The sequence below is a fragment of the Dryobates pubescens genome, chromosome 4 (genome assembly GCF_014839835.1).
Source record: "Dryobates pubescens isolate bDryPub1 chromosome 4, bDryPub1.pri, whole genome shotgun sequence".
Lineage (NCBI taxonomy): Eukaryota > Metazoa > Chordata > Aves > Piciformes > Picidae > Dryobates > Dryobates pubescens.
The window spans coordinates 14,190,948-14,312,843 of NC_071615.1; the positions used below are offsets into that span (position 1 = coordinate 14,190,948).

Consider the following 121,896-nt stretch of genomic DNA (forward strand, 5'->3'; position numbering starts at 1 on the left):
TCTGTACTTCGAGTTTTCAGGTGTTTCCACCGCTACATTTAAGTTCTTGCAGAAGGCTGCTAACTGAATGGGGCTTAGGACAAAGCGAGCACCGTGTCCCCTCCCCTTGGGTGGCTGTGGGGAAGCCAGCACACTATCTGAGAGCTGCCCCCTGCTGTGAATGCCTGGTGAAAGTCGAGGGGGCTCTCCGGGGAGCAACGCTGCACCCTCCAGAAAGGAGATGCTGCTGGGGGAGGCAGCAGGCTCTGGGGAGTTTTGCGGGGAATGAGTTGTGAGCAGACAGATAGACGGACCCAGATCTGCACCTAGGGGGTCATTTGGACCATCTTTAAGCAAGTGTGCTTGATGCAGCATGAGGTGACCTGAAGGGGGACTCCGCTGCTGATCTCAGGAATTATCTGACGCCCAAGCACTGGCTGGGAGCAGTAGCACGTAGACCATTCAGTTCCAGGTTTTTAGAAGTCAGTTCTTCAGAGCCAAGGAACGACTACCCTCTGCAGGGAGGGAAACAGCAAAAGAAATTAATCTTCTCCCAGACGAGAAAATGTTCCAGTAATATTCATTGCTTAGTCAAATAACTGCCATAAAAGCAACACTTCCTGAAGCTCCTGAGAGGGCTTTGGTTTTTGCTTTAAGACAATTAAGACAATGACAATTAAGACACCTGTGTTTCATGTAATGGAGACCCCAGCTCATAACAAATACCCTAAGGAATTCAGGCTCACACAAGGACGGAAATACCAAACCCGGGATCCCCATGAAACTGAGACATGATACTTTTTTTCCTCACTGGATGAGAAGATACCAGAAATTGGCAGTGTTGCCATGATTATTCTTGATGGCAAAATGGTTTTGCACTGAGTCTTGAGTGCTGACCACGCAGGACCAGGAGGGCTTTGCACTTGCATGGGATTTACACAGGAAATCAGACTGAAGGTAAGACTGGAATGAGTGCATCTCCTTACCAGGTATCAAAGCTCTATAGCCTGGAACAGGCTGCAGAAAACCTCTTTAACTTTATCCTATAGCTGTAGTTAAAACAAGGTTTAGGAGACACAAGTAGCTTTACCAGAAAATTGGAAAAGTGCCTCCTTGGGAATAGGGCTGTGTTAGCAGGGTGTGTTGGCTCACCAAGTGAATTTGCATGTGGATTTTGCTGCTTCAACAAAGCAAATGAGAAGATTTTTCATCTTTTTTGGCTGTTAATTTCTCCAGAATTTGCCTGCCAGGGTAATTGTTGAGGATGGCGAGCAATTAAGATCTGTTTTGCAAACAGAAGTATAATGAGGTTTTAATATCTGGCATTTCCACAGCAATACCCTAGAATCCCCATAAGATGAAACACACAGTCAGGAAGAACAACAGACATCTCCTGGGTTGTCACCAAGGAGTCTCTGGCTTCAGTGCCTTTGTGTGGTTTTCAAAGAAACGAATTGAGATGTAAGCTCATAATTATCTGTGATGGCAACACAATGCTCGGAGCAAGAAAACAAAGCGCTTCGGACTGCCACGCAGGGCAGCACCCTCCTCTTCCTCTCTCCATCCCTCCGAGCAGCCGAACTGAAGACCAAATCCGAGGCGGAGAAGCGGGCGCGGTGCCCGCGGCCGCGGGAGCGCCGCTGGTGGGGCCGGGCCGGCACCGCGGCCCTAGGGCTCCGCTCCTCAGCTCCGGGTGTTCGGGGCCCGCGGCAGCGCTGCGCGGAGGAGTCCGGATCGTTTTTCCCTTTGACAACAGGAAGTCTAGGACAAGGCATTTCCCATTCTTGCTCAAGCATTATATGAATGGCCTTTCAAAGCGTTGTGGAGAAGTAAACACAAAGGAATGTCCCACAAAGGGATGGTTTTTAACAATGCCCACATTTGCTCCGTGTTGGGCTGTGTGGCTCTGCACTCTCCCGTGCAAGTCAGAGCAATTCTGCTCACATCATGGCATGGCAAACTTCTTCCTCAGTCCCCTCCTCTTGATGTCACTAACCGTGAGGCCACTTTCACTTTAAACATGGCCCTTCATCTGGGTTCTAAGAGTAATGATCCTCACAGGGTACTCAGGGACACATTCCCACCAGTGCTGGGGGTTCAGACACAGACTCATTTTTGCAGGGACTGCCCTGATCAGATGTTTGATGCTCACTTTAGTCATGCAAGGAGCATCCCAGCCATGCTCAGCTATCACTGCTGAGCCCCCACTACCTCTTTGGTGTGAATAGGTTTCCCCTGTCCTTGATATCTAGGACAGCCTCTTCCAACTACTGTCTGACTCTTCCTGGCTCATTTATCTTTCTTCAATCTCTCTTTCTTTCACCTTACTCTCTTCTGAATACCCCTTTTCTTCCCATACCTCTCTTTCCACCTTTATCTCTTCTTCCACTGTGCCTCTAAAGTAAGATCTCAGGTTCAGCACTACAATTTACAGCACAGCTAAGACTCATTCACGTTGTTGTGCCAGCAGCTGGATCTACAAGAGTATAGCTGATTCCTTCATCATTGCCCATTCCCTCCTTTTCCTCATCCCTCACCTCCTGAGAGGGAAAGATTTTGGCTCTGTATCTCAGAAAAAGAGGATCTCTTCTGCAACTGACCTAAGGAGAGGGTAGAACAAGTTTGCATGGCTTGGCCCTGGACTGTCTTATTGATAGAAATAGCTCCTGAAGAAGCTGCTGAGGCCATTTTCAGCTAGACTCCTCTATTGAGCAGGTATCAGGTCTCCTAAGTCTTGCCCTGAGCAGACAGGTTGAGTCCTATCTCTTTGAATATTCTTCAAATAAGAACAGAATCCATGTCAGAAACAGCAAGCAGCAAATTGGTTGGTTGGTTGGTTGGTTGGGTTGAGTTGGTATTTTTTTAATAATACAGCTCAAAGTTTTCAGCTTATTCTCAATCAGACTACTAATTATGGCTTCTGCTCTAACACTTGCCGCTATAAATCCATGGCTAACCATGTGCTGCCCTGCTCTCAGCTTGGCAAGCATTGCCAGCTTCTGAGACATGCGTCTCCAAAAGGTCCTGTTGAAGCTGAGGCAGAGACACAGCAAGCACTGTGGTGGCTGGTGGAGCTCCTGTGTGGCTTCTTCATGCTTGCTTTCTGTTTATTGTTTTACTTACTGTTCATGATGATTCTGTGAACTTCTACTGTATAGAAATAGTAGACATGACTCCTGGCTGCCTCTGTACACTCAGCATTAAGTATTGCTAAGATAATTCACAAATCACCACTTTACACTCTTGAAAGTCTTCCAGCCTTTGGGCCACTCTGTAAACTTTGCTACAGAGCATTTTGGCAAAAAAAACACCTTCAAATGCTTCCAATATTGCCTCAGTTTTTCATGGGCCTCTGCAAAGAGGTGATATTCATCTGAATGACCATCTTCAATTTATACCATCCGGGAAATAGGACAAAGAAAGCTTCAACACTCTCCTCAGGGTCTTGCAACAGTCTAGTTAGAGAGGTAGTTTCTTGACCCTAGTCCCTGGCCTGGCCTCAAACCATGTGGAAGGTTGGTGTCTATCCTTTTGGAGGCATTGCCATACTGATCTCATCACTGGCATCTCACTCACCCACTTTTTTATCTCTAATTATGTACTGACATAATTATCCTTCATTACACAGAGTACACACAGAGACAGGAAAATAAGCAATGCAGTGCAGCTGGGGCATGCTTGATTCTCTCAAGAGGTAAAATTTACTCACCATCATCAGTTTTTAACTATTGGGTGTGATAGAAGCCACTTAGAGGTATGAGTTTTCTTTTTCCAGGATGCTGCCCTGGTGTCAAGGTTCACACTTCATCCATAAAGATACACATTATTTTCATTCCTTCTCACTTGGGTTCCAATATTAAAGCCTCTCCTGGAGTAGATGTGATAAAACTGCTATTACCAAAGCTGCCTGCTTGGTTCAGGGCGCTTTCCCATGTCATCTACCTGTATTTATTTCTCCTTTGTGAGGATATAAATAAATAAAATACTCTGCCTGAAGCAGTCTGAGTACTGGAACTACTCCTTAAGTCACCAGATGGAAATCAACCTGTTTTTTTTCACTGAGTAAGCCTGAACAAGGATGAGGATCCCTGGCCCAAAGACTGCCATGCACTGGGTCATCTACCAGTGAGCTTTCAGAGAGAAGACTGCAAGAGAGACTTTGATGATGCCCAAGTTTAGCTACACATCTGCCATTAACAGCAGCGTTGTTCAGACAGGTTCACCGGGCCAATCTCACCCCAGCCATATGGCATTTGGTGTTGGAAGCATGCCAGCTCCATGATTTACTCTTACTGCCCACAGAGTCCTGCAGAGACTTCACTTAGCTGTTATTGCCAGTACTTGTACCTGGGCTTTTCCAGACAGACTGCATGTAGTTAGTGTTACTTGATGTAAATGAGGAACAGAGCCACACATCTGATCGGAGAGTGCTCACCTGGCAGGCAAGGGCAGCTGAGGGCTGTGCTTTATGGGTGCTCAGGGTTGCTCCAGTGCTCAGGGTTTCTCCTGAGGCAAGTTCTGCCTCCCAGTTACGAACAACTCCAATGTCCAATGCCAGTGGCCTTTCCTGGCATACAGCACCTTCAGAATACCAGGAGGATGGATGACAGGAGTTTATTTGTCCAAATCAGCCACAGGTCAGTGCTAAAAATATTATCTTTTTTAATATCTTGGTTCCTCCTTAAGGTTCTCTCCTTTCATCTTCCCTATTGGAGTCAACCTGAGAAAGAAAGATGTTTCCTTGTGTAGTATAAACCTTTATTTAAACAGCTGAGAATGTGAATCCCTGATACCACCTAGGAAAGGAACTTCTCTGCTGCCAAAACCTGGCTTTCCTATATAATTCAGTCCTCCCTCCTGCTGCCATGGGAATGAGTGTCAGATTCCTCTGCATTTTCTTGGATGAATGCTTAGACCATGCTGGTTTGCAAACTTACTAAAAAAAGGAGGCAGGGCTGTGTTTTCATTTGCTTGTATTGTTTTAAGCAAGTTGATATGTTCCACAAATAAAAATGTCCTTTGTTTTATACATAAAAGAGGTTGAGAGGCTGAGGCTCTCCAGAAAATCCATGGGGAATTCCTCTGTCTGCTTTTTAACTTGTGCTACCTCCCAGGGGTGAGGTGGTGCTTTGTGGCCAATTCCCATTTTGATAGTGCTATATATTAGGGTTTGGCACCATCAGAAAAGCTCGAGTGAAACATTTTTTGAGGGAGACAGAATGGGAGGCAGACAGGAAGATGGCTCTCCCCTCTCTTGCTGAAAGGAATGAGAAGTATCTCCTATTAAAAAAAAAAAAGGAGAAACTGCCAGTTTACAGGAATGCAGCACAGTCTGCTTGTTCCTCTGCCATCCACTGTGTTCAGAAACTCCAAAAACCCTCTCCCTTTACTGTTTTCTTTCCTTTTAGAATCAAGAAAAGCTGTATGGTATTGACGTCCTTGTTTAGCAGACCCAGGGAGTGAGTCATCAAGCTTATCTCACACTGGCTCCCTGACAGCATCATTTGAGGCTTTGTGCAGTGCCATGTTACTCAGAGTAGGATGGGAGAGTCAGCACCAGGGTTGGCACTGGAGGATCAGATCCACGTCTGGCTGCTGAGTAGAGACGATGCACACTGACACAAACTTGTCCAGAGAAGGGCAACGAGGCTGGTGAGAGGCCTTGAGCACAAGCCCTATGAGGAGAGGCTGAGGGAGCTGGGATTGCTTAGCCTGGACAAGGGGAGGCTCAGGGGTGACTTCATTGGCCTCTACAACTACCTGAAAGGTGGTTGTAGCCAGGAAGGGGTTGGTCTCTTCCCCCAGGCAACCAGCACCAGAACAAGGGGACACAGTCTCAAGCTGTGCCAGGGGAGGTTTAGACTCGAGGTGAGGAGAAAGTTCTTCACCGAGTGAGTCATTCGTCATTGGAATGTGCTGCCCAGGGAGGTGGTGGAGTCCCCATCCCTGGAGGTGTTCAAGAGGGGATCGGATGTGGCACTTGGTGCCATGGTCTAGTCATGAGGTCTGTGGAGACAGGTTGGACTTGATGATCCTCGAGGTCTCTTCCAACCTTAGTGATACTGTGATACTGTGAAACCCCCCTGCCTGGCAGAGCCTGCACCTCTCAGTTGTACTCTTTCATCAATATGGGTGCATTGGTAATGATTTGGGGATTCCTGGTGCAGCTTTTGGTTTTAAAGAATGCTTTGGGCAAAACCAAATAGCTTGAACTTGATGACAGCCTTCCAACTTACAGCCATGTCACTGTCCATGTTTCTTTCAAGCTTTCACCCCACTTGTAAACTGATTGGTAGCAAATTGAAAGACTGTTTTCATCTGGTACTTTGGGAGTTATTCCACCAGATCAATGTCACCACAGAGAGCAGAAGCCACTGAAATACAGCATTGAAACTGTGTACTGCTCTTCTCTGGAGTACCTCTCAGACACAGCTCAGCATCCAGCTATCAATGCACCTTAAATAGATCTTTTGTTCCTAATCCTGCTTCCTCTGAAGATAATATCCAGTGAAATGACTGTAACTTTATTTAGGGAGGTCTAATGTGGATCAAAGGAGAGGATACTTTCACACACAGAACATTAGGTGATAAATACCAACCCTAGAGTCAGAGAGGATGTAGAGCTTGCCATGTCCTTGTGTAATGAGCTCTGACAGGGAAATAAAGTTACTCATCTAATACTTCTGAATTTGGGAGAACTGAAGAGAGGTTTCAGATAGGTCCTTCTGGTACATTGCTTGATGATAATTACTTTATCACATTTTCATACTAACAGATTTTTAATGCTTTTTTGTATACTTCAACATTGATGACCTACCACTGTACTCCACGTATCCATTTCTCCACCAAGAGCCTTCCAATACTGAGCCACATTATCACTGTCAACCAACCACCTTAATAGCTGAGTGTTGTCGTAGCTGCCTGTAACATGAAATGTAAGCTTCTCAGGGCAGAGGCTGCAACACACATTTAGAGAGTGATATGGTTAAAACAACAGAAAGGTGATAAAAGTTGGTCTCTACAACCTGAAGGGAGGTTGTAGACAGGCAGGGGCTAGTCTCTTCTGCCAGGCAACCAGCACCAGAACAAGAGGACACAGTCTCAAGAGGACACAGTCTCAAGCTGCACCAGGGGAGGTTTAGACTGGATGTTAGGAAGAAATTTTTCATAGAGAGAGTGATTGGCCATTGGAATGGGCTGCTCAGGGAGGTGGTGGAATCACCATCACTGGAGGTGTTTAGGAAGAGACTTGATAGGGTGCTTGGTGCCATGGTTTAGTTGATTAGGTGGTGTTGGATAATAGGTTGGACGCGATGATCTTGAAGGTCTCTTCCAACCTGGTCTGTTCTGTTCTATTCTATTCTATTCTATTCTATTCTATTCTATTCTAATCCTTCTTTTATGTGGTCTCTCACACACTGCATACCTCACATTGGTGGTCTCACAAGTTATGATGATGTCCTTCCTGCAATGTATCTCAAGACAGAAATAACAGCTGAAAGTTGCACTGAAACCTTGCCCACATCTATGTGCATTGCTTAGAAGTCTGTGACATTCAGCACATTAGGGCCTTGCCACTATGATACTCTGAGCTTTACACTGGGCTTGAACTCTGGAGCTTTGACAAGTTCTTTTTGCCTCAGCACAACATCACAAAGTTTGCCTTTACACCTCCCACCTTCAATGATGGAGACCATGTGGGAGATCTTATCTAGGGAAACTTACTGCAGCCAATCATTAAGACAAGCTTATGTCTACAAAACAAGTTAAAATCTACAAAATCTGACATGAGAAACCCTCAATATATGCTCATCCTTGCTGGCCTGTCTGGCCTTTGCAAGCCAGTCTTAATAGTAGCCTAGAATGACTCCTGCTGGGAGCCACTCACCACCATCCCCTCACTTTGATGTGCACCTCTAAAAAAAAAGTACAAATTTAATGATGGAGATAGAATAAAAGCCTTTTCCTGATGGAACAAGGTAAAGCATTGCAGACCCTGTGTGATAGGTTTAGGCTGATGCCTAGGAGCTTTTCCACAGGTCTTGAGCAGAAAAGTGGTAGAATGTAAATAAATTGCCATTGGATGTAAAGAGAAAATAATAAGGCCTAAATAATACACTGGTCTGTTAACTAACATGAAGTTTATACTATTAACTAACTCTTTCTTTTTCTCAGCTCTTCACTCTAGCAGATACTAGCTGGTGCTTCTGCTGGCTTGCTGACCTTGGCTGCATTTTTTTGTTGTGGCTAAGTACTAACAAGCTACTCTCTGCTTTTTCCCCTCTTTTTCTTTTCCCTTGTGTGTGTGGGGGGGAAGGGAGTCAAGAGGTGGAAGCTGTTGGTAACCCTCTGGTTTTGTCCAGGGAGGTTCTTGTCTTGTTCATACATTGTAAATATTGTGCACTTTGTATCCCTCTCAGGTGAAGGGTCATATGTTAAACAAATATGCCCCCAGAATCCTTTAATTAACCAAATTCAGCCTGTACAATTAAGTGGCTTTTCCACAAGGCATCATTTACATTTACCCAAGAGTATGACCACAGATGCCTGGAAGCTGGCTGCCAAAAAGGTTCTCACTTTCACTTATCTTATAGCTTCTTCTTGCCTATCTGTTTTCAGGCCACTAGGAAATAAGGTCAGCATCACCTCAGAGAATACATTCCAGGCAGTTTTGCTGTTGCCTGTTTCTTTCTGTTCACCAAAAGCAATCCTGATCTAGTCTGAACTTTGATTCAGCCCTGACGTCTGAAGGGTCCACACAGGGAGGAGCCAGAGCACATTCCCAAAGCAGGAATGGGTATTCTCCTTAGAATTCTTACTGGGATTTAATTTTCAGTGAAGATTTGAAAATTGTCCCTACAGGAACAACCAGAGCTTTTCCTGGTTGTGAGGCAGTGAAGTATGTTCACATGTCTGGTTAGGATGCAAAGGTCTTGTAGGATGCTGAGAGAATAGAATAGAATAGAATAGAATAGAATAGAATAGAATAGAATAGAATAGAATAGAATAGACCAGGTTGGAAGAGACCTTTGAGATCATCAAGTCCAACCTATCATCCAACACCATCTAATCAACTAAACCATGGCACCAAGCACCCCATCCAGTCTCTTCCTAAACACCTCCAGTGATGGTGACTCCACCACCTCCCTGGGCACACATTCTAATGCCCAATCTCTCTATGAAGAACTTCTTCCTAACATCCAGCCTAAATCTCCCCTGGCGCAGCTTGAGACTGTGTCCTCTTTTTCTGGTGCTGGTTGCCTGGCAGAAGATACCAGCCCCCACCTGGCTACAACCTCCCTTCAGGTAGTTGTAGAGAGCAATAAGGTCTCCCCTGAGCCTCCTCTTCTCCAGGCTAAGCAACCCCAGCTCCCTCAGCCTCTCCTCGTAGGGCTTGTGTTCCAAACCCCTCACCAACTTTATCGCCCTTCTCTGGACACATTCCAGCATCTCAACATCTTTCCTAAACTGAAGGGCCCAGAACTGGACACAGGACTCAAGGTGTGGCCCAACCAGTGCTGAGTGCAGGGGCAGAATGACTTCCCTGCTCCTGCTGGCCACACTTCCTGATACAGGCCAGGATGCCATTGGCCTTCTTGGCCACCTGGGCACACTGCTGGCTCATGTTCAGCCTACTATCAACCATCACCCCCAGGTCCCTCTCTGCCTGGCCGCTCTCCAGCTACCCTGTCCCCAGCCTGTAGCACTGCATGGGGTTGTTGTGGCCAATGTGTAGAACCCAGCACTTAGATGTGTTAAATGTTATGCCCTGGAACTCTGCCCATCTGTCCAGCCTGTCAAGGTCCCTCTGCAGAGGTTTCCCACCCTCTAACAGATCAACCCCTGCCCCCAGCTTGGTGTCATCTGCAAATCTACAGACAATGGACTCAATGCCCTCATCCAGGTTATCTATCAAGATACTAAAGAGGATGGGGCCCAGCACTGATCCCTGGGGGACACCACTAGTGCCTGGCTGCCAGCTAGATGTGGCACTGTTCACCAGCACTCTCTGGGCTGAGCCCTCCAGCCACTTCCTAACCCAGCTCAGAGTGCTGCTGTCCAAGCCAGGTGCTGCCAGCTTGGCCAGGAGTTTGCTGTGGGGGACAGTGTCAAAGGCTTTGCTGTAGTCCAGGTAGACCACATCCACAGCCTGCCCCACATCCACCAGGTGGTCACCTGATCATAGAAGATCAGGTTGGTCAGGCAGGACCTGCCCTTCCTAAATCCATGCTGTCTGGGCCTGATCCCTTGGCCATCCTATAAGTGCTGTGTGATGAGTGCTTAAGTCCTTCTGCTGTAATGGCTTCGTCTTCTGAGATGCAATCAGTGAGCTTTCCAGATACTTTATCAGTCTGATGCCCCCAAATTCTCAGTGTTCCCAAAGCCTGTGAGCTTGGTAATAATGTCCAGTAAAAAGTCTTCTAACCTGCCAAGCCTGATCTCCAGTGGAAACTTATCAGCCCTGCTCACTCTCTAGTATCAACTCCAGACTTGTCAACAATGACTCTTCTTTGAGGAGTCCTACATGCGGGAAAGCAGATTTAGTTTCATTATCATCTCCTGTGAAAGCAGGATGACTCTTAGTCCTGGGAAGTAGGTCGTATTAGTGAGGCTAACAGGATTATGACCAGTTCAGTAGGACACTCAGAAGGCCCCAGATTTCTCCTCTGCTGCAGCTGACAAGCCCCATCCAGCACATCTGAAAGTGCTGAATGCCCCGGGCACAGGAAAGACTTAAATTCTCGTTCCTTGAGCGCACACTTACTTCTACCTTGATTAGAGAAAATAATGGACAATCTCCTCACAGGATCCAGGAAATCATCCAAAAGATGATGCAAAATGATTCCCATTTCACTCCTGATTCCTCTTTTCGTTCATCACTCCTGGAAATTCCCACTCTCAGAGCAGGAGCAGGGCTGGGCACAGAGTGCAGTCCTTACTCTCAATCTGCATCGGCTGTCATAAGAGCAGCAATTATATCCTCTCCACTGCCTCTAGAGGGTAGAGCAATCATGAGTCTTTAACAGGGTGGGCAGGTTGAACGGTGCCATTTCAGTCTCCTAAAAGCTTTACAATTTCCTTAGCAACCCTGCACAAAACTTGCCAGTCAGTGCAGCCAGCCGGCAGCCCTGAGACTGGTGATGCAGCAGTTTCCAGCGCTCTGCCAGATTCACCCCACTCCAAACATATTCATAGCAGTCTCATGGAAGTCCCAGGACTGCTTTGGCAGCAATTGTGCAGGATAAATAAAGCTCCCATTGTTGCAGATGACTCTGCTTTCAATTGCACGGGAATCCAGGACAGCAGGGACTTGTGACTGAGCAAGGTTAGCACATTTGTACTACTTTGCTAGTAACACAGGGCTTGAACTGCCGCACTGAGCTGCACCTTCTGGAGTTTGCTTTGGGGCAGCTGTTTCCTAATTGCTTGCAGTGTTTTCCTAAGCAGCTGAACCTCCTCTGCTATGCTGGATTCTTGTGTCCTTAGCCTCACTGCGCTGCCGTTTGAACAGACATGAGTTAATGTATTTGCAGCCATATGTGTGTCTGGCTCTACACGTAAATAGGGAGGGAGTATTTGCCTCAAAAATCTGTCGGGGGTGGGGGTGAGGGGGAGGAGGGGTTTATATCACGGGAGCACAACAGAAGTCTACAGTCAAGGGCTTGCATGATTTCTGAATTGCTGAGTGGAAGAAATACTGCTCTTTTCATGATATGCTTTGATAGACTCTATGGTAAAGTATGAGCCAGGCAGGTTCACTTAAAGTAGTCCTGATCATGAGCTCTGAATGTATTCCTGACAACTCCTTGGATTTCACTCACTGTAAATAGTCCTTCTAGAGGATAAATCCAAAAGCTCTGATGCAGTTCCTTGCATGCTACCGTAACATTGCAAGGCATTTTTTTGTCCTTCCAGCAATTTACCAGACTGAAGTTACTGCTCCTGAATGTGCAGCATGTACAGAACGGAGATACAAGCCCTTCAAAGACAAAAAGCAGTACATCTTCATTTGCTTAACACTCAAGAAAACTGTATGCACCTACCCTGAACCAGAAATTTCCCACTAGTAGGCACCTGAATAATTAGAAGTGTTACTGGAAATTCTCTTCCAGCAATCTGCTCTGCCTACACAGCACGTGTGGTTTTGAGCCTCACCAGAGCTCAGAAGGCAGTTTCTCTTAAGTCAGCTTCAGGATGGTAATATGATAGCAACCCTGCTTGTTTATAAGGCTTACTACCCAGTGCAAAGTCTGAGTTTGATTGTTTATAGCAGGCAATGAAAAGGCATGCCTCTGCCTTGCCCTTTGATTGCTTGCCTGAGCCGAACCATTGAAAGCTGGGGAAAGAAGGAGAAACAAAAAGGTCGGCAGCCTTTGTTTCTGGATGGTTCATTTGCTGTGTGGCAGCCTCTAGAATGGGGTTAAAAAAAATAAATAAAAAGACGTTAAATGTAATAAAGTTAAGGCAGACAGTTTTCCCTTCACACGGGCCAGAGTGAGAGCATAAACTGATGTCTCCCTACCAGCACAGGGACCACATTCAGTGTGGCAGGCTGAAGTGACAGCCTTGCACATCTGAGCCCAGCAGTGCAGCAGCTCATTGCCTGGGTACTTGCAGCCAGCACGCTCAGCCAAGCTGGTCTGAAAGAGGAGGCAAAAAGTGGAATTGGGACTGTGAGAGAGTTGTTTGTTTTCCCACTTCTCTGGATGCCAGACATCTCAATCTGCCTGCAGTTTGGGGAGGGAGAGATCCGCAGGGGATGAAGAGGGAAGGGGATAGAGGAAGCCGCTTCCTTTGCTCTCTCAGCATGGCAACCCACTGAGAAATAAGGGCAGATGGACAAGAATCTTGTTAAAAATCAGTCAGTTAGGGCTAAGAACCTTACAAAAGGAAGAAACGTTGCTTATAAACAGAGCTCTGTGTACAGCAGAAACAATGAGGCTTGGTTTCTACACATTCCCCTGCGCAGATTCCCTCATGTCCCTGGTTGTGTTCTTCTTGCAGCTGTTGTACTCAGGGAGGCATGGTGGGGTTCTCCCCTGTGCAGCACCCTAAGAGAGTGACATGTGGAGCACTCAGAATTCATCCATTTGGGAGCTAATCTCCTTGCTGCTTTTGTGAAAAACGAAATGTGGAGGGCACAGCTTGACCCCAACACAGACACGCTGGGGACCAGCACAGAGGGCACGTCCTCAGCATTAAAAGCAAGTTGACATGCCTGGGCTTGGTCCCAAGCAATCACAAGCAACACCACGTGTCTAACTTGGGGATCACTGTTGCTTTTATAAGCTAAATGGCAATCTTTTTCTTAATGGACTTCCCACAGCCCTTCTCCACCCATGCAGAGGATGTATGGTTGGCAGGAGAAGGCAGGCAGTCCTAGTTCATCTCAAGCACTACACACATGAGCAGCCCTCAGATCACCAAAATAATATCTCCAGTGGCTGGGTCTCCATCAGCCCTGGCACAACTCACCTTTTCAAAGCTCTCAGTGGGCAGATCATTGTGTAAAACACAATGGAAACACCAGTGACCAGGACTTGCTTTGCAGTGCAGGTGCCTGGGTTTCTTCTGAGTGTGCAGCATGGGTGGGAGCTGCAAGCCTGGCTTGTGGCTTTTGCAAGGGCTGTGTGGAAAGTCACTTGAGGCTGGAGGCTTGACATGACCATGGTTTATGGTATGTTGTTTTCCCTTTAATTGTGCTTCTCCAAGAACGTGGTGTCACCTGAGATTTGCAAGGCATGCACTCTGCTGGGTGTAACTGCCCTGAATCCTCCACGTGGCCTGCCTGCACTGTGTCAGGGTGTTAGAGGAGCTGAGGATTCGGCTTGCACAGCCTGCAGTGTGTCACCTGTGCTAGCTTTGTCGTTTTGTTATCAGACTATCCTGTAGCTCCCTGGGAGGGGCTGCATCACCCACCGCTGTCCTGCGTTCTCCGTGCAGGATGAGCTGCTGGTGGCAAAGGAGCTGACGTGTGCCCCTGTTTGGGGAGCTGACCTCCGGGCTGCACCCTCTGTGAAAGACCAGAATATTCAGAGGATACGCTCAAGTAACTGTGGGGGTTCCCTTTATCCATTTTTGCTACCTTCTTTTGACCTTAACTGTGTGTTTATACTTCTGGTGCTTACAACAACTGCCTTTCCTTCTCTCTCTTAGCCTTGCTGACAGTAACAGTGTAGCTGCACAGGTGTGCTGTGCTGCCTGGTGTACAAGAATGATTTTAAATCCACCAAGAAAAAAATAGAATTGTGATTTTTGTTACAGTGGGATACAAATCACAGAACTCTTCATTTTCCTTACCTTGCTCCTCAGTCTCTTTTGGTTTTGAATTAACTGACTTTTCTTCCAGCTTAATATCAATATGCTAAAATAGTGATAAACCTTACAGCAAATTATTTGGGAGTGGGAGTAGGTAGTCTGAATTAGTGAATTTTTAATCCCAAATATACTAAAAGCCATTTTGCCTTTCTGTGACAAAATTCCTCTGGGGCAAACTGAGATTGCCTAGAGGTTACTTCTATCCTTTTGTGCTTCTTGCACTTACTTAACCTATTTTTCTGCATCCTGGATTCAACCATTGAGGCTATCCAGCCCTTCAAGGAAAGTTTTAAATTCTCTGACAGGGAAGCCATTGATAGTCTCAAGCTGCCCCAGGGGAGTCTCGAGTCTCCTCTGAGTCTCAAGCTGTGCCAGGGGAAGTTTAGGCTCGAGGTGAGGAGAAAGTTCTTCACTGAGAGAGTTGTTAGCCACTGGAATGGGCTGCCCAGGGAGGTGGTGGAGTCACCATCCCTGGGGGTGTTCAAGAGGGGATTGGATGTGGCACTTGCTGCCAAGGTCTAGTCATGAGGTCTGTGGTGACAGGTTGGACTTGATGATCTTGATTCTATGATATTTTAAGCCTTTTCTATCTTGGGAGCAGTTCCTACAATACCTATCTGCAATATCTACAAAATCTATCTGCTATCTGCAATAGCAATTTCTTTTTTTCACTGTAAGGGTTAAGAAACTGTCCCATGCAGCAGAGGCAAAACACCTCAAATGCCTTCAATTTGTAACATCTCCATTTGAGTGCCTTTTGCATAGTAAAAGCATTAAGCAACAAATACAGGCCACAAGGAGTATCTGTGTCGCTGTTAGGTACAGTCAGTGCCATATCTGAGCATCTAATAAACTGCTTTTTGTAGTTTGTTTTTTTATGGCACCAAATATAGAATAGAGTAGAATAGAATAGAATAGAATGGAATAGAATGGAATGGAATAGAATAGAATAGAATAGAATAGAATAGAATAGAATAGAATAGAATAGAATAGAATAGAATAGGTTGAAAGAGACCTTTGAAATCATCGAGTCCAACCTATCACCCAACACTATCTAATCAACTAAATCATGACACCAAGCACCCCATCCAGTCTTTTCCTAAGCACCTCCAGTGATGGTGACTCCATCCCCTCCGTGGGCAGCACATTCCAATGGCCAATAACTCTTTCTATGAAGAACTTCTTCCTAACATCCAGCCTAAACCTCCCCTGGTGCAGCTTGAGACTGTGTCCTCTCGTTCTGGTGCTGGTTGCCTGGGAGAGGAGACCAACCCCCTCCTGGCTACAACCTCCCTTCAGGTAGTTATAGAGAGCAATAAGGTCTTCCCTGAGCCTCCTCTTCTCCAGGCTAAGCAACCCCAGCTCCCTCAGCCTCTCCTCATAGGGCTTGTGCTCCAAACTCCTCACCAACTTTATTGCCCTTCTCTGGACACATTCCAGCAAGTCAACATCTTTCCTAAACTGAGGAGCCCAGAACTGGACACAGGACTCAAGGTGTGGCCCAACCAGTGCTGAGTGCAGGGGCAGAATGACTTCTCTGTTCCTTCTGGCCACACTATTCCTGATCCAGGCCAGGATGCCATTGGCCTTCTTGGCCAGCTGGGCACATTGCTGGCTCCTGTTCAGCCTACTGTCAATCAGTACCCCCAGGACCTGCTCTGCCTGGCTGCTCTCCAGCTACTCTGTCCCCAGCCTGTAGCACTGCATGGGGTTGTTGTGGCCAGTGTGTAGAACCCGGAACTTTGATGTGGTAAATCTCATACCTTTGGACTCTGCCCATCTGTCCAGCCTGTCAAGGTCCCTCTGCAGAGATTTTCCCATCCTCTAACAGACCAACCCCTGCCCCCAGCTTGGTGTCATCTGCAAACTTACTGATGATGGACTCAATCCCCTCATCCAGATCATCAATGAAGATACTAAAGAGCATGGGGCCCAGCACTGATCCCTGGGGGACACCACTAGTGCCTGGCTGCCAGCTAGATGTGGCACTGTTCACCAGCACTCTCTGGGCTGAGCCCTCCAGCCACTTCCTAACCCAGCTCAGAGTGCTGCTGTCCAAGCCAGGTGCTGCCAGCTTGGCCAGGAGTTTGCTGTGGGGGATGGTGTCAAAGGCCTTGCTGAAGTCCAGGTAGACTACATCCACAGCCTTCCCTAAATATGTTTCTTGAAAAAGAATCTGTGTTCTCTAATGCAAAGCAAGATGACAGATCTCTGTGGGAAGTACATGGGCTACACTCTTCCTGCTCTAATAGCTGTTCTTCCTCTGTCTTCCTCTGTTTCACTGAGCTGAGCCTGTTTCATGCAATTTCGATGGTAATTCTTTCTGTACACAAACTCCCAATTACTACAATATGCCTGTAATTGGTTGTTGCGTTAGCTAATCATGTGGCCAAATAATCTCTTCATAAATAAAGCAGGAAGAATCACACACCATCAATCTAAGCAAACAAACAAAAAGAACGTTTTCTACATAAAGACTTGCAGAAAGCCTTCCTTCCCTTAGTCTCAAGAAAAGAGAGAGTGTACAGTGCCAGCCTTGCTGCTGCTGCTGCTGCTGGGTCTGGCCATCTCCTGCTCCACTCTGGTGCAGGCTGGTGTTCCCGGGGTGGTCCTCCGTCCTGGGGATTGTCAGACAGGCTCTGGGAGAATTTGCTAGGCATTAGGAAGCACAAGTTTTATCCCATCCATCGATCTGCTTCATGTTCTGTCTTTTGGAAGTGGAAAGAAGTGGATTGAAAACTTACAGGGAAAGAATGAGGAAGCTCCTCTGGGCAGGAGCTGGCAGAGAGCTGATGGAGCCAGAAGAACAGGAAGAACAACATGAGGACCAATAGGCCATTCTCCTTCACACAGGTTATTGCTATTTGTCTTCCACAAAGTCTCATATCACCAGAAATGACTCCCGAGCCAGCCTTCACTCCAGTTTCCTCACACAATGGTTTCTGGTGGGAATTTGCAAAGTGCTCTGCAGAACTGAGCTTCAAAATGTCCTGGCGTCTATGATGCTTATAAATAGGCCTTTTGGGTTGGTTGGTTTGTTTTCAAAGCAGTTCTTTTCCCCAAAGTAATGGGGAAGGAGAAGTAACAAACCTGAGTTGTGACAGAGAAAGAAGAGGTGGTGAGCATAGGAGTGTAGGCATTGCACAGGGAGCATGTGTTTGCACATCTCCCTGTGAAACAGCAGTTTCCTTGCTGACCATCAGGCAGAAACCCATGAGCAGATATGCCCTGTTGCAGTGCAAAATGATGTACACATCAACTGACTGTGCCCCACCCTCCCTGGCACAAGACCTGGGTGCATGCCTTGGCTTCCCTGCTCTCAGAAGACCCCACCTGTACTGTTTCACCCCTCCCCATCAGGACTTCCACCTGCCCCTGGAAATTCCCTCCCATTCAGGCAGTGGGTACCACTCACCCAGCCATCAACTCCCAAAATCAGTGGCCATTTATGAAACCCCTTAAAAGTCAGCTAGGATCCTTTCAGCTGTGACTCATCCACATGGCTCCCCTCTGTCCTGCTGCTGTGTGGATTACTACTTCACTCTTCTATCTCCTTAACAGAGGGAGGACAAGACTGAATTTCCCATGATTTGCTAGATGGCCAGTCCTCAAGCTTTTGCCTAGCAGAACTTAAAAATAGCTTATCAGTATAGCCAAGCTCTGCACAGCCAGCAAAATCAGACCAACAGTCTAACTGGCCTCTAGAACCTACCACTTAGCCCAGAACCTCTCCATCACTGCTGCTGTCTGATGCTTAACCAAGATGCAGCACACTCTGGACAGCAGATTAAAATCATCAGTCTGAGGTTACACTGCCTTCAGCCTTACTCCTCTCCAAGGCAGAGACATCTGGTGCTCTGGGGAATCAAGTACTAGGTTGCCACTGTCAGCCCAATATATTGAAGGAAAACAAATACAGCCTAGGTTAGCCTTAATACAGAACCACAGCTGTCCCAGAGCTAATTCACAAGAACCTGTCAGTGCTTTTGAGGGCAGTGACACCCAGTAAGAGGATGGGAAAGGTGACTAAGAGTGGTGACATCTGTAAACATACTGACCTTTGCAGCATAGTGTTTCTGGGACAGTGTGACACTGCTGTAAACTATTGTTCAGGATGATAGGAAATGAGGACATTGGACTGGAAAAAGTTTCCTATTTCCTTGAAACTAGTGCCTAGCTGTTGTATGAAATGACAACCAGGAACAAGTTAGAAGTATCCTATATATATACATATATATATATATGTGTGTGTGTGTGTGTGTATATGTGTGTGTATATATATGTAAACATCAGATTACTCTCATGTTTAAGCAGCACTCTTTCTACCATATATAGTTTTCAGCTTTCAAATTATAGCATAGAGAGAGGAAGAGATCAACTGCATTAGATTTGCAGGTCTGCAAATGTGTATACGTAAAGCGAGGCATAGGAATATCCCCATGGAAGAGGTGTGTGAGAGTCCCAGGGTGTCACACTCATCCTCCTCCAGCTGTAGCTGTGCTGGCAAAGGCAGTAATTGCCTTCCTGAAATTCTAACTGTCTGGGTAACCAGTACTTTGGTTCACCCTATCTGCTAATGCAGGATTGCTTCCTACTGTTTTAAACCCCTGAAAGGAAAGGATTCCACTGTCTTCCATGGAAGGGAAGTCCAGGATTTACTAAGTGGCACTCAGAAGTTATTTTTCACATAGTCTAAAGTTTTGGGAAATATTCTTTCTCTTGCCTTTAATCAAATTGCCAGAACAAATAATGGTTCTTTCTTTCTTTCTACCTGTGTAAACCCAAAATATTTCATAGAATAATCCATTTCTGCATGGATATGCATGGGTTTGCTTAGCTGTTTGTTCCATTTTCTGGTTTTGGCTAAGCTTTAATGCTGTGAATGAAATGAGATCTTATGCTATCCTAGCAACACTCCAAATGGTATTGATTGTGAAATATCAGCTGCCTAAAAAAAAAAAAAAAAGGAAGTTACTGACCTGTAATTTTTATGTTAGAAGAGCTCCAGTGGAGATTCTCAGTCCTACATCTTGACTTCTCAGAGTGAGATAAATGCAAGCCTTTAAAACCCTCTTTTTAACCCTGGGAGGTCTCAGCCTATACAGTGGTGACTGAGAACTAGTGCCAAGATAAAACTGGTGGGCTCCACTGGCTCCAGCCTTCCAGATGTTTATCTCTGTGCTCCCACTGGCTCAGCTGCTCCATCAGCTCCCAATTGGAGCAGAAGTTAATGTTTTACCAGCAAAATAAATCAGCCAACAAGGGAAAAGAAAAAAATAGAAGAGGATGGAAAAGGGGAGAAAAACCGACAGAACAATGGAGAAGTTACAAAATCAATATTTTATCAGAGACTCTCCAACAATAGGGCAGAGGTGAAAAGGCTCTTCAGGGAAGTCAGTTCTATTTGAGCAGCTGGCCCTCTCCAGAGGTCTGTCTCTGTTCTTATCCCTGAAGTACCAGGAGGTGACAAAAAAGAAGCTACAACAATGAGAAAAGCCATTTAAGGATGTAACTGGTAGGAGAAACAGATGGATACAGGAGCCAAGTTATATTTAAAACAAAAAGTAAGGCAAATCAAAGCAACCTCCAGTAGGACATTGATTACCCTGAAAGATGAGCATGAGACTACAGCAACAGAAACTCAGGGCTAAGTAACGTTATCTTGCAACAAGTGAAGTCTCTTCTGGGCTGAACAGCTTCATTGGAAATACAATTGGTGATCCTGCTGTGGCAGGGGGGGTTGACTAGATGATCTTTTGAGGTCCCTTTCAACCCCTAACATTCTGTGACTGTGATTTGCACAGCACATGATGACTGAAATAGGATTTCTTGCAGTAGACCAGATCTAAACCAGGGTGGTTTTACAAATGCATGGAGGAGGTCCACATGGCTAGCTTGAAATTGCCTTTGATGGAAATAGCCCTGAGACAAACAGTGGAGACTGCTTTGGTCAGATGAAATGCAGTATATGACATCATTTAAAACTACAGGCCAGATAGGTTACAAAGCTGAAATGTGATGGAGTAGTTTAGCCACAAGACAACAGAGTTGCCAGTTGTGTTGATACCGAGGGAGACAATAAGTTAAATAGGCTTTCCATGGGAATTAGTTTGTTCAAGCAGCACTTGTTTCTATCCAAAATTTAGAACAGGGCTTCATTAAAAGATGCAGGATGGGAACAGCAAAGCAGTTGAAGTGTCCTCGTTGCAGTGATTCTCGGATGAGTTCTCTGCAGCACTTTCCCATGTAAAATGTAAGAGAAGATAAATGACTGATGCCTGAAACTCACTTGATGTCACCAATAAAATATTTAAGAAACCAGACAATGAGTGGTTCCAAGAAAGTCAGCAATGGCAGACCCCATAAAGATCCTAGAACAGAGCTTTATGTAGGAGGTTTAAAAATACCCACTGTCATATCAACTTGCAACAAAGGCTTAAGAGTCCTCCTTGGAGTAATTCAGTTTAGGTTAAACTTGTAGCATTTTTACATCAAGGAACCCGACTACTTGGATGCTCTGCTTCCCATGTGTATTGGGGAAGGTCAGTGCTTTAACTTTGGCTTCTGACAGGCTAAATCACCAAAGAATCATCAAATAAAAGTGCCAGTTCTTCGCTTGCAGCTGTAGGTCTTCCTAGGTTTGCAACCCCACTCAACATCACTCAAAATCTTCTGCTTGTTCTGATTCGAAGCCAGAGGTAAAAGATGTGCCTTTGTTAGAAAGCTCCTGACAAGACCTTTAAATATTCCAACCTCTTGGGGCTTGGTCTGTGTTGAAAGATGGCTTTTGCCCCTTCAGCTTCTTTTTGGGAGGACCTCTGGGGTTGATCTCCTTAAAGCTACTCAGGAGTTTGAAACCCTATGAATAAAAAAGAATTCCTCTCCCCTGCTGTGACTGAAACGTTCAGATGAGTCCATGAGCTAACCCTTAGCAGAATCCTCCAGTTTGATGGTGGTAGTTTATTTGGCCTGTGGATAGAAACATGAATAAACCATCCCATTAAGCACCAAATTAATGATTTTGCAGAAGATACTGTGTGTTAAGCTTTAAGGAAATATTTCTTAAAAGCATCAATGCATCTCAAGCATTGAGACAAGAAGCGTAATGAGTACCAACAGCAGTCTGCCAAAACACAGAAGTAGTCTCCAGAGAAGCCAGGGAAATCCAGTATCAAAGCAGGTTCCTCCATGCATCATATCACTCCAGGCAACAGCCTTCAACATTGGCAAAGCACTGACGGTTCTGCGAGGACTTCCTTTGCCAGGTACAGTCAGGAAGAGATATTAAATATACATATGCTTGATGGAAAGGGTGAAGGATGATCACAGAAGTCCTGTTTTATTGCTCAATGCAGAAAGTGCAGACATGAAAGATCAAACCAAAAATTGATTGAAGTTTATCATATCATAAGAATCCCAGACCAAGAAGTGAATTTTCACATGAAATTAACTTTTAAAATGATTAGTTCAAGGGTTTTCCCTGCATAGCAGATCTGGAAAAGTAAACTGATTATTCTCTTTCCTCCTCATGCCTGACTACTACCACCAGCACCCTGCATCAGAATTATTTCAAATACACCTAAACCACCCAAAAGATCTTCTTTCCCCTCAGTTTTCTCAACTTAATTAAATGGTTTATTCTTGCTAAAACCCAAGCTCTGCCAAAACACACCCCAAGTGAAAGGCCTCTCACATAGCCTGGGTTGCCTGGAGAGCAAGGCATGCTGCAATAACGACAGCCTGCTTCAAGCTGGGATGTTAGCACCAACTGAATGTTTAAGATTCAAATAACAAAATAGCTTCTATTAAATGTAATTAATATTCATTGCTAAATATTGAGAACAAATAAAAGTAGTCAGATCCCACATTTGGCTTTGACTTCACCACCGTGGAAATGTTAATTCATGCTCTCATCTCGCCTCCCACACTCTATTGTCAGTTCTCCTTCTATGTACTTTAAAAGTCCAGCTTCCTTAACTCCTCTGAATGTAAATGACCACTGATAAGAAGAAGAACTGCAATTATGGGATTCCACCCGCAAACAACTCCACCAATTTCAGTCCCATTTCAGGATCCCAGTCAAATTCACGCTTCCTATTTTTAAGTCTTCAAATGCAATTGCCCCAGGAAGCCTTCCAGATGTTTATCTCTGTGCTCCCAGCCCTGCTCTTTCTATTACTCTAATTGGTATCTTCCTCTTCTCTGCAACATTCTGCATAATTCTGGCATTGCTGTGCTGAGTAACTCCTCCTCAGACCCTGATACAGGAGCAGTTTTCTAGCAATTAATTCTTGGGCTCTGCTCAAATATCTGTAGCAATCATTCCTGTTCACATATGCCTCTGAAAAGTATCTTAAATGGGAGGGGGGAAAAAACCCAAGACAAACAGACAGAAAAAAAAAACCTTAAAGCATCTAATTTGTTTCTTATGGCTCTTATGACAACAGGCTGCAGATAACTTTTTTATTCCATCCTGGGTTTTTTGGCTTTGCACTTTGACCTCTCCAGCTTTGCTAGCTGGCAGACAGCATAGGAAAAACAGGAGGATGACGATGACAATAGAGTTGACACCTGAACAATCAGAGGGCAGAGGTTTCTAATCAAAGGACTTCTTCCTCCTCCTGAACTCAAATTCCTAATAATAGTTAGGAGACGATTTACTCTGGAAAAATTCAGCGGTCACCTCTTTATCAAAAGCTAAAGGGCTTTCACTAAAGCAGTTTCTTGTAGGAACAATGAAGCTTCATAATTCTGATATTCCTTTCACACAGAAAAAAAAAAGGAAAAGAAAAAAAAAAAAAAAAAAAAGGCAAGCCCAAACCAAACAAAACCAACCAAAACCCCCACACCAAAACAACGACAATGAAAACAAACAACGAAACAAAACAGCCCTGTTCATTTCATTGGAAATGTCTGACCTGAAATCAAAACTCAAGACACTGAAGGGCACTGCACCAGTCCTTGGCTCTCCCTGCACAGAGCTCCCTGCAAGATCAGGGCTCTCATTTGAAAGTGACAGAGTCATGTCTTCTAGGACCTAGTTATACTCAGTTCAAAGCAGAATGTGTATCTTCCCAAGCTTATCTTTAGCTTTTAAAAGTTTCTTACTGTTACTAGTTTCATTTATTTTAATTTATTCCCTCTCCAGGGTCTTTCCTCTGCCACTTCAACCAAATGGATTAATTCAGCCAGAGCTGTAACTTTCATTTGAAGTAAAAACACCAACTGCTGATCTCAGTTGCCTCATTTTATCTGGTCATTTTGTGACCTAAGGCCTTGTGAGGTTTGCATGTTAAACAGTTTACAAGAGTAACCTCCAATACTGGAATCTGATCCATCCATGCAGACTTTGCTGGGCTCACCTGGGCTGATCAAATTGCAGGATCAGTTTGTACTGAACTCTGCCAGACTGGAAATAACATACTGCAAAGAAATCAAATCTAGTCCTTAATATACAACAAAGTGTTCTAATATGATAGATAATGATGTGATACAGCCACAGCATCCCCTATGCTGTTGTTGCCCCAGCCCTGGTTTCACAGTTTCTTAAACTACCAGGATAAAGTGAAGGCCAGGGTGAAGAAGAATCAGTGGCAGAGAGGAAGTAATCATTAGCATGGACTCTTGAAAGAAGGAAAGGATTTGTGGAGACAGGTTTTTCTTCTGAGGAGGAAGGTAGAGTGAGGGTCTAGGGCAATTGTAGATGGCATTGTAGGTCTCAGGTTGATGCCCAGATGCCATCAGCTTCATGTGTACTCCAGCTAAACTCAGCAGCCAGGTGGGGTTTTGATGTGTGGCCAAGCAAAGGGAAGAACAGAAATGGCTCAAATTTTGACATACTCAGATTTTTAATGTTTATTCTATATTTATTTTCACTTGAACGTAATCATTTGCATAATAGTTTGTTTTCTTAGAAGCACTAATTCCTGGCAGACCTAGCCAACATCAGGAAACCTTTTATTTAGAAGAGAGAGTGCTTGTGACCCTTTGCTGTGATCAAACAGAAAACTACCTCTGTGGATACACAACTAACTCCTCTAGTTAGCAAGATCCAACTTAAACATGTGTTGTGGTATTCTGGACCAGCCATCTGGTGCTTTGTTGAGGAGGTGTCACAGAGGAGGTCTGTGACAAAGTCCACCTCCTCAGTCTCAGCCTGGCACCTTAACGGGAAAGTTACTGCTCTTGTCTTCAAGGACTCTCTGAGCAATAGGCACCGAAATTATTTGGTATCCTCCACAGCTGGATAGACAAATGGCCAAATACTGTATTTCAGCTGCCTGAAGAATTCACCTGATTTTCATCCCACCTTTCCTTGGGCATGTGATACAGGAATGGCCAGAACATACAAACCCTTTTTTCTACAGAAGACCACATACCTCACTCCTTTAATACATACACAGCTCACATTCTGGCACTGACTGTGAGCAAGCTGCTGTATGACCTGCAGTGCATAACTACTCATTTCATCCCTTCCGGTACCTGAAAGGAACTTTCATGAAGGCTGGAGAGGGACTTTTCATAAGTTTAGCAATAAGACAAGGGGAAATGGTTTGAAGCTGAGGGAGAGTAGGTTTAGACTGGAGCTTAGGAAGAAGTTCTTCAGTAACAGGGTGCTGAGGTTCTGAAACAGGTTGCCCAAGGAGGTTTTGAATGCCTCCTCCCTGGGAGTGTTCAAAGCCAGGTTGGATGAGGCCTTGAGCAGTTCTGTCTAGTTGAGAGGTGTCCCTGCCCATGGCAGGGAGCTTGGAGTAGATATCTCTAAGGTCCTTTCCAACCTAAGCCATTCTAGGATTCATCTGCTACTGACTGTTTGTAAATAGTCATCTGAAATCAGCCCCCTTGCAAAGGCACCACTTTTATTGCTAGCAATCTCTGTCTTCTCCTAATACTACACTGAGTTTTAAAGTGGCTGTTGCAAGTACACTTAATTGCATAGATCCTTCTTAGCCTTACCTTCTGCCTTCTACTCAGAGTGAGACATCACTTTTACAGCTATTCTTAGCAGATTAATCTCAGTTGTACAGAAAATGATGGACCAATAAAGCACCCTCCATTCCCTTTTTACTTTGGATGTGTATCATTGTGACACCTGACTTCAGTTTATTGTGTCCCACAAAAATTGACAAGGGAAAAAAGGAACCATGGGGCTTTTCAAAGATGCTAATTGGAGAGCAAGCCACCATCTAGCATTTTAGATGTAAAGATACACCTTTTTTAGCAAACAGGCTTGGGTTTATTGTGAAAATTAAATTTATTTATTTATTTAATAATATTCACTGTCTTGACTCTCTGTGAAAGTCATGTGAATTGGAAAACTGCTCAAAAATGCCCTTTAAATAATGTAAAGCTTTGAGCTATGGGATGCATTCAGTGATAGTGGATTAGCCAACTTTTTTTACTAATGAAAAATTAGTTATATATCTCCTTAAAATATAATGTTAAAGAGAAATCATCAAACCAAAGATCTCTGAATTCAAAATATCCCTGAAAATTTTGTAATGACATATTTTACCCGAGCTTCCTGAGGAAGCAAAGCTCAGGTTATTGCACTGCCTGCCTAATCACTCTCAATAAAAACAGGATATATGAGTAGAAGACTGAACTGATAGATACCTGAAAACTTAATGGAAATTGCTGGCTCATTAAAGAACTACAGAATTATTCCAGCTGGGAGGGACTGTGTCCAGTTCTGAGCCCCTCAATTTAAGAAGGGCATTGAAACTCTTGAACGTGTCCATAGAAGGGCAACGAGGCTGGGGAGAGGCCTCGAGCACAAGCCCTATGAGGAGAGGCTGAGGGAGCTGGGATTGTTTAGCCTGGAGAAGAGGAGGCTCAGGGGTGACCTTATTGCTGTCTACAACTACCTGAAGGGAGGTTGTAGCCAGGCAGGGGTTGGTCTCTTCTGCCAGGCAACCAGCACCAGAACAAGAGGACACAGTCTCAAGCTGCACCAGGGGAGGTTTAGGCTCAAGGTGAAGAGAAAGTTCTTCACAGAGAGAGTTGTTAGCCATTGGAATGGGCTGCCCAGGGAGGCAGTGGAGTCGCCATCCCTGGATGTGTTAAAGAGAAGATTGGTCGTAGCATTTGATACCATGGTTTAGTAGTCATGAGGTCTGTGGTGACAGGTTGGACTTGATGATCTTTGAGGTCTCTTCCAACCTTATTGATTCTATGATTCTATGACTTTCAGAGGCCATTTGGTCCAGCCCCTGCTCACTAAAAGATGGGTTATTTGGAGCTATTTGTCACTGTGTAAAGAAAAGCCATCAAACTCTGGGGTTATTACAGGATGCTAAGGGTTAGAAAATATGGCAAAAATTAATTCCATCCATTTCACTACTTGTGCAACAGGTTGTTACCACAGAATCACAGTATGGTAAGGGATGTAAAGGACCTCTGGGGATCACTGAGCTATATGCATTGCAGCAAAACAAATTGTCTAGGGTTTCCATCTATTTAGTGTCTTCAACATTTTCTGGTTTTCCTGTTGCTTTCCTGTCTTATGAGCTGCTTGAAGATCAATAACTTTCTTCCCCATGTTCAAGCTTGAAGGCGGTCACAAGAGCCACTGCAAAGTTCAACTGCAAAGTCTCTGATTTGTGACTGCATTAATCTAGAGTGCCCAGGACAATGGATTTGATTATTTGGCTCCATAAATAAGGTCTCCTGGGATCCACTGTTCATTCTTTAGTTACAAAGCAATCCAGGCAGCACTAGCAGTGGGGCAAAGCATCAGAAGGACCATGAACAAGATAACAGGGAGTTTCTGGTAACAATATCTTAGCTGCTTTTATCACTGTAGCATCTCTGATCACGGATATGGGATGAAGGAGAAAAACTGTAAGTGACCAGAAGAGGCTGCCAGGGTGGGGAAGGCAGCCTGATGTAATCGTGGGTATGGTCCCATGAGTGCAAACTCAACATCTTGCAGTAGCAGGGTGCTGGCACAGAGGCATGTTCACATTAGTGTATATATTCATCCTGGAACACAGTCGAGTAAGCTGTACAGGCAGCACCCCCAGTTCTGCTGGTTTAGTGCACATCTATTAAAGGCGTGTGCTGGTGTCATTGCCCCTGTGTCATTAAATGGCTATACATTTGCTTAATTACAGGCATAGCTGCCTGCACGCATCACGGAGCACCAGAACTGTAGAGACTGGTCAGGAGAGGACATCTCTGAAGCTGAAGCCAGGGCAGCAAATGGATTCAATTGGGAAGTGTGATTTCCTGAAGCAGCTGAGGAGCAGGGAGGAAATACACAGAGTGGCAGAAACAGTCCTGGTCCAGCTGATTCTGCCACAGGGCATAGTCTGGGCTCAGCACCCTCCTCCTTTCCTTCAGTTTTCTGTTGTTTCCTCCTACAGTTGCCTCTGCAGTGGCCATCAGGCCCTGCTGAAGATGGGGGATACCCCCGTGCAGGGCAGCAGCTGGGCAGGGTGAGCCTCCTGAGCTCTACCACAGCCAGGGCCTGCCACTGAAGGGCAGAAGCAGAGCGGAGACACAGGGCTTGTCTGGTTCCTACAGGCACACAGGCAGACAAACACTGGCTTGTGAGTGTTTTAAAAATAAACAGCCTGAGTTGGATTTATTTTTACATTTCATGGAGACTCGGGAGCAGGTCAGCCTCACAAAATGAAGCCCATTTCTTCAATGGCATTTTGAAGACGATAGCACCTCTTTAACTTCATCTCTCATTACGATGACTAATGTGGAGAGAATGCTGGAAGGCTGCAGCCAGTCTGGTGGCCCTGTGACCCCGAGAGCACCCAGTAAGGGACCTCCTTTGCCTACTAATCTATGACTCTGACCTGGAGTATGAAATCCTATGCTCAGGTGCAGCTTCACCAGATTCCCCAGTGCTTTGTGTGGGCACAAGAGCCAAGAGGGACTAGATTCATTGACAGGGTCGAGGTCTAAATTTAGGCAAGATTCAGTAAGTGGGTGTAGGGAATGAAAGGAAGGAGTGGAAAAGGAAGGCTAAGAATAAAAGCAATAGGAATGGATACATAGACTGTATTCATCATGTTCATGCTTGTGATCTTCTTTAAATATCAGCAACCCTTCCCAGGGATTTGCCCAGCTCTGCTGCACAAGGAATTTGCTGTCAGACCTACAGGAGACAGGAATCACTTGCAGAGGGATGTGGCTGTCGAGGATGGGGAGTATTGTGCAGAAACAGACTTACTTAAGAAAACAGAAGGCATTTATAGAACAGCTGGATAATCGACTGGCTATCAGTGCTGGAGTAAGGCTGGGTGAAATGCCAGCAGCAATGGTTTGTCCAGGTGGTTATACTAGAGGTGGCTGTCCTTTCCTTCTAAGGTCAGAGATTTTGTACCTGTACTGGAGAAAGGTGAACAGCAGCAAGTTTCAGAAGGGAGTGGCAACGGGCCAGAAATATTCAGCCAAAGTATTATTCATGTAGCTCGGATAAACTGCAGGCATACGTTGAGATCTGGACTTCACCTTTGGCTTGGCAATTAACAAGATTTCTATTTCCTGTCTAGAAACAAATCACAGTGCTACAGTCACTGGCTGATGGTATAAAAGGTGTACTATTTCATTATTTCAGAAAAACATTTATTATATACATATACTTAAAATTTACTCCCTCTTACATCCTCAATCCTCAAAAGATTTTAACTCATAGCTATTTTCACACAATAAAGGACACATTTCCACATTCTTCAAGGTACTTCAGTCCATACCATATCTGGATTCTGAAAAGAGAGTCCACTTAAATTAGGAATATCCAAGCCAGTGCTTGATTGCTCTCTTCACAAGCTGATGATAGACTTTCTGCAGTTACCAACAGGAAAATTCCTACCTCTCTCTTCCATGCCTTTTCCATAGCAAAAGATTTGTACAGATGCATTTCATGCACCTCCTCATCTTCCAACACAGCAGGAGTAAGGCAACAAGTTTGGAAAACTAGCTACATTAAAACAAACCAAAGCTCAGAGAACTTTTTGTATATAAAAGAATCTTTTTAAAGCCTATCACAACATCATCTTAGGGTTAACTTTAGGGACTCACTCTTTGCAGTAGTAAAATTGTTTTCCTCAGTTGTTCCTTGCCCACAAACCCAGTGCCCATGGCTGAAGAATAAGCCACCTTCTTGTTATGACATACTGGTTCATCCTGCATTGGGGATCCCTTGTGGAGGGAGGATGGAGTGATGAATTTAAATCTGTGTATGATTGAGGAGGATGGAATGGAAGTCATTAGGAAAGAGCAATTGTTCTGGGAGGTAATTATAGGAAAAGACTGGCAGTGAGGATTTCAAAGTTTAGGACATTAAGAAACTAAAGATATGCATCAATCTCTGTCTGAACCTCTGTCCTAATCCCTCCCTTTAGCCGAGACACTGTAAATCCAAGTTTAGCAGATCTGTCATGTTTTTGCCTAAGTCAGTATTAACAAACCATTCCCAGGTTTATAAATAATTTGTCTCTAAAAAGCTTTTGAAAATTGAGGAGCAACAGGGAAAACCAGAATGCACTTTTTGGATGGCAAACTATCAAATGAACCATTTTAAACTCCCCATCTTTACACTAATATCCTTTACTTCCCGTATTTTTCCTCTATCTAACCCTGGAGTTTTACTGAAGGTAGAGCTTCAGACTTGGATTTTTTTTTTTCCTCTCCTGCCCACCCCTGTAGGTTCCTGTGCTGCTGGCAACAGGCCAGCTGGAGCCCAGACAGGCTGGACTTGTCCCACAGATTGGTTTTGATTTGCTCATTTTATAAACTAGAAAAATAAATAAACTTGCACTTCACTTATCCACTTGCCATCAAACCAGCATTGTCTGCTTGGATACATTTTCAGCCCCTTCAGGAGGCCCAGTTTTGCATGTCCTGAGCTCTTCCCTTCTGAGACAACCTTGCTGCCCAATTCCCAGGACTGTGAATATTGGAATGTTTAATGAACCTTTCTGCAACTTTCTAACTACTCTTTCATCCTTAAGTGAAGCTGCTTGCTTCGTGCTCTAACCCTAGACTGGACCAGCCAGGTGCTACACATTCATCCACACCCCTGCCTTCTCCCTCCATCACAGGAAAACAGATAGGTCTCTTCCCTAGGAGGAACTATGTTCTCCACACAAAGCTCATGAAAAAATGTGGCATCCAGATAAGGAAGAGTCTTGTTTGCAGATTTCTCCTTCCTCTTTCTACATGACATACAAAATACATCCTTCACCTGCCAGCCCATGCCTTACAAGTGCAGCAGGCCGGGGACAAAGGCCAGAAGTGCATCCCCTAAGGCGGATGGGGCAAATGCCAAGCAGGGCCCACCTCTGACGCTGCCAGAGCGAGGTGCCCCAGCCCGGCCGTGCCTTGCTCCAAGGCCGTCGCACAGTGCTGGGAAGGGCCTGCCAAGCCCCACGCCTGGTGTGAGCCCGGGCCTGGGCGCAGGGAATCGAACGTGTCCGTAGTGGCCGTGGAAGCCCCCGGGGCCCGGATGGAGCCCAGCGTGTTCCCTGAATCTCCATGGAGCCTGAAGGGCCTGGGACCGGCCCGCAGCCGGTCGGCAGGCCCCGCTGCAGCGGCGGGGAGATGTGGCGCTCCCCGTGGAGCCGCGGGCAGGCCCCATGGAGGCAAGGCGAACGTAGGGCGCGGTCCCGGGCTCTGCCAGGTGGAGCCGGAGCCTCCGTGCCGAGCCGGTGGGAGAAGCGGGTCTCCGCCGCGACGGCCGGGAAGGATCTGCTGCCTCAGCCGGCGAGCAACAGCGACCGCGCTGGGACCCTCGACAGCGGCCCCCTTGCCCAGGCCAGGCGCAGGTGGCGGCGGCGGCCTGCGGAGAGGCCGCGGCGGCGCCGGAGCCCGGGCCCGGCTCCTATGGCCCCGCCCCTCCAGCCTCCTGTGGCGGCGGCGGCGGCTGCTGTTCCCGGGGCGGCCGCGGCGCTGCCTCCCCCTCCCCGGCTCGCTGGGCTGCCCCTCATGCGGATGTGACATTTCACGGCGTTTACCGCAGCCGCCATTTTGAGACAGAGAGCGCTGGCGGCGGCGGAGCGGCAGCAGCGCGCCGGGGCACAGGCAACGGGGGCGGCCGCGGACCGAGAGCAGCGAGCCGGGCGTCGGCCAGCGGCTGTGCTGGGGCGCTGGGGGGGGCGGGAGGGCAGAGGAGGGGCCCTGCGGCGCCTCCCCGACTTTGCAGCTCCGGGGACACCTCGCCGGGGGAGGGGGAAGCGCCGGGCACCGCCGCCGGGCCCTGACTCCTGGTCTCCCGTCCCCCCCTTCCCCTCCTCCCGGTCCCCTCCCCTTCGGCCCCCGGGGAAGCCGCCACCCCCGGCCGGTCTGTCCTCCCCACCCCTTTCCCCCGACCGGGTGCCGCCGCCGAGATTGGGCGAATAGCGAGCAAATACGTGCGCGTCTCGCTGCCTTCGCCGGCTGCCCGCTCCCTGCCCGCCGGAGCCCAGCCGCAGCCCCCCGAGGCGGGTGCCCAGTCCCGGCCGCTGCCAAGGCCCCGCCGATCCTCCGCCCCTTCCCCTCCCGACACAGGCCTGCAGCCCCCAGCGGGAAAGGCCCAGGCCGCCGCTTCCGAGCCCGAGCCCGAGCCCCAGCCCGACATGAACCACCATCAGCAGCAGCAACACCAGAAGCCCGGGGAACAGCAGCTGAGCGAGCCCGAGGACATGGAGATGGAAGGTAAGGCCAGGGCTCTGCAGGCCCCCGCGCCCTTAACTCTGAGGAGAGTTTCACCCTTCGGGTTTGCGGCCGGTGCCCGCGGTTCTTCGGGTTCTGCGTCCCTCTCGGGGAGCTCCCGTTCTCCCTTCTCGGTAAACATGCGCCTGGGCCTCTTCTGCCCTGCGAGCAGGGACGGCCGCAGCTTGTCGTCCCATGCCCGCCTGCGACCAGTCCTGGCAGCTGAGGTCCCCCCTCCCGGGGCGCGGGAGCTCTGCCTGGCCGTGCTTCGGTGGGAGCGGGGAAACGCCGGGGAAAGTTGCGGCAGTAAGGAGCGGTGCGCGGCCGGGGGAGGCGGCCCGGGGGGGCTCTGCAGGAATTTGCATCGCGGGAGAGGGAGGGTGCGGGGGAAGCGCTGCTACAAAAGGAGACCCGGTCCCCTGGGGCCAGGCGTGCGGTCGTGAGCCCCAGACCTTCGGCCTGCCGGGGACCAGGAGCCTGCCGCCGGGCGAGGAGCTGGTTGGGGGTATGTCCGGGGGCGCGCAACCGCGCCCCGAGCTGGGGCGTCCGGACGGGGGGCGGGGGCTCTTGGTTCGTCCGAAAGTAGTTGTGATTTCGGAATTGGGGCGGGGGGGATATCGCTTTCCGTACGGGGAGGGGACGCGGCTGTCCCGAGGGCTGGCTGGTCCCTGGGGCGGCCGAACAGTGAACGGTGGGTAGCGGGGTCTGGCCCGACCTGGTGGCAGCGTTCCCTGCTCCCGCTGTCGGGGTGGGCGGTGGGCTTCAGCCTTGCCCTGCCCGTGGCTGTGCGGGGCGGCGCGGCGGCTCGACCCGGCCGCTCATTGTATGCAGGCAGCCACGTTGCTCGCCATTTTTAATTAACCCTTCTTTGAGGGTTATTTACAGAACCCGCTGGCGACCAGGCCTAGCGCGGGGTCGGCGGGCAGTGTTGACCATGTGTAGCGCCTGCACAGACCTCGGCCCGGATCCTGCACCGTCATGCAGTTGCGTTGCTTTCATAAAGGAGGCACTACATTTTCAGCCTTGCTCTCTGCTCCCGTCCGGTAGGGTCTCCAGCGGTACGTTTAGCTTTATTTTTTTTCGCAGTGTTGTTATTTTTACACACCCTCCCCCGCTTAAACAACACCTTCCGTCAGAATTCAATGATGAAAAATTATTTTGGGCAAATGTACGGCTGTATTTTGTCCCCTAAGGAAGGGCAGCCACAGTATGCTGCTCGTACCGATGGTATTTGACTTGGAGGTCAAAACCACCAACTACCTAAATAGCGTTTAGAATGCTTGGCTGTGAAGATGTCGGTTTGGTTACTACCATTTTAATTAACAGGAATATTCACCAACGAGGTATTTTGCTGGGAAACATGACAATCGTCTCAGTAAATGTACCTTTCTGCTAAATAATAGCCGTTGAAATTGGGAGGAGCAAAGGTGTTTATAGTGGAAGTTTGTCACAGTGATTGTGAAATTGCATTTCAAGATTGGAAGGTCATTACATAAAGCCTTACTTTCTTCAACAGAAGTCTCTATTTCATGAAATAACAGCTAGCACTTGTTTACTATTGGAGCGAACGGGGCTTGGGGTTTGGGTTTGTGTGGTGGTGTGTTGGGGTTTTTTTTCCTCTTTTTTTCTTTCTTTCTTTTCTTTTTTTTTTCAGGAAAATCTCCAAACTGGTTTTTCTGTACTGTGTGAGAAATACATAAAAGGAGGTGGTTTAAAATACACCTCATCCTTGTTTGTATGCATGCAAATTTTAGCATCGTGTGGATTTTATTTTCCAGCAGATTGTTTGATAGCCTTTAGCAGTCTGCTTTTTCTTAATACCCTTTTCAAGTCCATTAGAATATTGACTGTATTTAATGGTTTTATTTTGATTTTTATGGGCTTGATGCTCTACCATGCTGGCCACACTGTAAAGCACTAGACGTTTTTGTGCACTTTATATGTGCCCTGAACTTGTCTGGATTGCATCCCCTCTGTCAGTGAGAATGCAGGAGTCAAAAGTACCTGTAGAAGTCACTTTGCTTGTGGAAATCTTACACTGGTGGCCACCTCCATTGGAGGGGTGAGGAAGGAGTCTGCTGCTATCAGAGTAGCAACACTGGGAGTACAGCTTTGTTTTGGAAATCTATCCGAGATCTATTGGGCCACACACAGCTGGTTCCGGGTGATATTACTGACTTGCTAGTTTGACAGAGGTTACAAAACTGTCTGTTTATGCAAAAACCAACCCAGAAGTTTAGCCCTTTGTAGATGTTCTTGCAGTACTTTTTAAAAGGATGTGTTTGAGTTTGCAAGATTGTAGAGATCAGGTTATTGCTAACTTTTGATAAAAGTTGACATCATGGGTATACATTCATTTAGTGTGTAAAACAGTGTTCATCATCTTAATGTATGGGTGTTTGTCCTTTCTGGAGAGGCATGCTTTCAAGCAGTGAGGAAAATACCTGGTACCATATAGTTAGCTTAATTTTAACATGCAGAGAGCAGTGTCGGATGCCATTCTTCAGTGAGTGATCAGGTTAGATTTAGGAGGTATGTGAAGAATGCACAGTGGAAAATGGCACATCTTGATTTTGAATTATGTGAAGCTATGTGTACAGCTGTACTGGAGGAACAATTTTTGGTGAGTGAAATAACCATTTCAGACATAATGTGTGGAATTAAACTCTTTAGGATTAAATCAGATACAGCGTTTTGAGTGCCTGGTCTCATGCACCTGTTTTCCTTTCTTTCCTTATGACTAATTTAATCTTCTTTGATGACCTTATGGACACTGTGTAAATTAAAGTAGCACTAGACAGGGCTACCAGACTTAAGGAGGAAGGAAGACATTCTCTTTAGAAAGAAAAATTACTTAATCTCTGCATCATGAAGGAAAGAAGCAGTGCTGGCTTTGATAAGGAGCAGGTACCTGTTCAGCAGGACCCAGATGTGCTGCAGGCTCACCTGCTTGCAATACTTAGCTAGAATGCTGTGGTGTCACAAATCACTTCTTTGTGTCTCTTCTGTTACTTGTGGATGTTGTTTGTAATCAGCTTTATCCTTACTGAGGGCTGGAAGTAGTGATATGTGGACAGAGGAACACTCGTAAGAGCTGTCGGAAGAGTTTGTGTCCCCTCGGCTGAAGGCAGCTGCTTCCTTAGCTGAGGGTGCACTTGGAAAAGCACAGCGTGTGCTGCCACTCGTTTTCCTTTGGTGGGCCAAGCCAGGGCTGGGCTAGTGCCCCTCCCTGTGACTATGAAGGGATCAAAATTAGAAACAAAAATGGGGCTTTAGGTGTAGCTTAGGGTTTTTTTTTAATCTGGTTCATCCTGCAGCCCCGTTTAGTGTTGCATGAATATGGCTTTAGAGTGAGAAGGAGCAAGAAGAGTTGCTTGAGGTGGAGAGGCTGCTGGCAGTTATTTGCCCAAATTCTACCTCCAGTTGTGGATTTTGTGTGCACCTCTCAGCCAGTGCTGCATGAAAGTGTGTGATAGTGGCTGCCTTTGGGCTGAAATGGAGTGGGAGTGTGCCAGTGAACTTTAGACGAATTAATAGTTCAGGGTGCTGATTAGTAAGTTATCCTGTAGAAATTCTGAAGAGTTGATTCATATGCTAAATAAATACAGTGGAAAAATAAATAATAGTTTTTCTGTACTGCTAGTAAATTGCTTTATCATGCAAAGAATCACAACTGTTAAGTTACTGGTGAGTTGCTGTATAAAGTGTAATTGAATCCCAGCCCTGGTGCTGTGTATATGTTCCTCTGTAAGGTCTTTTCACAAATGTCTGAACTTCAAAGGACTTGGCTTAGTGCAATTCCACAGTTACATACTTCATAAAATTCTTTCATGGAAAGTCTCATTTGCAGCTAAATAACTAAGTTTCCCTTGGTTATAGCTTGAATCTGCTTTTTTGTAAGTTCAGCCTCTTCCTGTAGTTACCTAGGTGTGTTTCCACATTATGCTGCTTTTCCAAAGTAGCCAGCACAAGCTTACTAGGACAGTGTCACAGTCTCTGAGCACACAATGACTTGATAGTTTAGGTCACACACTTGTCACCTCTGTGGCCTCTCAGGTAATGTATTTTTCTTCCCCCTCTAGTTAGCACAATTTAAAGTTGATATTCGATTTCCAGATGAAATCAAGCAAGTTATTTACAAAGAACAAGACAAATATTTTGACTTCTCTTTGTGTGTGTGTGAAAAATTCAGAACTGCAGTTTCCGTGCAATTGAAAGTTTGTGTTGCTTGCTGCTCTCTTCATTCCTGCTTTGCTCACTGCTGACAGAACTTACTCAATTTCTACCCCGGCTGTGTGTGAGATACTGGGCTCAACTACCTAACTTTTTTTCCCCCCTCTTTTCTTCTTCTTTTTTTTTTTTTTAATAGATCTTAGTTCCCTCTCATATTTTGTGTACTCATTGGTATTCTTAATTCCTGGTAATTTAATGGCATTTGCATGCATGCATTGGTTTCTTTATTTTGCCTGCTTCCATGCCTTTGTCCTGAAGGTCTATATCCTCTCTTTTTGCCTGAGCTCCTTTATTGTCATCTATATTGCTTCTAGCCAAGTGGTGGTAAAGTGAGTCTGTTTGAGAGTGGAATATGCAGACTAAATTCATCATACAACCATAGGTTTCTGCTTGTTTATATGTTCTCTCTGACCCTTCCCCTCTGCAGCCTTGACATTTTTCTATGACATACATGATGCTCAAATGAGAGGAGATAAATGCAGTGGTAGAGCAGGCGACAAACAAAATTAATTATGAGATTATGCCTAAAGTGAAGAACCAGACCTGGCCTCTTATTTCTGGTAGTGATATTTAGTACCTCTGGGAACATTATGCTTGGCCTTGGGAAAAGATGTGCTGTGCATTGTTCTCAGATAGCTTCCTCATGCCAGCTGAGAAAGTGGCATCAGTGACTTGTGAAGAGTGCTAACTAAGTCTAGAGTTTCCTTGTGCATTCTCGATGCACTGGGTGCTCAATAGGTCCTCTGATACAGTAAACTTTCTGTGAAGAAGTGGAAATAGTGGAAAATGTGTGAAATTCAGAAGGAAGCGTAGATAATGTGCTCTTCAGGATAAGCTGTGTGTATTAGAGTTCCTTACTCCGCTCCAGTTGTTCCATGCTACTGACTCAATTCGGAAGTAAAATCAGCTCTCTGTCACTACTAAGTAGTTAGTTGTGAGTGTAAAAGTAATACCTGCCCAAATTTTTAAGAAGCAGAGAGAGATACTTGTTTGAGACCTACCAAATCGGTTTCATTGCTGCAGAATAATTTATCACCAGAAAATCTAAACTGCATCCAGCGTGTAGCTGTTAAACCAGTTTAGCCAGTAAATCTTGCATGACATCATTTGATATTTGGGGTAAGGGTGAAAATGAACTGCTTTAGAGCTTGTGAAGCATCCAATTTGTCTTAAATGATAATACATTTAAGATGGGACATTGTTTGCTTGAAGTTTTGCTTTGAGGTGTCTCAGATCCATTCCTTTAACTTTGTACCATGTGGCTGTAGAACGCTGACTGCGAAGGAGTGAAATATGGGGGGAATTGCAGTAGAGAGCATTAGTAATCCACAGCAAGTGTGCTTCCCCCCCCCCCCCAAATGCAGATGTATATTAATATAAATAAAATCTGCTGCGTGCTGGTTTGACCTTGCCAGCAACAGGATTAACAGTTATTATGAAGTGCCTTGGCAAGTAGAGCAGGGGCTGGAGACTGGCTATCGTGTTTATCAAGTTATTAAATATGCAGTGTTGTTTTCTGAGACTTCTTTTTATTGGGCAATTAAGATAATGTGTATTTTGCTCCCATGGTTTTAAATTTGCTACACTAGCAAAAAGAGTGAAAGAGCACCTAATCAGTGGCTGTAGCACAATGTATCTTTGCATATGGTTGCTGGCTTAGACTTTATACATTTTAATATTGCTCCTAAACAATTTTTTTTTCACCCCTTCCATTTTGGCTTACTGACTGTGCTAAAACAAGCTCTCTAAGTTTAGAAACACTGGATGGAGTTTGAATGACTTGCCAGCAAAATTAAGTATGGTCAGCTTGGAAATGATGTGTTATTCTGGCTTGTAGCTTCCCTAGAAGGCTGAGATTTCGTCAGCTAGAAATTATAAGCTTCTGTAAATTAGTGGATGGATTTTGAAAATGCTGAGACCATGCTGAATATTTGCAGTTGGGGGGAGACAGTGTCAGTCCTACACCATAGTGCCCAGGAATATTTGGAATTCTTTTCAGAGTATAGAAAAGCACTAGAAGACTTTTATGTTGGACTTAATATGCATCTAGAATAACACAGCTTGATTGTTCAGTGTGACAGCCTGTGCATATTTGTTAAGCTAAATCTCTTAGCAATATGAAGATTAAAATTAAATGGTAAATTTTGACAAAACTGAAGTTCCATGATCTAATCAGTATAGCATAGCTCAGTTTGTTTCTAATTGCTGTTTGGCAGCTGTTTTGAGCATTACCAAAATAAGTCGTTCCTGACCCATTTAGTAGTGAAGATTTAAACAAAACCATCATGCTTTGTAGCATCAAACATCTTGGGAGAACAGGACGTTCAGTGTCTGCAAACCTGGAGTTCTCCCTGTCTGCAGCTGTAAAGTGAGCTGCAGAGTGATGCCACTCACAGATGATGTGCCAGGAACTTCCTATTTTAATCAGGGAAGAGAAGATGCCAGTATGTCAACTTGTTCTTGCATATATGCTCTGTGTGGAGATAGCAGTCATTCAGACATCCTGAACCAGCACTTGGGCTTGCAGTCAAGCAGATTGCAAGCCAGAGGAAGATTATGTTGGTAGTGAGCTGGAATGTCCTGTGTGAAGAAAGCTCAGAGTAGATTTTTCAGCAGTACTGCAGTATTCTTCAGCTTAGGAGAGGTGATGAGGGTTTTTTAGTACAATCACACCTCTTTGACATGGAACATCATAAAAGGGCTGGAAAACAGAACTTGGAGCTTTATGTTTGTGTGATAAAGGATTAAATGTACTCCAGTGGAGCTTACTTTAAATGCAGAAATCTGAGAAAACTCTTAAGGTAATTTTCCATAATTTCCTCTTTCCTAGCATAAATAGGGAAGGGGGAAGGATGTGTAGGAGTATTAATGGCGTTCACCATAGCTTGAGCATCTGGTGATTTCACAAGGTGCAACTGTAAGGATGATGTTAAAACATACAGCATCTCCAGCTGTGCATGTGAGTTCTTGTAAAGATCTAAGAAGAATTGTGGTTTAGGGCTCTCAGTGCGATGGTCTCCTCATACAACAACTGGAAGACTTTCTCTTGAGCTGCGTTAAAAAAACACATGGCTGTGTTTCCACAACAAGAGATTTCCCTTCCTCTGTGTTTTGGTGAGTCATTTTTTAACATCACTGATAGTCTTCAGCAGAACTTTGATGGAAGTTTTGATAAGAAGCATTTTTTATCCTCATACTTCTGAAACTTGGAGGAGGTTTTAAATTCCAAATCCATTGCCATTAAATAGTTTGGGGATTAGTGGTGTAAACTTGGTTTCATAAAATGGGTAATTTGTGAACTAAAAATGCACAGACTTTACATCTGTAGTAAAAAAAGTTAATAAATTAGTTGATATGTATCTCAACATTATTGAAGAAAAGGGAAATAGCTTCTTTTTTCTTAAAAATGTTGACTTCCCAGCATAAGATCCAACACATGATTCTGTGACCAGAGAGGAAACCTTTGGTGCAAAACTTGCTTCTGAGCCATGGAAGTCCTGGATAAATGGTGAACTACAGGTTCAAGTCTAGTCTGTGCAGTGGCTTGTCAACACTCTTTAGCATCCTGTGTGTGACTGTCCATGCCCACAGTCCTTAAGGACCCAGCAGCAGCTTGGGGATGTGCTGCAGCTGAGGAGGAAGCTGCCTTGCACAGGCACTGGGGCAGTTGTGCCACCACCTCTTGTCGCTGACTGTGCAGTTTAGCTCCTGTCTCTTGGTAAAGGTTGAGAACTTTTGGATAGGTGTTTTAAGCTTGCAAGTGTTCTGCAGTCCTCCCACTGTGGTGGACATGGTGGTGGCAGCAATGGGGGATTGTGACTTCTGGTATGAACATTCTCTCCTGTGAAGAAAGGCTGTTTAGTCTTGAGAAGGTTGAGAGGGGATCAATGCCTATAAATATCTGAGGGGTGGATGTCAGGATAAAGGTGCCAATCTCTTTGGTGGTGACAAGGGACAGTGGGTACTACCTCCTCAGGTACTTTCTTTTCCCTTTTCTCATTCTCCCTGTGTGATTTTTCTGTTCCTGTCTTACTGTTTCAGATACTTCTTGGACTTCAACTCCTTGCCAAAACCAGGTCCCCGTAAAAGCTAACATAAACACATCACAATGTTTCCATTATGCCGTGAAGGTAGTAACCATAAGTGTCAGTTTTGTGGTCCCTCCATCCCCCTGCTTAAAGTGTCCTTACATCTGAGCAACTAAAACCAAGCAGTACTAAAATCAACAACAAAAAAACCCCCATCTGCCAGAAATGGAAGCCTCCTAGTAATTTGTTTGAAGTACTTTACTCTAGAAGTTTATCCACAAGATTTGATAATAATGATTTGTTTCTTCAAATAGATTGCTTCAGTTCAATGTTGATTTTAAGATATTTTTTTGGTCTCAGCAAATTTGTCTTTTTTTGTCTCTTTTTTTCCCCCCCAGACTGGTTATTGATTTGGCTTTCAACCTGTGCCCTAAAGTGTGTTGTCCAAAGTAGGAGAGGGTTGGTATGGGAGGGATGGGATCGTTACTGGAAAGCGGTTTTGAGGGTTCTCTCTTGAAGGAATGAGGCTGTGCAGCTCTTCTGCTTACCAGTGGACCTCTGCTGGGGAAACCTGCTCTTGATCTTGATAACAGCACGGATTAAGGGGAGAAATAATTAGAAAATTGCACAGAAGTGGATCTTGTTTCACCTGTGTTAGCTGCCTATCTGTAAACAGCCCCCTTCAGCTTTGACTTTGCTCTGTCTCCTTTGCTTTGCTGGCTTGACATACGCAGTGAAACGGGTGGGCTCTCCAGTCCGTGCAGCTGAAAGAAGAGCTGAGCTAGCTCTAAGGAAGAGCAGGATTTAGAGGTGTGAGTGAACCTTGGGGACTGGGCAGGTTAGCATTGACACTGAAGAAATTGGTGTGGAACTGCAGCATCTGTCTTCAGACTCTTAAAACTTGGGATAAAAACACTTCAGCTTTACTGGCCAGTGACCTCTCTTTATGGATTAAGAAAACATTCTAATTCTTTAAGACCTTTCAGCAGCCTTCAATATAATGAACTGAGAGGTGCTAACGATAATGTAGTGGGAGACTGTCTCAAGTGGTTTTCTTCAGTGTTGTCTGTTGGTTGTCTTACAAGTTATATGTGTCTCAGAAGCATTTGTACAAGTCCATATTGCAAACTAATAATGAAGATGAATCAAAATTTAGACTCTTAACCCCTTTGAAAAACAAAACTGGAGTCAAATCCAAGAAGAAAAAACTTGGTTGCTTGCACTACAGCATAGTCAAGGTCTGAACATGAGCTTTGGAAGCCTCCCTAATGCTTTCTGGGTCCAAATGTGTAAACACATGCTTTTGCTAGTACAGTTACACTAGTAGCACCGAATTCCACACAGTTAGCAGGTGTGTGTGCTGGACCTCTCTGCAGTCAGAGCTGTCAAACATCTCCCATATCCAAGGAGTATCTTTTGACTGGTACAGTGTCAGGTGACTGTGCTGTGCAGTGGTCCAGCTGAGAGTAGTGCCTGCAAGAAAGAGGAGCCTAACCCAAAATTGAGCACAAGCTGCAGAGTGTGTCCCGAGTTTTAGTCTGGGCACCAGACTTTGCTCTGTCAGATGATTTACATGTTGCTGGGAACCAGGAGGAGACTTTGTTTCTGGTGCACTCTAACACTTCTACAGAGAAAGATGATTTCCAGAGCATTTTTTTTTTTTGACCTCTGCATTTCTGTTTTGCCTTCTTGCACTGACAAACTGTGTGGGAGCACATGGCAAATGAGATGAATGAAGAGATCTGAATTTGAAGTAACTTCCTTATTTTGGGTGTATTTTTAACCTAGCTCAGTTCACTGATCTGCTTTCCTTGTGCCCCCACAGACAAGTGGGTCAGCTTGACTGAGGATACAGAAGGGATGGAAAACTCATGCCATCAATAACATCTATAACTTTATTAAACTTTCCCAAGTCCCTTTGACACCTAGGCCTTTCTCCCCTAAAAAAACCGAGTTAGGGGCAGGGTCGTAGTAAACTTCCAAGACTGAGTCTCAATGAGATCCAAGTTTACAAAGCTCTTAGTGAAGACACATGGTTTGGTCATTATGAAAACTGGATACAAACAACGGGGGATTAAATTGTTCTCATTGGAGTTCTGCTTCTGAATGTCTTCCCTTCTGCTACCTTTTTTTCTTTCCTCATAAGAATATTCCTTGTACTTAAACACAGTCTCTTGTGTTTTCCAGCTTAAAGATGCATCTGAAGGATCTTCAGCTTTTTAATCTATACTCAGTGGGTTACTATTTTCTGATTTAAGTGCCCATTAAAATCTTGGCTGCCAGAAATCATACTCTAAATGTATTTGGGGTAAGGAGGTTAGCCTGCTGTCCCAACTAGCTTTTCTTCTGATGGTTTCAGCATCTTGATAAATATTTTCTGGTCACATTCAGACCTGGAGTTGGTTCTTGCCGTAGCAGTGCTATCAGACAAGCTCTCTGGCTGGTATAATAGTCCTAATTTAAACAGGAGCTGCTGGTTTCTGGAATGTGGTTGGACCATACAAGTATTTAGCACATCTGCTAAAAGAAATTTCAGAGTTAATCTGGAAACTTTACAGGAGAAGATGTGTGAAAGTTTGGTCATTTTAAGTCCAACTTACAGTATACTTATTACTGTTAGCATCATGGTCACAGGCTAGACTTAAGAATGTAAAAGTGGCTTAATGCTAGACAGAGCCCAGTTGGTGTAGCTGGGGCAAAATATTGGCAGAGCTTAACTGGGCTAATGTTAATTTTTGATCTGTTATTTTTAATATACCTTGAAATGCACATTAACCACCTCAGATGCATGCCTTGTGAAATCAAAGGGTAGGTGTACAGTAAAAATACTGGATGTTTGGCAGCATACATCTTTGTAAATAGAGAGACACTTATGTTTCTGAAGTAAGAATAATTTTAATTGTTGAGGAATTTATGGGTTGTTTCTACCTTAATGTGGACAGTTACATAATGTGAAAAGCTAGTTAAGCTCTGTGTTGGAAACCCCTTCCTGATGGTAGTGCTGCACTTTGCATTTCTACATCATGCTCAGAAATTTGGAGAGGGATTGCTAACTGGGTAATTTGCTTCTCCTGTGGGGATGCATTGCACCCCTATAACCACGTGGTGTGCCAGGCCAGTTAATCAGGTCACCATCCTGTTACTGGCAGCACTCTTTCCTTGGGAGCAGTCTCCCAGCTGGGTGATTTGTTGAGGGGCTGGCAGAAGCCTGCTTTGTGCCTCTCTATTTGCTGTGTGACATGCACCAAAGGTGGAGGAAAGGGTGGCTTGAGACAACAAGCTTTGAAATTGGGTCACTGCACCTGGAGAAGTGGGCATCTGAGAAGAGTGCCTTGTTCTTGGTTGCAGCCTTTTCTTAGATGCTCTTTGGACTTGAGCAGAGGAGAGGCTGGAGGGGTATCTGTTGCTTTTTTCTGGCTGCTATTGAGAAGATGACATGTTAACTGCCTGGCAGGCATGGAGTGCACAGAATTTCTAGTGGTGTATGTTCACTTCAGAAGTCCAGCTTACATTCAAAAGATAGCTGTGTACTTGGTTATATTGAGGTGGGTGTGATTCTTTTCTGGGAGCTGGAATGCTTTCCTCAGCCTAATGTGCTGCTCTCTTGTGTTAATTCACTCACTCTGATCTGTAAGTGCAAATCATGTGTTGTGGTTGAATGTATGTAGTTACCTCCTGGATCTGCAGAGGAATTTAGACCATGATATTCATCAGCAGCAAAAGCTATTTTAAGATGATGTTTTAATGGTAGTTCAGTACCTGGACACACCTGTATAATTTGGTTTATGGCCTACCCAGCTTTTGTAACCACTTGCTTTGTTGTAAGGTTTAGGAGAAAATACAAATTGCTGTAGCTAGTCCATTGGTAGTGGTAAAAAATACCTCCTCCTTTCCACAAAGCTCTAACAGTTCTTTCAGATGTGTTTTTCAAGCAATGGTAATCAAACATAGGGGTTAGGGTCAAGTATTCCTCTAAAAAATAGTTCATTTCTGTACATTACAAAACTAAATGGGAAAACTCTCCTCAGAACAGTAGTTGTAACATGCAGTTAATGCAGCACAGGCAGTGCTGTCACGTACCAGGAGTTTGTCATTTAATGCAGGTTCTTGACCTCAGTTGCAGAGGGATGCCATAATTCTGCCCCAGTGCTTTGGGCAGTGTCTTGAGTTCTAGTTTGTGTGTGCAAATGGATGGGAGGTGTATCTAGCCATGGATTTGGAGTAACTTTGTTTTCCCCTGTAGCTGGAGCACAAAGTTCAAGTTCATGTTCCCTGTACATCTCCACAGGGTGAGTTCAAAGTCACTGCGCCTGAGATATACAAGGTTGCAGGGGTTTGAAGTGTGCTCAGACTGCAAGAATGCTGGATTGTATTAAGTGATGGAGAGTAAGCCCTGTTGGTATTGAAGTTCTTAAGTTTATAGCCTTTCTGTTCACTTGTGAAATTTGTGCAGTTGGTTGCTAATAAAGAACATTTGCAGAAAATAATGAAAATGCTTCTCCCTCAAAAAAACTTTCAAACCAAATTTGGCTGCATCTGTTAGGGAGGTATGGTGGCAGGAGTGATGATAAAAGCTACAACCAGATGCCTGTAAGATAACACTGAAAGGTGTTCCTCTTTATTCTGGAGTCATTTATTCTGTGTCAATACTTTGAAGCAAATATTTTAATTTTCAGAGAAGAGAGAGTGGCATTTTGCAGTGGTTTGTGCACTGAGGGAGCAGTTTTTTTGTCTTGGATTGTGCAACCCACAGTGGTGCACATGATATTTCCCCTGTGTATGCAGTCGGGTCCCAGCAAAGGACTTCCACTCTCCTCCTGTATGGCTGTGCATGGGTTAAGTCCTGGAGCCTTGCCTTGAAGGGGAGATCCTACAGCTTGAGATAAATTCTCTATTAAAATTCCAGACATCTCTAGCATCCCACAGATAATAATCTGGATGTTTAGTGATGTGTCTTGTTTGCCCAAACTGTCCAAGCCAAAGTGAGACAGACATCTACTCAACCTATCCCTTGTCTGTCTCTTACTTCTTTGGTCTTGTGAGGTTGCTTTAATCTTAAGAAGTGTGCTGAAAAGGCATCAATAGTAAAACACCCACAGAGGCTTGAAAATAACTGAATTTGGTCATATGAATTAAAGCAAATAAAAACATGTATGTTTATTTCTTAGTTTTAACATGCTTGTGGTCAAAGGATGTAATGGGGGTAGTAAATATCTGCTAGCTAGGTAAAAATCACCCAATGTATTCTGTCTGATGGGACTGTGAACAAGCTTAAACAGGTAAAGACTCTCTTGTTACATCTGCACAGATAAATTTCCTTTTGTGGTGCTTAGCTGTTAAAAGTATGCCAGTGTTGGGTTACCATTCTGATAAACACAGCACATCACCAGTTACAATATTCTGTTATTTCTCAGGTGTCTACAAGCATCAGAGGGCTGGTTGGCTTCTTTTGCTGGTCTGAGTGCTGTGTCCCAGAGTGCAGCTTCTCATTCCTGATAACCTGCAGCAAAATAACCATTCTTTTTTTAGGCCCAGTCTATGTTGTCTTTGGTTTTGTTGTCCTTTTTATCTCTCCTTGCTCTTCATTGTGAGGGCATCACGTGTCTCTTCCTGTGTTTCTGAAAGAAAGTTTCCCCCCCCTCAGAAAGGGAACAGAATTTCTGCTTGGATAACAGTTGGAGTTAAATTATTACCATTTCTAGTGATTCTTAATCCTAGCCTTATTCTGACTCTGGCTGGTAACATCTGGAGCTTGTTTCAAGTTTGGGTCAGACCTGACTGTAATGACATTTAAATTGAAGCTCTCTGCTTCAATTCTGTCAGTTTGAGGTATTAAAAAAAAAGGGGGGGAGAGAGAGAGACTCTTAGATTGGAAACCTTTAAATGATGCACACATGTTGCAGATACTTTTTTGTGTGTGTACTTGTATTTCTTGATCAAGATCTCTTAAATTGTGTCCTCCCTGCTTCTGAGAGGAGAAACTTACTTTGGATTCTTAGTTGATTTCTCTCTCTCTCTCTTTTATTCTTAAAATGATCTGGAGCTGAGGGATTGCCAGGAATTACATAGTACAAAGCTTGTGGTCTACCTCTACATTTGGATTTATTCCTCTCCTCCCCTGTGATCCACTGCCATGCACTGTCCTGTACTTCTTTCCTCCAAGGAGAACTGTTAGCAGCTTTAAAATCATGGAAAAGTAGTCAAGCAAAAAGAGGAAATGAGATGAGGATCCGGTAGTGGGGAGGACTGACCAAAAAAAAAGTATCTGCTTTCGTGTGCTCCAGGGCTGTATTCAAAACATTGAGGGGATTTGTAGGATAAAAGTTAGAGCAGGAAATGTAAATGAACTAGCTAGAGCAAAGAATGTGTGAGTAGTAAGGGTTTCTGTCCCAGCTGTGAGTGAGTTTGGAGTGGGTGATGATGACACAGGCCACAAGTGCTACATTATTAGTGAGAAAAATAAAGGGTGGAGAGAAAACTTAAGGGACTTATGGTTTTCCTGAGACAAAGGAAGAATCATTCATCATCAACAGAATAAGGAATTTGAGATGCAGCTTAATTCAGTGGTGATGTTTATACCAGCTTCTAGCCAGAGGCAAAGCAGGAAGGCAGTAATTAATTTTGGAAGTCCTCAAAATTTGCTTCAGATGAGTGGTGCTAGCAAGGGAGCAAAAATAGAAGCAGTTGGGAAGATCTGCCAGAAAGAATAGGGTATTGAGATTGGGAGTGTACTTGTGGAATTAGGGTGTTTTGCAGAGGATATAAGAAAGCTGTAATTCACTGGGTGACGTGCAGTAGTCAGCTGTTTTAAAACACATTTTCAAGTCTGTTTTGTTGCCTTGCTGCACTAAAAGCAGTTGACCAGAATGCTGTTGAAACACTGTCTGAAGAATTGGCTCATGAAACAAAAAAATAAAAGGTAACATGTAATAAATAAGAAAGTAAATATGCTGCAAAGGTGAGCAGTGAAGTAGAACTTCCTCTGCAGAATGTGTTTTCGCTCCAAAACCTGCTAGTTATAACTGCTGCCACATGTGAGCTGACTGGCTTTCCAGAGGGAAAGCAGAAGAATTTTGAACTTGTTTGTCTCTTTTTTTTCCAGGAAAAAACTAATTTACCTGGTTATTTGGGGTGGTGACATGTCAGGGCGTTAATGAGAATACTGAAATACAGGAGCCTAGCAAGGAGAAGCTGCCTTCTGCTCTCTGAAGGGATCCTACAGGAAGGTTTAAGAGGGACTTTTCATGAGGGTGTTGAAGAACATGACAAGGGGGAATGGTTTTAAGCTGAGAGTAGATTTAGATTGGATCTTAGGAAGAAGTTCTTCAGTACAAGGGTGGTGAGAGTCTGGAATAGGCTGCCCAGGGAGGTTGTGGATGCCCCCTCCCTGGGGATGTTCAAGGTTGGATGCCTTGAGCGACTGAGTGTAGTTGAGAGGTGTCCCTGCTCGTGGTGGGAGGGTTGAGGTAGATATCTCTGAGGTCCCTTCCAAACTAAGCCAGCAGATAAAATAAACTGTCCAAGCAGCAACCTTCTGCCTTTCATCCACTTGATTGTGCTGTGAGATGAAATCTAAATTGTGTAGGTGCAAAGTCTCATTTCTTGAATGTGCCTCTCAAATTTCTGTTTCTAAAATAGTTGTTTGCATGCTTTGCATGAAGCAGGAAATTAGGAAGTTTGCAGCTGCAGATGCTCCTCTATGATGTGCACGGGGCAAAAAGCTCTGTGTGTGCTAAAGGATGGTTTTCCAAGTGAGCACTGCTTTCCAGGTGCTCCAGCATGCATCAATAGAGACAAACAATAATTTAAAATAAATAAATCCCAAGTGCTTGATTTTTGAGATGTGAATTTAGCTGTTCTCACCTAGTAGGGGGGTGGAGGAAGTTGCAGTTTCTTTGCACTTGTGTTAGGATTTGAAAAAGCAAGCTAGCCTCAAACTGTGTGTATGGTTGTAGCTTGCTTAATGTATACTGTTTGCTCTAGAACACAGAGCAAAACTTCATTTAACTAAGAAGTGGACTTGGGCTACGTGGTCAGTGGCAGCCTTTTGGGCACCAGAACAACTGGTTGGCTATTTAACACTGAATAGTTAAAGAGGAAAAGGGTTTTTTGGTCACTTCTTACATTTGCTTTTGTTTTCATTTAACACCCCCCTCTTCCCCCTTCCTCTTCCCCCCCCCCCCAACCCTGACATGAAATTGCTGACAAAAACCCCCAAAACAAAACAGTGATAAACTTGTCAGTGGAGTGTTTAACTGAGGATTATCAAATTCCCTTCTGCATTCTTTTAAGAATTCCTTGGTAAATAATGGAAGCTAACCCCCAGGATTCTGTATGCTTTCTATATAAAGCATTTCTTGGTCTGTGTTATTTGTTTGAAGAGTGTTGTTCTTCATGTAGATGGTATTAAATAAGTAACAGTTTAGTGCTAATTTTGGTGTCTGCTAACATTTTGATGTTTTCAGTACAGTAACTTGCATCTTCAAAGCAATAAAGAGAAGCTGATCTTCAGAATATTTTAGAACAATAAGCAGCTCTTTCTCAGAGCTTAAATAATTATTTCCCTGTAGAAGGCTTGTCAGAATAGAATGGGAAAATAAAGCCTAAATCCTATTTAAAGAAAGCATAAACGGGTTTGGGGCCTAATGGTTGTGTTGTAGAGACTGAGGAAGACTTTTTTGTTCTGTCCTCTGTTAAGGCTTTTATAGTTATTTATGATTGCTAGTGTTTGTGTCAGCAAGTGAAAGGAGGCAGAGTAGCCACCTGACAGGTGATTCAGTAAATTAAGGCTGGCCAGAAGTACAGTGGCTGGGGTTTGTTAGTATCGTAGTATCATAGTCAGGGTTGGAAGGGACCACAAGGATCATCTAGTTCCAACCCCCCTGCCATGGGCAGGGACATCCCATGCTAGATCAGGCTGGCCAGAGCCTCATCCAGCCTGGTCTTAAACACCTCCAGGGATGGGGCCTCAACCACCTCCCTGGACAACCCATTCCAGGGCTTCACCACTCTCATGGTGAAGAACTTCCTCCTCACATCCAGCCTGAATCTCCCCACCTCCAGCTTCATTCCATTCCCCCTAGTCCTATCACTACCTGATACCCTGAGAAGTCCCTCCCCAGCCTTCTTGTAAGTCCCCTTGTTGGGAGTGTCCAGAGCCCAGAACCTTCATGGGGGCTCTGGTCAAAATGGGGACACTTCTGGTACAGGAAAGGGAACTTCTGTGCCGAGTGGGAGGGGGTAAACTACATCACTCTGGTCCCTGGGGCACCAGGCCTGAGCCTTTTACCTGTCTTCAAAGCCAGGGACCTCACTAACTCCACGGTTTCCCAACTAGGCACTCTTCCCGTGTACAGTCATTCTCTGCTTGTCTTCTTTGGCTCTGTGCAGCTTTTGTAGAACATGGAACAGTGCTAACAGATGAGGTTGGAAAATTGATCTTACTAAGTAACAAGCTCAAAAACTCCTGGGAACCACGTATTTCAGGCATTTGGGAAACTGGTGGAGAATAGAAAGCTCTGAAATCTGTGTCTTGAAAAAACAAAAAACCCCACCTTCTTGTCCAGCTCATTGTTAACAAAAATTAACAAATAAACAAAATTTTGTTTATTCTGCAGTTGATAAGTTTAGATAAGAGCATAATTACTTCTTGTTAATTACCCTGAAAACAAATGGCAAAATAAACCCAACGTGTAGATTATAGTGTGTGTGTGGGGGGGGGAAAGGTTAGTAGGAATCTCTTAAAATAGTAGTTTGCCATCATACTTGAAATGTATGTGAATAAACATAATGAGAATTGAATTTCAATAGATGATGTTGCCAGCAGTAGCTCTTGTGTTGCCCGGAGGAAGCAGTGAATGTTGCTCCGTTACAGGACGTGCACGTGTGCGTGTGTGTCAGTTCGCAGAAAGCACTTCACAAAAAAACCCCAAACCTTGAATGGTTTAATTGTTGTTGTCGTTTTCCCCACGGTTAATCTAGACTTGTAAAAGTGACCCTGACATGGGGTTAGGATTTATCAGCACCGGGCAGACCTGCGCTAATTGGTTCAGCCCTGTGCATTCCTGCTGCGGCCGCTGCTAATCTCCCATGCAGGGCTGCCGTGGCTCAGATGGGCTGGGAGGTGAAGCCATCACCTGTGGGCGTATGGCAGGGTGGGGAGCCCTGGGCTCATCCTGCTCCTTGTCCCACACTGTCTGGATGATTCTTGGCAGCTGGGATTGTTTGTGGTTTTTTTTTTAAGTGAAAGAGAAGCATGACTTGGTTGCACTCTTACTTTGAATGCAAAGTACTAAACACCTTTATGATAGGCATGTGGGCTTTGTGTGTGTTCTATACCCAAGTTTATAGAGTGCAAATATGTGTTCTGAGTCTTGAATTTAGTTAGTTAGTTAGTTAGTTTTAAACTTTAGACTGGCAACAGGTTTCTCAATATGAATGTTCAAAGGCTTCTTATGGAAACAGTGCATTATTTGCATAAGATTAACCACCCTTGATTGAGCAAAAATTGTTTAACCCGGTGTCTTGTGTCTTGAGGTCTGTCAGTAGCAGATGCTTATGTTAAACGTTGGGGCAGGGGAGGCATGGCAAGTTCCCTTCCCTGCTGTGCTCAGCCTGAGGGTGTCTGAGCCTCTCTAGGCTGCCTCCCTGCTTTTTCACTGCTCTTGATGGAATCTTATTCCATTCATTGCTTTGCCTTCAGAAGTGAATGGAGAATAATGCATGCTTTGTATAAATTCACTCTGCTTCTGCATCTTGAACACTGAGTGCAGCCTGGTTAACAGCCATGCTTTCCTCTTCCATCTTAAAAAAGGTGTAGGAGAAGTAAAGAAGTTGCAAGGAGGAAAACAAAGATCATGAAGGCATCAAATGGCCCTTGTAGCAGTAATGGTTAAGTAGACTAGGAAGTTTCTGACTGATCCTAGTGCTGTGAATAACAGGAGGAAAGATGTGCTAGAATTCTGCCTGAAAAGCCCAAGTAGCAGGCGTACGTGGAACAGGTAATGCTGGACCCTGAGAATGTGGAATGTAACATCAGAGGTCAGGTTGAAAACAAGAAGAGTTACTTTGTATAAGATAGTTAATCTGTGGCCCTGCTTGCTGGGATGTTGTAAATACTAGCCATGTCTGCTTGTTTGAAAAGTAGGGGGGCATGCTTATAGGGCTTTTGGAGATGCAGAGACACCATCCACGCATCAGGAAATCTCAGATCCATGAGATAGAGGCTGGAGAGTGTGCCCTACAGCAGTGTCCTTCCTTAGTCATGTTCTCTTCAGCCTGCTGTGCCTTCCTTTGGCCAGTGTCAAACCTGTGTACTGTGCTTTGTGGACCTCCTGTTTTGCACTGCTGCAGCTGCCTTAGAGCCAGAGAGAGCTGGGAAGGTGTCCTGGTCTGTTTCATACTTTACAGAAGTTTCACATGCAGCATGAAAAAGGATTTTGTTTCCTTTAAACTCACATTCTGGTAGCTTTACACAGAGCTTTACATTAAATAGTAGAAAATAATTGTTCTCTGATGGGTTTGTTTTTTCCCCTTCCATGCTACTCAGAATGTTTGTTCAGCATATCTTGTTTTCTCACCCACAGTCACCTTTCTCTCTGAAGTGAATATTTCCAGCCTGTTTTCTCTGTCCTTGTTTTTGATGAGTTTGTCTGTTCCATGAAGAAGTCAAACCAGCACAAAGAGTAGGCTTTATTTGCAGTTCTCCCTTACAAACAGTATCCTTTTTGCTTCCACACTATAATGCAGATTGTTGTAGTATTTAGTGCCCTGGGCTAATTAGAGCCCATAGCAGTTCTTTATAGAAGCACTGCTTCAAGTACAGAATAGTCAGATCCTGTGCTTAGGAAATCCCAAGATCTTCCAGTTGTGCATCCTTACTGAGCAGGGTACACAGTGTGTGTCAGAGCATTGAGCACCACTGTCTGCTTACCCAGGGACAAGATTGCTTTTTTCCAAACTGGCCAGAGGATTACCAGCTCACATTTGTAGGTGATTTGGCTTGTGATTCCATGCTGCTTTGCTATAACAGGTACCTTTAAAACAGATTTAGTAGTTGCATAGTTAGCGTAAAAGGTGTAATTTTTTGTGAGCAGACTTGATTTACACTGCTTTACTATTCAGCAAACGAATTTAAGCTTGTTTTTGTCAAATGAGAAGGAAGTACCATTAACTCTGCTTGCTTTCTCACCATTGTATACCAGGTTTTACAGATTTGTTTGTTTTTCCTTCTTCTCACAAAAGCCTGGCCTCCAGACTACTAGCTACTAGTAATCACTGAGTCAGATTCCTGTGAATCTATTTTACATATCTATCCATTTCTCTTTACAGCATCAGATGAAGGAAAAAGAAGTAAAACAAAACCAGCATTAGCACTGGAGATTTGCTAAAGGGAGACTTAAATGCATGACTGAAAAGAACAGGAAGCAATGCTTAAGATCTTAGATGCTAAGTATGAGTCTGATGTGTTCATTGCAGTTTCTCTAGAAGCAATCTGCCCTGTTTAAAGGTAATTTAAGATAAGAGGTTAAAAGTTAGAAGTTTTTTTCCCCTCCTCCTATTATTGGTAAAATTAATTGCAGTGCAAAATTTGTATTACTCTCCAGTCTGCTTCTTTGCCAGGAAATGTTGACATTTGAACTCTTAACACAAATCAACAATGTTTCAACAGTTTAAAATTCATGCTACCTTTCCATGCTCCTACTTGTGTGAAGTTCAGCATATGTGTGAAGACTGAGTTCAGGAGTGAGCAGTAAAACTAGCATTTGCTGTAAGTACAAATCCATTCTCAGACAGAATTTCAGAATCTGAACTAATGGGGAGTAATGTTTTGACTTCTACAAAGTAACCTCATGGAATCGGCCTCACTTCAGAGCTAGTTTGGGCAAGTGCTGTATGTGATTATACTAACCCCTGTAAGGCAACGTTTTCTATTGCTGTTAAACATGCAAAACCTTTTTGCTGCTCAAGTATATAGCAAGCATTCAGTTGTAGTATTTACTCTACAGTATTTGCACTTTCTGAAACTGTGGGCTGTGCTTGTCCATAATGATAGAGAAGGTCTGAGAATGTAGCTGGCTGGCTGCTTAAGGTTGTGCTGGTGCAGGAGATGAGTGTGTGTGCTTTTGACACTTTCACGAGAGGGAGGTGCTAGTGGGAGCATAAACGGCAAGCCCATAAGGTGCTCGTTACTATCCAAATAAACTAAATTTAATTGCTATTTAATTGTCTTTTTAAAAACACCAAGAATGTCATCACAGTGCTGTCGTATGCTGAATGTGGTGTAGTATACACACACGGGTGCTCTGTGCTGCTTGGACTGCCCTGGCTCCAAGCTGACAGTGTGTCCTTTTCTTCCCCATGCCAGAAGTTCATTGTTCTTTGAGTAGTTTTTCAGCCTTTCTAATGATGATTGCCGAAGAACTTAGCATTTGTTGTTGCAAGAGATAAGTCCATTACTCAGTAAAGCAATAAAACAGAAAGAGGGGTGTGATACTGGAAAAATTGTTTAGGGTGTGTTCAGTAGGTTGGGATTGAGTGCTTCTCTTCAGCAAAGATGTAATCATGCTACCATCTCCGGAATGCAGAGGCAAGACGTGACGAGTTTGGGTAGTTGCTTCTGTAGGTTTGCTGCTCTAGATACAGTAAAGAGAAGGTAGTGCAAGCCTAGTAGCTGTTGCCATAATAGGTCATGACACTTCTGATGTTTCAGCCTTTCCTTATCACAGGAGAAAATAATTTGTCTTGTCAACTATTCTAGTTACTAGGTTTTGAATATTGCAGGAGAGCCAGAAGCAGTTTTCCTTCCTTTCTCCTGGATCTGATAATTTTCTAGAAGTGTAATGTAAACTAAGAAACCTCATCAGACTGAGAAAAAAAACTATGAAAGATTTTTCAGCAGGCCTTCTCTTGCCCTTATGACTGCCAAGAGGTTGTGGCAGTGTGAAGTGGGTAAAGCCAGGTTGGTGAGACAGACAGGGGTACAGTCATTGTACCCCTGTACTCTGCACTGGTTAGGCCACACCTTGAGTACTGTGTCCAGTTCTGGGCCCCTCAGTTTAAGAAGGACATTGCGACACTTGAACGTGTCCAGAGAAGGGCAGCAAGGCTGGGGAGAGGCCTTGAGCACAAGCCCTATGAGGAGAGGCTGAGGGAGCTGGGGAGCTGGGGTTATTTAGCCTGGAGAAGAGGAGGCTCAGGGGAGACCTCATTGCTGTCTACAACTTCCTGATGGGAGGTTGTAGCCAGGAGGGAGTTGGTCTCTTCTCCCAGGCAACCAGCACCAGAATGAGAGGACAGTGTCTCAAGCTGCGCCAGGGGAAGTTTAGGCTGAAGGTGAGGAGAAAGTTCTTCCCAGAGAGAGTTGTTAGCCATTGGAATGTGCTGCCCAGGGAGGTGGTGGAGTCACCATCCCTGGAGGCGTTCAAGAGGGGATTGGATGTGGCACTTGGTGCCATGGTCTTGTCATGAGGTCTGTGGTGACAGGTTGGACTTGATGATCTTTGAGGTCTCTTCCAACCTTGGCGATACTGTGATACAGGTAGGTATCTGATAAACACATCAATGTACTGAGGTTAAACTTACGCTGGTGCTGCTGTCTACCTCAAGTTCTTAAAATGCTTGGGGCTTCAAAAGTGTATGAAAAAGGTTTCTTAAAACAAGAAGGCTGTCTGTGCAAACTCCTTCAGCAAGAGCATAAAGTTGTAATGTGTTGGATAATTATAGGCGTGGTGTTGGTGTCCAGACTGAACTCTGGTTCGTGCAGTCTTTCATTTAACACTGAATTATTCATAAAGCAATGAGTCTTAACTGCTAAAAGCAGGCAGTCATTCAGTCACTGCTTTAGTAAATCTTTTGGGGTCACTTCTTAAATGGCAGCTTTTGGTCCACTGAGTAATTGCATTGATAGTACCCCAAATACTTGATACATGTCTACAAGAAGTTTTGTTCACTTTTTGAGACTTCAAATTTTGTTTTGCAAAGTCTCATCAGGCTGCTGATCTCTTAAAAGATCAGCAGATAAATGAGTTGCTGCAGCAAACTGCTTAGCTCATAGAGCAAGTTCTGTGGGGGCTATTTTTCCTCAGCTATTTCACTATCCACAGTTACCTTGTACCTCTTATTTTCACATAAAGATGGCTTTCTCAGTAGGATGAAGTTTCAAATACTATCTACTTTACAGGCTGATACCTTTCATGGATGTCATTTTAGTTTCAGGAACTTCTAAGTAATAACGAGTCTTGTGAGAGGTCTTGAGCACAAGCCCTACGAGGAGAGGCTGAGTGAGCTGAGATTGTTTAGCCTAGAGAAGAGGAGACTCAGGGGAGACCTTATTGCTGCCTGCAACTACCTGAAGGGGGATTGTAGCCAGGAGGGAGTTGGTCTCTTCTCACAGGCAACCAGCACCAGAACAAGAGGACACCGTCTCAAGCTGCACCAGGCCTGAGGCTCGAGGTGAGGAGAAAGTTCTTCACTGAGAGAGATGTTAGCCACTGGAATGTGCTGCCCAGGGAGGTGGTGGAGTCATCCCTGGAGGTGTTCAAGAGGGGATTGGACGTGGCACTTGGTGCCATGGTTTAGTCATGAGGTGTTGGGTGACAGGTTGGACTTGATGATCTTTGAGGTTTCTTCCAACCTTGGTGATTCTGTGTGATTCTCTGTGTGTCATTCTTTGTTTTATCTAAGAACAGAAGAGGCAGATAACCTTTTAAAATGATCTTTTTCTTTTGATTCATTAGGTACGTTGGCACCATTTAAAACCAGTCTTGCCATCCTGTGTGCTGTCAAAACACTCTCTTTGGACAGGCAACCATAATGACAGGAGTACAGGGCAACAGCAATCTAATGATTGATCAATGTAATAAGTGGTGGCTGCAGCGCTACTGTCTGTCTAGTCATTGCTAAATATTTTGTAGGCATGGCAGAGATGAGTCTGCTTTCAGGAAGTTGTCCCATCCCAGTAATGCTTTCTTCTTCATTTACTGTCTTGCGTAGCATCATCTCCTTCTGCAGGGCATTTGCAGTTCTCAGTCAATAATGCAATAATTATTTGTTTCAGATGACAATTAGAGGGCAAGGGACTTCATATAATACTGTTTCTAATTATTAGTTGTTTTTTTTAAGATCAAATGCTGGCTGCTTGCTCTGTAGTAAATAAATGTCCTTTCCACTTCCTTTCTTTCTTACTAAATTTGCAAAGGCAAGGTTTGAAAGCATTGAAGACCTTTAAACCTTGTCTCTGTTAGTTGTGTTACTCCCTCTGCTTGCAATACCTTTCTCCCTTAAACTGTAAGCTTGTCTCTTGCCTCTTGATACATCTGTAGAAGACTTTTCCCTCTAAGACTTAGTCATTATCCTTCATAGCTTTCTTGTTTAGAGGTTTGCATCACTATATAGACCTTTGGACACCAGAACAAGTAATGGAAAACTAATACAAGAAGGAACAAAAATAATAAATTAAACAAAAGCCAACTGCCCATCGCTTAATGTGACAACTTCTAGCTGGACAGTCAAATGATGCGCTATTTACAAGTTAAGGAAACATCTGTGGCAGCAGTTATCTATACCTTGACATCAGTCTGTAGGACCTTTGGGATGATGTACTTCCCTTTCCCTTCTTCCCATTCTATTGATCAAATTAATCTCCAGCTCTGATACTCATTTATCCTTTTTAAAGTGTTCTGGGTGAGTTGCTTTATTTTTTGATGCCTTTGGAAAGGCAGCCTTACTACAGAAATGTGTTGATACCTCTTCAAGTTTCCATTGCAGTAGTTTAGGATTGTCTTGAAATAATGAAACTCTGTAGGATGCTTTTCATTTAGTCCCTTTTCTCTTGAGTCCCTCTGTGCATTAAGTGGTGTTTGTATTCTAACTGCAAGTAGGGATTAGAGGCCAAATAATTTCTCTTGCTCTTGAAAGGCTGAGTTCTTCCAAAGCAAATGAGGGGAAAACTTTGCTTTGAACACTTCTAGTGTATATTGATTATTGAAAGTTAATTTCATTGAGATCATAGAGCTGGGAGTTTGGCTGATTTTGAGGTGTGTGCTTGGGGTTTTGTTTGGTTTGTTGTGGTGGTCTTTGGTTTTGTTTCTTTATAAACCCTGCCTCCTGGGAATAATGTCTAGTTAGCCTGGCTTTCAGAGAATGATTTCAAGGCTTTGGGAGAAAAAGCTGCTGGAGCCCACAGGTTTTCTTGTGAGCTGTTATTCCTGTGACATACAACACAGTCCCACTGGTTCAATACCTGCAGGCTGCTTGCAGGCATGGTCTGGGGGGTGGTCTTTACTACAGAAACTTGAAGTTACTTGTCATGTTGTGTTTTCCTTTTAAAAGCAGCTATTTCTTTTTCTCCTTCACATTTTTAAGTTTCCTGTTTGCTTACAAGAGGTAGTATTCTTGCCTTAAGGTTTCTGATTGAGTCTCATCAGTGATCTCTGCACCACCACAGTTTGGTAACTGCTTCAAACAGTTCAAAAGGCACTGTGTTTAGTGCTGGCTTTAGGAATTGTTCAATTTCTGTGTATCTTGACATGCTGCCCAACAGTTACAGTAGCAAAGGCCAGTTTGGTCATTAAAAAGGTGATATTTAATGTAGTACTTGAAATCATGGAATGGTTCTTCATTATAACTTCTAGCAGTGGGAGGTCATACTAAATTCTCTTCCCTGCCCCAGCCATGTGGCATTATCCATGTGATACTGGCATAATGAATTATGTACCAAAGAGGTAAACTTGTAGATGTTTGAGGTGTTTAAAATAGTGATGCATCTAAAAACATTTGGGTTTAAAACTCTTTTTAAAAAAGAGATTATAGTGTGTTCTGCAGTTGCAGAGGAGTTAAGCAGTGACAACTGAGGAGGTAGCAGCTCAGCAGGGCTGCCCCAAGAGGTCATTACAGGTTTCACTGCTTTTGAGTGACTTTGGACACGGACTGCTTGTTCAATATGCAACTGATCCTTTGATGTTGATTGAATTTGACTGCTACAAGACTGACTTGGCTCATTTTTCATTGAGATGCACATAGCCTGACTTATCTCTTACAACCATATATTTTTTTGCTCAGTTGCTCCCTTTTCTTGTTTACTGAAGCTTCATTCATCCAGCGGAATTCCCACCCACCAATTTCTTGGGTATGTACATATGGTTCTATTTATATTTTAAAAAACCCACAAAACAACCAACTAAACCCCCACCAACAAGCAACAACAACAAAAACAGCCAAGCAAACAAAGAAAACCCCACCAAAAATAGTATTAAAAGACTAAAAAAGAAAAACTAATTAGGTAGGCTTGGCTTCTAGAATGTCAATTTAGCCCAGCTACAGGAGAAAGTCTTGTGTTTTCCACTTCCATTCACCCCTAAAGGCAGAACCCTGGATATGACGTTTGGAGCATCAAAGTCTTCAAGCTGCTGACAGCCATGGATGATTGAATTGTTCAAAAGGGGACTGGTCGTAGCACTTGGTGCCATGGTTTAGTAGTCATGAGGTCTTGGGTGACAGGTTGGACTTGATGATCTTTGAGGTCTTTTCCAACCTTGTTGATTCTATGATTCTATGAATTCTTGTCCTGCTAACCCTACTGGTAGTGGCACTCCCATGTTTCTGGGATAGCCATGGAAATTCTGCATGGAGGTCTATGCAAACTACCTGCAGTGACATGTTAAAGCCCTTGGTACTGGTGACTTCCATCGTGAGGCAGTTGTGCATGATCACTTGTAAGCAAGGTTTTGTTATTGCTATTGCTTCTTCATTGTGGTCTCTTTAACCTCCAAAGGAAACAGAAATGTTTCATAACTTACTAGGGAGGCTGCTTGGGTTTCTTCTCTGTGGTTGCCAGATCTAAAAGCTAGTGACAAACATTATCTATAATTGTTCAAATTTTGAGTATTTGGAGCAGGAGTCATGACTGAAACCTATGAAGTGAGTAGCTTGCTGTCATCATTGCTGAAGCAGAAGCAGTTTTCTGCCCTAACTTAATTGCTGCAAGAGTGGAGTCATTCTGTAGCTTCTGTCCGCATGTGACTGCGAGCACATGTTTATTGCTGAGCAGCGTATCCTACACTCTGGAGAGAGATGAAATTCTGCAGTACTCCCGCTTTCTAACAGGACTTGTGTTGTGCCAAAAGTCACCCAAACCTCACAATCTTGTCTGCTTCCTCACTAATAGGGAAAAAAGTGTAGCAGACTTTGAGATTTTTTTCCCTTCCCTGTCAGTTTGAATTACTGGGACGAGTGGAATTGGTGGAGCAATATCTATTTCAGTGACATTGAGTTCATCTTATTAAACCATCTGAAACAGCACAGTCCTTTTTAATCATTGGTGCTATTTTTGTTCTGATTACTTAACAGTGTGAGTATTTGAGTATGATAATGTTGAAGTCATAGTCCATAACTAAGAGATTTTTTTTTTTTGTTGTTTGGAAGTTGGGGTTTTCATGTTTAATACTTTGTGTACAGGCTGGCATCCCATGGCAAGATTGTAGTTTCAGCCAGGTTTTTGGTTGTTCTTTTTTTAACCCTTAGCATCAATTGTAATAACCATTTTACTTTCATCTCAGCACTTCAGTGGCAGACTCAGTTCATGAGCAATGAAGAAATGTGTGTCTGCAGAGTCATTTATATATAATCCAGTAATTTGTCTAGGGTGACTGACACGTCTTAACTAACTTTCCAAACTATATTGTCATGTGTCAGTTTCTTTCCAGTTGCATGCCTCCATTTTTAGACTTAATTTCATTTTGGCATTCATGATCTTTCAGCAAAGCTCTTGGTTTGTTCAAAATCATTAATATCTCAAATGCCTCTTCTTGGGAGACATCTTAATCTCCAGCACTTTGTCCTGGTTTGAGGCCAGGCAGACCCTCTCTTGCCCTTGAGAAGGGCAAAAGAATGACACTTACAGAAATGGATTGCAAAGTGATGGAAAGTTTAAATGGAAAAGCAGTAAGTGTTTTACAGAAGCTGCAAGCATAGTAACTAAAGAGTCCCAAAGCATACAGAGTCCCTTATAGCATGCCCAAAGCCTCCCAACACTTCCCTTCCCTGCCCCTCCCCACACTCCACCCCTGCTAGGCTAGTCTCAGGCCAGCCAGGTCTGAGACTGCCCTTCCCCCTTCTCCTCCTAGCATTAGGCCTAGCCAGGCCTGAGAGGCCTTGAGACACTCCCTGGCCATTAGCCAATAGGGGGCATCTCCCATGAGAGCAGAGAGGGAAGAAAGAGGAAGAGAATGACTTTGCAGATGGATTTATAGGGCGCAGGATACTATGGGTATGGAATACACTGTTTCCTGTGTACGCCTACTAGGCTGGACCTTCGGGACACTGGAGGGGTCGGCTGTGTGGCCGTAAAAGGCAGCACCCAACCTAAACTGCCACACACTTACAGATGTATTGTTTGTAGTGCAGTGGTATTGCTAAATAGAAAACTATATGTTTCAGAAGAAGTGGTCATCACTACCTGTTGCCTTGTATTCCTTTTTGTAATGAAATAATAGCTATGAAGTTCTGTGTGCTGCATTTTAGGGAGGCAGAAAGCATCTCTGGATGCTCTTCATCAAACAGTCCAACTGTGTCTAAAATTCTGGTACCAAAACCTGCATTTTAAAGATACTTTGCAACGCTGTGTTCCCAGAGTTAATAACATTCCTCGTTCATAAGGTCACTCCATGCTTTGTTGTTACACTTTCTTCTTTTGTGTAACTTGCATTAACTTCTGGTTGATGAACAGATTGTGTTTGTTGACACATTGTGGCTTAGGTTGTAGTGTGTTTGGTAGGAAGGTTTTCCCAGCCAGTGTGGACAGGTATTTCTCTCTGTTTCTTAATCCTGTATTGTATAATTGAATCAGTCTTTGGCATCGTCTTGCTTGAGGCGAAGGAAAACATGTTTCTTAATTAAATCTTGGTATGATTTGACAATTCTTTCCTATGAGCTCTTAAAGAGAACAGAGGAAAATGTAAATTACTGGTTTTCAATGCTATCATTAGAAATAAGTGTTCTCATACTGTATGCTGGCAAATGGTGAACAAGGACTGTGTTTTATTTTTGCAAAACATCTGCTGCAGTAGTTGGGCTTTATTAAAAAGTTTCTAATTTCCTTGATTCACAGAAGCCAAAAACGTTCACTGGTGTTATCTGGGTTCCATATCTACCAGCTGTGTTACAGAATATGTGTCAGTGTATGTCAGAAAAGGCAGCAGTGGCACGCATTGTGATTCAGTTTTTCTTATCACTAAATAGTATCTCTCAGAAGCTGTCTCTGTCTTACATTGACTGCTTTTGCTGTGATCTCTTGTGCATTTTCTTCCTCCTCTCTAACTGTTCATATTTTTGAGGGATGCAGAGCTCTTAGTTAAAGACAGGCCTTTTCCCATAAAATACCCAGATTGAAATCTTCTATTAAAAGCTCATCCAAAATATTTTAGTGAAGAACTGACTGTTCCTTGAGTGTTTGCTTAGGTTTCTTTTTAGATACAAAGTTAGCCTGGAGAAGAGGAGGCTCAGGGCAGACTTTATTGCTCTCTACAACTACCTGAAGGGAGGTTGTAGCCAGGTGCAGCAGAACAAGAGGACATAGTCTCAAGCTGCACCAGGGGAGGTTTAGACTGGAGGTGAGGAAGAAGTTCTTCATAGAAAGAGTGATCATTAGAATGGGCTGCCCAGGGAGGTGGTGGAGTCACCATCCCTGGAGGTGTTTAGGAAGAGACTGGATAGGGTGCTTGGTGCCATGGTTTAGTTGATTAGATAGTGTTGGATGATAGGTTGGACTCGATCTCAGAGGTCTTTTCCAACCTGGTTAACTCGATTCTATTCTAAAGTTGCCTTGATGATAACTTGACAAAACCTGTAAAAAATTCATAGTGTAGAAGTAATGTATGTAACAGTTGGATTGCTGTAGGCATAGCGTGCTTCCAGGCACAAGTGAGCCAGAGGACAGCTTCCTTGTTAAGACTCTTACCATGTTGCTAGAAATCAACTCAGTGAGATCTTTACTTCTTTTCTTTTTGTCCCTTTCTCTGTTCTTGAGTTGCAGCAGTTTAAGCCTGTTCTCCCATTAATTCTGTTGTAATTTCTGTTTGTTTCCACTTGCTGTTATCCCACATTGCCAGTGCAGCTGTCTGCTGGTGGGGCTTCTGCAGCTGTATTGCTCAGCGGCCAGACTTCTGCCAGCATTTTCCTAATGAAATTAAAACCTGGAAACATATTGGGTTTGCTTTTGTACTAATAATGAGAAAAGAGTGTGTGCTTCGTTGTGGGTGCTGCATACAGTACGTTTCAGTGTGTACATTTCGTTCCTGCTTCAGTGAGGTTTGCTGCATCCTGAGAAGCTTATGAAAGCTGTGCTAGAGCATTAACTTTATGATCTTTGGCAGCCCTAATCCAGAAGCGGGTCTCTAGTCTGGTCTGTTTCTGTTCATGCTCAGGGCAGAGGTTACTAGTTCTGTGGCTTTACTGAAACGAGTAGATCAGTGGAATGGGAACGCCAATTGTGTGTACTGTGAACAGAGGAAGCTGCAAAAGCATGTTGCACACACCTACCGCCGCAGGTCTGTGAGGAGAGGGAGGACTGTGCTGCAGTTGGTGGTTTGTCCGACCTCACTTTGGCGCGGCGTTGCCGAAGCCCCGGCCTTAGTTCCCTGGCGTTTCAAAGGCTTCAGCCCCCGCCCCACAGTTCTACGCCTTGTCCGTGCTTGTCATTTTTGTGCAGGGGAGATGCAGCTACCTTCAGACAGGACCGGAGCAGCCGGGCCGGTCGTTTCCGTGCTCTTTCCTCCCCTGGGTCTCCCGAACGGTGGGTTCCGCGCTCCCTGCTCCCCTGGGTGTCCCTCCGACACCAGGCGGTTCGGTTCCGCGCTCTCTTCGCCGCGGGTGGGGGCCCTGCGCGGCCCGGCCTGCGGCGCGGCCGGCTCTGTCCAGGGTGCTGACGAGCCGGGCCGGGCGCCGCGGGGAGCGGTCCTGGGGTATTCCCACTTGAACCCTTCCCGAGGAGAGTCGCCGCATCCCGGGCTGCCCGCGCGGTCGGTAACCTGTCTGAAGTTTTGGGGTGTGAAGGTGTTGGTGTTTACAGAAATCGATGGCCCTGGGGGAGTTGTGGTGCCCTAGAATGTGCAAATCAATAGCATGAAACTTGTCAGTCCCTTTAAAGAGTCTTTTAAGTAGTGCTTGTCCTTAGGATGGTTGCAAGAGGCAATAGTTTTTGCAGCTTGATTATTAAAAGAAAATATTAAGAACATATTTGCTGAAATGGTAGTGGTGTGCTCCAGGGATCAGTGCTGGGCCCCATGCTCTTTAACGTCTTTTTTGATGATCTGGATGAGGGCATTGAGTCCATCAGCAGTAAGTTTGCTGATGACACCAAGCTGGGGGCAGAAGTTGATCTGCTGGAGGGTAGAGAGGCTCTGCAGAGGGACCTCGACAGGCTGGCCAGATGAGCAGAGTCCAACGGCATGAGATTTAACGCATCCAAGTGCCGGGTTCTGCACATTGGCCACAGCAACCCCATGCAGAGCTACAGGCTGGGGTCAGAGTGGCTGGAGAGCAGCCAGGTAGAGAGGGAGCTGGGGGTGCTGGTCAACGGTAGGCTGAACATGAGCCAGCAGTGTGCCCAGGCATCCAAGAGGGCCAATGGCATCCTGGCCTGCATCAGGAACAGTGTGGCCAGCAGGAGCAGGGAGGTCATTCTGCCCCTGTACACTGCACTGGTTAGGCCGCACCTCGAGTACTGTGTCCAGTTCTGGGCCCCTCAGTTTAGGAAGGATGTTGACTTGCTGGAACGAGTCCAGAGAAGAGCAGCAAAGTTGGTGAGGGGTTTGGAACACAAGCCCTATGAGGAGAGACTGAGGGAACTGGGGTTGCTTAGCCTGGAGAAGAGGAGACTCAGGGGTGACCTTATTACTCTCTACAACTACCTGGAGGGAGGTTGTAGACAGGCAGATGTTGGTCTCTTCTCCCAGGCAGCCAGCAGCAGAACAAGAGGACACAGTCTCAGGCTGCACCAGGGGAGGTTTAGGTTGGATGTTAGAAAAAAGTTCTATACAGACAGAGTGATTTGCCATTGGAATGGGCTGCCGGGGGAGATGGTGGAGTCGCCCTCATTGAAGGTGTTCAGGAGGAGACTTGATAGGGTGCTTGGTGCCATGGGTTAGTTGTTTAGGTGGGTTGGATTTGGTTGATGGGTTGGACGTGATGATCTTGAAGGTCTCTTCCAACCTGATTTATTCTATGTATTCTATTAAATGATCCATCAGCTTTTGATGTGCAAGCAACAGAGGGAGGTGTTCAGTTGTTGGATAACTTGGGAAAAGCTTGTTCAGTCAAAGCAATGAAGCTTTAAAACATTGGTGTTTTAGTTTATGGAGGTGTTTCATATCTCTTCTTTTGGTGGTGTTTATGTACTTCTTAAACAGTCACTGTAGCAAATCTCAATAGCAATTTGTCTCTATTTAATGAGACTTGATTATGAGATGGTGACTATAAGGCCATTTGGAAACTGTAAGAATCACTTTAGGTAATGTGTGTTTGTCATCTGCATTAGTAGAGAGTTATTGCTCTGTAAGTTTTCATCTGTTTTGAGAGATTTTTGCAGTACTGTTGTGCTCTAACTAGATGCTGTTTTGCACAAGTATGCCCTTTGTATGTCTCATAAGCATTATCTGAGACAGGAATATTAATATAGTGGATTCATTTTTACTTCTTTTCTTCTGTGTTAGCTGGAGATACAGATGATCCTCCAAGAATTACCCAAAATCCTGTCATTAATGGGAACGTAGCAATGGCTGATGGACATAACAACACTGAAGAAGACATGGAAGACGGTAAGTAAATATTTGATTAAAAAAGTGGGGGGTTGGCTTTCTTATTTTGCTGATATTTGAGGGCAAAATGATCCATGTTTTGTCTGTGCCCTCTGAACTGCAGCTCATTAAAACCCAAAACCCTCTGTGGTTATGACTGCTGAGTTTCTGTATAGGCTTCCTTTTACCATAGCTGTACAATGGGATCAGGCTTGTGATTTTTTTTTCACTTACTTTCTAGGTACTCATTTAAAAACTGCTGAAAGTGGTGCTGTCCATTGTTATGTTTTGTGATATGTCCCTTTAAAACCACTGCAGCTGTTTCTTTGCTGAATAGTGTTTCTGTCAATTATGCAATTCTTTATGTCCTGCTCTCTTGTCAGTCTTTTTATGGTAAGTCAGTGGTTCATCAAAGCTTCTTTGTGGACTTCCAGTGTGGCTAGGAGTTTTGACCCACTCTTCCGTGGGTCATCTTTTAGGGTTAAAATGTGTTTATTAAGCAATACTCTAATAGTTTCTGATTATCATATTTGAATAAGGAGTTGCCTGGCTGCATCTTGGTGCTCTGCATTGACACAGAAAACAGTGTTATTGCAAAATGTTATAATTGCAGAAACATGCCTGAAGCCTTGCATCACGTAAGTGGATGATACCTCTTTTCCAAGTCTTGCAAATCAGATTAGCTGCTTGCTGTTGCATTATTTACACATCAGTGCAATTGCTCTCTTGCTATCCTGGTTTACAGCACAGTGTACGTGTATAATGGACAGCTTGGACATTCACAAGAGAGGGGGAGAATTAAGTGAGACAGTGGCTTCTTGGATAAACATACTTCATTTTCCATGGCTGCTGTTCGTAGCAAGTGGGATCAGTCTGAACTGATAAAGAGTGCATGAAGAGAATTTAGATACCTCTTCAGTGAATATCTTTGAGTTTAATGGTTCCTGTGAAAGAGGTGAGGAGTAGGATCAAAGGTTGATGCTCCATAGAAACCAGCTTTGTGCTGAATTTCTAAGTTCAAGAAACTTTTGAAGTGGTTTTGTTCTTCCTGCTCAGCACAAAAAGCAGTGACTGATGAGACTAGAAAAAAAGTGCAGCTCTTGCCCCCTTTGTGAGGCAACTAACTACAGGCATTGTGAACAAGTAACAGGGGCAGCAGCAGACCACCAGCAAGACTTTCAGATAAGGCTGAGTTCTCCTTAGCGGTGTGACTAGAACCTGTTGTTGCTGTGTATGGTGTCTTAGCAAGGAAAAGAACCAGCTGAAGGAGTGTGCTATGCTTCGTACAGGAAATGACTTTGTGAGCTGGAATAGCAGCTTCTGCAAATAAAATAAAAAACCATAGTATCAGTCAGGGTTGGAAGGGACCACAAGGATCATCTAGTTCCATCCCCCCTGCCATGGGCAGGGACACCCCACCCTACCAACACTGAAACCAAGGTTCTGATCAGATTTTGTTTGCAAGTGCATCCAGTATTTGCAGCAGCACACAGAATTAATTGTCTTAGAAGTTAAAGTTCAAACAGAAGGTCCCTAGCTAAACTAGCTCACAGCTTTGCAATTACCTCCTAAAGTCTTGTTTCTGTGAAGAATTGCAGTGGCTAGGAGGCTTTTGGAAGCATCAGTCTTAGCCATATGCTAGTCCTGCATACCGTATTTGCATCATTATTAAAATATTCATAGAATATTCAGCCAGTTTCTCCATTAATAATTCAGGTTCAGAATATTTTAATAACCTTAGTGTACTTTAAAGGTAGCAACATTCACTAAGAGAAAAAAGGAATCTGCTTTTCTCAAAGGTATAAATGCTTAAGTATGTATTTCAGTCTTAAAATGGATCACATTCTGCTCTCAGGTCTCTGATTTGAAGGATCTTTGTCATAGCAAGGTGATAAATGTGATATTCGTTTCATCAAGGGAAAAAAAACACCTCTTGGATGCAGCTGATATAATCCATTGCATGTAACCTCAGCAAGCATTGTCAGCTGGGTCTGTTCATTTTACCTTGGCCTCAGGATCATGCATCATGGTTGTAGTTGGAGACTTAGAGGAGCCTTACTTGCCAGTCACTGCTGAATTGTGCTGCTGCCAGCTGCAGTCCTCTCTTGGAAGCTGGAGGATATGTCTGTGACGGTGAAAGAAAGCTTTTATTTAGCTTTGTGTTCAGGATACTCATCACACTTGGTATTTAAACTTAATTTTGTAAATATAATTCCCATTTTAATCGATTACACTTGCTAAAAATATAGGCTGCCTGGAAGGAAAAGGAGGTTGTTATTTTCAGGGGTTGTCTTCTGTATTTTTAAAGGAACTTCTATTTTAGGGTTGGTCTATGTTATGAGACTGCGTTTATGTGGAGTAGTTACTAGCGACTGCTCAGAGATCTTACTGAGGAGTACCTTTCTCTGGTGAGCTCTCATGCACCAGCTTTCCTGAAAAGAAATCAGAAATCCAGGCAAACTTTCTGTGAAGCCTCTGCAGATGCTGCGTGGGCTGCGCTTTTAGCTGACACCGTAGCAGCGCTGCTGCATTCTTGTACTGAAGCGCTCTGAAAGCTGCTGCTTCAAAGGAGGCAGAAAGCAAACTTGGTTGGCACATTCTTTGGAAGCTTAGGCTAAGGCCAGAAGCACTGATTTCAGTGATGAACAAGGAGGAGTTCTGGAGTTGGTTTGAGGTAGGTGTGGTGCAAGGCTCAGTTTTAAATCCGTAATGCAGCTACCAGTTTATTGATTCTGCCTCCAAGCAAAGTTGGAGAGGGTAGAGCTCCTTCGGCTGCAGTCTTGTCTAGCTCTTGGTCAAAGGAGACCAGCTCTCTCCTCTGTCAACAGACAAGTGAGTAGGTAAAACAGGTAGGGAACAGTTTGTAGGCAGGTGATAGGCTACTGGTTAGCTACACTTACATGTAGGAGGGGAAAAAAAGAGGAGGAAGTAACTCTGAACTGTTCTGTTAGTGAGGATTCTGACAGCACTGGGTAGAGTGAAGGTCACTGCAGTTGTAGAGGAGGGAGAAAAGCTGTTTTCTATGGTAGTACTATTACTTTTAAGAGATACTTGGGAGTTTTTCAGCTGTCAGTCCATACACAAATAAAATCAGCTGTGCTACCAAGATTAGGATCAGCAGAACAACTGCTTGAAAAGAAAGCTGTCTTATAAAGCAGGGAAATGAAATCTGTCAAAGCTCTCTGGCAGTTGTGGTCAAAATTTTGCTTGCTTTCTGTATTGCAGTGTGTAATCTTTATACCATTGCATGCTGTTATCAGGAGAGTTTACCTTTTTAATGTGAACCTGGTTAAAAAAAATATGGTTCAAGACAGTCTCTGGTGCTATGCAAAGCTTCGAGTGAAGGACTGCTTTCTTTGCACAGGAATAATACATCTGTTGTATACTGTGACCTTGTTGCATAATTTGATCCAATTTCTAGCTTGGTGTCATACCTCAGTGCTTTTGGCTTCAAGTGTTACTGGCTGTGTGATGTACCTGCTCCAGTTCTATGTCACCAGAGGGTGGTGTGAGAAAGGTGGTCTGACCATGGGTACAGTTTGCAGCCTTATATGCTACTCAAACCTCCTTACACCCCTCTCTATGTTTCACAGGTGTTAAGCTGGAACCATAGAAAAGGAGGGGAGTGTCTTATGCACACTCTGTACTTCATCCCTGCCCTGTAAAATTGTTGCAATAAGCTGTAGCTTTTTCCTCTATCTATGAGGCATGTCACAATAAAGAGAGCCCAGCCTTATGCCTTCCTGAAGCTGTTGCAGTCTCTAGCACCCTGTTATAGCTGTGTACAACAGAAGCAGAACAGATTGTGGTATATGAGGAACTGGGGATGTGGGAAGAAGGCAAAATGAGTTTAATTGTGTGTGTCAGAATAAGCTATTAAAAAAAAAAAATAGGAGTGTCTCATTTAACTTTGTTTTGGAGCACTAAAAATCTTTACAATTTTCACATACCACAAAGAGTGAAGGACCCTCCCTGCTCTTGAGCTATTCTTCAGCAAACTGGTGTGAGGCTTTCAAAGAAACCTCAACAGCCAACCAGCAGAGCTCATCTGTTGCAAGCAGAAAACATCTGAACAGTGCCTTGGTATCCACAGGGCAGATTGTGAAAGTCCTTTGCCCACCTTGATGCACGCAAGGAGCTGACTTAAACTGGGCTGTGAAGATGCTACACAAGGAGAGTTAGTGGGCTGTGATTTATGTTGTAAAGCATTTGATGTCTCTATCTTGCTGTACCTTCCAGTATATGAAGGGGCCTTCCAGTATGTGAAGGGGGCTTACAGGAAGGCTGGGGAGGGACTTCTCAGGATCTCAGGTAGTGATAGGACTAGGGGGAATGGAATGAAGCTGGAGGTGGGGAGATTCAGGCTGGGCGTGAGGAGGAAGTTCTTCATAAGAGTGGTGAAGCTCTGGAATGGGTTGTCCAGGGGGATGGTTGAGGCCCAGTCCCCTGGAGGTGTTTAAGCCCAGGCTGGATGAGGCTCTGGCCAGCCTGATCTAGTGTGGGATGTCCCTGCCCATGGCAGAGGGGGTTGGAACTAGATGGTCCTTGTGGTCCCTTCCAACCCTGATTATGATACTATACCTGCTGTGTTAGAAGGAACTTAAGTGGTAGCAAATTCTAGTCCTGAGGAATCATTTAAGAAAACAGTATCCCAAAAGAATGTGTTTCAGTGCTCTCTTCTCCTGAATGGTGTTGGCAATGCAATGAAAAAGAAAAAGATGCTTCAGTTGCTGAGCAGTTCAGTGTCTCTCAAGGTTTAGGGTTGTTTTTTCTCGTGGTTGCTTCCAGTATCCCACTGCATAAAGGATAACTCCTGTGGCCTGATTCTTGAACATGGCATTTTGAAGTGAAGAGCACATCAGGATTTGCAGCTGGTTTTGTGTGTTACAGATACAAGTTGGCGATCAGAAGCAACCTTTCAGTTTACGGTGGAACGCTTCAACAGATTGAGCGAGTCAGTTCTCAGCCCTCCCTGCTTCGTACGGAATTTGCCATGGAAGATCATGGTCATGCCGCGACTCTACCCGGACAGACCGCACCAAAAGAGCGTAGGCTTCTTCCTGCAGTGCAATGCTGAATCTGATTCCACGTAAGGCCCTTTAAATTACTGTACAGCTCTTCATTTGATACCAGTTCATCTCTACTGCAAGAAACGCAAACATCCACCAAAAGGCTTCCTGCGAGAGGAAAGAATCCTCGCCAAGGGGTTGAGTCCCCGTTTTCCTCCCGTCTTTGTAAATCCCAAAGCGTCCTCCCTTTAGGAGGAGCTAAAAATAGCTTCTGTAGCCACAAGTTTGTGGTGGAATTTAGATACATTTCTGTTTGATTGCTGTAGGGAAAGTCTTTGGCCGTTGCCTTGGCATGGGAGAAGTTCTAGGTTCATTTGAAATGGAAGTGGTACTTCTGTAATCCTGCTGGAGTATAAATCCTGCCCTGTAAAGCATGTGAGCAGGTAGCTGCTAGCAACTGAGGCAGAGCAGTGTATGATGTAGTCTTCACCCTGAGTCAAGCTCATCACTCAAGTGAGACATAAACAATCATCAAGAAGTGGTGCTGAGAAAATGAGTGTTGGGGAGTTTGTCTTGGGTGGGGGAGGGTAGAAGCCCAATCTCCTTCCCTTAGCCAAAGCCTGAGTTACCACAATGTAGACACCAAGACTAGTTTGAGTTGGCCTATCCATCCGCATTGGATTAGAAATAGCTCACTTCAGAGAGCAGCTGGCTTCTTAAACCGCTGTTACCTGCAATTGCATGGTAGTACTTTAACACCATTGCCCTAAGAAAGTGTTCATTCCAGCTTCACATTCATATTTTGGCTTCAGAAAGCCCTGGGTATTCATGGCCTCAATAGCAATTAACCAAAGCTTAATGTCTAATAAGGAGAAAAAAATTAATAACCCTCTATGAATAATAATCCTGCATTTGAAAGTAATGTACCAGAAATCTCTTAAACAAAATATATATATATATGACTATAAAAAGCTTGGCTTTGAGTTTCAAATATTTCTTCTGTATTTACAGGTCATGGTCTTGTCATGCACAAGCAGTTCTCAAGATAATAAACTACAAGGATGATGAAAAATCATTCAGCCGTCGTATTAGTCACTTGTTCTTTCACAAGGAGAATGACTGGGGCTTTTCCAACTTCATGGCCTGGAGTGTAAGTTACTGGACATGTATTTATCTCTTACTAGAGGGGGAGCACTTTTGAGCTTGCATTCCTGAATAGTGAGATACCTATAGAAAAGTGCTTCTCCCAAGCTGTCACTTCCTTCTGTCACTGCTGTAGATTTTCAATGTCTTACACATTTCTGTACTTAGTTGTTGTAGATTCTACTTATATTGTGATTTAAGCATTCCCTTGCTATTTGCTGCATATCTGAACGCTTGCTCTTTGTTTTCACCATGTGACAGTGTCACTCTGAAGCAGCATAGATTTTTCTTGCCTTTCCATGTGTTCTTTGTGTATGTGTACAGATACTTAATGCTCTAATAATAGTACTAAGGCTTATCTTGAACTGAGACAGCTTTTGAAGCATTTTCAAAGGTTGAGCCCTTAATTTTTTCATCTGGAATACTGTCCAGAGGAAGCATGGTCTTTGATTACCAGCTCTCTTTTATCCACAGGGAATTGAAATAGTATTGCAAAATCTTAAAAGCCAGGAACAAGTTTCCTGGATTGAGAGATGGAAAAAAAAAGCATTGAACTGTATTAAGCTGAGAAACAGCTTTGTTAATGTCCTTCAGTTTTTCTTCTTCAGTTTGTAAATTAGGAAGTGATGTCTAACTGGATGCAAAGAATCGCAGAATTGTTAGGGTTGGAAGGGACCTCAAGGATCATCTAGTTCCAAACCCCCTGCCATGGGCAGGGACACCTCCCACTAGATCAGGTTGCTCAGAGTCCCATCTAGCCTGGCCTTAAAAACCTTCAGGAATGAGGCTTCCACTGCCTCCCTGAGCAACCTGTTCCAGTGTCTTGCCACCCTCGTGGGGAAGAACTTCTTCCTAACATCCAATCTCAACCTACCCACTTCTAATTCTTTTCTATTCTCCCTAGTCCTATCACTCCCTGACACCCTAAAAAGTCCCTCCCCAGCTTTCTTGTAGGCCCCCTTAAGATACTGGAAGGCCCCAATTAAGTCCCTTGGGAGCCTTCTCTTCTCCAGACTGAGTAGCTCCAACTCCCTCAGTCTATCCTCACAGGAGAGGTGCTCCAGCCCTCAGTTCATCCTTGTGGCCCTTCTCTCAACATGTTACAGCACCTCCAGATCCTTCCTGTATTAGGAGCTCCAGAACTGGATGCAGTACTCCAGGTGGGGTCTCACCAGAGTGGAGCAGAGGGGGAGAATCGCCTCCCTTGCCCCAATGGCTACGCTTCTCTTCCTGCAGCCCAGGATGTGATTGGCTTTCTGGGCTGCAAGTGCACACTGGTGGCTCATGTTGAGCTTCTTATACACCATCACCCCTCAGCTCCTTTTCTTCAGGGCTGCTCTAAAGCCAGTTGCTGCTTCACTACAGTCATGTTGCAAGCTCCAATTTTCATGTTTGTTTGGCATTCCTGTTTTACAGGAAGTTACCGATCCTGAGAAAGGCTTTATAGAAGAGGACAAAGTTACTTTTGAAGTCTATGTTCAAGCAGATGCTCCACATGGAGTGGCGTAAGTATCCTTGGTTTAATGTGAAATTCTGAGACTTGAATGTGGCTTGAGATTATTCAAGACTTTTGTGTTACTAACATTTGTAGCTCTTGTGAGAAATTGTCTCTCTGTCACCTTGAACTGATGAGTTCTCAGGTGGCAGTATTTTTCATTAGTCACGTGGAGATTTGTTTGTAGGTTAAATTGCCATTTACATTAGCCAGCATCATGTTGTGGAACTTGAGCTTTGTACAGTTTGTGATATAGAATAAAATTAACCAGGTTGCAAGAGACCTTTGAGATCCAGTCCAACCTATCATCCAACACCATCTAATCAACTAAACCATGGCACCAAGCACTCCATTCAGTCTCTTCCTAAACACCTCCAGTGATGGTGACTCTACGACCTCCCTGGGCAGCCCATTCCAATGGCCAATCACTCTCTCTATGAAGAACTTCTTCCTAACATCCAGCCTAAATCTCCCCTGGCACAGCTTGAGACTGTGTCCTCTTGTTCTGGTGCTGGTTGCCTGGGAGAAGAGACCAACCCCCACCTGGCTACAACCTCCCTTCAGGTAGTTGTAGAGAGCAATAAGGTCACCCCTGAGCCTCCTCTTCTCCAGGCTAAGCAACCCCAGCTCCCTCAGCCTCTCCTCACAGGGCTTGTGTTCCAAACCCCTCCCCAGCTTTGTTGCCCTTCTCTGGACACATTCCAGCAAGTCAACATATATATAACATCTCTGCAAATCTAGCCTCAACATCTCTTGTCCTACAGGTGGCTTTGCTAACTAACTTGCCCTGGTTTACAGTTGGTTTAAACCTGCCTCATCTGAGGTATTCTTGTTCTTTACGTCACTTCTGAATAGAGTGATTGTACTGAAAGGCAGACTTGCCCTTAGAAGTCCATCTCTGGGTTCCATAATGCATTTTTTTCCTGCCATGTAGAACATCCTGAAAAAGAAAGCTTAACAAAATCACAAAGCAATTAATTGCACAGGCTGTTGTTACTGGCAGGGAGTAGTGTAGTTCAAATGAACTTTAAGTGACATGAAGTGTAGCTGATACCTACTAGCAGCACTACTGTAGGGCAAATGCTTTTTATTATAGTTACTACAGAGCCATTTTGGTTTTAACCACTAACTGTTTCTAGGTGGGATTCAAAGAAGCACACAGGATACGTTGGCTTGAAGAACCAGGGAGCAACTTGTTACATGAACAGTTTGTTACAGACTTTATTTTTCACAAATCAGCTACGAAAGGTAACTAGTATGCTAATTGAAGTATCCAATGTGTTATGTGTATAAATGAGTCAAACCAGAGCTCTATGTTCTTTTTGCCTCTTTCATCCTTTTGGAGAAGTTGTGACTTAGATGCTGATGCACATCTTACTTGATGCTGAGTGCAGGAAGCTTCTCTTTAGAGTTTCTATGGAAGGCAGCCAGAGTGCCTAGAGAAGACCTGAGCTTGAGGGGGATTTGTTGGACTGTATTATGAGTTACCATTGCTATAAATTGTTGGGGGAAAGGTTGACTCAGCCTTTTGAAGATGAGACACAGAATTAATTTCCTTCTTTTGAAACTGAGGAGTCAGTTATGAATTTTACCCCATAAACAGCATAAGAAGACAAACATGTATGACCTCTGTAGTTCATTTGCTTGGTCTGCTAATTTCTATTATGTAGTTGAAGGTTCTGTTATCATGGTTAGTGTTTTTGTAGTGGTGGAAAGCATTCTAAATTCAGTAGTTTAAACAACTGAATTTCATGTTAGCCTCATCTATGGTCGTCTTTTATTTACTGTAGATGTTATTTCTTTGCTGGAAGGAAGAACTACTTTAATATCAGCTTAATAAGTATCTTATCCACAGCCATGGGTAAATACACCAGATAATGTGTCAGTTTAAAATAGGGCACTAGCCTTAATGGGATAAAAACATAAATGATGACTTGGCATTGAAAGTGGCTATGTGGAAGAGGGGATATCCTTGGGAAAAAATGTGACTTGGCACCGCTTAGTTTTCTGTGAGCATCCCACTGATCCTAATTGATCCTTCTGTGCATTCCTGTGCTTATTGTGTCTCTCTTAGTGAAAATGAACTGTCTGAATTAAGCTTTCTCTTGTCTGAACCAGTTGTTACCTTTCCATTAAGCTTTCTTCTCTCCAGAATTTCCTTTTTTTAATGTACCTACCTTCCACTGTCTTAGTTTCTTCCACCATCTTATCATTATTTTCATCAGTGTTGCCTGCAAGTGTCCCAGTTGGGATTTCTTTTTGCTCTTTTGTGAAGTGTTGCTTACTCTGAAGCATTGGGGAAAAAAACAGCACATCAAACTGCAGTAGACTGTAACTGAGATCTTACCAATGCCAAGTACAAGAAATAAATATTGACTTGTTTTACAAGAGGTCTGATTTTTATCATTCATTATAATGCCTGTTCTTTTTGCTCAGCACTCCTAATGTTTGTGCATTTTGTGATTTTTTTTTTTTTGACCTCACTTTGCTCTTGAAAGAAAAATGTGGTTTTATAATAGCTACATCTAATTCAATTGAGTAGTTCCTTTCAAGACTGTCTTGTAGTCACTGAATCAATATGTGCCATGAAGTAATCTTGTTCTGTGAAGAAGAAATTCTTTTTGTGATACAGATTTGTTTCAAGTGAACTAATCTCTTCAGGCATTCCCCTGCGCTTCTCCCTCAGCCCACAAGTAAACGTCGGCTTTTAGGGAGTGTAAATATCTTCATGGTGACCATATGAGAAGGCTTGATTTACTAGCTGGCAACTCCAGCTTCTTTTATGGAAATGTAACTGCACATCAGCTGGAATGCCCAATTTTCTCATTCTTGAGGTTTTTGGAGCCCCTAGAGTAAGAACAGACTCCAGTGGTAGCTGTAGACAGCTTTAATACCCATTTGTCATTATTAAAGATAAGGAGAATCAGCAGTTTTCTTGTCTGAAAAAGACTTTTTTTTTGTTTTCAGTTTGAGAAAACTTGTTCCTCTTAAAGCCAAACAAAATAAAAGTGACCTCAGTTTGCTTATCACCAGTTCCACATTGCTCTTAGTCCTTCTGACTTAGAAGAGGTAATGATTTCTATCGCTGTTACTGGGAGACCGGTTGTTAACAGAGAAGCTGTTGTCAGGAGTAGAGCTGGTAAAGCAATGAAGGATAGCAAAGGCAAGCATATACCTATGGAGAGTAAAACTCTGGTGAAGCATGGGAAGGGATTGATGGAGAGGTCCTTTCTTCTTTGCCCTGTTTCCAGCCAACAGATGGGAGGTTCTTGGCTATTTGAAATTACACCTCTCTCTATTTGCAACCAGGTGGCTGCAGTGGTAGCTGGTAAAACCAAGGAACTTTCCCTTCAGTGTGTGTCTGTCTGTGACTTGAATATAGTCCGCCTAGAGAAGGGTTAGAGGTAATTTCCTAAATGGGTCCAGGTTTGATCTTGGACAATATTCCAGGAATCTTCCTATGTCTTGTCATTTGTGCCTCCAGCTAGGCCATTTGAAAATGCTTTGCTGGTTCCCTTGAGAAATTCCCAGCAATTCAAGAGCACGTTGCAGAATGTTTAGATAGCTTTACCAAAGGCAGAAATACTGGCCCAGGACAGTTCTCCCTCCCCTGTCTCTCCTCAAGGTATCCAATATGTTACCTTGTTTTGGAATGTCATACACAGTATTTCCTTCCCTTCTTCAAGTAATTGTCTTGACTTCAAGCAATGTGCTCAAGATTCTGCAGCATTCTTTTACCATGCAAATATCTAAACTATTCTTGATATCTCTGTCTATTGCTTAAAGCCATTGCCTATACATGTCCTTGTCACTCTTTTGTGCTCATTGCCTGAGGGAGCTTCTCAGGTGTTAAATTAGAGATTCTGGTTTCTTCCAAAGGGTCAAAATGCCCTGCTCCTTGGTCTTGAGGTGTAGCTTTCAGAGTTTAGGAGGGGAAGGTGTGAAAGTAAAGGTCTGTAGAGGATGTTTTTTGAAAAGTCATTTGTTTTAGCTTGGAGAAACACTCAAGCTTTGAGAAGATACCACTTAGCTGCACAGAATGAAGAACCAAAGAAAGGCCATGTGTTGAATGTTTAGTTTGTAGTAACACATGTAGAATTTCAGAAGTAAAACTGTTGGGTTTGTTCAGTGGCAGCTGGCATGTAGTAGTTTATAAATTGTCACTATTATTTTAATATGACTTGAGAGATATAGGGAAGGAATTAATTGTCCAGATGTTATGTGAGGAAAGCAAATAGGAATTAAATGCAAAGGATCTGATTTGATTAGTGACCAAGGTTGACCAAGGTAAATTAGGTTCTTTTACTTCATCATAGTGATAGTTTCTTATTAATGTTATTCTTCTAAGTATTCATGTTGCTGTACCAAAATGGAGTGTGAAACTAGCCTGCCAAAATTCTTAACTTTTCTGGCCTTTTTTGCCTTCTTCCTTCCTTTCTTTTTATTGTGTCATTCATTTGTGCTCTTTTTGTATCAGCTTTGTCTTCTAATGTCTGTCTCATCTGGTTCCCATCACCTCTGTACTGAGCTTTCATGTAACAATGAATGTTTCTCCAACAATTGAGCTGGGTACTGGAAGTTCTAACTTGGGTCTGTGTATAGGGAAATGAAATTTCTCTTTTTTCATGCCTTGTTACCTAATCTTCTTCCAGATCTGTCTGGGTTTTCTTTTTCTCTTTGTTTTCTAAATGAGCATCTCCCCGTGAATCCTTTTTCTTTGCCGGTGATTTTCCCCTAGATATATTGGTGTACAGTTTTTTAAAGAGTGAATCTCATTTCAGTGCCTATTGAATTCTCCTAATTCCTGGTTTGTCTATTTGTGTCATTTCTTTGTTCTCAATCCCTCCCAGATCAGTGTAGTCAGTGAATTGAATTGTTAAGCTGTTTATTTGCTGGACAGCAGTGACGTTAAGTAGGAATGAATCTATTGAGCAATCTTGGAGCTTCCTCTAACAGGCTTCTCTCCATGTAGAGCATTTCTAGTTTCCTTCACTTGTTGCCATTTACAGTGTGGTTTGGGTTTTTTCTTCCCTGTAGGTGGCAATATTCACAGGGAGCCAAGCTGCAGCACACAAGTGAGGTTATTTTGAAAAGCCTGGTCCTGCTGTGATGATTGCATAGACATACCAGACGTAATGAGTTGTTTGAAGGTGTTCAATACTTCAGTGCATTTACTTTGCTAGGATGGAATAAGGGAACTGCTTAGATAAAATAGCCATGGATGGAACCTGTTGTTCACATCTTTCTAACCACTGTGCTCTAAGAAGAGGCATTCCAGACAATTACTGTTTTTACACTACATGATGAGCTTGTTTTCTCAGCCTCTTTTGCAATGATGATTAAATGGAGTGTTATGAAGGAAGTCACTGAAGAGGAAAGAATGTATTAGACAATATGAGCAATAAACTTTTCCTTAGATACTAATTGTACTAAATGCTTTTTCAGGCTGTGTACATGATGCCCACAGAAGGAGATGATTCATCCAAAAGTGTTCCTTTAGCCTTGCAAAGAGTGTTTTATGAGCTGCAACATAGTGACAAACCAGTTGGAACTAAAAAGTTAACGAAATCTTTTGGGTAAGTTTCAGAAATATTTATTGGGATATTTATTGGGAAATTACAGGCTTCATAAAGCTTTTCTTTTTCATAAAGCTTTTTCTTTTATTGAAATTAGGCTATTTTTAGAGAGGTGCAAAGAAGTGTTAATATAGCATTACGTTAATTGCTAACTTTTCCTAGCTTACTTGGGTAGGTTTTTATTTATAGTCAGTACTAAAGACAGCTGATCCGAAAGTCAGGTTTTGAGGGGAGGGGAGCAGTACCCAGTCAAGCATGGTTGTTAATAGCAGGGTTTTAATTTACCTGTTACCTGAAAATTGTGTGATGTTTTTGACTGTAAAATTTGGGACAACGCATATTGTTGAGATGCTGTAGTCCATGCATTGTTAATGGCTCTTAAAATACAGGTCTGTCTTAAGTGTAGGGAAAGAGCAGTGATCTGCACTGATGGCTGCTGTAACATGGCCCAAAGATGCACATGTTTTTGCCTGTGGACAATTTAGAAATGTTTAATGCTCCATTCTGTTACTTGAAGCTTAGAAGGAGTGTCTGTTGAATGAAGGTGTCAGAGCACACATACAAAGTTAATTCTTTGCGTTTTCCTCATTCTGGCGCACTCTTTTCCTCTACAGAAAGCCTGGCTTGCTGTTTTCACTTTTGCTCAGTATTCAGTTCAATGCCTGCTATGTTTTCCAGTCTGGTGGTACTTGTGAGATGATGTTACAGAGTATAATTTAAAATCTGGAGCATCCAGATATACAACTGTGCGGTATAGTTGTGTTGAGAGGGATGATTTGAGTTTGGTGTTTGGTCTGGGTTTTTTTCCTCTAGTTTGGTGCACAAGTTAGCACAGAAGATTAAGATTAGTGTAGCTTTCACAAGCTTTCTCTTTGCTTGTTGTGTAAGCATGGAGTAGGATTTTACCAAGAACTGTTCTATTTGGTTGTATTTTGCTCTGCTTTGTGATGCTACATTTGTAGACTGGTCTTTTGCAGTGATATTGACAAGGATGTTTTTGTTGAAAAACAGGTGGGAAAAGTTTGCATCATCTTTTTCATCTTACTTAGTGTCCAGCCCATGTCATCTGCAGAGGCCCATTGTCATTCTCAGTGCTCTATTCCCATAAGACTCTTTGTAACCTTTCCTTTTCAACCTTTGAGGGAAGTTTAAGTTGAAATAGGTGTCCTCAGTGTTGTATGACAAGATGAACAAACCCTTGTCCTGCTAGCACACTGTACATTTAGTTTATCAGCACTCCTGCTGTCCTGTTTCACTGGAAACACATTCTGATAGCGTAAATACTTCATTTTCACCTTCAGTCCTAACTGTGTCATATTCAGCAGCATGAGGAGACCTTTCCTGAGGGTGTTGCAGATGCTTGAATTTTGTACCTGAGAGCAAGAGCCCGTCTTCATTCTGGGGAAGGAATTTTTGACTGCTTGAAGATTTGGTCTTCCCCTGACTCTTTACCACATTAAATCAGAGAGATATTTCTAGCCTTGTGAGACCTGCCTCTAGGTTGTGTAGAGCAGAACTTTTTACTGGGTGTTGTAAATTTGAGTTTGGCGTCTTTGAGTAGAAAGTGATGTCATTGTCTTAAGGAGCCCCTTTTGATCCTAATACTAGCATGGAACATTCTTCTTGATTTTGTCCCTTAAGCTGACTAGTGTGTGTAGCTTGGGGAGTCAGGAGGATGGTTCCCCATTCTTGATTAGCCAGCAAGTCATTTGGCTCATTTAAATGTGCACCCCCACACAATAGTTTTGGCACACTTTAGGGATCAGTATGCTGCTGTGTGCCAGTTGTGGTGAGTCAGAGAAGACAGTGGGAGGGGAAGTTAAAGCTGGTATTGGTCACTGGTACATGATTACCTCTGTGCTTGTGGCAATAAAGGCTGTGCTTGAACCTGGTGCTAGGGCCTCCAGCAACCATGGCTTATTTCGTATGGTTAGGAGAAATGACTGTTGCAGTAAGAGTTGTCAGAGACTTAAAAAGCATTCTTGAGTTTCAATTGAAGAGTTCATAGGAGAAAGTATTTTGTGCTGAAATGAAACCAGCTTTTATGCAGTAGTGCTGCCTACCCTTGTGGCAGTGTGCCACACTGGCTGTGAGGCATTTAGAGACTTGCTCTTTCACCCCTCCTTTCACATGAGTGGGTTTGCACATGGACAGTTCAGGAGGCTTCATGCCTCTTTTTGTCCTTGGAGTTACTGTGAGACCAGGATTCACTGTTTAGATGAGCACAAAGGAGCCAGTATTCCCTGTAAAGCCATTTGCTTCCTTTCATGTGCTGAAATAATCCCTGAATGCTACTTGACTCCACCTGAAGGGCCCTCAGAAGAGAGGCTGTTAGAAGCATGTTGCAGAAACAATTCCAACAGCACTGAATTGCTCCCAGCCCTTTTCTTACAAGTTTTTTGAACTGAGACTAGGCTGTAGGCTGGAATAATTCTTCTGCTAGCAACACTCTGGCCCTGGCCTCTTTAGCTGGCTCCAGCTGCCTTCCTGGTCCCTGGCTCCAGATTTAAAAAGAAAGAAGGCAGGTGGGCACTGAATAGCTGCCAAAATGTGCCCCAAGTTCACCTTCCCTTCTTCCTGACAAGTAAATGCTACAGAACTGAATCTTCCTGTGCATCACTCAGTACTAAATCTCAGAGTTGTTACATCTTGCTGTGTATTAACTCCTTGACCTGCAAAGAAACCAAAAAAATGTCTTTTGAGGTTTGTTTTCTTGATAATACATTAATTTTGTATTAATTTGCCTTACTAAGGTGGGAGACTTTAGACAGCTTCATGCAACATGATGTCCAGGAGCTGTGTCGAGTGGTATGTCTTTGCCTTTTCTTCCTGATCTCTGATGCTTAATATTGTCTCTTGTTACTGTGTCTATATAATGTAATTTAGTAACAGTGCCAGTGATACTGGCACTGATTAATTTAAATTAGCTCTGTGAGAGTGTTTGCCTTGGTTTATTTCTCTTAAGAATGGGATTGTTTGTGACCTTTTGTGGGTGAAGAATATGGAAAGCATAGGGAAGGTTGAAAATAAATGGGGAGGAGTAACACCAGGTACCAGTACAGACTAAAGGTTGTCCTGCTGGAAAGCAGCTCCATGGAGAAGGACCTTGGAGTCCTAGTGGACAGCAAGTTATCCATGAGCCAGCAATGTGCCCTTGCGGCCAAGAGGGCCAATAGTATCTCCAATTCAATAGAGACAGGGATCTGCTGGAGAGAGTCCAATGGAGAGCTATGAGAATGATGAAGGAAGTGGAACATCTCTCCTGTGAAGAGAGACTGAGAGTCCTGGGGCTGTTTAGTCTTGAAGAGAAGGCTGAGAGGGGATCTTCCTAATGCCTATAAATATCTATGAGGAGTGGGTATCAGGATGAAGGTACCGGTCTCCTTTCGGTGCTGCCCGGTGACAGGACAAAGAACAATGTGTACAAGTGGGAACAGAGGAGATTCTACCTCAATTCTTTATAGTGAGGGTGATGAAGCACTGGAACAGGCTGCCCAGACAGGTGGTGGAGTCTACTCCAAAGGCTTTCAAAACCCTCCTGGATGTGTTCCTGTGAGGCCTGCCCTAGGTGATCCTGCTTTGGCACTTCCAACTCCTAACATTCTGTGTGCTAGTGGTCCTTATATAGCCATGGAGAGAAATGCAGGTTTGAAGATGCAAATGGATTGTGAGGGTTTTCAGGGCTTGAATGTAGCTGGAGTAGTCCTCAGTGCAGTTTTCAGGAGGGAGAGGAAGATTTAAAGGACTAGTAAAATGCCAGTACAAACAAGCTAACATTTCACTTTAATGCAAGTGACTTAGAGTTCAATCAGTGAAGTAGTCATCTCTGTGATGAATAAATTCCAACCCTGCAAGTGTGGCCAATGTAAAAGCTCATTTCTCTTTCAGCTGCTCGATAACGTGGAAAACAAAATGAAAGGCACATGTGTAGAAGGCACTATTCCCAAGTTGTTCAGAGGGAAGATGGTGGTATGTATTTAATAGACTTCTGTTTTTAAAAAAGAAGAAAATTAACTCTGTTTCCTGAACACATTGAAATTCTGTGGTTTTTTGGTCTTTTGTTTACAGTCTTATATCCAATGCAAACATGTAGACTACCGATCTGAACGAATAGAAGATTATTATGACATCCAGCTAAGTATAAAGGGAAAGAAAAATAGTAAGTGATACATCATGATGCACCAATCAAATACTTCAACATGTTGGACATGTGCCTGTTGATTTTGAGTGGGTTTGTTGGTGCTCAGCACTTTGCAGTGTCCCTGCTTTAAGGCAGCCCTTCAAAAACATCTTCTGTAGAAAATGGTTTTGCTTATGTTACCTTTTTTCTTCCTTTCATTTCCTTTCCCTGCTCCTTCCTCTTTAATTCTCTCACTGATCTCTTTTCATAAAACTCTTATGGCATAATTTTAGGAGTTTGCCAGGTGTCATAAAAGTGCATAGCATGCCGTGGTAATAACAGTGGGTTATAATTTACATATGAGGGTGAACTTGGAGGAAATACAGTCTTGTTCAGACCTGACCTTAGTAATAAGCAAATAAAAAGCACTAAGGACTAATGAGAGTGGTCTTCTCTGACTTTACCAAGTACTTGACGTGAGACACTCTAAAAAGGACATGTAAGAGTCCAGCAGGCAAAGTCATCTGGCTGGATACTTAACAGATGCAAAGTGAGACCAGGAGATTTGGCAGACAGTTGAACCTACATGGTTTTAAAATCTGTTGCTGTTCTTACGTATGCCCTTACAATTTGATGCTTTTCTTGACATTCTTAAACAATAGAAAACTTGGCTTTTTCAAGTGAAGACAGAAAGATTCAAACACAACATCTCATGTCTTGACAGTTTATTTGCTTAACAATGTATTAATTAATCAGGCTGGAGTAAGCCTTCCCTACCATTCACAAATCTTCTTTTCGTTTAGTTTTCGAGTCCTTCATTGACTACGTTGCAGTGGAACAGTTGGATGGTGATAACAAGTATGATGCAGGAGAGCATGGTTTGCAGGTATTTTCTTTTTATTTTATTTTTTAAATTGCATTTCTGTATCCCTGATAAAGTAACTTTGCAAAGGTTTGGTAGTCAAAAAGTGGTACAAACCCCGTTCTAGGTTGTAGCAATGATATTTGGTGGTTTTACCCCTTAGACAAGCAATTAAGCTCCTCTTAATTGCTGTTAGGTTTCTTAAAATGGAGGATGGATTTCAAAATGGTCTAATTAGCAGTGAGTTTTATACCAGTAAGTGTTTTAGGGACTAGTGTAGTTAATATCTTTACTGATCTCAGGCCTGAGAATCAGAGAATGGCTTAGATTGGAAGGGACCTCAGAGATAGCTGCTCCAACCTCCCTGCCATGGACAGGGACACCTCTCAACCAGGCTCATCTGCTTAAGGCCTTATCTAACCTGGCCTAGAACACCCCCAGGGAGGAGGCATCCACAGCCTCCCTGAGCAAGCCTATTCCAGAATTTCACCACTCTTGTACTAAGGACGTTCTTCCTAAGCTCCAGTCTAAACCTCCTCTCTCTCATCTTAAAACCATTCCCCCTTGTCTTCTTGCTGGATACCCTTATGAAAAGTCCCTCTGCAACCTTCCTGTAGGATCCCTTCAGGTATTGGAAGGCAGCTCTGAGGTCCCCCTGGGGGTCTTCTTTAGGCTGAACAACCTGATCTCCTTCAGCCTATCCTCATAGCAGAGGTGCTTCAGCCCTTGGATCATCTTTATGGCCCTCTTCTAGACTCACTCTAGCAGCTCTGTGTCCTTCTTAAGATGGTCTGCTCTTCTATGTGTGTCATTAAAAAGTGGCATAGCTCTAAAAGTAACTTTAGAGAGATCATTTCTGTATCATCAACAAGAATGCCAAATGAACCTTTGGAATTTCAAACATTTGTGTGCACATATTTGTGAGCTATTCAGCTGCACTTTTTGCTGCACCCACTGTAAGAACCTGGAGTCAGCCTTGAGCAGCTGAGTCTAGTTGAGAGGCCTCCCTGCCCATGTCAGGGAGGTTTGCGTAGATGACCTCTAATGTCTCTTCCAACCTTAGGCATTCTAGGATTCTGTGAAGCCTATGAAAAGTGCTAGTTTACTAAAAGCTTGCTTTTGTAGCCTCCATGTATCAGGTTTTGTTAGGAGTGTTCCACATGTTCTTCAGCTGTTCTTAAGAAGGCACAGCATGGCAGCCAAATACTTGCTGGCAGGACACGATGACCATCAAATTCTTAATTGATCAAATCCCAGCAGTTTGCCTCCATATTCCCTTTCCATTTTATTTATACAGGTAACTTGCTTTTAGTGCAGTCAGGCATTCACATGTCTTTGTATGAACAACCTAAACTGAAATAAACTGGGTTCTTGAATGTGTTACTGGAGCAGCTCATGGGAAGGTTCATGCAGCCTTAAGATAGTTAAGTTCCACCCAAGTTCTTTGTGCCCCTTGTGTTGTCAAGCCTATAAAATAAAAGTCTATAGGAAAAGTGTTCACAGCAAATAAGTATTTTGAGTTGCTAAAACTCTTGCAATTTAAACCTTGTATTTCCTTCAAACTGACCAGGAGGCAGAGAAAGGTGTGAAGTTCCTGACATTGCCACCAGTATTACACTTACAGCTCATGAGATTTATGTATGATCCTCAGACTGACCAAAACATCAAGATAAATGATAGGTAAGTTGTTTGGGGTTCTTTTAGTCATTGTACAACACTCAAGTAGGTGTTAATAATGTGAAACAAGTGAAAGCATCTTTCAATACTTTATGGAACATTGTGCGTGAACGTTGGTGCATAACCATACGCTACCACAAGAGTAAGTAGGACAAATAAGTAGTCCTCTGCTTTCTCTCCATCTATTGCCCACTCATTTTGAGTAGAGGCTGATGCTTTCTCAAGGAGATAAGTTGTTGATTGTAAACTAAATCTGGATCTCAGTGATTTCAGTCTTGCCAAGAAGGTGAGACTGCAGTGCTTGAAGATATTTCAGTCCAGTGCTGGAAAAGCTGCATTTGGGTACTCAAAAACAGCATGTTTTGAACTATTCCCTTGCCACAGTGAATCCAAACCAGCACTATTTCAGTATAGTACTCTTACCCTTGTTACTGAGACCATACTTTTTCAAAGATGCTTATGAGGATTAGTTTTACTCTGCATTCAAACACCATAAATCTTAACCACTCTCTGCAGTATGTCCTGGATAGAAATGGCATTGTCACAACTATCTCATTCCTCATTTGGGTTTTGTAACTTGCTTTAGGAATGAGTGGAGATGCCCTGCATAATAGCATGCTGTTTCTGAACTACAAATACTACAGCTGTCTTCATTCTTTTCAAAACTAGGTTTGAGTTTCCTGAACAGTTGCCACTAGATGAATTTTTGCAAAAAACAGATCCTAAAGACCCTGCAAATTACATTCTTCATGCAGTTCTAGTCCACAGTGGAGATAACCATGGTGGACATTACGTTGTTTACTTGAATCCAAAGGGGGATGGCAAAGTGAGTATTGAAAAGAACCTTAACATATTTGTGGTTTGCAATATCTGTGTGCAGTGTTCTTCATGGGCAGATCTTGGGAATGTTTGTTCCCTAACAGAAGAGTGTGCTGGCACATTCACTTCATCACACGGGGATTTGACTTTTCCATGTAGTTCTTGGCTTGATACTCTTTCATTTGGTGCCTATTCTGACATGTTTGGGAAACTTACTTTGTATTTGCAAAATGAAAACTCAGCAACCCTCATGTCTAGCATTTGCTCCTTGGGAGGAGCTTGTGCTTGGAGGTGTTGAAGAACCTCGTCTGAAGAAAAGCAGCTTCATCTTTGCTGTTGGCTTTTGGCAAAAGACTTATAACTGAGGGAATCCATTCAGTTGTGCCATGTGTAAGTGTTGAGACTTCATCCAGCGTTTTCTTTAGGCTGACTTCAGGCTGAAGCAAATATGAGCAAATGTTTCAGTGACTCAGAAGTTCAGTGTCTTTGCATGTCCCACTGTGACAGGTCTAGGTGACTTAATTGGATTGGACATTTATAGGTCAGGTGTCTCTTCCCTCGAGTTGACTGGTTTGGTGTGTGCAGGAGTGTTCACATTAAAAGTAAGAAGTCAGATGTTTTGCTTCAGATTTCTCTGTCATTGTTAATTGGCTTTATTGTTTCTATTTACAAACTGCTGTAAATGGACAATAACCAGATATGCATCACTGCTTTTCATTGCAGTTTACAGCAAATAAGGTCAATTTTTCAATTCATATAGAAATGTTAGATACCTGAATAACAGTTTTAAGAAAAAGTTCTTTGAATAATTATGGGGATTTGGTATTCAGTGTAAAATAGTCAACTATTTCAGTAAAGGTTTGGTATTTATGGCTTTCCTTCTGCTGATCACAAGTAGCAGGTAGCACAAATCATCCTGAACCAGGGCTTTTTTTAGATGCGTGCTGCTTGAAGAGCAATTTTAGTTACTTCAAAGAGCTGAAAGGCGTGCCAGAAATAGGATTAATTTATCATTCAAGAACATGGGTTTGTGTGTAAAATGCTATAACATTTTCCCTCCAGTGGTGTAAGTTTGATGACGATGTTGTATCAAGATGCACGAAGGAGGAGGCGATTGAACACAACTACGGAGGTCACGACGATGACTTATCTGTACGGCACTGTACGAACGCCTACATGTTGGTTTACATCAGGGAGTCAAAACTGAGTATGTATGCTCTGCCTGTGTTCCAAGTTAGATAGAATTACAGGGCTTTAGGGCTATAGTTTACTTCTGAATTGTTGACAGTCTTCCTACACAAAGGGGCTTCCTTAGTTATAGTTGGAATTTATTAGAGGTTCCATGGGATCAGGCAGCCTTTCACTCTTCAAATGTGTGCTTAACCTCGTGGTGGTGTGCCTTAGCACGGTGAGTCAGGACTGCCAAGTGCTTCATAGGATGGAGAAATCAGTGAACTGCAGTGAAGGAAACTAAATGCAGTTGATTATAAATATGTAGCTCTACGTGTTTAGTCTTGAGAAGAGAAGGCTGAGTGGGAGATCTTGTTAGTGTCTATAAATACCTGATGGGGGTGTGTTTGGATGAAGGTGCCAGGCTCTTCAGTGGTGCCCAGTGACAGGACAAGGAACAGCAGAGAAGAGTTAGAACACAGGAGAATTCATCTCAGCCTGAGAAGATGTTTCTTTGTAGTGAGGGTAACAGAGCCCTGGAACAGGCTGCCCAGTGTGGTGGCAGAGGCTCTTTCTCTGGAGACTTTCAAAATCTGTCTGGATGTGTTCCTGTGCAGCCTGTCCTAGGTGTTCCTGCTTTGGTGGTGGGGCTGGACTAGATGATCCTTTGATGTCTCTTCCAACCCCTAACATTCCATCATTCTGTGTAGCTCTGTTGAGTAGTGGTAAATACTTTTTTTTAATCCTGGAATGAATATTTAATTCAGAAGGCTGATACATATTTCATGGAAGGAGTACATTTTGGCTTAGGATAGAAAAGGCTTCTTTTGCCAAAACATGATGATATCAAATCATGGTTTTAATTAAGAGATGAAAAAGCCCAGTTTTGACTTCAAATCAGAGAAAATTCAACTGCATATGAAGAAAACCCTGTTTGATGTAAATCTTGGAATGACATCACAAAATCTGCTTTCTAGGTGAAGTTTTGCAGCCTGTCACAGACCATGATATTCCTCAGCAACTTGTAGAAAGGCTACAAGAAGAGAAGAGGATAGAAGCTCAGAAGAGGAAGGAGAGGCAAGAAGCTCACCTGTATATGCAAGTGCAGGTCAGCTTTTGAAATGGATAAAGTTGCAAGAGCCTTGTCATTAAAATTCAGAATGTTAAGCCACCCAAGACAAACCTTTATTTTAATGTCTTTTAAATTTGTGTTTGGAAGTAGTGTTTGAAGTGAAATTATGGTTTTAGTGCTTGTAAGTATATTTACATATGGAGTGAACCCTAATGAAACAAACAGTACTGTATGTGACAGGGATTTCTGTGTTCTGTAGAGTTCTGTGCTTGTGAGTACAGTTGGTGAGTTCAGGTGAAGGGAAGGGGACCAAGTTATTGGAAATGGCTGCCATGCCACTGCACTTTTATCTCCTTCAGGAATTATTTTCTAAAATTAGAATGTATCTAGCCATAGGCTGCAAGCCTGGACTACTGCCAAACTGAGCTCATCAAGTGGAAGCAGAAGGAGAGAGTGCTTATATTTGCAATTATCTTTTTGGAAAAGCCAGATGGACTGGATTGTTATGAATTGCCTTAAGGAACCCTGTTTATGGCTTTTTCCAGAGCCCATCTGGCACAAGAAAATAGAACCCATTTGCCTCTGAATTTCCTTGCATTTCCTTTCTGGTGTTCCTAAGTAGAGCCAGCAGTGAACTTCAGCTTGTTCTACACTGCATTTACTCTAGAGCTGCTTTCAGTGGAGAGAGTGGCAGAGTTGCACCTTTTGTCTTCATTACCAAAGAGCGCATGAGAGCTGTGGGAGATACATGAAACATTTTAGGCCAACCTCCTTGCATCACACCAGTAAAATAATTCTGTAGCCTTTATTTAAGTGCCAAGATGGATAGAACACGTTTCCAAGATTGAGATCTGAGTGCAACTGGTTTTTAATTGCTCAGGATTTGTAAGTATTAGTGTATCCTAATTGCACTGATTTGACTATCAGTCACACTTTTAACATTTCATGATAATCTCTGTACTTTCAAATTTTCTTCATGAGAACATGGATGGTGTTAGCAGTGTGCCACTATTCAGGCAGGCAGTGATGTTGCCCAGCAAAGCACCAGGAGAAGGTTGCAGCGTTGTGCCAGCTGAGTTGATGCGATCGGTAATCTTTAAATGTGGTTTTTCAGATAGTAGCAGAGGATCAGTTCTGTGGTCACCAAGGCAATGACATGTACGATGAAGAGAAAGTGAAATACACCATCTTCAAAGTATTAAAAAACTCCACACTCACAGAATTTGTTCAAAATCTCTCTCAAACCATGGTAAGTGTTCTGCATCTGAGGAGCTGGGCGCATTTGTTTGACTGTGTTACAGCTACTTTGTAGTCTTTATCTTCTCCAAGTATTGTCAGCAGCTGTAATTTAGGCCTTGGAAAAGGGAAGATCTGTTTAGGTTTAATAAAAGTATCTTAGCCTTTTGTTTTGTTATCTCCTGACATGATTTGTATTTATTTTAGGGATTTCCCCAGGATCAAATCAGATTATGGCCAATGCAAGCTAGAAGTAACGGAACAAAAAGACCTGCAATGCTAGATAATGAAGCAGATGGCAATAAAACGGTAAATACTCACTGCCAGGGGACATTATTTCTGTGCATCACCCATGGTTTGTGTCTTTCTTGGCAAATCTGTAAGTTTGGGGCATCAGATTTATCAGGGTTTTAATTTAACTTAGATCTGGTAATATGTTTTACTTGAGAAGACCTCAGATTTAGTGGACTAATTGGGATAGGAAGGAGTGTGATGCATGACTTACCTTCCATCAAAAAAAGCATAATCATGAGTTCTATGTTAGATTTCCTAAAGCTATGTCTGTTTGAGTCCTCCTTTTTTGAGAAAGCCCTGTATTTAATGAAACATGTTGCTTTAAATGTAAAAGATTGTATCTGTATACCACTGAAAACACTGATTTGTTAACTTACTGCTTCTCAAGTGAAGTAATTTTGTTGCTGTAGGTACTGTAGAAATAGTTAAATGAAAAAGAAACAAGTCCCTTTAAAATAAAATCTAGAATCATAGTGTGTCTTACCTTGGAAGGGACCTCAGAGGTCATCTAATTCAACTTCCCTGCCATGGGCAGGGATGCCTCTCAACTAGGCTTGGCTGCTCAAGGCCTCGTCCAGCCTGGCATCTACAACCTCCCTGGGCAAACTATTCCAGACTCTCACCATCCTCGTACTGAAGAACTTCCTCCTAAGCTCCAGTTTAAACTTACTCTCCCTCAGCTTCAAACTTTTCCCCCTTGTCCTATTGCTAGACACCCATATGAAAAGGCCTTCTCCAGCCTTCATGTAGGATCCTTTCAGGTACTGGAAGGCAGCTCTAAGTTCCCTGCCCTGAGCCTTGTCTTATCCTGGCTGAACAACCCCAGTTCCCTCAGCCTATCCTCATAGCAGAGGTGTTCTAGCCCTTGGATTATCTTTATGGCCCTCCTCTGGCTTCACAGCTCTGTGTCCTCCTTATGATGGAGACACCAGAACTGGGCACATTAAAATATAATTGGTGTTACAGTCTGTCATAGCTTCTCTTAATAAACATCAACTTCCTGCCATTATCACAACTTAAAAAATAACTCTCCCAGTAATAGAATGTCATAAAGGTCTTGTGTCTGATGAAAAAGCAGATACCAGGTTATATTACTTTCTTCAGAGACTTTTTTTTTTCTTCTCTGTTGTTTTTTACATAGATGATTGAGCTCAGTGACAATGAAAATCCATGGACAATATTTTTGGAAACAGTAGATCCAGAGATGGCTGCTACTGGAGCAACATTACCCAAGTTTGATAAAGATCGTAAGTGTACATCCGAAAACTTCCTCCAAAATGCTTGTGTTTGGGGTGTCTCTTGGCAAACACTGGCAGTGCTGAAGTTACAGAACACAGAATTAACCAGGTTGGAAAAGACCTTGGGGATCATCAAGTCTAACCTGTCACCCCACACCATCTAATCAACTAAATCATGGCACTTAAGTGCCTCATTTGGTCTCATTCTAAACACTTCCAGTGATGGTGACTCCACCACCTCCTTGGGCAGCCTATTCCAATGGCCAATCTCTCTTTCTGGGAAGAACTTCTTCCTAACATCAAGCCTAAACTTCCCCTGGCACAGCTTGAGACTGTGTCCTCTTGTTCTGGTGCTGGTTGCCTGGGAGAAGAGACCAAACCCCACCTGGCTACAACCTCCTTTTAGGTAGTTGTAGATGGTGATAAGGTCTACCCTGAGCCTTCTCTTCGCCAGGCTAAGCAACCGTAGGCCCCTCAGCTGCTCCTCATAGGGCTTGTGCTCCCCACCCCTCCCACCCTCACTGCCCTTTTCTGGACATGTTCAAGTGTCTCAATGTCCTTCTTAAATTGAGGGGCCTGAACTGGACACAGGAATCAAGGTGTGGCCTAACCAGTACTGAATACAGGGGCAGAATGACTTCCCTGTTCCTGCTGGCCACACGATTCCTGATCCTGGCCAGAGTGCCACTGGCCTTCATGGCCACCTGGGCACATTGCTGGCTTGTGTTCAGCCTGCTGTCAATCAGCAAGTGGTACATTGTGCCACTGCTGACATTGGGGTTTTTTCTCATGCAGTTTTTCCCTCCTTTCATCACTCTCTCTCCAAGTGGAAAATGTTTCACCTGTTGTTAGAATCACTCAATACATTTTTACATAAAGCTGACTTACAAAAAATTCAGCCTTTAAGAGCATTCTAAGGGCTTTTAGCACATTAATAAACCAAAGGCACATCTTTGTTACTGTTTGGTGTCTCTTGACCTATCCAAATCAGCTTTCTGACGTGAAGTCTTGTTTGTTGATTGTAGATGATGTAATGTTGTTTCTGAAGATGTATGACCCGAAGACTCGGAGTTTGAATTATTGTGGACATATCTATACACCTATATCCTGTAAAATACGTGAGTTTACCGTTCCTTTATATTGTGAGGAAGGCAACAGATGGCATTCCCTCCTCTTTTCCTCCCTTCTTTTACAATTTTATCACTGAAAGCAAAGGTAGCCACAGCAAGAAACTCTGATTTCTCCCAACACCTGACAGTTTTACTGGCACAACACAGAGAACAAAACTTTCTGCAAGGCTGAGGGACTTGCCTTAATGACACCCTTGGCTGCCAGTTGAATTTTTGTTACAGGTTTGCTGGGTTCCCCAGGTGTTCCTGAATGTAAACAGCTGTTTCAGCCTTGCTGTAAGGCTTTGTGATTTGATATTGCTCTCCAGTTCAGTTTTATCCTTGGATTTCAAGCTCTCTTTTGCAGCTCTTCACTCTGGTAGCCTGAGAGCAGCTGCTCAGACAGAACTGGTTGTGAGCCTTGTTTTTCATGTGGGTTCATTTGAAGAATTCAGCAACTGTCCACTGAGTAAAAATAGTTTGACTTGTCATCTTGAGTGTCTCATTTGGTTGACTTCTACATGTTATCTAATTTTGTATTTTAGCTGTTTTTCTTGGGGTTTATTGTTGGGGTTGGGTTTTTTTTTTTTTTGACAAGTGCTGAATTTTTTTCTCTTGGGAAAGAGCAATATTTCATCTCTTTGATGGCCTTGCACATTTTATTTTACTCTTGCTCAGATGAAGTAGAAGGCAGCCATAAAGCCTGTCTCTGGGTTGAATGTCAGTAAGGGAAGCTCTAACCAGGAAGGCTTGCTTTCTTAGGCATTTTCAAACAGTTACCCAGGGTAGAAAAGCAGGTTCTCTCCTTTTTGAGGAGGTCTCACTAGCAGCTGAAGTGCCACTTCAAATTCTTTCTCTTTTCTAATAGGTGACTTGCTTCCAGTTATGTGTGACAGAGCAGGATTTCCACGAGAAACTAACCTTATCCTCTATGAGGTTTGGACTGATAAGCTTTTTCTGTGGCTTTTTTTTTGTCTTTTACATGCTGTAACTAGAGAAAAAGAAGCTTTATTTGCTACAGGAAAAGGTTACTCCTTATGGTGGTAATTTACAAATCCTAAGCACTCTGTAACCTGTAGCTTTGAAGTCTACAGTGCAGCAGGAGACTATAAGAGCAGCAGGTAGTTAACTTCAAAACAGTTTTCAAATTAAACAACTTGAAACATGAGGCTTTATAAACAACAAAATCTCTGTGAAGTCATGCATGAGCAGCTTTGCTGTGCTAAATCTGTGCTTGTCCTCTGACTTGCTGTGTTAGAGGAGCTAATGCTGCTGTTACTGGCCATTGTGTTTTCAGTGCTCCGTTTGGCAGAGTTGAGAGAATGTTGCATCTTCTTCCTTCCCTGCATGCGAAGTCACCAAACAAAATCCTTGCTCTGCTAAAATGTTTCTGCCCAAATACAGAAATAGTAAATCTTTATTAACTGCTGTATTTATTGAGTGCTGAAGATGCAGATCCTGCCAAGACAAAGTTCTTGCTGTAGTATGAACAAGGAATTGGGGTTTTCATTGCCATCTTTGTTAGCAGTCATGCTGAGCTCTCTGGTTGTTCCAGGGAAGTCAGGCACTCCTGAAAGAAGTGAATTGTTGCACATAAGTTCTGCACTATAAAAATGAGTGAGCACAATTGGTGTGCTCCAGGTTTCCCAGCATCTCTGAATTTTGGAAAGTTTTCAGTTTCAACAAGACAATGCTGAATGAGAGAATACTTCTGGAAATTAAAGTATTTTGAATGAGAGTCCAAAGGCAAACATGAGCAGCCAGCTTTAGCAATAGCAGTTAGGTATATCTGGACCTTAGCTGAGGTTACACCTAATTTGCATGTGTCATCTCCCCATGTGTTTCAGTTAACTGATCATTTCTTCATTATTATGATCTTATTTTTTGTCTTTTGCTTGTCCTGTGATCAACAGCTACTGTTCTTTATTGCAGGAAGTTAAACCCAATTTAACAGAAAGGATTCAAGACTATGATGTATCCCTTGATAAAGCTCTTGACGAACTCATGGACGGCGACATCATCGTGTTTCAGAAGTATGTGTTTTAAGGGCTCAGCTTAATGCAATGAAATGACCTGGTTCACTTCCTTTCACCTTAGCATTTTTAACAAGAACAAAGTATGATTTTTCCAACACTAGACATGCTTGGCAGTTTTCATTTGTTTATTCAAAGGGCAAATTAAGAGAAATAGTGTTAGTATTTTAATTATCCCATGCCACGTTATGTAAGGAAAAGAAGACTTCATCTTAGTTTACAAAACTAACCTAAACCAGATCTTAATATTGCCAAAGGATGTAGCTCAGCAATGCATCTGAGTTCTGCAGCTTTTTCTTGGGAGCTGCTGTAACTTAGACACTGAAGAGCCCACCAGCGTTGCAGATCTCAGGCTCGGTACCATTACCACTGTACAGGGCTCTTGGCTTGGAGATCCTTTCAGCCTACAACTAAACTAAGCTGCTTTCCTGTTTTCTCCTTTTATTCATGCTCACAGTAAGTTCTTTACTGGTCTTAGGTAATGATGAGATGCTCCAAATTTGCCTGAGCATATGTGACTCAGGTGTATTGGTGCTTCAGCTGGAGCTTTCTCCAAGGCAAAAGGAGAGCTCCTGCATCTTGTATCCGTTAAAGGCATCTTTCATAAGCTTGTCAGGGCTATGAATCAGCATTTCTATGCTCTCACTCCAGATAGTCACACCCAACTGTGTTGCTCTGTTTCTCTCCATGGGCTGACAGTGGGTGGAAACCAGCTAGTCTATCTTCAGCACTCTTACCCCAGATTATGTGAGATGAATGTATTTCTCATGTCATGCCTTGGAACTCGCATTCCCTGTTGACCCAGTTGGTGTTATGCACCTTTGGCTGGCTGCTGACTCCTGGGTAAGTGCACAGCTTGTACCCTGGTGCTGTTTCTCTGCTGAGAAGTTAGGGGTACCAGTCAGTAGTGACCCAAACCAGCACCTGTGCCTGATGCTTTGCTTCCATGGTTCAAGGAGTGCTATTGTACATCTGGCCTTTGTGCAAAACAATTCATACAGGAGTACGTGGAAAGCTGTGGCAGCGTTGGTACAGACACACAGCAACGTGCCAGGGTGGGAGGGAGGGGAAGGCTCCTGCCAGAATGTTGCTGTGGAGTTACTGGGCTCAGCATTGCCAGGTTGCCAAGTGAGGGAGCACAGCCAGGGGCTGCCTTGGCCCTTGCACTGCACAGGGGTGTGGGTCACCCCGACTGTTGAGTTCTACTGCCTACAAGTGGTGGCTCTTTAAAAAGGCTTCTAGGCCTGATTTCTTGATCTCTCCACTGTTGTGACTTACTATAGACCATGTACTTAAAAGTCCCAACTGCTTGTGTGTGTAACAGTGTGATATGTAATGGTGTTATCATGTGTTTGCTCTTGTAGGGATGACCCAGAAAATGACAACAGTGAGCTACCAACAGCTAAAGAGTACTTCCGAGACCTCTATCATCGTGTGGATGTCATTTTCTGTGATAAAACCATCCCAAATGACCCAGGCTTTGTTGTTACTTTATCCAATAGGATGAATTACTTTCAGGCACGTGTCCAACTTTTTCTTTCCTTTTGTTTCCATATTCTGAAAGTAACTTTTGCACAAGTTCACAAGTGTGCTATACAGGCTTCTAGAACAGAGTGTATTTTGTTCTTGTAGGCTTTTAGCACTGTGGTAATGAAAAATGCAAGGAAGCAACCGATGCTTGTGAGAAGAAAATAAAACTTCATAGTTTTATTAATAATGAATTATTTAACAATAGGATTCATTCTTGATAGGCCATATCACTTCAATGAAATCACAGCATGTTAGGGGCTCAAAGGGATTTCAAAATATTATCCAGTCCAAACCCCCTACCAGAGCAGGATCACCTAGAGTAGGTCACACAGAAACGCGTCTGTGCATGTTTGGATTGTCTCCAGAGAAGGAGACTCCACATCCTCTCTGGGCAGCCTGCTCCAGGGCTGTGTCACCCTCACAGTGAAAAGGTTTTTCCCTATGTTTATGTGGAACCTCCTCTATTCCAGCTTGCACCCACTGCCCCTTGTCCTATCACTAGACATCACTGAGCAGAGCCTGCCTCCATTCTCCCAGGACTTTCCCTTCAAATCTTTATAAACATGAATGAGGTCACCCCTCAGGTTCCTCTTCTCCAAGCTAAAGAGACCCAGCTCCCTCAGCCTTTCCTCAGAAGGAAGATGTTCCACTGCCATCAGCATCTTTGTGACTCTGCACTGGACTCTTTAAAGCAGTTCCTTGAGGCCTGTCTCTGAGGGAGCCCAGAACTGCACACAATATTCTAGAACCTATCTCAGCCTACTAACCACAGCCCTTCTTATGCATCCCAGGATGCCATTGGCCTTCTTGGTCACAAGGGCATGTTGCTGGCTCATGGTCATCCTTTTGTCCACCAGGACTCCCAAGTCCTTTTCCCCAGAGCTGCTCTTCAGCAGGTCAGCCCCCAACCTATACTGGTCCATGGGGGTCTTCTTTCCCAGATGCAAGGCTGTACGCTTGTCCTTGTATTTCATTCAGTGTCTTCCTGCCCAGATCTCCAGCCTCTCTAGGTCCTGCTGAATGGCAACACAGCCTTCAGGTGTGTCAGCCACTCTTCCCAGTTTTGTCATCAGCATACTTTCTGACAGTGCAGTCCAAAAGAAGAATGGAGCTCTTGCTGTGGGTTTTGTGGCCTTTTGGTGACAGAGATTTGTTATTAAGAGCTTCCTCACCTGTGGGGTTTTTTTCTTGGTATGTCTTAATATCTAAACAGCTGATAGAGAATAAAGATAGGAGTTTCTTTAGCCTTGGGGAAGGAGACACAGTGGGCCTTTCAAAATTTCAGTGGCATGATGTTCTTGATGTGTAATGAGTGATTGCACCACTCAAATAGTACTCCAACATCATCCAGAACTTACAAACCATTTCTTTGCAGGTTGCGAAGACAGTTGCGCAGAGGCTTAACACGGATCCAATGCTATTACAGTTTTTCAAATCTCAAGGGTAAGATGAATTTCCTTAGTGTGTTGTCTCAACTGCTTTTTAAACTCTTTAGCCCAAATACAGATAGGTAGTACTTACTTTGTAGCTTTTCCCAGCTTGTTCACTAGTTCTCTACCAGTAAGATGTTAGCCTTCTGGAACGCACAGTAAGTTGCGTAGACAGTTTTAAGTATTACAGTGGCTGGCTCTAGAGCCTCAAAGACTCACACATTTTAGAGGAGTTTTAGTAAGTGTCATTGGGAAAAGATGTATCACAGTAACTAAGGTTGGAAGAGACCCCAAGGATCATCAAGTCCAACCTGTTCCAACAGACCTCACAACTAGATCATAGCACCAAGTGCCACGTCCAATCTCCCCTTGAACACCTCCAGTTCCCCTTGAACACCTCCAGCTCCCCTTGAACACCTCCAGATATCTTTGTAAAGGCTCATTGTTTGCATTTCTAAAATCATTAAATAGTTCAAAGCCTTGCTGTATGGGACACATTTTTAAGCTTATGCAAGTGCTGTTTTAGTGAATGCAGGTTTCCAGAATGTAAGAGAGCAGAAACAAGTGAACTTACAAGTAGATTTTTTGCTGATTTTACAGGTTTAAATGCAGGAGTTACTTCACTGTTGGGGTTTTGGTTTGGTTTCTTTTTCCCCTTTCCTCCCCTAAAAGTCTTCAAAATAATGTGTCTGAAGATGACAATGGCCTAACAAGTTCAGAGCTACTGCAGGGGATGCTCCTGGCTAAAGTGGTGTTCTTGGGCACAGCTGTATAAAACTGGATTTGAATCTCTGTAAAACTGGAGCAGAAACTAACATAATGACAATTGGTGTATGTGCTGTAGGAATAAAGCACACAGAGAAATTCCAGCATCTTTTTGTATTCATGTAAATACAGCTTGCTATACCCATAGGTATCTCCCTTCAGCAGTAGTGAGACTTGTAATTTGAGTAGCTCTTTATAGTACTGGAATTTGCTGTGTCATGGATCCACAAATTAACCTTTCACAGTCTGAAGCATGTGCTTCTGTACTGGTAGTTTCAGAGAAATGTAGGTCTGCCACACTGCAGCATTCAAGGTGAGCACAGGAACATCCAAGAGAGTTACAGGCACACTGAATGGTTCCCATGTGCTTGGTGTGGCTGTTCCCATGTGCTCTTAATCACTACACTAGGCTGTGCTAGCAACCTGGAAGCCAAGAATGAAAATGTGCTCAGTACTTTGATTTACTGAGCATTGATTTGAAAGATACTTATGTTCTTTTTCCTTTGTAGTTATAGGGATGGCCCTGGTAACCCTCTTAGACATAATTATGAAGGTACTTTAAGAGATCTTCTGCAGTTCTTCAAACCTAGGCAACCTAAAAAACTTTACTATCAACAGGTAAGACTCTTTTGGTTTCATTTGTGTGAACTGAAAAACAAATAAATCTGCCCTATACCAAGTGTGCCTAAAGTGTTTTTTCTTTTCTTCCTTAAGCTCAAAATGAAAATAACTGATTTTGAAAACAGAAGAAGTTTTAAATGCATATGGCTAAATAGCCAGTTTAGGGAAGAGGTGAGTGAGGCTGGCTCTTACACCCTTGCTTTCATTTCTGTGACAAAGCTTCTCTGGCTGGTTTGATGCTTCTCACACAATGAGCCCTGAATAACACAGAACTAGACCAAAGTTGTACCTTGTGTAAAATTACCCAAGCAAACAACAACAAAAACCCCCACCCCAACTTTCCTCCCAAACCATTAGATTTTGAAGTCATTACATGTCACTTCTTGAAAGTTTCGGATGTAAGCTGCGTGTTCACTTTAGTAATGGTTATCTTTTTAAAGGTGAATTTGTAATGAATAAGCTAATCCAGTGTAGTCTGTGCTTGAATGTGGTTGCAATTTCAGCTTGTCTAATGACTGCTCTGTTTCCAATCCCCCAGGAAATAACAGTATATCCAGATAAGCATGGGTGCGTGCGGGACCTGTTAGAAGAATGTAAAAAAGTTGTAGAGCTCTCTGAAAAAGGTTCAGGGAAATTAAGGTAAAGCTGGAAGATTTTGATGTCTTTTATGGGATCATGTGGATTTTAGGCAGAAAAGTAACTGTAAAGTTTAAACCACGGTGGAAACCATTGTTCGTATTGCATAAAGTCACCTCCTTGAGATGCGTTTGCAATTGGATTTGCTACCTCACAATTCAGTAACTGTTTCCATTTCAAGCATTCCATGTTGTTCACTTCTCAGGAGTTTAAAGTGAGGTCATTTAAAGAGAGTTTAAAAAAATAATCTAAATTAAAAGCTGGTGTATTACAATTGCCAATGTCTTGGGTTTGGCTTTTTGTGTGGCTATCAGCCAGAAGTATCACAGCATCACCAAGGCTGGAAGAGACCTCAAAGATAGTCGAGTCCAACCTGTTTAAGCTCTTGGAACTTTAGTAGTTTAAGCTCTTGGAACTTTACAGCTTAATTTTTACTGAAAACTGAATTGAAAGTTTTGCAAATCATAGAATTATAGAATGGCTCAGGTGGGAAGGGACCTCAGATATCATCTCCTCCAACCTCTCTGCCATGGCCAGGGATGCCTCTGAACTAGGCTTGGCTGCTCGAGGACGCATCCAACCTGCCCTTGAACAGCGCCAGGGAGGAGGCGTCCACAACCTTCCTGGGCAGCCTATTCCAAAGTCCCACCACCCTTGTGCTGAAGAACTTCTTCCTAAGTTCCAGTTTAACTACACTCTTCCTAAGTTCCAGTCTAACTACACTTGTAGCATCTCTTTACATCCTGATTAATGCTTCCAAGGCCTGAAAAACAAACAATACATCAATAGTTTGTTAATTTTAATTAGAATTTAATTTTGTTAATGCTTTTCCTGTTTGTTTGTTTCTTTTTTTTTAGGCTGCTAGAAATTGTAAGTTACAAAATAATTGGTGTCCATCAGGAAGATGAGCTGTTAGAGTGTTTGTCACCTGCAACAAGTCGAACGTTTCGAATAGAGGTAAGTAACCTCTGTAAACCTTGGCTTTGAGAGAAGGAACTCTCTCAGATGGTGATTGCCTTCTTCTGGACTCTGATTTTCAAATTCCCTGGTAGAATCATAGAATCAATAAGGTTGGAAAAGTCCTCAAAGATCATCAAGTCCAACCTGTCACCCAAGACTGCATGACTACTAAACCAAGTGCCACATCCAATCCCTTTTTGAACACCCCCAGGGACGGTGACTCCACCACCTCCCTGGGCAGCCCATTCCAATGGCTAACAACTCTCTCTGTGAACCTGCAGCAAGCTGGATTTTTCCTTTCTGGCTGCTTCCCTAAAATGCCTTCAGGTTTTAATTTTTTATGTACTTTTATCATAACAACACATGAAGACCTGGCAAGAGTTTGACCATAGGGCATTTGCTGCCTTAGCAGTCTTTCTAGGGTTGTTTTGAGGACTCATCATACAATGTTTATGCTTAGAACTTGCTTTCATACATAAGTATTCTAGAGGGTTTTGTTTCCTGTTCTATTAAGTTTGAGCTTCTTGAGACAAATTTTGATACTTACATGATTTTTTCTACACATTTCAGCCTTCAAATATGTTACCTTGTCTCAAAGATCAGAAATATAAAAAAGATTCTAATTTAAACCCTAATGAGGAAATGACAAGATCTGTGGTGGTGCTGTTGGCTACTACTACAGGTGATTGAAGTTTTCAGGTCAAAAATGCTATTCAGGGGAGCTAGGAGAGTATTTACTAGGTAGGGGAAGCTAAAATGCTCTAGTGCCAGAGATGAGTGACTCTTGTGAAAAGACTGTCAAAAAGCATGGTTCTTCTAGTTGGTTTTTAAATAGATTTGGTTCACATCAGTTATGCTTTTAGTTACTTAGCATGTGAGGTTCTGAAGAAGTTTTATCTGATTGCAGTCATAATTTTGTCTGGATCTAGGAAATTCCTATGGACCAGGTAGATATAGATAAAGAAAATGAGATGCTAATCACGGTGGCACATTTCCACAAAGAGGTTTTTGGGACATTTGGAATTCCATTCTTGCTGAGGATACACCAGGTACAGTATGCCTCTTTCTTTCTCCCCATGGGATCATATTGATTATGTTATCTTAAAGTGCTATCAAAGAAATTGATCAGTTGTATAAAAGATTCTACCCTCCTAATGCCTTTTTATGGTTGGGTCATTCCTATCTCGGTTATCTCTTGCTGCATGCACAGCTTGTTTAGTGTTTCAGTGACCCTGTGCAGTATCTAGAAACCAGACATACAGCATCAGCCAAGGGCTTGAAATGCTATCAAAGCAGCACTACACCTTCTCCAACCCTCTGCAGAGCCTTCTCCCAACAAACCTAGAGTCCTCTTTCCAGTGCTACTCCAGTAATTGTGTGCAGGCTCACTGGCAAAAGTGTCTGGGCCATGGTTGTTTGGCTTCATGCAGACAAACACACGTGAAAATTAGTTTGCTTACTTCAACATTTGTAACATAACTTTGCATTCCCTGGCATCTGTACTTTGATCTGCTTTCTCTTCTATGGCTGGAAGTTAATACAAGAGTGAAAGCTAAGTCTGAAAGCTTAGTTTGAAATCTTAAGTTTTAGGTGGTGTTATTGCAGCTGAATAATGGAAGCACAGAATGGTTTAGGTTGGAAGGGGCCTTAGAGATCATCTACTCCAACCCCCCTGCCATGGGCAGGGACACCTCTCAACTAGACTTGGTTGCCCAAGATCTCATCCAATGTGGCCTTAAACACCTCCACAACCACTCTGGGCAACCTTTCCAGAGTCCCACTGCCCTCATGCTGAGGAACTTCTTCCTAAGCTCCAGTCTAAACCTACCTCTCCCTTACCTTCAAATCATTCCCTTGCTGGACGCCCTTATGAAAAGTCCCCCTCTGGCCTTTCTGTGGGCTCCCTTTAGGTATTGGAAGGCAGCTCTAAGGTCCTCCCCAGAGTCTTGTGTTTTCTCTTAGCCTGTCTTCATAGCAGAAGTGTTCCAGCCCTTGGATCATCCTTGTGGCTCTCCTCTGGACTCACTCCAGCAGTCACACTGATTCGTTTAATATCTAAAAGCATTTTTGGAAGCAGTTGGCTTCTGAACTTCTGGTTCATGAAGGCTAGGTTGTATGAAAATGCTTTTGGAAAAGCTTTGGAATGAACCCTGTCTGCCTCTGTACATTCCATAGAATTTCACTATATGTATTTCCATATTTTTGATCACTGTAGAGTAGAACCCATGTGTTGGTTTCTGGTGGAGACCATTTGCACTGCATTTCCCTCTCTGTGACAGCTGACTTACATTAATCTTTAAGTTGATGGTATCCATCCCACTGCTAAGGGGCAGCTTACATGCCCAGCATGCAAAAAGTTTCTAAGTGAGGTGTAGAGGCTTTAAAAAGCTCTATGCTTACAAAGGCTAGGTGAAATATTTCCAAGTGCCTATTTTTCTGCTAGTTTTCTAGCTTTACCCTGACCTGCACACGTCAGTAGTAGTGCTTGTTTGATTTGGGGGGTTGTTTGCATAGTGATGAATCTTAACACTTGAAGTAGCTAAATGTCTGGCAGGTTGTGTGATAATGTTCTGTATTGCAGCAGATGATGTTGGCACTAGTTTAGTAATAGCTGACAGGTTAAGGTGATGCCTTTCAGTGAAGCTCGAAGCAGGGAATATTAACAGCATCTCTTTTTCTCCTAGCTTTGTTTAACATGAAAAATCTTGTTGTAATTATTAGGGTGAACACTTCAGAGAGGTTATGAAGCGGATTCAGACAATGCTGGACATACAAGAAAAAGAATTTGAAAAGGTAATGGCAAGTTGGGAGAGTTTTGATTGCTGATTGTAGACTCTGAAGTCAGAGTTTATTGGAAGAAGTTGCAGCACTGCACATTTGGGTGAAGTGTAGGTTTTCATCAAGAGAACAGTTGTTTGAATGCTTTTCTTGAGAATAATTAAGTGGGATGTGTAGGAGTAGTATTTTCTGTCTTGCATCACTAGAGATACTCAGCAAAACATGAACCTAGGAAAGCTGAGGTGGTGCAGGACCTCTCGAGGCCCCCTACTTCAGGTTCCTGCTCAGGGCAGAACTGGCTTAAAGCTGTCAGCTTGTTCAGGATTTTACCTAGTTGCAATTTAAAAATTCCCAAAGCTGGGAGTTCTGCCTCATTCTGGACACTGCATTTTAGGACAGTGCCAGTATCACTGTGAAGGCTTTTTTTCCCCCCCCTCAGCTGTAATCAGAGCTTTTCATTTTGCAGCTTGTGGTGGTTGCCTCTTGTCCTTTTGCTGCACAGCTCTTAGAGAAGAGTCTGCTTCTGTCTGACACCCTCAGTGGGTGCAAGACTGGATGCCCCTGTTAGCCTTTTCTCTAGCCTAAGCAAAGCCATTTCCCTTAGCTTCCTGTATGCCCTGGGTCCAGCCTCTTAACTGTCTCACTGAACTGCTGCTGGAATTCTGTAGTTCATTCCAGTTCCCTTTCTTTGGAGGGATTGAGCCTGAAGGCAGCACTCCATGATTTCCCGAGCGGTCATTTGATTCCATTGTCCAAGCTGTTGAAGATTTTATATGGGATTGGCCTTAATCAACCCCTGAAGGACACCACTTAGATGATGAAGTTAGACCTGAAGGCTCTGTTTGAATGAGGTTCCTTATCAGTTGTGGGTTTTTTTCTTCCTTTGTTTCTTAGTTTAAGTTTGCGATTGTAATGATGGGCCGACACCAGTATCTCAATGAAGATGAGTATGAAGTCAACTTGAAAGATTTTGAGCCCCAGCCTGGTGAGTGGTTAGACAACTTGACTGTTCTTTTGATCTGCTGAGTTTGCTCTGCCAGTTGTTTTAATGTGATTATCCTCAATTCAAAATGCAAGCTTTGTTTGGACATGAAATTCTTAGAATGCAAGTGTTTGTATCCACTTGTGTGCACACTTACCAGTGTGAAGTGTCTATGTTAGCTTGGGAAGATGTATTTTATAGGCATGCAAAGAGTAAATAATTCCTCTCTTTGGGAGTTAATTTTGCATTTGAGTGGCCAAATGGGTCAGGTATCAGTGGAAGCCACTTTATGAAAGTCACATCAGCTGCACCTTGTCTGGTATTGTCCATCTGCTCCTGTGTAGTTTGATTCTCACATTGCTGTTGCAGTATGTGCTGGTGTTACTCCTAAAAAAAATACTAAGATGTATTCTCCTGAGATTCTGAAGTGTGCTGCAGAGAGGTACTTGCATTCTCATATTCACTGAAGATACTTCTTGTTCATTCCTGCTATCTTCAATGGAGCTGCAGAATCTAACAACATTAGATTTGTGAATAGGATCCTGCTTAGTTTTGGTTTTTATCCTAAGAGGTGATTCACCAAGCTACAAATGCAGCTCTGCTCTGAATTTGTCTGTGGATGATCTACCATCTTGTTGACTTGCCTGATATTTAAAGCTCTGTTTTCTGAGGAATTTACACATAGAAGAAACCAGGTTAATCCTTCAGAAGTCCCACCACAGCCATCTTTTGAGAGCTCCAGCTGGGAATGGCACCTTTGAATCTTCAGTGAGGGCCCTGTTGAAAGCCTTGAATTCATCAGGAGCACTTTCCTATAGCTTTTCTGAGTGTTCCTTTTTTGATCTGCTCTATCTGGTAGAAATGAGATTAAGGACAACTTGCTCTCTGCAATTCTGTTTTTCTGACACTTCTGAGCCCTGATTTTTGTTGGCAGGTTGTGCTAGGGCCAAACTTTTCTCTTCATTCCCCACCCTGTTTTCAGGCTGTGTTCTGGGTTTATGCAACAGTTGTACAGAAATCCTGTAACTGTCCATTTATTTGGAAACCCACAGAGAGTTAGACCTATACTGTTGAGTACTTTGCAGGAAGATAGCAAAAAGTCCTCCTCCTTGAGATGTGGTACACAGCCACAGCTCATGGCTGGGAATATGAGGGGACTTGCCAAAACTTGGAATGCCTGCATCTGCATGCACAAGGCATCCATGAGCCAAGGTGTGTGACACTTGAGGGACCTCCCTTCTGCACTAGTCCTTAGGGGTCTCTGGATGACAAACTCAGAGGTAGATGGAAACACTCTTGTGTACTCAGAGCAGGCAGTCCTGATTTTATTCTGAAGTCATGTTTCTGGGTGTGGGAGAGGGAAGGTAATAGTCTGAAAGGAACTGTTGGACTTTCTGAGCAAAGCAGAGCCAAAACAATGCAAGAAAGTAAGCAGAAACACTCAGAAGTCCAGACTATGGCAGAAACTGAAAAAGGGAGAACTTGAACTGTTTGTAGGAGTTGTAAGCATGAGTTGAAAGTTCATGGGAAGTTGTCCTTTCCACTGCAGAATTATCCTATGGGGTGAGATAATAGGATGCTCTAAAGCCTTCTTATCTAAGTAGTATTTCAAGGTGTGGAGCTCTCACATTTCTACAGATACCTATTTTAGCACACACTGGTCTGACTGACCCAAAGCTTTGGTGTTCTCTAATTTGATTGACAGAGCTGTCAGCAGTGTCACTCTGCTTTGACAAAGATCTTGTGCTGGTCCTAATGGTGCAGGACTTCATTTCTTTCTTTGAAAGGCATTCAAGCTATCTCAGCAAGACTGGCAGTTCTTTCTGGTGTTTGACAGTGACCACAATGTCAAACAAAAAGACAAATAATTTTGACTGAAGAAATTATATCCAGAAATGCAGATGCAGGCAACTGAAAAGGTCAAGTGTTTTATGCTTTAATGGTTGCAGTTGATGCCTTTGAGAGCAGGAGTGTGCTTTTCTTGCTGGGGGGCTGTTTAGTTTCTGCTTTTATCAGTTCACTTCAAAGAACATTTGATGCTCTGTGTTGAGGACGTCTTAAAAGAGAATTTCTCCCATCTACAAGTAGCATGTGGACAGTGGGTTTGATGTAGATCAAACCATATTGGGTTGAACAAGTGGGAAAAAAAATCTCTGTGTTTTCTTTACAATCTGTACATGACTAATTTCTTTTCCCTCAGAAAATCAAGAGGTCGGTTACAGGCTACTTCATCAACTGATTATTTGTGTTTCCTGATAAGCTAACAAATTTTCTTACTTAAACCAGGTGATAATACAGCAGAGAACACTTCTAACATGACACATGCTCCACGTTGTCATAGTTAGATGATGGATACCTTTCTGTTTCTAACAGGCTCAGCACTTTGGTGAGAGCTGATCCTTCCACATGCCTGTGGCCATAAAGTATAACAGTGCTGCTTTTCATAGAATCATAGAGTGGTCTGGGTTGGAAGGGACCTCCAAAGGTCATCTAGTCCAACTGCACTGCTTTAAACTCCTGTAAGTGACTGAAGTGGAGAAAAACCAGCTACCTGATCCAGAAGCAGCTGTAAAATGTGTTACTGGAAGGAAAGCAGCAGTCAGGAAAGCTGCCCTGTGGACTATGGAATTGCTCTGCAGTCCTCTTCCGTACCCTGTGGCTGGTAGCAGACTGTGAACAGGGCACAGAGGAGTAGCTTTGTGTAAAGGAAACTTCCCAGTTCGGTCTCAAAACTTGATTCTTTGTTTTTTTTTCTCTTCTAGGCAATATGTCTCATCCAAGGCCATGGCTAGGGCTTGACCATTTCAATAAAGCCCCAAAGAGAAGTCGCTACACTTACCTTGAAAAAGCTATTAAAATCCATAACTGACTTACTTAACCAGAGTGTCAAGGCAAGGGACAAGAGCAGAGTGTGTGTGTGTGCACCTTTTTAACAACTGTAGAACTTTGGTACACGTGCACTATATCTGAAGTCTTCAGCAAGAGGATTTGCTGCTGATGTTAATTTTATTTTGTTGAGGCTGTTCAGTTTGGCTTCTCTGTATCTATTGACTGCCCTTTTTGAGCAAAAATGAAGGTGTTTTTATAAAAAAGAAAAAAAAAAAAGCTTGGATGCCAATGAGAGTTATTTTATGGTAAACGTAATGCAAGGCAATTGTCAGCATAACGAGGGAAGAGTTTCGTAGAACAGTTGACATTGGCAGACTGTTTGTCCGTAGTACGTTTAGAGGTGGCATAAGCTGGCTGGCTGCCCGCCTCCCCTCCCCGCCCCCGGCGTGGCGTTTCGCCGTCACCGCAGCTAGTAAAGTCCTTATGTTTAGACTCACGTCAGAATTTATTTCCTTCAGTTATACTTTAAAAAAAAAAAACAAAAACAAAAACAAAACAATTTTTTTTTGGTGCATTTGTAAATCCAAAAAAAAAAAAAAAAACCAAAACAAAACCCGCAACAAAAAAAAAAAAAGGAGAAAAAGAAAAAAGGAACAAAAAAAACAACAAACACCTAAGAGAAAACTCACATCATCAATAAATAGCAATCTCTACTTCATTGTGTACATTGTTGGCACTTATTCGGGATTTTTGTCTCCTCCAGCTGCATAGAATTCCTCTTTTAGGTTTGGTTTGGGTTTTTTTGATGACCTAGGTTGCCTTTGCGTTTAGTCGCCACTCTGCATCCCCCCCGTTTGCCAAGCGGATGCCCCGCAGTCCTCAAAACAAAACAAGAAGAAGAAGAAGAAGGAAGAAGAAGGAGAAGAAGAAGGAGAGAGATTTGGGTCTTTTTGGGTGGTTGTTGTGGGTTTGGGTTTTTTTTCGGTTTTTTGGGTTTTTTTTTTCTTTTCATGGCTTCTCAACCCCCTTTGTGATTCCGGGATGCCATCTGCCTGCAAACCCCAACGATGCTCCACAGTTGGCAAGAGGGGAAAAAAAACAAACAAGCTGATCCAAGATCGTTTAGTGCCCATGGGAAGAGATGGCGGGGGGGGGGTGGGGAGGGAGGGGAAGAGGGGGGTGGGGGGAGAGAAAAAACCACAAGAACTAGGCCTTTTAGCACCGAGGGCATGCTCACTAGTGTTTAGCAAGCTGTTGACTTTGTATAAAACAAAAACAAAACAACAAAAAAAAAAACAAACAGGAAACAAAAGCCGAGAAGCAAAACCCAACTGTATATTTACCGACTGAACATGTACAATTTAACACTTTGGAGGTTAATTTTTTTGGTGGGTGAGTCTGCAAAGTGAATTTCACTGATGTTGATATTCATTGTGTGTAGTTTTGGTTTTGGTTTGTTTTGGTTTTTGGGGGTTTTTTTTGTTTGTTTGTTTGTTTGTTTCCTTTGGGGGTCCCCAGAGGGCTTCTCCTCCTTTCCTTTCGGAGCTACCGCCAGCCGCGTGTCTAGTTTTGAGTGCAGTAAAGATAGAATCAGCCGTTCACGACTTTTCAGTTGACATTCTCCTCCAGTATTTGATTTGGTTTCTGTAGCCGCAGTGTACAACAACTCTTCCTGTATATTGCCTTTTTTTGCTGGAAAAATGTTGTATGTTGAATAAAATTTTCTATAAAACTTTTTTAATATTTTTATTTTTGGAGGGGTGGGTGGGAGGTGAGTTGATGATGTGGAAGATGATTTATGGGGGTTGTGGGGGGTTTTCTCCCTCCTCCTACTCCTCCTCCTCCTTCTTGGAAACAGAGCTTGGGGAAACGTTGTTGTCGGTGAGGTTTTGCTGGAGCTGTGGGGTGTTGTTTTCTTCTGAGTGTTGACAATTGTATAGGTCTGGTTGTTGTTGGGGGGGGGGGGCATAATGTGAGCTTTTCTGTTTAATTGTTTGGGGGGTTGGAGGCTTTTTCTTTGGGGGGCTTGTTGGTGGTTGTGGTTTGGGGCATTTTGGTAGTGTTGGTTTGGGGGTGCTTCTGTCGATGGTTGTGGTATCACTAAGGTTGGAAGAGACCTCAAAGATCATCGAGGCCAACCTGTCACCACAGACCTCATGACTAGACCATGGCACCAAGTGCCATGTCCAGTCCCCTCTTGAACACCTCCAGGGATGGTGACTCCACCACCTCCCTGGGCAGCCCATTCCAATGACGAATGACTCGGTGAAGAACTTTCTCCTCACCTTGAGCCTAAACTTCCCCTGGCGCAGCTTTTTGGGGGTGCTTTTGGTGTTGGTTGTGGTTTGGGGGGGGTTTTGATGTTGGTGGGGGTTTTGTTCTTGGCTGTGGTTTGGCAGTGTTGTTGGCTGTGGTTTGGGGCGGTGTGTGGGGGGGGTGTTGTTGACGGTGGTGGCTGGGGGGGTCAGTTGTGGTTTGGGGGGTTGTTGGTTGTGGTTTGGGATTTGTTTTGGTGGTGTTGGTTTGGGGGGTTGTGGTGGTGTTTTGGGGGTGTTTTTGTTGATTGTGGTTTGGGGGGTTGTTGGTAGTGGTTCGGGGGATGTTTTGGTGTCAGTTTGGTTGGGGGATGCTTTTGTTGCTGGTGTCAGTTGGGAGTGGGCTTTTGAAGGTTTTTTTTCTCAGTGCTTTGGATTATTCTCTTCTTCTTCCTTTCCTTTTTACCTCCTAACTAGTCACACTTGAGCTTAACAAAGGTTTTCCAGGAAGGAGCCATGTACAAATAAGACAAAAGCAGGGGGGGAATTGATTTTACTAGTTTGTTTTTAAAGGTTGTAAGAGACTCTTTGGTGGTAGAGTTGCCTCTGCCTGCCTGTACAAAATGTTGTGGTCCAGATTCTCAAGTTTAATATCATAAATGGTGTGAAGTGAAATCTGGAGTCTCTAAAGGTAAGCTCTCCTCCTAGAGTGATAGATGCCCACTGTCCTATGTTCTCTCTGCTCAGAACCAAACCAGAAAGTGCTTAGAAGCTTCCCTTTCTCTGACCTAACGATAAACATTTAGCAGGGGTTGTGTACATGTGGTGACCTTTATACCTTCTCCTGAGATGGATTCTGGTGATTCCTGACAACTCCAGCAAGTACTTTAAATGTTGATATCTGTTTAATTCTTTTAGCTTTAAAAATCAATTAATCACTCAAGTTTTAGCTATGTTTGGGCTTCTTTTTAATTAGTCTCGTGTAGAGTGCTTTCAACTGTCTCTTATTTCCAGCCAAGGGAAGCTACTCCTTTAAGTTCTTTTTTGGGGCACCTGAGTGTATAGGTTACAGGTGGAGGGAAGTGCTTAAATGGCAATGCCTTAAGTGGATCAAGTTTTCCTTTGATTTGTATTTGCATTGAACTGGTGAGAATTCCAGCACTGTGGAAGTGGTGTTTTTACTGGTACTTGGCTTGTCTCTACAGGCTTTCAGTAAGGGTCAGGATTTGTAGTCAAAATGCTTCTGTAAAATCAGAGTCTGTGGCTAGCAGTAGTGTACCCCAATTCTGTTCTGTGAATTTAATGTTACAGTAGGGTGATGCCAAACTGAGCTCCTTACCTGAATGTCACCAAGTTTTCACATGAATTCATGGGATGTTGGCAGCCTTTAGGGAACATCTTAAGAAATCACAGTACTGCCTGCTGCAGGAGAAAAGATCCAAGAACAAAGGAAATGTTGGGTGCCTTGTGATCTTTAGCTGCCTGGTTTTCTTGTGCTTCAGTGTTTGTGCTGTCCCCACACTAGTTTTGAAGAGAGGATGCATTAAGGCATTCCAAATGCAGCTTGCAGGACCTTAAGGCTGTTAGGACATTATTATTATTATTATTATTATTATTATTATTATTATTATTATTATTATTATTATTATTATTATTATTATTATTAGGAGAACAAGTAACTTGTTACTCAGACGTGGGAAGACACACCTGTGAAGAGAAGAGGGAGATAGGAGGCTTTCTCAGGTGCAGTGATGGTCTGGTTAATTTTTAAAAAGATAGAGGAATAGAGTCTTCAGAATTGCTGCAGTTCTCGTTCCTTACCCAGGCTTTGAATGATCTGGCTAACACAGAGTGACCACATCGAATTAGATTACTGAGAATCAAAGTGTTAAGCAATAAGGATGTAATTCCATGGCCCATGGAGCAGCCTGGTGTTAATGGCCTGGCTGAGTTCTCCCTACCCAAACAGCAAGCCTCCTTCCTGTAGGTGTACTTGGTGCCTTTTATCCTAAAGGAGCCCAAAGCATTCTGTGAAAGCTAGGCAGATCACACCAGTGACACAGCGACAGCTACCCAGCCCTCCCTGTGCACAGCTACCCAGCCCTCCCTGTGCACCACAGCAGCAGGACAGAGCGGCGCCGCGTCGGGGGGCTCGGGCCGACACCGCAGGACAGGCGGAGCGCGCGGTGCCTCCCACCACGGGATCTGATCTACCTCAGCTGCTGCCCCTCCAGAACTGGCCCCCAGCACCCTGCCCCAGCTTCCCGCTGCAGCTTGGACCGGCCTGTCCCGCGGGCTCTGTGCGGGCTGCAGGCCTCGGTGCCCACATCTCAGCTACGCCATGGGTTTGCTGTTTCATAAATAACCTGTGTGAGAACTCCTTTTCTGTAGGAACTGTACATTTGTAAATAAAAGAGAGAGCAGAAACCCTGCAGCCGTCTCTTGTCCCTTCATTTGGAGAATGTTGGGAGCCAAAGCCAAGTGAGGGGTGGCTCGAGTCAAGCTCCTTTTGCTGAGATCAAAGACAGAAATGCTGCGACATTCAGGCAAATTGTGTGTCAGGAATGACGTCCATAGTGCAGGGAGAGCTGGCCAGAAGGTAGGTGCTGACTGCTCTGCAGGTTTCCAGGCTTTAAACTTATTTTTTCCCTTGGAGGAGCTAAAGTATTTGGATGTTCAGATGGGGTGTCAGTGTGGGGTGAGAGAAGTGTGCTGCTATGGATTGTTGGCTTTTAAACCAGCCTGGCCTTTAGCAGCAGGAAAAAAGGGGAAATGTTCCCACGTGATGTGCCTGAATCCAATCCAGTCCATGCTCAACTTCATTCTGTCCCAGATGATGGTGAAGTGAGCTGAGGAATCATGGCAGCTGTCGCTGGGAGCCTTTATTGTTTGTTCAAGACGTGTAAACTATTGTCTCTCCAAATCTTGGGGTAAAACTATTTTAAATACTTGTGTTAAATGCTTCTTGCACCCCTGAAGTCAGGTGTAGGATTTCTTTGTTCTGTGTGTGTGCATTTTCCTCATACACGACTGGCTGTGTTATTTCATAAAATCATAGAGCCATTAAGGCTGGAAAAGACCTTGAAGATCATCAGGTCCAACCATAACCCAGCTACTCCGACTACTAAGCCATGTCCTGAAGCACCACATCTACAGCTTCTTGAACACCTCCAGGGATGGCAACTCCACCACTTCCCTGGGCAGCCTGTTCCAATGCCTCACTGCTCTCAGTGAAGAAGTTTTTCCTAATGTCCAATCTAAACCTCCCCTGGCACAACTTAAACCCAGTTCCTCTCATCCTATTGCTGGTTACCTGGGAGAGGAGACCCACACCAGCCTCACTCCAACCTCCTTTCAGGTAGTTGTAAAGAGCAGTAAGGTCTCCCCCCTTTGCCTTCTCCAGGCTAAACAACCCCATCTCCCTCAGCTGCTCCTCCTATGACACTCCCTAAACCCTCACTGGCATTCTTGCTCTTCTCTGGACATGCTAGAGGATCTCAATGTCTTTCCCATCCTGTGGCTCCCAGAATTGAACCCAGTACTCAGCTGTGGCCTCACCACAACTGAGTACAGGGGCATGATCACTTCCCTACTCCTGCTGGACGCACAAATCCAGGCTACAATGCCACTGGCTGCCTTGGCCACCGGGGTGCACTGCTGGCTCATGTTCAGCCAGCCATCAGCCAGCACCCCCAGATCCTTTTGCATCAGGCTCCTTTCCAGCCACTCTGCCCCAAGCTTGTAATGTTGCTTGTGGTTGTTGTGACCAAAGTGCAAGACACAGCACTTGGTCTTGTTAAACATTCCATTGATTTCGGCCCTCTGCTTTGACTTGTCCAGGTCTTTCTGCAGTGCCTTCCTACCCTCAAGCTGATCAATGGTCTCACTCAATTGAGTGCTGTCTGCAGCCTTGCTGGTGGTGTCCTTGATCTCCTCCTCAGCAGCAAAGCTGGCAGCTCCACAGCCAGATTTTAAAATGGAGAAAAATCAAACATATTTTAAAATGTGTGAAACTGTGCAGAACTGGGTGGGCTGGTGGTTGCTGCTTGTGCACTTGATCCTTGTGGTGTTACTTCCCACTAGGTCAAAGTAGGTTAGGTCACAAGAGGATGGAGAGTGTCTGCTCTTGTTGCTGAGTGAAAGCCAAGGCAGCTGCTCTCACACCTGCTTTTGTTGCACCCTGGGGGTGAGAGGACTGGGGCCTGTGGGCTCTGGGCTTCGTGTAGTGCTGTAGAGTATCATCATAAAAGCTCCATCATAAAAATATCTCCTTTTGGAGGCTGTGAGCTTTTAAGTGTATGAAATAAAGAAGTAATTGAAACACAGTTAATGGACAGTTTATTTCCAAGTGTCTTGCTTTGGCTACCTGCCATGCTCAGGCCTTGAGGAAGGGTTTGGTATCGATAGTCCCATTTGAGGCTTGGATGCTGGGTCGCATCAGTTTGGGTTTTCTAGCTGAAGATGGATGAAATGCTGAATCACACTGTTCTTGCTCTGAAAACAGCTTTCTTTAGCAGTTCTCCCATGGCTTTGCTGTTCTTTGGCAGGGCAGGGTGGGGTTTGCGCTTCACGTTGTCTACCAGGCTGGAAGTCCATTCACACCTCCAGCCTCGTTCAGCCACGCCACTGGAAAATGTGCTGCTCGCTCAGCAGACCAGCTCCACTGACCTGATAGTGGGGAATGCCCCTCCTGGAGCTCCGCATTTGAAACCCTACAGCCTTCCAGAGCCGTTCCCCGCTCCCCCTCCCTCCCGGAGATCTGCGGGGCCCTTCGCGGCTGGGCGGGCGGACGGACAGGGAGCGCACATGGTGGCCGCCAGGGGGCGCGCTCTGCCGACCTCGCCCCCTCAGGAGCCGGAGGCGTCGGAGGGCTCAGCTCGAGTCCGCGATGGGAGCCGGCCACAGCTGGGCGGTGTCTCCCCGGGGTCCTCGCCCAGGGCAGCTCCCCGCCGGCATCGGCCCCCGGTGGAGCTTGTCCGGGTCTCTGGTAGGTGAGGAAGGACCTCGTGTGTACCTGCGGCTGCGTGGTGCACGGAACTAGCAAACCTGAGCTCGAGCACGGGCAGCATTCTGGAGTCACTATCAGTAGATAGCTGGTTAGGGACACGCTGCTCCTTTTATGGCTTACATCGAACAAATAACTGAAATACTGAGTTGGATCAAACTTAGCGTGAAACCAAATGGGCCCTGTTCAAGCTCTTTTCGCTACGCAGTCAGTATCTACAAATCCTCCGGAGCAGCGGCAGCTGCCTCACTCACACTCGGATGAGCCGGCAGGGGCAGAGCCCAAGTGCTGTGTGCCACACGCCCACCTGCCCACAGGCATTGTGGTGCTAACGTGAAAATACTTAGGAGAAAACACTGAAATGCAGAAGTTTCTTCCCTCGTTTGTCATTCCAGCCAGCAATAAACAGTGCTGAGCAAGGTCTGGGCACCCACTGAACAAGTGGTTAGAGGGATTTGATTTTAGAAGAGAAGTGATTTGGGGTGAGAGCTGTAAAAGTTCTCTGTAAAGCATAAGCTCCAGTAAGTCCTTGGTTAGGAGATGATGCACTGCAGTGGGAAAGCACAGAGGTAAAATGAGGGCCTTGTGGTTTCAGTGACTTTTCAAGCTGCACATGCTGCTGACTTTTGTGTGCTTACCTTTTAGTTCTTGGTTTGTTAATTTAAAGGGGGGTGCCCCAGTCTGATCTGCATCTTCCCTCTGGCTGCAATGGGTCATGGAAACAATGTAGACAGGCGATGGTCTGCCAGTATTGTTAAGAGTAACAGGTTTATTTTCTTACCTCACTAAAGACAATCTCATAACTTAATGTTTCATTAATAAATAATCAGCTACACTGTACCACCCACAGCCCTGCAGGGGTAGGTCCCATGTGAAGAAGAGCAGAGAGAAATGAAATCCCGACCAGTCAGTTCCAGTGCATAGAAGGTGAGTGTTTCTCTAACATGTACATGTGCAAACCTCTTGGTTATTGGTGAGTTGCAAAGCCCAGAAGAGTCTGTGTCCCAGCTGGGTTGGAGATTTGAGAGGAATAGTAGTAATGCTGAAATAAATGCTCACTGGCTGGTCACTTCATAGCTCAGGACAGCAACTCAGAACCAGCATAAATCCAAGTGACACTGCAAATTAGCCTGCAAGGCTGTTTGTTTTGAAGTCAGTCCAACCACATGATGGTACACCCCAGATGGACTCACCATCAAGGGAGCTGCAGAACCTAAGCCTACTCCTATGTGTTTCTAGCAGTGGTTTTATGTGTAGAATCTTATGCCATTAGAAAACTGACACTTGGCATCAGCTGGTTGCGTAAACTTTGTCTATAGTCTTTTGTATCTGTAAATATGAAATTGACAGTATGGGCAGTAGTGGTCTGCATCCTTGAAGAGCTTTATGAACAGAGGTACAAAGCAGCATCCAAAACAGCACCTACAGCCAAAGAGGAGAAGGACATGCATGGAATGAGGTACTGACTTTTGTTTCTGCTGGCTACATCTGTGCTTTTTCCCTGCTGTAGTCTGTCTGCCTTTTCACTGCATGAGTGCACATCTGCATGAATGCACATCTTTCCCAACTCTATTAGTCTTTAAAGCATTTTCCAAAAAAATGAATCAACTTCACTGCTAAAATCTTATGCATGACTCTCTTTCCAAGTCTGATTCCAAGTTAGAGTAAGGAGGTGGACAATGTTGCACTAATTTTTGCATATTTGGTTAAATTTAGCAAGTCTGTGTTCTCTGGAGCCACAGTTGATAGAATGGGTTGGGTTGGAAGGGACTTTAAAGATCACTTAGTCCCACCCCCACTGCCATGGGCAAGGACACCTTCCACTAGACCAGAATGCTCAAGGCCTCATCCACTCTGGCCTTGAACACCTAAAGGGAGGGGGAATTCACAACCTCTCTGAGCAACCTGTTCCAGTGTCTCACCACTCTCACTGGAGAGAATTTCTTCATCATCTCCAGTCTAAATCTCCCCTCCTCAGGGTTCAAGCCATTGCATCTCATCACTATAAGCCCTTGTGAAAAGTCCCTGTGGTGACTCTCTAGAATGGGCAGAATAACTTCTTATTAAGTAGAGAAGGGCAAACTGTCTATATAAGCACTAGCTAGAACTCCCGTGTTTTAATTATTCTTTTTAAACCTTCTGCTAAGAAGAATCATCAGCATATACATAAAAGCTTACCCAACCATACACAAGCTAGTGCACAGAAGGTAGGAGAGTTTCCCCAGTCTGTAGATGACCTTTGTGGTGATGTGCTGGCGGCAGGAAGGGCATATTGTGGATGTCGGTTTGCTCGAGAAGATTCCTGCTACGACGATTGGAGGCTGGGACACCAAATAAACTGAGTTCAAGAGGAAATGAGAAGCAGCAAAATTAGAAGCACAGGAAATCTTTCAGGAGTTACAAAGTCTTACTTGGTGCATGTAGGTTCTTAACACGGCCGATCTAGAGGTACCTATGTTGCTAGTATTGGTTTCAGGTATATCCTCTCTGCTGCTTGTTCCGTGTATCCCAACAGGTTGCTTCTACCAGCAGCCAGTGTTTATTTGGATAAGGACATACACGGGGAATTAATTGCCCATGGGATAATCCCCACAGTCAGTCTTTACCACCCACTGACAGCAGTACTCTACCACTGAGAATTTTACCTTCTGATACTTAAAATAGCATGAAAGGGCAAATCATCCCTAAAGAAGAGATTTGAAGGCTAGACTTGGATCAAGTTTTCCCTATTTATAAGAAATTAATCAAAGCAGTTATTGCAACATACAAAGGTGTGATAGCCCAGTCCTCTATTGTCTCAAAACAATACGTGTGCCAGGGTAGGGCAGGGCTGATAGCCCCTAACGACTCTATTGTCTCAAACAAGGTGTGACATACTTGGTCTTAAATAGACAGGCTAACGGCCTTAAGAGCTCTGGAGGAGAGTTGCTGGCTTAACAACGAAGAGAGAATTCCTGCTCAGGAGGAAATTCCCTCTTTAAAACCACAGAGCCATTGAAATGGAGATCTCGCACTAGAGTGCACAGCTCACTCGAGCACACCTCTCGGTGAGTTGGAAAGACCACGCCTCACCCACCAAAAGGGACCACAGCTTCTGGGGTTCCGGTGTTGCATCTACCCTGCTGAGATGTACACCTGCCACTGAAAGACTTGGACTATGCCTCTGAACACATCACTGGATCCAAGGAGTGGTGAAAGCTCTCTTTTTCTCTGACTTCTTAATCCTTCACTTTCTCTCTCTCTCTTGTCCTCTCCTTTTCTTTCCCTCTGCTCTGGTCCATTAGTGAGAGTTTTCACTGGCTCTGATAAACCCAACTCATCGGCCCTTTGATGTCTGTTTGCTTTAATTTACTGCAAGGGAATTTTTGAATCTTAGCACGACCTGCCACTGCCCCGGGCTGGCTCAGGATAAGTGGCAGGATTCCCTCACTAAAGTGGCTGTTGAGACTGGGCCTCTGAGGTTTTTCTCAGGGAAAAGTGATACTGGAGGAGAGGGGAAAGTGTCCCCTGCACCTTTTTGTCTTATTTGTGACCCCACTGTCTGGGGTTCAGCAGTTTTGTCTTGCAGCCCCCATGAAGGTGGTCCAGCAGCTGTGTTTTGCAATCCCACAAACTGGGGATCAGCAGCTTTCTTTTGTGACCCCACAGAGTGGGGATCAGCAGCTTTTCTTTTCAGCTCTTCTGTGGGGGGTAAATTAAAAAGAGAGAGTTTAATCATCTGAGCGCCAGTTCAGCTTGCCCAGGTTCAGCTTGAGTTGAACTGCCCTCTCCTGTTAGAAATGGTGATGGCAGTGATCTGGTTTAGGGGCAGTGCTGGTGGCAGCAAGAAAAATGAGATGTGTTGTAGATCAAACGGAATGAGAGAAGAAGAGGGCATTACAGGAACTGGTTGAGGACTTGCAGGCAAAGCTTGAAACTGAGTGGGTAGAGCGGCTGCAAGTCGAGATGGTTGCAGACAGCCTACAGCTGAGTGGTGCTTGGTTAGGGAGCAAGAGCTGCATCTGGAACTGGCTGAGTTGTGGCAGGGGGACCTTGAGGGTGATTGTGGAATGAATGTTATGGGTAAAGAGCATGGCTTAGTTGTCTGATCGTCCATCATCAGTAAGTTTGCAGATGACACCAAGCTGGGGGCAGGATTTGGTCTGTTAGAGGGTAGGAAAGCTCTGCAGAGGGACCTTGACAGGCTGGACAGATGGGCAGAGTCCAAGGGCATGAGATTTAACACATCCAAGTGCCGGGTTCTACACACTGGCCACAGCAAGCCCATGCAGTGATACAGGCTGGGGTCAGAGTGGCTGGAGAGCAGCCAGGCAGAGAGGGACCTGGGGGTACTGGTTGATAGTAAGCTGAACATGAGCCTGCAATGTGCCCAGGTGGCCAAGAAAGCCAATGGCATCCTGGCCTGTATCAGGAACAGTGTGGCCAGCAGGAGCAGGGAAGTCATTCTGCCCCTGTACTCAGCACTGGTTAGATCACACCTTCAGTCCTGTGTCCAGTTCTGGGCCCCTCAGTTTCGGAAAGATGTTGAGTTGCTGGAACGTGTCCAGAGAAGGGCATCAAAGCTAGGGAGGGGTTTGGAGCACAGCCCTGTAGAGAGAGGCTGAGGGAGCTGGGGTTGCTTAGCCTGGAGAAGAGGAGGCTCAGGGCAGACCTCATTGCTGTCTTCAACTACCTGAAGGGAGGTTGTAGCCAGGTGGGGGCTGGTCTCTTCTCTCAGGTAACCAGCCCTAGAACAAGAGGGCACAGTCTCAAGCTGTGCCAGGGGAGGTTTAGGCTGGATGTTAGGAAGAAGTTCTTCATGATCTTGAAGGTCTTTTCCAACCTGGTTAATTCTATTCTAGTCTAGTCTAGTCTAGTCTAGTCTAGTCTATCTCTCTCATCTTAGTTCATCTTCCAGCATTTCTAGGGAAATTTTCCAGCCTCTTAGGCTGTGGTAGGGTCAGCAAATGTTATCTTCTTTGTTGGTTTAAAAACTAAAAGTATTTAGCTTTGTTCTAACATAGAATGGCAAACATCGTCACAAACACAGTCCCCTGGCACTTACCTGGTTGCTCAATGGTGGTTGTTTCTCGATAGGAGTAAGGTGGAGGAGAAGGGTACTCATAACCCCCTGTGCAAAGAAAAACAGAGCAAAAGAGTAAAAGTGCCTACAGCCTGCTGGAGTCTGACAGGCATGGGGAGGTGCTTCACAGGGAAGCCCTAATATGGCTCAGTAAAATACAGGGCAGAGAAAAATGCTGCTGAGCTGATTAATAGGTTTTGGTAATTTTTTTTTTAAGCCAAAAGAGCTCACAGTGACTACCTAGTCTCAATTCCTAGCAGAAGTCTCACTTATAAGCCAAGAAACCAAATCATTTTACCCACACAAAGGCACTAAGTGCATCTATTCTGGTGTAACACTACAATGACACTTGCAAGGACTCTGCTGATGAAGGATTCCCAGTATCTCTAACTGGTTTCAGTAACTGCTACCCTTGCTATTTGTATTTGGAGCCTTTTCTTATTTGTTTCAATTTTATCTGCCCTCAGCTTCCAGCCAAGTGATTTCATCATACCCTTTGTTCTAGGGAATAAAACAAAGATCTTTTTCCTCTTGCTGTGCATAAGGTAGAAGGGCCAGTGGTGACTAAGAGACCTCATGTTTTTTCAGTTCTCTGACCTCACAAATTGAGAGTGCAGTCAACTACCTGAGTGTGAAATAGATGAATGTATAAGAAATGCATTTGTTAATGCATTCAAAATAAATTCCTGTATAAACCTTGGCAGCCAGCTAGCATGGGTGTGATATCAGATCACAGACTGGTCTGCAACAGGAGGACAGCCTCTTATCAGAGGAGTGTCGTTCGGTCAAGCCAGCACAGGGTGAGAGAAGCCCTCACCACCAGGCAGAGCAGCCCTGATGTGGAAGTCCAACCTGTGATGTTAAGCCTTTGAGAAACAATGTGAGTCCAACAGGGAAATAAGCTCACAGAGGTACCAAATGGGGTACAAAACTGGCATTTCCCATAGGGAGACAAAATACAAGGGCAAGATTGAAACAGTGTTAGCAATGTTCCCCTGAATGGCTTGCAGAAGTGGTGGAGATGGGCAGTGACGTGTGGGTTTAGTGGTGGTCAGTTTATTTTGGGGGCAGGTTTTGTTGTGGAGGGAGAATTATTTATGGAAATCCAATTTTGTACAAGATTTAAAAGCAGAGAACTTCCTTCCATGCTAGAAAAGGAATGTGCTTAGTACAAGGGAGTTATCACTTGATGCCTTTTGGTGAAGGGCCTGCTTCCTGTGTGAGGACAAGCCAGTGCAGCCCAACGTTAGATGTGCTGAGAGCCTCTGACTTGGTTGAGGACCTCAGAAGTGAGACTTTTTCTCCCCAACCTCTTGCAAGCTCTTCTGAGTTGAGAAAGAGGCTAGAGAGGTCTTTGAAGACAAAAACACCCAGAGAGCTGATCAAGTTTAGAGCCCCAGTACTGCGCCCATCTAGTCTTATTAGTCACCTTCTGACCTCCCATTCTGGTTTTTCTCTCTGGTCCTGTCTGGTGAATGGGAATTTCCTCAACAGCAGGAAGGTGACAAAGGCAAAATCACTGATATCTGAGTGTGTCTTTCAATGAGTGTGGGCTTGAACGGGCAGAAGACAAAGGAGTGTTGTGAGATACTTGCGTGGGTGTCAGAGTAATGCCTTGTTTCAGAGGCCAGCTCAGCAGAGCAGCACCTGCTGGTGCCCACTTGTATCTGTTGAGTGGAATTGTCAGAATGATGTTTCTCCATGACACAGCAGTGGGGAGGGGTTCGTCCCTATAGACCCTGACTACAGAACTGACTAATCTAGGGAGGTCAGGTCTGGGCAGCAGGAATGTTTGGGAAAAGGCCAAGTCTTCTGGAACACTAGATTGCTGCTTAAGCAAGACATAGGCTACCCGTGTCCGAAGCTTGCTGGCTGAACATTTTCTTGTTAGGAGTACGAAGTTACTGTAGAGATACAGCTGCAATTCCTTTCCCAAAAAAATCACAGAATCACAGTGTGCCCAGGTGGGCAAGAAAGCCAATGGCATACTGGCATGAATCAAGAATAGTGTGGCCAGTAGGAGCAGGGAAGTCATTGTGCCCCTGTACTCAGCACTGCTTAGGCCACACCTTGAGTCCTGTGTCCAGTTCTGGGTCCCTCAGTTTAAGAAGGATATTGAGACTCTTGAATGTGTCCAGAGAAGGGCAAGGAGGCTGGGGAGAGGCCACGAGCACAAGCCCTGCAAGGAGAGGCTGAGGGAGCTGGGATTGTTTAGCCTGGAGAAGATGTTCAGGGGAGACCTTATTGCTCTCTACAACTACCTGAAGGGAAGTTGTAGCCATGAGTGGGTTGGTCTCTTCTCCCAGGCAACCAGCACCAGAACAAGAGGACACAGTCTCAAGCTGCACCAGAAGTTTATGCTGGAGGTGAGGAGAAAGTTCTTCACTGAGAGAGTTGTTAGCCATTGGAATGTGCTGCCCAGGGAGGTGGTGGAGTCACCATCCATGGAGGTGTTCAAGAGGGGACTGGATGTGGCACTTGGTGCCATGGTTTAGTCATGGGGTCTGTGGTGACAGCTCAGACTTGATGATCTTTGAGGTCTCTTCCAAACTACCAAAAATTGTAAGTGATTCTTACATGTAGAGATCCTACCAGCTTGCCTACCCCAGCCCTGTGCTCTGGCACAGCAGCTTTCTAGATCTGTTATGTTCTGGTAAAGCTGGGCCCCTCATCAGCTGTCTCGGTTATACTCTGCAAACCAGCTCTGCATTTGCTACACAACCACCAAGAGGGTGCTAACCCCAAAATCCTGCAGGTGAGGCCTGCTTACCATCTTGGCCACAGTACTCTGGTGCAGAGGGCTCTATCCTGTAGGCTTCATGGTGTGGCTCATACATAACCATGGGGATTTCCACGCGTCCCTTCTCACTGGCCATCTCCACGCTTCACCTGCCAAAGGGAGTGCAAAATGAAAACTCCTGTCAGTGACATTCAGTGCCCTGTGTTTGTCAGTGCCTGCTGCTGTAATTCCCATTCCTCACAGATTTTACTCGGAGGAAAATCAGCAGTTCTGATGTTCTGCTGGCTTTAGAGACTGAAGTGCAGCCAGTTCCTGTTACACTTTGTGTTGAGGAAGATGCGGGAAGAAGAGCAGAAAACACCATCCTTGCATGTTCCTTGTATCTGGAAAGCTGAAGATGATCCTCCCCCCGCCCCGGAAGACACTGAGAGTGTTACCTTTGCAGAAAAGT

The 121,896-nt window shown here is 44.0% G+C and overlaps 2 protein-coding genes across 2 annotated transcripts; one reads left to right on the forward strand and one right to left on the reverse strand.

Annotated features, from left to right (window-relative positions):
* The first annotated feature begins 31,327 nt into the window (after positions 1–31,327).
* On the forward strand, positions 31,328–106,813 carry USP7 (ubiquitin specific peptidase 7). The gene is made up of 31 exons (XM_054180631.1): positions 31,328–31,950; positions 64,916–65,020; positions 69,890–70,088; positions 71,020–71,158; positions 72,568–72,656; positions 73,786–73,894; positions 78,092–78,222; positions 80,976–81,030; positions 82,111–82,191; positions 82,291–82,381; positions 83,146–83,228; positions 84,775–84,884; positions 85,551–85,707; positions 86,763–86,907; positions 87,848–87,978; positions 89,057–89,191; positions 89,386–89,487; positions 90,614–90,719; positions 91,736–91,828; positions 92,688–92,755; positions 93,752–93,852; positions 95,217–95,370; positions 96,758–96,825; positions 98,087–98,195; positions 98,292–98,369; positions 98,737–98,837; positions 99,692–99,791; positions 100,724–100,843; positions 102,516–102,587; positions 103,467–103,557; positions 106,317–106,813. Exons 1-31 carry the CDS (start codon positions 31,872–31,874, stop codon positions 106,421–106,423), a joined length of 3,309 nt encoding a protein of 1,102 aa, XP_054036606.1. The 5' UTR covers positions 31,328–31,871; the 3' UTR covers positions 106,424–106,813.
* An 8,143-nt stretch (positions 106,814–114,956) lies between these two features.
* Positions 114,957–121,581, reverse strand: LITAFD (LITAF domain containing). Its single transcript, XM_054161232.1, has 4 exons — positions 121,476–121,581; positions 118,688–118,753; positions 115,822–115,981; positions 114,957–115,065 (listed from the first exon to the last, which is right to left on the reverse strand). Exons 1-4 carry the CDS (start codon positions 121,579–121,581, stop codon positions 114,957–114,959), a joined length of 441 nt encoding a protein of 146 aa, XP_054017207.1.
* Between the last annotated feature and the right edge of the window lie 315 nt (positions 121,582–121,896).

Bases quoted from the DNA above. Each gene is read 5' to 3' on its own strand.
- LITAFD (XM_054161232.1), bottom strand. From the start codon at position 121,581: ATGGCCAGTGAGAAGGGACGCGTGGAAATCCCCATGGTTATGTATGAG. The intron at 118,754-121,475 runs GTAAGCAGGCCT...TTCTTTGCACAG, and splicing joins AGAGTACTGTGGCCAAGATG to GGGGTTATGAGTACCCTTCT. The intron at 115,982-118,687 runs GTAAGTGCCAGG...TCTTGAACTCAG, and splicing joins AACCACCATTGAGCAACCAG to TTTATTTGGTGTCCCAGCCT.
- USP7 (XM_054180631.1), top strand. From the start codon at position 31,872: ATGAACCACCATCAGCAGCAGCAACACCAGAAGCCCGGGGAACAGCAG. The intron at 84,885-85,550 runs GTAAGTTGTTTG...TTTCAAAACTAG, and splicing joins AACATCAAGATAAATGATAG to GTTTGAGTTTCCTGAACAGT. The intron at 98,838-99,691 runs GTAAAGCTGGAA...CTTTTTTTTTAG, and splicing joins AAAGGTTCAGGGAAATTAAG to GCTGCTAGAAATTGTAAGTT.